The sequence below is a fragment of the Aquarana catesbeiana genome, linkage group LG01 (genome assembly GCF_042186555.1).
Source record: "Aquarana catesbeiana isolate 2022-GZ linkage group LG01, ASM4218655v1, whole genome shotgun sequence".
Lineage (NCBI taxonomy): Eukaryota > Metazoa > Chordata > Amphibia > Anura > Ranidae > Aquarana > Aquarana catesbeiana.
In genome coordinates, this window is record NC_133324.1 from 240429708 (window position 1) to 240565285 (window position 135578).

Genomic DNA, 135578 nt, shown 5'->3' on the forward strand with positions numbered 1-135578 from the left:
TAGTCTACCTAGAGTATAAAAATGTATACACCAATAAGGAGAGGACCCATGACTCATAAATTATACAGTCAAAGAAAGAGAGATAGTCTACATGAATAAGAAAGAATAAAAATGAAAATATAGTCCTTGCAGGTAAACCAGATAGTACCTGGACCATGAGAGCAAAGCGTTCCGACCCAACCGTCAATGATATCAGCAGTGCACCATATAGGACGTAGTCCTATTTAAATGCACGTCCCGTCCGTAGTCAGCAAATCGGCGCCGCCAACGTGACGTCATCCGGGTATATATCCGAGGTTTGATGTATGTAGAGGTGGCTTTGTTTAGCAACGATCATATGAAATATCTGTTGTACTTTGAGGGGGGCAGGAGGCGGAGCCTAGCGGAGCAGACATGCATTGTTAGAGCTCCACACCGCTGAGGAGAGAAGAGAAGGACAAAGCGGAGCCTGCAGGCTCAAAAGGTATCCATTTGAACCTTTTTGCCCCAGGGAACAAACTGTGAAAGTTTGGGCAGGAAATATGGTACTGGGAGGAAACCGTGGCAGAAATAAAAATCACCTCACAAAGAGCTCACAGGCACTCACTGCAGCTGAAGCAGCTCCAATCACCTCACAAGATACAGCATCAGGGCGCTCTCACAGACAGAAAATGTCACAGCAAGACTCTCCATTTGAGCCAGATACAGAACAAATCCTCTCACAAACTTCTCCACAAGCCTCCTCAGTATCCCCAGTAATATTATTACAATTTGAAAAGATGCATAAGGCTTTAAAACAAACCTCAGACCAAATAACAAAAAGCCTAACCAAAGAAATAAGAGAGCTGGGAAACCGCACCGCAGCCTTAGAAATAAAAATGGATGAAATTAAAATTACAACCCAAGAAAATATAACAGAACTGGAACAATTAAAAAAAGAGAATTTAATACTTCAAACTAAGCTCGAAGTTTACGAAAATAGAGCCAGACGTTCAAACTTGCGCATAAGGGGAATACCTGAAACTGTGACAGACCTGCAATCTACTATTACTGCTCTATTACAAGAACTAAAGCCAGATATCCCTATTGAACGTTTAGAACTGGACAGAGTACACAGAGCCCTCACAGCCAAAAAGAAAGATGGACCCCCACGTGATATAATCACAAAATTTCATTATTACAGAAGGAAAGAACAAATACTAATTGCTGCAAGAGAAAAAAAGGAACTTAATTTTCAAGGACACAATTATCAAATTTTTGCTGACCTATCCCAACTTACTATTACTAAAAGACGATCCATGAAACCCCAACTAATGGAACTGCAACGCCACAACATTATGTATCAATGGGGCTTCCCCTTTTCAGTCAGATTTAACTACCAAGGTACAATTTACAGAAGCAGATCAGCAGATGAACTACAACAAACCCTTTTAAAATTAAATCTGACAGAACCCACAAGCAGCAACACTCCCACACGCAGAAGAATGGCGTCATCTTCACCTTCAGGCAGCACCCAGAAAATTTCAGAACAAAATGGGAATCATCATTCTCACAAAAGAGGCCGTTATGCCACATCATCCATGGACCAAGAAGATTCAATGGACTGACATCCTAATTCCTGATATCTCTTCATTTATTATACTAAGAGATGGTTCTCTATAAAAAACCTATATTTATAACTGAATGTAACTGCATTCTGATAGTCACACACTGTGTGGGATCATGTTACATTCCAGTTATATTTCTTATTACTTCTGATTCATATAGCCTTAGAATATATAAGTGAAATAAGGAAATTCTTGTTCAGTTATATATTATCAGGTAATAACAATAGATTTATTACTTTTTAGGACAAATATGTTCAATAATCCAGAAGTAATGGAAGCTTTTTCTTTCTTTTCTTAAAACAAATATATTATTACCTAACTAGTTCCTAGAATTATGTTTTTGTTTATTCTAATCTGAAGCAATACAACCTCAATTTTATGAGTTAACATATCTAAACAGTTACATATGAATAAAATATGTAATTGTTTACTCTAAAAGGGTTAAAATCCCAAAATAATTCAAACTATCTTCATCAATACCAAAGTTATTAACAGTACCTTTCTAACTGAATTATTTAGCCTAGGGCAAGACTAACCATATACAACCACCCTGGAATAAATAATTTCAACAAAAACTATATTCTGCACTCCAATTAATGAAACATCATTTTGATGTCTTTTGACATAGCACTTCTCTCCTGTAAGCGGAAGATCCGTGTACCCCCATTAGCCCTCCTCATTCTCCCAACCATATTATGTGGGAGTGTGACGAAGGCACTTATTCCCCTGAGAGAGATATTTATTCTCTTTCACGGGTAAATTGTGATTACTTGCAAAAAATAATTTATACAATGTATCATCTAATCTCATATGTTTTTTGTTTACTCTTTACTCCAGAATTCACTGGTTTCTTTTCTATCTATTCATCTCTTCAGTCCACACAGGTTGATCTGCGCAGTCAGCTCTGCATAACAAAAAGTAAGTCAAAACTATTTGATCTGTTGCCATGGCACCACTGAATATACTTTCCCTGAATGTTCAGGGAATAAATGTCCCTCAAAAAAGGACCAAAGCCTTCCGTACTTTCCATAACAAGAAGGCTCACATAGTATGCCTCCAAGAAACACACTTCACCAAAGATTCTACTCCAAAATATATTTCTCCTTTTTATCAACAAATTTACACGGCTTCTGCCTGTACCAAGCAAAGGGGAACTCTAATTGCATTTCACCGATCCACACCATTCACCTTATCATCAGAAATTAAAGACCCAGAAGGTAGATACCTGATACTCATGGGTTATATAATGGATACAGCAATCACGGTGATTTCCTACTACGCTCCTAACAAACAACCTACACCATTCCTCTCACATATATTACAAGTGATTAATACACACAAAATAGGAACAGTAATAATGTGTGGGGATTCGAACCAGGTCCTCCTCCCATTTCTAGATAAATCACCTTTTACACCATACAAAATAACCTCTAGATTACCTTTTTCTCAACTTCTTTCCAAATACAATCTGGTAGATTCATGGAGAGAAAGTAACCCAATGAAAAAGAAATTCACTTATTTCTCGCACCCTCATCAAACCTTCACCAGAATAGATCATATTTTTCTAACAATAGGAATGATACCAGAAATTATTGCATCAGATATAATTCCGATTCCGTGGTCTGACCATAATGCAGTATACACTACTATAGCCTCAGCCATACCAAAAGCGCATGACCCAACGTGGTACTTACCGGACATAATGCTCAAACACCCACTACATCAGATGGCCATTGAACAAGCTTTAAAGGAATACATATCAATTAATAATACAACAGACATCTCCCCAATAACACTGTGGGAAGCTCATAAGCCTGTCTTGCGTGGTACAATACAAAGACAAATGGCACTATTTAAACGGGAACGCAAAAATCTAGCAAAAAAACTAGAACTCAATTTTAATGCAGCCTACATATCATTTCAAGATAATCCATCTCAGAGTACAAAATCTCATCTGGAAAAATCTAGATTGGAATACGATCTATTTCTCACTGAGTCAGTTGATAAATCCCTCAAACGCTCCAAACACAATTTCTACATGAATACAAACAAACCAGGTACATATTTGGCTTGGGCATTAAATTCAACTAACAAATCTTTCAAACCAATACATTTGAAATTATCAAAAAATGTTTACGCTTGTAATCCAGTTAAAATAGTCCATAAATTTCACTCACATCTTGCAACTTTATACAAGACAAACAATGAATTTAATCCTACAGAGGCTGAATCCTTCTTCTCAAAAATAACCTTACCTGAGTTATCTCAGAATCAAAAAAGCAGTTTGGATGAGCCTATAACTATAGATGAAGTTGCTAACGCCATAAAAGACCTAAAACTTAACAAAAGACCAGGCCCAGACGGCTACTCGGCTTTATACTATAAAACATTCTCAGAAATACTCTCTCCCATTCTCACTGAAACTTTTAACAAACTTCTAGATGGACATTCTTTTCGGCAAGAAACACTAATGGCAATTGTTTGTATGATCCCAAAACCCTTTTCTGATGATACTTCCTGTGTGAATTATCGGCCTATCTCTCTGTTAAACCTCGATATTAAATTATTAGCAAAAATAATAGCAAAACGCCTCAATAGCATTATAGGAAAATTAATACATAGAGATCAAGTAGGCTTCATGCCAAATAGACAGGCAGGCGATAATATACGCAGGGCAGTGTTATTGGCACATATTGCTAAAAAACGGAAAATCCCTTTATGTTTTCTATCTCTCGATATTAAGAGGGCATTTGACACAGTATCCTGGCAATATATGCAATATTCATTACAAAAATGGGGTTTTGGACCCCACTTTTTAACATGGATCAAAGCATTATATAATAAACCCAAAGCCTATATAAAATATGCTGGATACAAATCTGAAGCCTTTAATATCGAAAGAGGTACCCGACAGGGTTGCCCATTATCTCCCTTATTATTTGCCCTTATACTCGAACCCATGGCCCAATACATCAGAACAAACCAAACTATAACTGGCATTGAAGTAGGAGGTATTACACACAAATTATGTATATTTGCAGACGATATATTACTTTTTCTATCATCACCACAGGTCTCTGGTCCTAACTTAATACCAGCTCTTGATGGATTTGCAGCCCTATCCGGCCTTATGATTAATCCTAAGAAATGCCTAGTGCTTAATATTTCACTCACAAACATGGAATTGATCCCGGCTAGGGCTGCACTCCCATTCACATGGGCAGAAAAATCAATCCCATATCTTGGAATTCATTTAACAGCATCTCATTCTGACTTATTCTCAACCAATTATCCTCCTGTATTAAGACAGATCACAAATCTAATAAAACAATGGTCGCAACTTCCTTTATCCTGGATAGGGAAGATTAATGCAATCAAAATGACTACTACCCAAATTGCTTTATCTATTCAGAGTCCTCCCTATTCCAATTCCTTCCTATTTTTTGAGAATAGTACAAAAAAGAGCAACTTCGTTTATATGGGGCTCTTCTAAACCACGTATACCTATACACACACTACATCTTCCCAAAAATAAAGGAGGCCTGGGATACCCTAATTTTACTAACTACTACAGAGCAGCACATTTGGCCAGTCTGTCCAAATACAATGCAAAACAAGAAATCCCATAATGGGCATTTATAGAGGCTTCAGAAAATGACCCTCTATTAATATCAAATTTATTATGGCTTGATCCTAAAGACCGCTTTAAAATTCATAATCCCATAACTAAACACTTCTTATCTCTCTGGGATAAACTAAAAACCAAATATCAGTTACAATCTCCACACAATTCTCTCCTTTCTTTTATCAGAAATCCGGCCTTTTATCCGGCATGGATCTACCCAAATTCTTTTAAAGCTTGGACAACATCAGGCATTCAGACACTAAATGACTTCATAGCATCTAAATCATTCCTTTCATTCCCATCGCTTAGAGAAAAATATGATCTACCAAACTCTGAGATATTTAGATATCTCCAAATCAAAAATTTCTATACACCATTCCTAAAGGGGGATACACCATTATCCCAATTATCCATTTTTGAATCAATCTGTACAAAAGATCCATTTGCTAAAGGTACAATTTCATCACTTTATAATCAATTATATGGAGTAGCAAATCTTAATAGACCCTCTTACGTTCAGAGGTGGGAGGAGGACCTGGGACGAACTTTAGAAGACACTGACTGGTCTAACATATGGCTCACATCTAAGTCATCTTCACCCAACATCTTAGCACTGGAGACAAATTATAAAGTCCTAACTCGCTGGTACCTTGTACCCGCTAGAGTGGCAAAATATTCACCTAATACCTCAGCTCTTTGTTTTCGAGGATGCCCAGAAATAGGCACATATTTACACATATGGTGGACGTGCCCAGTAATCCAAACCTTCTGGAAGGAAGTCTTCGTGATTGCATCTAAAATATTTAAAAAAATAATACAACCAGATCCATATTTAACTTTACTTAATCTAAAACCGGAATGGTTAACACTCTTTCAATTCAAACTTATGATCCAACTAAGAACGGCTGCAAAACAAACAGTGGCCAAGGCATGGAAATCTCCTACATTGGTACTAGCAGAAACAATTCACAGAATGAATAATACAATGTCCCATGCTAAAATGGTAGCCATCGATCAAAATCAAATTCCAAAATTTGAAAAACTTTGGCATCCTTGGATAAAACAACAGTTCCTGTCAAACTTCAATGACTCTGTCCTGTTGCCATGGTAACAGATTAAATGACTTACAGAGACACCCATTCTAAGGCTTCAAAGAGAACTAAAAAGAATAATAAACTGACGAGCGGGACAACCTTGTGGACCATACCTCTACCTTTCAACCCTTTTTCTTCTTTCTCTTTCCTTTTCTCCACCTTACTATTAAAGCTCATTATCAGAATTTATTTGACCTATATACACTCTACTTGTAAACAATATGTATAGTAGGTATAAATCATTTAAATACCTACAAAAGTAACTAAGGAAATTATATATATCTTTAATTTAGGTTTACGTGAACCCAATGTTTAATATTTGAAATTTCATGATATTTACCTATATAAACCCTACTGTAAAACAATGAGCTTACTTTATAGATCCTTGTAAACTTACTTTATGTATCTTTATAACATTGTATACTCAATAAACTTCTTTTGACAAGGAAATATCTGTTGTACTTCAACGTTTGTGGTTTTTTAACAATTAATGTATAATTATGTTTTTTCAATAAACTATTTTTATAAGAGAATTGGTGTTACTGTGCCTACAAAGTCCAAAAAGTCCCTCCATTTTTTTCTTTGAAGTATTATTCTTAGGACGTGGCACATTTATATTTTTCATGTATCTACAGTACCACTGTGTGCTATGATACTTTTCCTTGAGACATACAGTACACTGTAATCTGTAAGATTACGTTACTGTATCAAATCATTTCACATCCCTTTTGCCCCCGGAGCTTTGTCCAGTACCTTGCATGCAGTTTTATATTTTATATACTGTTCTTTCTGCCTGGAAACTTGAGATTGTCCATAGCAACCAAAAAGTGTCCCTTTACGTCAAAAGTGGTTTTAGACCAGCTAGAAAACAGCGATAATAAATTAGAACACTTGCAAAATTGAGCGATAGTGAATCGTGGGGAAATTCGTTTTATTATTATTATTATATTATTTATAGTTATTTATTATATTATAATTTATGAATTCGTGTTTCAAACTTTATCATACCCTGGATGTCTACTAGACTCTTGTGTGGACAGATTTAAGTGAGTAATTACTAAGAATTACAGGCCTACAATATAAAACACCAAATTTCTATGCAAAACATTGTACCGCTTTGAGATTCAAAAATCTCACATAATCATACCGCGAGGGAGGTTAAAGGGTGTGCACACTTACGCAACCATATTATTTAATTTTTTTATTTTTAGTTCCCTCCACCCAAAAGATTTCAGTTTGTAGTTCAACTGAGTTGTACAGTTTATAGGTCACATTAAAGGTGGAAAAAGTTCTGAAATGATTTATCTTTGTCTCATTTTTTTACATCACAGAAACCTGACATTTTAACAGGAGTGTGTAGACTTTTTATATCCAATATATATATATATATATATATATATATATATATATATATATAAATAAGAAGGCCAGTATGGTGGCCTGAATTTAGGGGAGGAGTCCAGGGAGTATTTAAGCAGCCTGTAATCTTTATCGGTTCCGGTGCGCGATTCGTTACGTCACTAGGCCGACTCTTCCAACTCATTCGGGGTTCCTGAGTTGCGTGTCCGAACTTCCAGAGGCGTTCGTTTCTCTGTTTGCGGTTTTTCGTAGATCGTGTCTTGCCCAAACTGCCGCAGGTAGGATTCATATATCATTTCTTCATTTTGCGCATCGTTGTTTGCCAGATACCCTGTGTCACCGAAACCCCGCTATGGAACTTGCGAGTCATTCGTTAAGTCTCCGTATGCAGCCTTATTTTAGCCTCGTGCAAACCACAAACTCGTGGCTCAGTTCGTGACCACAAACACCGAGCCGTTTTCATCGGTTTCATTCGTACATTCTCGTACATTGTTGTTTCCCACCACGTAGTAGGCCCATTTCACTTAAGAAACACACTGTCTATCATTTCAGTTATTTTAGTTCGCATTACCCTCTGGTCCGAATCTAGTCGCATCAGCGACTCACCAGTTCGTCCCGACTAGTTTTGTCATCTCATTTCATGTCATGCTTCACAGTCCGGTTCGTTGTCAGTCACAAATTGTGACACACTGATTCGTGCCTCTGTCATGGCAAGTCATTTCATTTGTTACATTTTGCATACCCTTTACTCTATTTCGAATCCAGTCGCATCTGACACGCACCGATTCATGTCGACTCATGCTAGTCATTCCGTCTCATGCATTTCATGTTCCTTATCAGTCGCAACTTGTGGCACACCGATTCGTGCCTCTGTCATGGCAAATCATTTCATTTGTTACATTTCACATACTCTTCACTCTGATTCGAATCCAGTCGCATCTGCGACGCACCGATTCGTACCAACTCGTTCTAGTCATTTCATCTCATTTCATTCCATGCTCCACAGTCTGGTTCAATGTCAGTCACAATCGCGGCACACCGATTTGTGCCTCTGTCATGGCAAATCATTTAATTTGTTACATTTCACATACCCTTCACTCCGATCCGAATCCAGTGGCATCTGCGACACACCGATTCGTACCGGCTCGTTCTAGTCATTTCATTTCATTCCGCGCTCCACAAGTCCGGTTCGTTGTCAGTCGCAATAGCGGCACACCAATTCATGCCTCTGTCATAGCAAATCATTTCATTTGTTACATTTCACATACCCTTCACTCCGATTCGAATCCAGTCGCATCTGCGACGCACTAGTTCACGTCGACTTGTGTTAGCCATTATTTCCTGTTCCATAGACAGATTCGCTGTCAGTCGCTATCGCGACACACCGATTCGTGCCTTTGTCATGGCAAAACATATAATTTATTACATTTCGCATACCCTTCACCCCGATTCACATCTGCGACTCACCGATTCGTGTCGGCTCGTTCTAGTTATTCCGTCTCATACAGTTCCATGCTCCACAGTCTGGTTCATTGTCAATCGCAACTGCGGCACACCAATTTGTGTTTCTGTCATGGCAATCATTACATTTGTCTCATATACCCGTCACTCCGATTCGAACCCAGTCGAATATGCGACACACCAATTTGTGTTGACTCATTCTAGTCATTCCGTCTCATGCATTCCACGCTCCGCAGTCCGGTTCATTATCAGTCGCAAATTGCGGCACACCGATTTGTGCCTCTGTCATGGCAAATCATTTCCTTTGTTACATTTCACATACCCTTCACTCCGATTCGAATCCAGTCGCACCTGCGACGCACCGATTCGTACTGGCTCATTCTAGTCATTTCATCTCATTTCATTCCGTGCTCCAAAGTCCTGTTCGTTGTCAGTCACAATCACGGCACACCGATTCGTGCCACTGTCACGGCAAAGGTTGCAAAGGTTGCAATTTCATGCATTCATTTCGTATACCCTTCACTACAATTCAAATTTAGTCGCATCTGTGACGCACTAATTCACTTCGACTCGTGTTAGCCATTGTTATTTCCTGTTCCACAGACAGGTTTGCTGACAGTCGCTATCGTGACACACTGATTCGTGCCTCTGTCATGGCAATCATTTCGGTCATTTCATTTCTAAAAAAAAAAAAAAAGAAAGAAAATTTGCTTATTTCATTTCGCCCTCATTTCATTTCATATTCCACAGTTCGGTTCACTGTCAAGTCACAGTTTCACAGTTACGTCACACTGATTTGTGTCCCTGTCATGGCAAACATTTCTTTCATTTCATTTCATATACCCTACACGCCGATCCGAGTCCAGTCTCTTTAGCAGAACTCCCATTTGCGTTGGCTTCATTTCGCTCTCATTTCATCCCATATTCCACAGTTCGGTTACTGTCAAGTCACAGTTACGGCACCCCAATTTGTGTCACCATCACTTCAACCATTCAGTGGCCTTATTTCGTATATTGTCTGTCATGTTCTCCTTAGGTCTGGCATTCGTGCATTTTTGTTTCTTTTATCCCGTCATACGCTCTACTGTTGTTCGATGTCGGTCGCCTCAGCGATGCAACGGTTCACTTTTAAATTCAGATCACTTTATGATTCATCACGTCATTTACAGACACCCCTCAGTACGGCTCACCCTACAGTCCAGTTCGAATCCAGTCATAACAAGTCATATTGGCCCACATAGCTTCAGACCAACTGTTCTCAAAGCCATTCACCTTCTAATGGCATAAAGTCACTCTCCGTTGTCCGTCTGTCATTTCTCCTCTAGGTCAGTCGAGTTCAGGTAGTTCCATCCTGCACCAGATTGAACGTTATTCCCCCAGGTTCCGGCCGACTGAGCTTTCAACCTCGAAAACCAGGACTTCTTAACTAGGGCACAAGTCAGCAAGAGCCATGTCACAGGCCGGCAGCGAAGACTTCACATCTGCCCCTCTGTCACCTCTCCGGTTTCAGCGTGCAGTTCCTCAGGGGATGGACCATCCCCAAGTTAACAGCAGAACTAAGTCGCAGGGGCGTGCCCTTCCCCGCTACAGCCAGGAAAGCCGAGCTCTTCAGGCTCCTCTTCCCACCACCAGCGACAGACGGGCCCAGCTCCCAGCTGGCGTCTCATCAGTCCATGTCCTCGGACATTTCTCAGCTTCACATAAAATTTTGTTTGGCGTACGACCTGCCTGCGCCTCATTCTTCCCAAATCCCGAGTTTGAATTCCTTAAATCCTTCAGAGGAATTCTCCCTGAAATATGGGAGGAGTCCGGGGGGTATTTAAGCAGCCCACTCACCTGTGGTCTTTGTCGGTTCCGGTGCGTGATACCCTCCCTCCCATTCGCATTCAGTGCATTTCTCAAATTCATTTCTCTCTTCAAACATCTATTACTTATCTTGGGTATGCCTGCTTTTTTGGTATACCAACCAGCAGACCAGAGTACACTTCAGGTCCATTTCATGATGGTTCACATCCATCCCGGTTGAAGGGCTTCGACCATAAATATATATATCAAGGCCCATCTACAAATATATGCCAACATTTTGTTTTTAACAAATAAACAATCACCATTTTACAATGTGAGGACTATTCTATGTTTGGTTAGGCTTCTGCTTTGAATATCACTCATATCCTTGCCCCCAATAATAACGATTCATAAATTATTTTTGAACAACCAAAGATCCCTCTACACTTACAAAGTGTAACAATGTCCAATAGAGTACATTTAGCATTCTTTTTTGGGGGCTATGTCCACAGGATAATTTTGTCCATACTTGTTTTGTGTGTATAGTGCGCCTTATATATTATTTCAGAAAAACTGCACGGGGGAACTTTAAAAGTGTCACAAATTACCTTAGTCAAGTATAAAACATTTTTTACAATTTATTTTAATACAATTATAGAAAAAAACACAGCAATGTTCCTATTGTATTGTGTAACATTTAATTAAAATATACTGTACATCCATTATGTACTATCCACCTTTCACATTATATACTAAGAAGAGCAATACTTCTTCCTTCCAGAATATACTGATGATCAAAGAATGGTAAGGGGATGGTACTTTGACATTTTCCTGAGAACAAGTCTGCTTCCTTGGAATTAGGGGAAATATATATGAATAAGCATAATGTATCATGTTAATATATAATGTTACACCTATTGTGGAATTATTCCATAACTTCATATCAAAAAATTGCATTACACTGTTTACCATATAAATACCACTTACACAGATATATAATATTTACACATGTATGATATATTTATATATTACACATACTTATATAGCTCCATCAATTTACACTGACCTTTACATAAATATTGTATATACACATCAGTCCCTCATACACATAACTAGGGCCAATTAGGTAGGAGTCAATTAGCCTATCAGCATGTCTTTATTGTGTGGGAGAAAACCCACGCAGGCACAGGGAGAACATGCAGGCAGGTAGTGCTTTGGTTGGGATTCAAACCAACATTCCTAGTGCTGCTAGGTGGAAGTACTAACCACTTAGCCATTGCACTGCCCATATTACCATGTTATTATATTAACATGATGTATTATGCCTATTCATAGATATTTTCCATACTTCTGAGTTCTGAGGAAGCAGACTTGTTCTTGGAAACGGGTCAAGAAAAGTACCATCCTCCCACCATCCATTAAACATCAGCATATTCTGGAAGGAAGAAATATTGCTCTCCTCAGAATATAATAGCTGGATAAAGGGGAATAAACGGTAGTACTCTATAGGTTTATATTTTACTTGAATAATGTACAATGCAGTGGGAGCATTACTGATTTTTATTGATTATGATTGTATTCAAATATGTTGTAAAGAATTTTTTCATACTTTACTAAAATATTTTGTAACACCTATAGTCCCACTTGGTGCAATGGTTCTTAAAGCGGGGGTCCACCTATCTATCGTTTTTTTTTTTTTGAGTTCATTCACAAACTTTTCTTCTCAGCATTACATACTCACATATTTACTTTTTTTATTTATTTATTTCAGGTACTTATATAGCGCCATCAATTTACGTAGCGCTTTACATATACATTGTACATTCACATCATTCCCTACCCTCAAGGAGCTTACAATCTAAGGTCCCTAACTCACATTCATACATACTAGGGACAATTTAGACAGGATCCAATTAACCTATCAGCATGTCTTTGGAGTGTGGGAGGAAACCGGAGTACCCGGAGTAAACCCACGCAGGCACAGGGAGAAAATGAAACTCCAGGCAGGTAGTGTCGTGATTGGGATTCGAACCAGCGACCCTTCTTACTGCTAGGCAAGAGTGCTATCACTACTCCACTGTGCTGCCCATATTGTGTGTAATATGTCCACCTGTGTCAGATTTCATCGGAAAGAATAACTTATATTATTCACTGCAGGCAGTTTCCATCTTCATTGTGGGCATTTGAAGCCCACAAGCATTTATTTCCTGGATGTGGTGAATGCTGTGCTCCCAGCATTCACCGTTCATTCCCGCACATGCTCAGTGGCATCCTGGGAAGCCTGAGACTAGCTCCCAGGAGTCTGGGAGAGGCTAGAAACACGCCTACTCCCATGGGAGGAGAACCAGGAAGTGCAAAGAAGAATAGAAAAATAAAAGGTAATTACGGCGATTTAAATTTTTTTAAACGGCATGTCAGCATCTAGGCAAGGAAGAGAATACATACAGATATTGTTCAAAATTTGGGTGGAACCCCGCTTTAAATGTTCTGCTATAGGTATGGGTATAGGCAGGGGTTAAATCAGGAATCCCCTTTAATGCTGGTCACTCCCCTTTGGAGGGGTGTCTTGAGGATTGGCCAAGCCCTCTGCCTATATTTAGGGATGAGAGGGACTGATCCATGTTTTACAATGTCAGCAGTGAGAAGAGAAAGTTGTTTCTCTTAGCAGGAGAGCTCCCCCTGGAGTTTGAGGGGAAGCTGTGGGGACCAGTGGAGAATTATGGCCTGTATAGCAATAAGCAGCATGCCTAAACTGTAAGTAGGACCACTCCCCTAAGTGTAACTATTCATCAATAACCAAGGATATGCAAGCATTGTTATTGCATTTTATTACCATGTGTATGCAATTTGCACTGAAGGATTGCCAATGGATTGTTGTAACTTGTTACCTTTTTCAAGTATTAAAGTAAAACTCAGCAAAGAGAATACGTGCCTCTTCTCTGCCTCAGCCAGGGAAAAAGTTGTGTTTGATGATATTTGGTAAAAAGTTAAATCAATGGATGAAAAAAGAGCCAAGTGTTAAGTAACCGTGTAAATTATGGCCAAGGAGCGAGTGGTGGTTGGGGGACGGAAATGACCCTCTTGACAATGAGAGAAGACCCCCTTCATGTAGTTGACCTGGGTTCCCCTGTGTTCCTACGGTGTTTAGTTGGATTCCCCGAGCCCTAATATAAACCACAAGTAATTAAAGGGTCCTGTGTGAGAAGAGTGCTCCAGGCAATATGGGGTAAAAAGAACTTTGGACAAGGGGGATGAGTCAGAAAGGCCTTTGGTCTGGATCTGTGCAAATGAAGAGAGAATCAGCTTGGCGCCAAACCAATGGTAGGCACAAAAGCTCTGTCTGTAGGTGGGGCCCAGCTGCACGTGCTGGTCATGTGTAATGGAAATGGGCACCGCCTGCTTATATGTGATGTGATACTAATCATTACGAGCCCTCTCATTTAATTATGTGCATATTCAAATAATCTCTTGTATACTTTTATGTAATAAAGGTAGTATCCACCCATTTTATTTTTAATAAAATATAAAAATACCACTTTTTCTCCTACCATAGTTTTTGTGATAGCATTTTTTTCTTTGTTCAATAATAATAAACACTTTTCCATGTTGCAAAAAAGAAAAGGGGTTGGGACTTTGAATGAGCCACAAGAAACGAGCTGGATATGAAGTCAAAAACATTTATTAGACAAATATACACAACTTGTTAAAAAAGTATACACCACATGGCATGTACAATGATAAATGATACCATGTGGATGATTTGCTGGTATAATAGCCATAGACCAATGCTAAACATCTATAACACAAGATAAAAACATGACACTAAACAGTGTATGATGTTGTGAACCAATATTGCTCCATATAGAAAACCATTGAACAGGCACAATTACATGCGTATAATAAATTGTATGTTGAAAGAATGTGTGTATGCATCCAAGAAAGCTCAACGCTTTTCAGTGATAATTCCACCTCATCAGGAGCTGGTGCATACGACATATCTGTGAAGAAAAAAAAATAAAAAAAAAATATATATATATACATACTGTATCTCACAAAAGTGAGTATGCCTCTCACATTTTAGTAAATATTTTATTATATCTTTTCATCTGACAACACAAAAGAAATTACACTTTGCTACAATGTAAAGTAGTGAGTAAAAAAAAAGGAAGAAAAGTACTGTGCCACCAAACTCAATAGATGAAAGAAACAGGGGGGGGGGGGGGGGGGCGCCACTCTAAGTGTAGTATTAAAATAGAAACATTTATTGTACAAGATTAAAAGCACTTACAAGATATAAGTGTAAGTCATGCTCATCATAAGTATGCAGTCATGGCAGTTCTACTGCGTCCCACAGGCTCCTCGCACAATCCGGATAGCTGGGAAGGGGTCTGGTATGGTGTTATGCTGAACGGCTGTGCTTTCAGGAAAACCAGGAAGTGGTCAGATCCACGCTGACCAGCTTGAACTGCGGAAGCGGAAATGACGTCACCAGCCCAGGGCGGGAGGAAGGGGTCAGGACTGTCTGTGTGAAATGAGAGGCTACGCGCTCGGAGCTCACAGCTCCTTCTACTGGCCTGTTATTCTCTGGAGGAGAGCGTCATTAAATACTCTCCTAAGCATGACATACGCGGCCGTAGGACTACAGCGGTCAGCAGACCCAAAGCAATGGGATCAAGGAATGTAAGAAAAATAAAAAATAATAAAAAGTGGGGCTTACATAGGTTGACAGCTGATGCAAAACAGAGCACATTTTGAGCTATTAGAAAAGGCCAAAAATCCAACTAAGAATGCACAATCTGGATAGCAGCATTAAAAATTGTATATATATAAAAAAGAAGGATTATATTAAAAGATATATATATATATATAAATTATTAAAAATATGCCTGAAAAATAATGTAAAAATTACATTTTGTACAGAATTCATACATGTATAACAGAGGTATCATAATATGTATTTTTGTATACTGCATGACCACACATATGCAGATATACACCAATATATGTATGTGAGAGATGGTTACTCACAATCCCACCACCCCCAACCGCAGACTAAGGACCCAATGACATCCAAATTTGAAGGTGATGACCATGCAGGTCCACTGTAAAAAATTAAACAATATTAAAGAAGCTGGTATCTACGTACATGTATTATAGCAATGTATCTCAATCTCTTCATTAAGTCCCCCTGGTGAGAGAGTATTTAAAGAGTATATCCAGGGGGGGGCGTGGCCTGTGCGGCATGTGAACAGACGTCTAGTCACAGAGCTCCCGCAGTGATCCTGTATTGATCCGGTTCCCGGCACTGTATACCACCCGTTTTTCGCTAGATCACCCGGGGAGAATCTCCTCCACACTCCGCTCCCATCCCGGTGCGCACAGAGGGCATGATGACCCGAGGACAGAGAGGAGAAGGCTCTAGGATGGATCCTCAAAATGGCGACGCTCCGCCGTCCACACAGAAGCGTGGCACGGACAAGACAAAGGAGGGACTGAATAAGCAGCAGAAATGCTCCAAGGATGGCTCAGCTGATCACCCTAAGGATATGAGGTACTATGCTCAACAATTGGCTGAGAAATCAGGCTTGACAGCAGCCCAGCCTCTGGGTGATAGTCCTGTATTTAATGACACTGAGGAGGAAGAGGGTGAAAGGGAACAGGGAGCAGGCGCCATGATGGCTCAGGAAGAGGTCAGTGTCGCTGTAGCTGAGGAGCCTGAGGAACCTGATGAGGAGGAGGGGGGTGAACAGCCCACAATGGCTGCCATCTTAAAAGCAGTTAATAAATGCACAGCTTCTGTGAATAATCTACAAGCACGCTTTGGTGGCTTGAAGGAAGAGGTCAGTCTCCTCAGGCAAGATATTCATAAACTCCCTACAATGATTAGAGAATCCCAATCCACCACATGTTTAGCGAGAGCCACTGATACACGCACAGAGGATTTCGAAAATCGTCTTAGGCGTAACAATGTGCGCATAGTGGGGCTACCTGAGAAGGTGGAGTGTCGGGACCCCACGCAGTTCATAGAACAATGGATGGCTGATGTTTTTGGCAAGGTGGCTATCACCCATTTATACATAGTTACATAGTTACTATAGAACAGGCCCACAGAATACCCACAAGACCTCTCCCACCTGGAAACCCCCCTCGTCCGATACTGGCCCGTCTCCTGAATTATCGTGACAGGGAGATTATTCTGAGATTAGCCAGAGAAAAAAGGAACATCCAGTACAATGGCACGCAGATCTCATTCTACCCAGATTTCTCGGCTGCAGTCCAGAAGAATCGTTCGCCGTTCTCTGATATCAAAAAACGCCTACAAAGGTTACAAGCCTCCTATGCGATGCTATATCCTGCGAAACTCAGAGTTACTCTAAGGGGTTGAGCACACGTCTTTGAGCACCCTGCTGGACTCCAACGAAAACGAGTTCCGTCAAGATCGGAGACCTGAAGCGGAGATAGACTGACACCTTTAATACCGGTCCCAGGTTTTTCTTCATTTTTCCCTCGGCTGAGGGCAGTGCCGGAAACTTACATTGATTTCTCTCCTATAAAATGCGAGTTCGAAAATGTGATGGACCCTGGCAATGTACTTGCTAGTATGTACCAGGAACTATGCTATTGCTGCTCGGAACCCCTTCGGGGGTCGGAGGGACCGGTTGTCCCACAAAGTTTTGTTGTCCCTGTTGACACATCGGTGTCCTGGATTACAAGGAATGTTTGCCCTTCTGTGTGTTGAGTACATGAAGACGGATAACCCATATCAGAAGAGGCATTTATGTTTGGCTCACGCACCGTTGTGTGTCCTAAGTTACTCCTTCATACAAGTTTGTTCCGGAGCGTGCATGGTACATTATAATTCGGGTAGAACCGCAACTTCATTTCTCTCTTGCTGGTTGATTTGCCAATTGACAGTACTCTCAAGGTATGACATGAAAGTTCCTTCCTCCCCCCTTGGTGGGAGTAAGAGGAGCAACAAGTGGTTTTCCCCTATAAGTCATTTACTAGTCACTCAAAAATGACGACAGTGACTGTACTTTCATGGAATATTAGGGGTCTGCAAGATCCCCTAAAGCGGACTATGGTATCATCTCTGTTAAGGAAACACCTCCCAGCTATATGTGCCCTGCAAGAGACTTACCTCACGATGAACTCTCTGTCATGCCCTAATTTTAGATGGGTGAGCAAGGCATATCATTCCACTCATACCTCGTATTCTCGAGGCGTGAGTGTGTTGATACACAGCTCCATAGATTACGAGGAACTAGGTTCCGAAATTGATGAGGATGGGAGATATGTCTTTCATTTTTGTAAATTGTTTACTTTTAAATGTATACTAGCTTTTGTCTATGTGCCCCCCCCCGTATAACAATCAGGTGTTGAGAGCCCTGGTGGGATGTCAAATGAAACATCCGGAGATACCATTGTATGCCTTCGGAGACTTTAACAACTATACGGATCAGCTGTTAGATAAACATCCACCTGCAGTGGGTGGGAGGGGGGTACACCGTACAGCTCTTCGGAAATGTATTGAGGAAGTGGGATGGAAAGACCCATGGAGAGCTAAAAATCCGGGAGTGAAACAGTTTTTTTGTTTCTTTAAAAGTTACTCATCACTGTCAAGGTTAGACTTATGTCTATGTTCATGTGTGGCTGAACGATACATCTCTGAGGTGACCTATGCTCTCAGGAGTGTGTCCGATCATTCCCCACTGATTGTAACTCTAGAGGTGCATCCTCCTTCTACAGTAGCAAAGGCGCCATGGAAAATGAACGCATTTTGGTTGAATCTCTTCCCTTCCCATGAGCAAATAGAATCTCATATTGCAGACTTTTGGCGCATACATACCGCCGACAAATTGTTGGCCATGAATTGGGAAGTCTTTAAGGCAGTCCTGAGGGGCCTCTTCATAACCGAAATTCAAGCTATTAAAAGAAGGACACATGCTCAGAGGGTGGGAATAGAACGTATGTCAGAGGATCTTGAGAATAAATTTATTACAGATCCAACTCAAACTAACAAGGAGGCGTGGCTCTCAGCGCAAGATGCGTTGAATAGGATCACAGCATCCACAGCGGAGAGAAAGAGATTTCTTCATAAAGCAGCATTCTATGAAGAGGGTGAGCACACTGGATGCCTGTTAGCAACTATTGCCCACTCTCATCAAACTTCCCCCTCTATTGGGGCACTACGTATGCACCTCGGCGGGATAACCAACTCCCCAGACCAAATTTTGGCAGAGCTGGTGAGATTTAACTCTTCCCTGTACGAATCTAAACAAACATACTCATTAGACTCACTATCTGAGTATCTGGATGGTATCCAGTTGCCCAGCTTAACGGCGGAGTCCAAGGCAGAACTTGATGCCCCGTTAACCATTGAAGAATTGCAGATGGCGACCAGTTTGTTCCCCAATTCTAAAGCTCCGGGAGACAACGGACTCCCCATTGAGGTATATAAACAATATGGCGAGCATATACTTCCACACCTGCTGAAGGTATTTAATGCAGTGAGTCAGAATGGTAACCTCCCTCAATCAATGACCAGAGCAAACATAGTTCTGATATTAAAACTCAATAAAGACCCACTTGACCCGGGGTCGTACCGACCTATCTCTCTTCTACAAAATGATGTAAAGATCCTAGCCAAGGTCTTGGCAATTCGAATGAATAAAGTCATCTCTACCATAATCCACTCGGATCAATCTGGGTTTATGCCCCAAAAGTCGACTGCAATAAACCTTCGCAGACTTTTTCTCAAAATTCAATCCCAGGCAGACAATAGGGGTGATAGAGCATTTCTGTCACTGGATGCCCACAAGGCGTTTGATAGCGTCGAGTGGGACTATCTATGGGCAGTAATGAGGAAATTTGGAATTGGTGATGGATTCATTAAATGGGTGCAACTACTTTACTCGTCCCCAGTAGCAGCCATTAGGGAAGGAGGGAGGATTTCATCACCCTTTAAATTACATAGAGGTACGCGGCAGGGCTGCCCCCTGTCTCCCCTCCTATTCCCTATGGCTATTGAGCCCCTAGCGGCTATGATACGTACTAATCCCTTGATACAGGGCTTTAGATATGGGGACATTCAAGAGAAGGTTATCATGTATGCTGATGACACCATGTTGCTGCTTGGTGATACATCCACTTCACTGTCAGAAGCAATGAGGGTCATTAGCCAGTTCGGGAAGTACTCAGGTCTAGTTATTAATTGGACCAAGTCCTCCCTGCTACTGCTAGACCGTGAACCGTCCCCATCCCAAAGGAATATGCAGGATATCCCGGTCTCAACTTCCCTTAAATATCTGGGCATACAGGTTACAACCCGTACGTTGGACTACGTCAACCTAAACCTAACCCCTTTGATCAATCGCTGACGCGATCGGGTCAAAGTATGGAGTAAACTGAAGCTATCCCAAGTAGGGAGGATAAACTTAATAAAGATGATCCTTATTCCACAGTTACTTTATGAGCTTCATAACTCCCCAATAGTCATCACTTTGAAAAAGTTTAGAATCATTAACTCCCTCTTCCGTTCATTCATATGGCTATCAAAACCTCCTAGAATTAAACTTGAGCAGTTACAGCGCCCCAAAGACAATGGTGGCTTAGCGCTACCTAATCCCTGGGTGTACTATTTAGCCTCCCAATTGCAACACATTGCAAGGGTCATAAGACCTAGACAAGACTTGGTAATGAACCTGAGGGACTCCTCGGCTCAAATACTCCGGTTCACGTCCAAGAGAGAGGTAGCAGATGGTTTAGAGGCCCTACAATACACTAAATCCAATAAACTCTTCCCAACTTACGCTCTTATGCAGAAGATTTGGAATAAGGTCAGGATGCTCCAGGGGGTGGATGGCTTTACTAAATATAGCCCCATTTGGGAAAATAATTATTATTTGGAGATAGCATATGGTCTGAAATGGAAACAATACGGGGTGTCACACATGATACATATATTCAGAGATGGCAAATTGAGATCCTTCTCAGAGCTCAGAGAGGCCTTTCAATTGCCGGTGTCTATGTTTTTTTATTATAGGCAACTCAAACATGCGATAGATGCCCAGAAAGGTACAGACATTTGGATCTTGGAGCCCACATCCATTTTCAATTACCTATTTGAAATAATTAATTATAAAGGGTTTATATTTCTGATTGCTATTCCATGCTCTTAAATCTCTTCCTTAGGGACACACCCCTGAAGGTTGTGTCTCAATGGGAACAGGATGTTGGCGCATTTGAAGAAGAACAATGGGAGGAAGCCTTGCACACCGTTCCCATGTGCTCGTTGAACGCTGCTCAAAAACTCTCCCAGCTTTATATACTTTTTAGAGTACACTACACCCCAGCTAGATTGGCCCGTATGGGAATAGGCACTGACCCCACATGCACCAGATGTTCCAGGGATCACGGAGATCTCATCCATCTCTTATGGAGATGCCCTAAATTGCACCTCTATTGGAACAATATCATTGATACTATTAACAGAGTTTTCCAGATACTGATACATTTAGACCCTAAACCATGTTTGCTGGGGATAATAGATGACCTCCTGACTGAGGATATCCTTAAGCAAGCTATTAGAAGAGCTCTGTTTCAGGCCCGTATGCTTATCCTCAGGCACTGGAAATCCAAAGACCCACCCACGGTGCAGGAATGGATCACACAAATGGGAATCACTCTCCGTATGGAAAAAATCATATATCAGCATAGGGGGTCCTCTAAAAAATATGAGAAATTATGGGCCCATTGGCTGGATGTACCCGGTCTAGCACCAGTGGATTTGGTGTTCGACCGCTTATTCTAAAGCTTATGGTCATCAGATTGATTTAAAAAGGATGTACAGAGAGAATTACATGAATGTTTGCTAATGTATAGGGGAATAGGAGGAAGATCATGGTGGTTATATGAGTCCTACAAAGTACTTTGAACCTGATAAGAGAGTGCGATGCAATGTACTAATTGCTTCTTTTGTGTATGATATCATCCATATTTTGTAAAATACTGTTTATACTCTGGAACTGTATGCAATAACTTACTTTCAATAAAACCTTTTTGTTTGAGAAAAAAAAAAAAAAGAGTATATCCAGAAGGTATCCTGCTGGCACAGCGTTTAAAATGCTCCGTAGCAGAAAGATCTCTGCAGATGGCCTCAATCACCCAGACCTGTAGACCCACAGTGGATTTTTTTGTTCCATCAGAAAGTGTCTGGGGACACACTGTGTTTGTCGCATCCCTGCTCAATGAATCGTCTATGTTTACCAACTCATTGGCGTAAGGGACGGATGGTCCTCCCTACATAAAGGAGACCAGAAGGACATGTCAGGCAGTATATGACATACTTACTGGAGCAATTATGGAACTCCTTGATGGTATATGTCTTTCCTTTTGTAGTGAAAGTTTTTTGCCCATGATGAACAAATTTACACATAAGGCATAATTTTGAACCCCAACCAATACGGTTTATGACACAATTTCATGATTGCCACAGAAAAATGGAAAACATTCTTATCAAACATTGGCCAATTCTGTTGAAAGATCCCCTCTTGGGCTCGTCCCTCACGCAGAAAGCCAAAGTGTCCTATCGTAGGGCTAGAAACATCAAAAGCCAATTAGCACCCAACAGAATTCCTAAGTTCTAGTCTATCGTTACCACTCACATTCCACTCATTCCACTGACAGGCATGTTCCAATGAAAAAATTATGCCTTATGTGTAAATCTGTTCATCATGGGCAAAAAACTTTCACTACAAAAGGAAAGACATATACCATCAAAGAGTTCCATAATTGCTCCAGCGAGTATGTCATATACTGCCAGATGATGTCTTGGTAGAAGAAACGTTGGGACATACAGCACTGGCTCCACAACACTGTGTTCTTCTCCTTGTGATCACATTATACAAAGGCCTGGTTTTATCTACATTGATGTACGTGCAATACTTTATTTAATACATTTTTAGCCAAAGATTTTATGCTATGTGGCGATCTTTTTTTTTCTGTATGACACCTTCCTGTTGACTGGTGGAGCCGATGAGTCTCTATATGCTGAGCCTGGATCGTTATGCTTTCTTGATGTCGGTCCCTGAAAGCTTGATTGTCGAATCTGCACTGCTGTACAATCCACATGCTGGTTCCTGTGATGTTAAAGACCCCATCAGTTTTGCTTGTTTGGCTCTCTGCTGCTGGCAGGTAGCCCACAACATTTGGTAAGAGTACCCTATTACCTTCACTGGTGGTGGTAGCACATTTGATGGTGAATATTGTTTCCTTGTTGTATTGAGCACACACCTCTGACGGTTGTCCTTGGCTGAAAGTCCGAATAGCCACCTATTTTGCACAGTTTGAAAAATTACTTTTTCCACTAAAGTAGTGAGTGTACAGCTTGTATAACAGTGTAAATTTGCTATCCCCTCAAAATAACTTAACACACAGCCATTAATGTCTAAACCGCTGGCAACAAAAGTGAGTACTCCCCTAAGTGAAAATTTCCAAATTCAGCCCAAAGTGTCAATATTTTGTGTGGTCACCATTATTTTCCAGCACTGCCTTAACCCTCTTAGGCATGGAGTTCACCAGAGCTTCACAGGTTGCCACTGGAGTCCTCTGCCACTCCTCCATGACGACATCACGGAGCTGGTGGATGTTAGAGACCTTGCGCTCCTCCACCTTCCATTTGAGGATGCCCCACAGATGCTCAATAGGGTTTAGGTCTGGAGACATGCTTGGCCAGTCCATCATCTTTACCCTCAGCTTCTTTAGCAAGGCAGATCTTGCTCTGCTTTAGTATGTCACAGTACATGTTGCCATTCATGCCAGCAGCACTCATGCAGCCCCAGACCATGACACTCCCACCACCATGCTTGACTGTAGGCAAGGCACACTTGTCTTTGTACTCCTCACCTGGTTACTACTACACACGCTTGACACCATCTGAACCAAATACGTTTATCTTGGTCTCATCAGACTACAGGACACGGTTCCAGTAATCCATGTCCTTAGTCTGCTTGTCTTCAGCAAACTGTTTGCAGGCTTTCTTGTGTATCATCTTTAGAAGAGGCTTCCTTCTGGGACAACAGCCATGCAGACAAATTTGATGCAGTGTGCGGCCACTTGGCCACTGTGGTGCGTGTCAGTTTCAGGGTCTTGGCAATCTTACAGCCTAGGCCATCTTTATTTAGCGCAACAATTTTTTTTTCAGATCCTCAGAAAGTTCTTTGCCATGAGTGAGAGTGATAACACCAAATTTAACACACCTGCTCCCCATCACACCTGAGACCTTGTAACACTAACGAGTCACGTGACACCAGGGAGGGAAAATGGCTAATTGGGCCCAATTTGGACATTTTCACTTAGAGGTGTACTCACGTTTGTTACCAGCGGTTTAGACATTAATTGCTGTGTGTTGAGTTATTTTGAGGGGACAGCAAATTTACACTGTTATACAAGCTGTACACTCACTACTTTACATTGTAGCAAAGTGTCATTTCTTCAGTGTTGTCACATGAAAATATATAATAAAATATATACAAAAATGTGAGGGGTGTACTCACTTTTGTGAGATACTGTGTATATATATATGACTGTTCTTGAATGGCCCGGCCAGAGCCCTGACTTAAACCCAATTGAGCATCTCTGGAGAGACCTAAAAATTGCTGTCCACCAACGTTTACCATCCAACCTGACAGAACTGGAGAGGATCTGCAAGGAGGAATGGCAGAGGATCCCCAAATCGAGGAGTGAAAAACTTGTTGCATCTTTCCCAAAAAGACTCATGGCTGTATTAGATCAAAAGGGTGCTTCTACTAAATACTGAGCAAAGGGTCTGAATACTTAGGACCATGTGATATTTCAGTTTTTCTTTTTTAATAAATCTGCAAAAATGTCAACAATTTTGTGTTTTTCTGTCAATATGGGGTGCTGTGTGTACATTAATGAGGAAAAAAATGAACTTGAATGATTTTAGCAAATGGCTTCAATATAACAAAGAGTGAAAAATTTAAGGGGGTCTGAATACTTTCCGTCCCCACTGTATATATATATATATATATATATATATATATATATATATATATATGTATATATATATATATATATATATATATATATATATATATATATATATATATATATATATATATATTTATATATATATATAAAAGCAAAATTGCTTGTGTAGCATGAATACATGAATTATCATTCGAAGCCCAATCAAACCTTCAGTTTAAATGAGCTAACACATTGAAGGTGCATCAAACCAAAAGGCGTTCAATGTCTTGCAGTTTATTTTCCTTAGAAAGCAGCCACAGCCTAAGTAGAAAAGCCTATCCCCTGTCAACATGCTGTAGAGTGGGATCCTGTCCCTCTTTGTGCATGCATTGGTGTCTCTGCAGAGGTCTGAAGCACCCACTGCCTATTGCCTATACACCTATTGCTGTACAATTAGCAAAGCTCATGCTTCCAGCTGATTGGACAGCTCCGGCTTTGACTCAGCAGGGGCATGTTGGACCTCTGCATAGAGATCACATTCTGGTAGGGGAAAGGCTTTTCTATTAGTGTTTTTTAAAGAAAAAAACTATACCTATTGTTTTGATGCACCCAGGGCCAACGCAAGCATAAGACAGGTTAGGCGGCTGCCTGAGGGCGCTGGAGAGTAGGTGGAGCTAAAACCAGGAACCATTAAAGATGCGCTTATGCCAGCGCCAGCCTAGCTCACACGGACATCTACCTAGCTGAGAGCAGGTCAGGCATTCCACACAGTGACGCCCAGCACAACCCAGTACTGTGCCAATCTCCCAGCCCCTCCCTCCCAGATGAAGGGCAGACAACTTTTGTTTTGTTTCCAGCACCTGCTTCTCTCCCTGCAGCCCCCTCTATAAAGATCAATCCCTCCCACCTGGGTGGTAGCTGAGACACATCCAGTGTAGCAGGGAGACAACTGCTGCTGAGCTGAAAACTTGTGAGAGGAAGAGCTGAGTGAGAGCAGGGAGAGGGGCCAGCAGACACAGGATGGGGAATGGAGCTGAGAGATCCTGTGTTCCGTCAGATTAGGTGACCCGTCAGAATTAGTAACGGAAGTGACGTTACGTTGCTGCCATCTTGCTACACCCCGCACTCGTCCACAGTAAGGATACAGTGAGAAGGGGGCAAGCGGACATCTTGTTACACCCACTAGAGTTTTGCATTGCACAGTTATTTTTAACAGTAAACGCAGCTTATAAGGTCAAATACAGTATTTAGAAATCCGACAGACTGTTTAGATGTTGAATTTTAAAATTAGCGGCAAACCTGCTTATCTCACAGGTTTGCTAATTATTATTATTATTATACAGGTTTTATAGCGCCAACAGTTTGCGCAGAGCTTAACAAACTAAAGGCGGACATTACAGTTACATTACAATTTGGTACAAGAGGAATCAGAGGGCCCTGCTTATTAGAGCTTACAATTTAAAAAGGAAGGGTCAATTGATACAAAAGGTAATAGCTGTGGGGATGAGCTGATGGAGGAAGTAAAACAGTGTTGGTGCTAACAGTGCTAATCTGACAGAACACCGCTGCTTTTATAATTCAACATGTAAACAGTCCGATGGATTTCCAAATACTGTATTTCACCGTATATGCTCCATTTACTGTTAAAAATAATTGTGAAGTGCAAAACTCTGGTGGGTGTAACAAGATGTCTGCTTGCCCCTTCTTGGTGTTTCCTTACTGTGGAGGAGTGCGGGCTGTAGCAAGATGGCGGCGACGGAACGTCACTTCCGTTACCAATTTTGACTGGTCGCCATATCTGACGGAACACCTGCAGCCTCAGTGGAGTGGAAGGTAAGGCAAAGTGTTTTATAAACCACCTGTGTGACTGTCTTATTATACAGCCCTCGGTGCTGATATGTACAGCACCATTTCCTAACACTGTACCCTCTCTCCTACTGGGCGCAGCGTGGAAGTTTTAGCTTGTCTCACTTGTCAGCTGCCTGTAGCCTGGGGGGACGGCAAAATACACCTTCGCCTGAGTGGACAAAAATCCTTGCACCGGCCCTGGATGCACCTAGAAAGTATTTAGATAATTTATACCAAAAGTAGGGTTATTGTCTAAAAAGATATACTTAAAAAGTACATGTGAACGCAACTAAAAAAATAACTCATATCAATGAGATTGTAGGATAATAATGTGCAATTAGCTTATTTACATTATTTCAGCAGAAAACTGAGACTAGACACATCAGTAATTGGGCACGCTTGTAGCTGTGATAAGGCACAGGGTTGGTGCCCTTACATCTCTGTGTTCCTGCAGGCACAAGGAAGTAGCATACATGAAACAGATATACAGAGCTATAAACAAATATGCCAGACTACACATTCTCATTCCAAGAGCTGCAATACTATTCCAGTAAACCATTCCTGCAGACAGGTTTTTAACTACTTAGGTGCCCAAATCCATTAAAAGAGTAATCTCACCACAAATAGCCATAGCTATGACCATGTCCATTCAGATATATCTGTACATTACATTAGGTATTTACAGTTTTGTATGCTCCTATTTGTTTTCAACAAGACACTGATTATAACAATATTATTCACAGCAAATATTCGCTTAAGATGGGATATGCATTTTTAATACATTTAAAATCGATTATTCATATACACTTGCTTTTTTGTACTGTTCCTGTGAATAATTGCCATAATAGTTCCATGTTTCTCTTTATACATCTCTTTGAGAAAATGTAGATAAATTGTGTTATACATTTTTTTCTGTATAATTATAATGGCACTTCCATGAGCACTAGCCCTGTCACATGAGAGAAAGGGGGTAATGGTTAGAAAAAGAAGTAGGTATTTTCTTTACTTGGGGCAGCTGAACAGAGCAGTAGAGAAGTGAGAGAAGGATAGAATGCACTGCTGTGTGATTCTCTTACTTATTAACACCATAGCCATTATTGAAAGCCCCACTCTAGGATGTCCAGAAGTGGGGTCCTCTCAGACACCAGAAAAAGATAATGCCATCACAGGGGAGCGGCAATCTCGGGGTGGGCATCACAACCCTAGATCAATGTACCCACCACTGAGAACTGGCAGTGGCAAGGGACCTGGAGGGGTTAATTAGGTGAGTATATGTGGCTTCACAAGGTAAGAGGGTAGGAAGGAAAAAATGTACAGTAAGAAGTAAGAAGAAAAAAATGTTGCAAACTGTTTGCGGGCTTTCTTGTGCATCATCTTTAGAAGAGGCTTCCTTCCGGGACGACAGCCATGTAGACCAATTTGATGCAGTCTAAAGGTCTGAGCACTGACAGGATGACCCCCCACCCCTTCAAACTCTGCAGCAATGCTGGCAGCACTCATACGTCTATTTCCCAAAGACAACCTCTGGATATGATGCTGAGCACGTCCACTCAACTACTTTGGTCGACCATGGCGAGGCCTGTTCTGAGTGGAACCTGTCCTGTTAAACCGCTGTATGGTCTTGGCCACCTTGCTACAGCTCAGTTTCAGGGTCTTGGCAATCTTCTTATAGCCTAGGCCATCTTTATGCAGAGCAACAATTCTTTTTTTCAGATCCCCAGAGAGTTCTTTGTTTTGTGCTATGTGCATCTTCCAGTGACCAGTATGAGAGAGTGAGAGTGATAAAACCAAATTTAACACACCTGCTCCCCATTCACACCTGAGACTTGATGGCTAATTGGGCCCAATTTGGACATTTTCACCTAGGGGTGTACTCACTTTTGTTGCCAGCGGTTTAGACATTAATTGCTGTGTGTTGAGTTATTTTAAGGGGACAGCAAATTTACTTTTTTATACAAGCTGTACACTCACTACTTTACATTGTAGCAAAGTGTAATTTCTTCAGTGTTGTCACATGAAAAGATAGCATAAAATATTTACTAAAATGTGAGGGCTGTACTCTCTTTTGTGAGATACTGTATATAACAAAGGGTTAAGAGTTGCAGCGTTTTCTGTAGAAGTACTTTCACTACTGTTAAAGAACAGAAGCCAGGAAGATGGAGTGTATTGCTGCTTTGTAATCTACTGGCTCCATATTGTATAGTTTACATTTTTTATTGTCATTGATACTCTGCAGCTACATTAAATAACATGCAAACAGGTTTTCCTACTATGTGTGTAAATTTACATCTCTGATTCCAAAGAACTGTGTGTATGTTAGTAATAGAGAAACGTGAAGTCATCTTTTGTAATCACTATTGCATTATCTACATATTCCAGAGTAGTGTTGCGCCCTACTTTTTCTTCTAGTGCTAGGACTCATTCTGAAAGGTGTATTAAAGCAATAATAAAACTAAAGCAAAATGTTACTTTGGGTCAAAGAGCTACTAGTACCCTCAACAACTAAACCTTGTATGAATAAGTACACACACCAGTATAAAAAAGTGAGATATTTGATACATAATGGCTGACTTAAAAAGCAGCTTTGTTGTATAGAGGTCATATCACTGCTTTAAAGAAAAAAAAGTGCACAACTTATAAAGCACAACAAAGTGTCTTGCAAATGTACATTGGGCTCTGGCGGTTTTGGGAGTCCAAAGCTGGTAGAATACGGGGCGTGTCCGGATGTAAGCCGAGGGGGACGTGTCCCTGTAGAGCTCCGTCCATTCTGAAAAGAATCCTTCACCATCCTCTGCACAGAAAGGCCCGGTGAGCACACACAGCTGCCCTGCCTGTCCCAGTTTGACTCCTGCAGCGATATCGCCCTTCATTTAGGAGTCCGGCGGCCCGGTTGTGTGGATACACGGCCTCCGGCCTTCCACCCCTCAGCAAAGACCCGCCGCCATCTTGAGGCCTACAAAGCCTCCTGAAGCCTCCGCGCTCGGGTGCCGCGATCCGCGGAACGAGCGATCGCCCCACGCCAGCGCATCCACGGCAGCTTACCGATCGGCGGCCAGCTCCAGAAGTGCCCGAGGGACCCCACACGTCCAGCCGCACACACCCGCGGACCGCCGCCATCTTGCGGCCTACGAGGCCTGCACTGTTCTCCTCAGCCAGGTACTGTGACTAGTGGAGGGGCAGCCGGTGTACACCACCCCCCTTTGTGACAACTTCTCTGGGGGGACAGGTGGTGACTGCTTCATCTGGGGACTTTGGGCCAGCATCATTAGGCCTCAGTGGGAGAGCTCAGTATTGCACCAGCCACAGATGTTTATTGCCCCTGCATGACAGTCTCTCTCACTGCTACTGCAGGCTCTTAAAGGGAACAAACCATCCATCCTGAATTTCTACTCTGTGTAACTCCAGATTGCTTGCTCATGCCATCAAAGAGCAAAACAGCGACTAAAAAGGCGCCAGCACAGCCTGCCCAGCTCGCCCAGTGTCCCAGTGCCATTTTGGATCAATTTAAAGCGCTTTTAGTGGACATGGAACAGGCAGCGATTCCAACGGCCTCTACATCTCCTCAAGCACCTGCACCAGTAAGTGATACCACTGTCATCCTTGCAGCCATAGAACAGAGCAGAACCTCCTTACTGGTCCGCATTGACCATTTGGCTGGGGAATGTAACCTCATCAGGGCAGACCTGGACAAATTCAGGGGCAGACTTTCTGAGACTGAGTCGCGAATTTCCGCCACAGAGGACCTCACTACCCACCATGATGATGCCATCCACACATTGCAGCGCACTGTCCAATCCCTGGTGGCTAAATCGGACGACGCCGAAAATCGTCTTCGGAGAAATAATGTGAGGGTCCTGGGTCTCCCGGAGGGGGCGGAGGGGGACCATCCAGCTGAATTCGCGGAAGCATTCTTTAAGAAACTTCTTAACTTGACTGAGGTCACCCCGACTTATGTGGTAGAAAGGGCCCATAGAGTCCCGACGGGCCGGAGCATCCCTGGAGCCCCCCCAAGGCCTTTCTTGGTGAGATTCCTCAATTTCAGAGACCGTGACCGCATCCTCCATGAGGCCCGTAAACATCCCACCCTTCCTTTTGAGCACACAGTGGTGCATCTCTATCCTGACTTCTCTGCAGACCTACAAAGACGTCGCAAAACTTTCACCGATATTAGAAGACGACTTCGGGAACGTGATATTAAATATTCAATGCTCTACCCAAGCCACCTACGAGTTCAGCATGGCGGTTCGGTGAAGTTTTTTGACTCCTCTGACGAGGCCAACACCTGGTTACTATCATTACAGTAATTTTTGAGCCTTCTCTCCAGTCTGCAATCCTGGCTGCTGTTCCTGTCCCAAGGCTCATCTGTTCTAGTTCCGTGGCAGTTTGATTAACCTAGCATATTACTCACTATCATTGGTTAATACTGTTCTGGGGTTTTTTGTACAGTGCAGGACTTCTCCAACCTGGCCTCTGTTTGCGCCATGTATCCCCTCTCCTTTTTTTCTGGGAACATTTACCATTCATGGGGGTAGGGAAGGGGCGCTAACCAACAACGTATCCATGTGAACAACTGACGGATATCCTTGCGGAGCCATGGAGCCCTACAGATACAGACACCGTCTTTAGAAAGATGGACCTTAGAACAGTTTTTTTGTGTTTTTTTTTGCATCTTTTTATTTAAATTTTTTCTATGGTCATGCCTTCCAGGACTTTTTTTGGACAAGTTTTGGGAAAAAGCTGCGTGTACTTTTTGTTTCGGTTTGCTACACAGCAGCAGGGAGTTAATGGAGTTTTGGGATGTTTCTACCTAGCAGGTGCAGCCTTTCACTGTGGTCCCTTCGTTATGCAGATGGTGTGGTACACACATGATTTGCATAATCTACTTTGTTTTTTCTCTTTGATACAGGTACACTATATAATATATGTTGAGTTAAAATGTGAATATGGCAGGATCAAAGGTTAATGTGATATCTTGGAACTTCCGAGGCCTAAACAACAAATTTCGCAGAGCCTTAATGTTTCAATATTTAAAGACGATAACACCGCACGTGGTGTTTTTACAGGAGACACATCTGGATGGGAGCAGGGTACTGGCATTGCGTAGAGCCTGGATACAGAGGGCGATGCACGCAACATACTCCACCTATGCCAGGGGAGTGTCAATCCTGATTAGCAAGGCGGTACCCTGCACCATACACCATGTCATCTCAGACCCGGGCGGCAGGTTCCTGATAGTTATAGCTGACATTAGTACATGCAAGATGGTCTTAGTTAATGTCTATATACCTCCTCCTTTTCAGGTACAGATTCTTTATGATCTCCTTGGTAAATTAGCCCCTTACATGCATCTTCCTCTTATTATAGCAGGAGATTTCAATGCCATACTCTCTGCCGCTTTAGACTCATCGAATGTAGCTAGGGTGGCATCTGCTGACCTTTCTGCCTGGGTGGCTGTGACCTCCCTGACAGAATTATGGCGATGGAAAAATCCCACCACCAAAAGCTATTCACACTTATGAAAAACACACAGGTCCTCCTCGAGAATAGATTTGGCATTCGCTAACGCGCCAATGTTACAATTAGTGGGAGGAGCTAGTTACCTAGCTGGGGGCATTTCAGATCACACACCACTATCGGTGCATATCAGTATTCCCTCAGCTCTTAGGGGGGGGGCATGGAGGTTAAACCCTGGCTGGTTGGAGGTGGAAGAGGTGTCCTCCCATGTGGCGCCACATTTCATTGACTACTGGAAAGATAATATAGGCTCGGCAGACCCCACCACAGTATGGGATGCGTTCAAGGCTTGTATGCGTGGACATTATATCTCGGCCATTAAGCAGGCCCGCAGGTCTCACAATAAAAAAGAACAGGAATTGCAGGAAAAAGAAAGGGTCTGTGAACTTGCTCACGCAAATGATCAGTCCGATATAACATATGAAGAGCTGCTAGAGGCAAGACGCGTGCTGGCACTTCACTTTACCAAATTAACACATACATCCAGGGCAAAAAGAGCTGAATCCATTTTTGAGCAGGGAGATAAGAATGGAAAGTTGTTGGCAATGTTAGTGGCAGAACAGAGGATACAAACAAACATACCATGTATTAAAAACGACCGGGGAGACATTCTCACAAACCCAACTGATATTATGGATACGTTTGTGGAGTACTACAAGGCCTTGTATGCTCCTATACCAGTCTATGATAATCAAGAATTGGATGCATTATTGACGTCACTGAATGTGCCGGTACTGACTGAGACGGATAGGGACGTTTTGGAAGCTGACATAACTGACAAAGAAATTGAAATGGCTATCAGGGCCTTCCCTCCTCATAAATCACCCGGACCAGATGGTTTTTGTATTGAGTGGTATAGACTACATATAGAGGACATGGTTCCCAGACTGAGAGCTCTGTTTCATCATTGTCTTAAACATAAATGCCTCCCAGACTCATTCTTAGAAGCACAGGTGATTCTATTGCCAAAACCAGGCAAGGACCTTTTGACTTGCTCCGCCTACAGACCCATAGCACTATTAAATCAGGATCTAAAAATTCTAACAAAGATCTTAGCTACAAGACTGTCCCAAGTTATTACTACCTTAGTAGACATAGCCTCAAAAATCGACAGACACTAACCTACGCAGACTGTTTACTCATCTGCAGATTGAACATGACAAGTCAGGAACTAGGGTGGTAGTGTCCCTCGACATGGCCAAAGCTTTTGACTCTGTGGACTGGAAATATATGCTGGCGGTACTGCGCCACATGGGGTTTGGGGACGTGTTCATGACCTGGATCTCATTATTGTATAGCAATCCCAAAGCGGTCATAAAGCTGGGCACCTCGGTCTCCTCCCAATTTACAGTGGGTAGAGGCACACGCCAGGGGTGCCCGTTGTCACCATCTCTATTCGCCCTAGCAATAGAACCTTTGGCCATAGCACTGAGGAGATCTCCTGACGTGGGAGCATTGGAGGTGGGAGGTATACGGGAATGGATTGCACTCTATGCAGATGACATGCTACTTTTCCTAAAAGATGCAGGGCCGTCGCTAAAGGCAGTGTTTGAAATACTGGATAAATTTGCCATCTTTTCGGGACTGCAGGTTAACTGGGAGAAATCCAGTGCAATGGCTATTGACGCAGACACCCAGGCCTCGGCAACCAAACGGGTTCCCATTTCATGGGTAACGGAGTTTAAGTACCTGGGCATACGTATATCGCCCAGGGTTGGTGATTTTATGTCCATAAATTTACTCCCTGCATTGGTCAAGGTCAAATCGCAGCTTGATGCCTGGAAACATCTCCCATTGTCCCTAATTGGTAGGGTCAAACTACTTAAAATGAAGATTCTCCCAGTTTTCTTGTACTTCCTGCGGAACACACCAATTTGGATCCCCTGTTCTTTTTTTAGGAGGGTAAACAGCTTATTTAGCTCCTTTATATGGGCCACTGCACACCCCAGAATTGGTCTCCGTACTTTACAGGAGCCATGGGGTCAAGGTGGACTGGCGATGCCAGATCTTTTCAAATACTTTATAGCGGGACAGATGGTGATTGCCAGACACTGGTTGATGAGGGACGATGGGGACTCAGCAACAGTATTAGAGACAGCTCTCATGGGATCGTATGAGAGCCTATTCTATTTAGTTTACAGGGGACCCCAAGCCTCCCCATCCCTGACTGCCTCAATGCGTGTCAGTGTCCGCGCATGGGACAGGGCACGAGTTTTGATGAAAGTCGAAGATGGGAGCTGGTCACAGGACACCCCCCTATGGTTCAACCCTAGACTAACACACTTTGGTGCGATCCCTGACCCGGTGATTTGGGCCAGGGTTGGCATTAAACAACTGAAGCACATAGTAGGGGGGGGAAATTACTCACATTTGACCAACTTAAAGATAAATATAATCTTCCTAACTGGTATCTATTTAGATACCTCCAGTTGAGACATGCTTTTCTTACTCAGTTCAGTTCTGACACACTAGAGCTGGGCACATCCCCATTGGAGAACATGCTCGGGGCTGAGGACCTACAAAAACCGCTATCAACAGTCTACAAAGAACTATTTGTGGAAAGACCCAAAATGCTTAACAAATGTAAAGATACATGGAGTGCATTGGTAACAGATTTTGGGGGGGAAGATTGGGACGACATGTGGGATCACCCGTTCCGGACTCTGGTGTCGGCCAGGGATAGGCTCATTCAATTTAAAATACTCCACAGGGTGTATTATACTCCTGCAAGGATAGCCGGGCTATATGGTACAGGTGCAACAGAATGCTGGCGATGCACGGTTAGCCATGCTGATTTTGACCACATATTTTGGCAGTGTCAGCCGATAAGGGAGTTCTGGAAGGGGGTATCACGCACTATACAGAAGCTACTTTCTAGCAAACGAAATATTTTATGAGTATGGAATGTGATTTAGCCATAGTGAAAGCAATATTCAAAGGCTGTGCAAGAGATTCAGCAACAGTGAAGGGCTGCACAAGGGTAAGGGTTAGGGGGGAGGGAAGGGAGGGAGAGGGGGGGAATTTTGGTACACGTTGTACTGTACTGTATGAGCTGTTAAAATGTTAATAAACAAAAATTTTCAAAAAAAAAAAAAGCTGGTAGAATACAAAAACTGAAATGCAGTTGTAAATTTTTTTTTTTTTTAAATCAAGGAGAGTCCAGTTATATAAGCTTTTTGTTTTACTAAATTAAGCATAGAGAATTCAGTGTGGTATTGCAGGGTATTCACCCTTGGCCCAAATTAAATAAATGGGGAATAAAATGTGGGCCATCACGTGCAGACCCCAGAGAACAGATAGCGAAATCCACTCAAATTTATAAATGAGCCCATAAAGACACAGCAGCAAAAACTCCACACTATGCCTGCTTTTTTCATTTCATTCATAAAATTCTGGATGCAGTGAGCCCCGGTTCACACAGGGGCGACTTGTCAGGTGACTTAGCCGCCTGACAAGTCGCGTTCTGTTCTGTACTACGGAACCATTCTAAAGTCGCAAGTCGCTCCGACTTAGAAAAAGGTTCCTGTACTATTTTTGGGGTGACTTCAGGCGACTTGCATTGAGTTCTATACAGAAGTCGTTTTGCAACTCACCGCTGAAGTCGTGTGCAGGTCGCCTCGGTGAGTCGGCCTGCAAGTCGTGTTGCCCCTGTGTGAACTGGCAGTGAGGAGCCTGCTGTGTTTGTGGGACTGTTGTCTGTATAGCACTGCAGAGAACACTATGGTAGAGTGTCACATGACCTGTCACATGATCTGTCACTTTTATGCTCACTATTTCTTGGAATATATGGGGCTTTGTTTGCAGTCGAGTCACATTTTTTAAAAATTGTCCCCTAACTGTAAATTTGTAGTAGAGTCTGTTGTTTTGTAATAGTTGCTAGTATAGTGTGAAAGACTGTGTACAAGTGATGGTTGTTGGTGTCCCTTTATATATTTATTGGAGAGGAAAAATAAATGTACAAAACAAAACTTTGCACTATACAGTTTACGCAATATAATACAAAGTAAAATTCAATCTCCGAAATAAAAAATGTCCACTCTGTATAAGGCAATATATTTAGCAATATATTTAGCATCTTTTTTCAGTTACCTACCTGCTGGAAATATTGCCAACACACAACATCCAAAGAATTGCAGATAGATTTCAGTGCATTGATAATTTTTTTCTTTTTTTTTTTTATCTGGTATTTAGTTGGCAGGAAAATAAACCTGGAAAAGCACAAAAACACATTGGGAAAGGTAAACAGACATATTGAGTTATTCATATGAACAATGTTTATTTAAAAGTGTGTTTTTGTCCAAAGGGTAGACATTTTCAAACATTCAATTATTTATGTATTATAAAGTGTACTGTGGTGGCATTTAAATAAGATGTTTATTATGTTGCTTATGTTTTTTACCCACCAATAAGATTACAACTTTTAGATTCCATCTGTCAGTATTTTAAGTTTTAAGATGATTTGTGGCAGTAGGCAATTAAAGTTACTGTGAAATGCCTTCAGAAATGAAAATTCTGATCTTTTATTTTGGTAACTAAATGTCATACATTTTGCTGATATATTCCTAGAAATGGAATAAGGAAAACAGTATATTTAAGGGTTCAACTGAAAATTCTCTCAAAAATATCTAAACATAGGTTGTCCCATATCCTTAGTACATCACACAGGTTGCACTACAGCAGAGGCAACTATTAACTTAATCTATTCTGACCCAATAGGCTTCATTAAAATATGTTGGATTAATGGAGAACCTTGTGGTTTTGTGTAACAATTTGTGAGTCTTGGGAGATAAAAGAACTTCTGATTGTGATTTCATTCCTTCCAGAAGTACTTAATGTTTACCACTTGCTAACATACCTTTCCCGATTTCCTTCTTTACCTTCTACAAGCCCCTTTCCACATTCATTGATAACTATTACTACCAATAAAATGAAAAGATGTCTTTCTTTCATCCAGTCTCATGATCCAAACAGCTCCCTTAAGCCTCGTACACGCGATCAGATTTGTCAGTGGGAATTGTGTGATGACAGGCTGTTGGCGGAAAATCCAACCGTTCCTATGCTCCATCGGACAATTGTTGTCGGATTTTCCGCAGACAAATGTTGGATAGCAGGCTTTAAAATTTTCCGCGGACAAATGTCTGTTGTCGGATTTTCCCAGCGCGTTTACACAAGTCCGTCAGACAAAAGTCCAAAGAACAAAAACCCATACTCGGAAGCAAGGACGAGCCAGAAGCGGTCGGTCTTGTAAACTGTTACTTGATACTGTTGACCACCCGCTCCTTCTCAGTAAACTACATTCCCTTGGCCTCCGAGATTCTGCTCTATCTTGCCTATCTATCACAGCGCTCCTTCAGTGTCACCTACAACTCTGTCTCCTCCTCTCCATTGCCCCTTTCTGTGGGGGTCCCCCAAGGCTCTGTTCTTGGACCCCTTCTCTTCTCTATCTACACCTCCTCCCTTGGTCACTTGATAACCGCCCACAGCTTCCAATACCACTTATACGCCGATGACACCCAAATCTATATGTCTACTCCACACCTCACTCCTTCAGTCTCCTCTGGCATTACTAACTGACATATCAGCATGGATGTCGCAGCACTTCCTTAAACTAAATCTCTCTAAAACTGAACTATTAATATTCCCCCCCGCCCATGCCCCTCCATGACTTTTCCATCAAAATCAACAATGCAACTATCAGTCCCTCTTCTCACGCCAGGGTACTAGGCGTAATTATAGACTCTGACTTGTTATTTCAGCCTCAAGTCCAATTATTGTCAAAAGTTTGTAGAATTCACCTTCGTAACATCTCTAAAATGTGCCCCTTTTTAACAAATGAAACCACCAAGCTCCTCATTCACTCCCTCGTTATCTCTCGCCTTGACTATTGCAACTCCCTTCTCATTGGCCTGCCTCTCCATAGGCTTTCCCCTCTTCAGTCTATCATGAATGCTGCTGCCAGACTTATATACCTTACCAACCGCTCAGTGTCTGCCAACCCTCTCCTCCAATCCCTACACTGGCTCCCAATCACCCAGCGAATTAAATTCAAAATACTAACCACAACATACAAAGCCATTCACAACTCTGCCTGAGCTACATCACCAATCTTGTCTCCAAATATCACCCAAATTGTCCTCTCCGCTCTTCTCAAGACCTCCTACTCTCAAGCTCTCTCATCCCCTCCTCCCAGGCTCGTCTCCAGGATTTCTCCAGAGCCTCTGCCATCCTCTGGAATTCGCTACCTCAACCTGTCCGGCTATCCCCTACTCTTGCTACCTTCAGGCGATCCCTGAAAACTCATCTCTTCAAGGAAGCCTATCACATCTCCAACTAATTTTTTACCACTTCCATCAGCTCATTCCCCACAGTTACAACCTTTTGTACGACCTGCCCCACCCTATTAGATTGTAAGCTCTTCGGAGCAGGGCCCTCTTAATCCTCTTGTATTTTATTGTATTGTAACTGTATTGTCTCTCTTTTATATTGTAAAGCGCTGCATAAACTGTTGGCGCTATATAAATCCTGTATTATAATAATAATAATAATAACTAGCATTCGTAATGGAGAATTAACATTCGTGACGTGGCAAATTGTGAAATCTTGAAATGCAGCGCACATTCTCTTCTTCTTTAATGGGATAATAATGAAGCTGCTCTACTGGTGATACTGATGGAGTAATTGCAAACGAATTTTCAAAGGCTTTTTTTTCTAATGATATCAAGAATAATATTATTATGCTTTTTTTTGGGGGCGGGGGGGGGGGGGGGGAGTTACCACAGCACCATTATTCCGTAGTTTTTAAGATCAAAGATGCAACTATGTTGGTGTTCCTTGTCAATTTTACTTTGTATTTTTTTAAATGTAACTGCCTACTCCCAAACTGTCATTTGAAGTAAAACACATAGCCAAGTATTATTCTCCACAATTTTTTTTATTGCGCATTAAAAAAAGAAAACAAATAAAATTAGACATGCTATCTGCCAATAGAACTTAACCAAAAAGTGCATTCTATGCATCCAAAAATATAGAAAATATAACAAATCAAATCATTATTATTCAACCAAAAAATAAAATAAAAGCCTCATGCATGTGTCATGCTTCTTAATATAGGGGGTCAACAATGCCAAGAGTTGGTGAAAGCAGGGGTCCGTCATCCTGAGATAATTCTGAAAATCATCCGGATTATTCTCCTGGAGCTCCCGCAGCAAAGACATATTACATAATTGGTCACGAATACAAACCCCACGATTGTGGGTTTGTATCTGGTCTTCAGTGCGTGACTCTTGTCATTGTGTTCTTGTTTGTTCATTACTGTTTTTCAGGTCGCTCTTCACAGGCCTTGCTGTTCTTCAGTGCGTTCTGTTACTTCGTTCTGAGCAGCCGACCGTTTTCTAGCCATGTTGCATATACGTACTCCTCGTAGAGTTCGTGCTGTGTGGGGGCTTGGTGTTGGGGTCCTTACCTTGACACAAATCCAGTCCATGAACAGGGTGGGGAGGAGTTCATGGACCAAGAATTGGTTGCTTCAGCGTGACCAGTTCTTTCACATGCATTTGCTCCGTGAGATCCGTGAGAATAATCCTGATGATTTCAGGAACTTTCTCCGGATGACGGACCCCGTATTTCACCGTTTGTTGGCTTTGCTGACCCCTTATATTAGCAGGCAGGATACCTGCATGAGGCAAGCCATCACTCCGGAGCAGAGGCTAGTCACCACCCTGCGATACTTGGTGACGGGGAGAAGCCTGCAGGACTTGAAGTTCTCGACAGGCATCTCGCCCCAGGCTCTGGGAATCATTATCCCAGAGACTGTTCTGCCATCATCCAGGTCCTGCAGAAGGAGTATATTAAGGTAAGATTTTTATCCTTTTATATCACATTTTATTGTATTTAATGTTTGATAATATATTGTATTTCTTTCCTCATTCCCTAATTACCATGTTTGTAATATGCTGTGAATGTCCCCTTTGTCCTCATTCATGCTGGATTTTTCTGTAATTTTTTTTTGTCCTTCATACATATTTGCCTTCACTTACCTCCCCAGCATGGTCTCGTGGCCCTTTATTCACCTCATGTAGTCACTTAACAATGTATTTTATAGGCTCCATGGTAGTGCTTTACCCCAAACACCCCCTAAAATGTTTTTAAATGTGATTTGTGCTTTAAATTCAGGCAGAGTGCCAGAGGCTTTTTTTGGGGGGTCCCCAAATCATTTGGAACCCTCCCTTCCCCCAACTGCTAAGTCAGCTGATACCAATTCTCTATCTATCCTCAATCATCTATCTGCTGACTTTGCCAAACCCATACACACTATACCCATCTCTTTAGTGGTCAGATGTATGGATGAATTACCCAAAGCATGTAGTGCAACGGCCTGCCTGAATACTTTCAAATGGTACTGTTTAAAGTTTTTGTATCCTATTATTATCTTGATAGGTAATAGCAGAATTTCCAAATGTGCTAAAATGTGTACAGTGTGTATTTATATCTTTGTATTATGACACTTCATACCTGTCCAGTGGGCTGTCAATAGTGTAAGTAAGGAGGGGCTGGCCAAAGTAACACACATTATTTAGGCATTCATCTCTCAATGAAGTGGAGAGGGTTACCTGTCCAAGAGCCCCCCCCCCCTAAAATGTTAGAAATGACCCATGAGAGGGGGGGGGGGATCTGATAGGTGGACCTTATACTTTAGTCTTTAAAAACTCCCTCAAATAAATGTTATCTTGATGTTGGACAAGAATGTTTGTGTCTAATCTGCTTTCCCTGTTTATGTGCAAAATGACTAATTTTTTTTTTTGTTTGACTCCACAGTTTACTTCCACACCACAGGAATGGCAGACTGTGGACTCCCACTTTGCCCAGCAGTGTGACTTTCCTAACTGCGGAGGGGCAATTGATGGGAAACACGTCCACATCGTCCCACCACCCAACTCGGGGTCATACTATTTCAACTATAAGGGGTTCAATAGTATTGTGATGTTGGCGGTGGTGTCGGCTACTTACGAGTTCCTGTATGTGGACGTGGGGAAGAATGGCCGGATGTCCGATGGTGGAGTCATCGCCCAGACGGAGTTCTACAGGCATCTCCAGAATGGCAGCTTGGACTTGCCACCTCCAGAAGACAATGTGGAAGGACTCCCATTCGTCTTTGTAGCGAATGAAGCATTTGGACCATCTTATGTGGCCATTCCCGATGAGGACCCTCACCCCGGACCAGAGGGTTTTTAATTACCGGCTGGCCAGAGCCAGAAGAGTGGTGGAGAACACGTTTGGAATCATGGCCGCCTATTTCTTACATCCATACACATGGCGGAGTACAAACTGAATCACATCATCCTGGCGTGCTGTGTTCTACACAACTTTTAAGGTGACATTCTGCCAACTATGCTGGCTCAGTTGGGCCTGAGGCTGGAATTCAAAATGAACCAACCCTGGCGGCGCTTGAAAGTGGCCGTCCTGTTTTGCCCCCCCTGAGTGCCCGTGATACCTTGAATACTTTGCGGCTAGGGGGGCTATCTATATGCCAGACAATGTCTGAAACCTTTTTCAAATTAAAAAAAAATGTAACTACTAAAATCTTTGGTGACATTTACTGCTTGTGTTTCTTTTAGCTGACCCTGACAGAAATGTGGTGAGTCCTGAAAATGGCGTGATTGTGTAACATTGCAATGCATTGTTGGGTGTTATTTAGTAAAGGCAAAGACACTTTGCACTACAAGTGCACTTGAAACTGCACTTGTAGTGCAAAGTGGATTTTCCCTTAGGAAATAACCCCCATTGTCACTGAAAACACCAAATAGAGCACAACAAAAGTTTTGGAGCGTTGAAACAATAATCCACACATTCTTGATTATCAATCTTTTTAATACCAGCACAATCACATGTGCATTTAGAAAAGGTTTTTAAAACAAACCAACATGTTTGTTTTATAACAATTTTTGGGGTCACATTAGAAAAAGTAGAAATGTCCATTTAAGATAAAACAGGCATGTTTAAAACCAACAAAAAAGACACAAATCTTAAACTTACAAAGTTCACATTTGGTAGAACTCGAATATCAGATATCAGATATGAGTATTTACAAACTGTGTTTGATATAGCGTTCAGATGGGGTGAAGTCACCCCTAGAAAAGCCACATTTTGAAGATGCACACACATTGTAGAATGTCAACATGTGCTAGCTGCCATAACGGGGAATCAAGGAACGTGTTTTGTGGGTGCAACCCCTTCCTCACAGCTACTTTATTATTGAGGAAGGGGTTGCACCCCCAAAACGCATACATTGATCTCCCGTGATGGCAGATAGAACATGTTGACCCACTGTGTGCATCTTCAAAATTTGGCTTTTCGCAAATATGTCAAAAAATGGTAAAAATTTTTAGCTCACAAAAAGCACAAAAAAAAAGGGATTTTGATTGGTTTTAAACTCTCCCTAAAACATCAATGGTGTTCTTCATTTTTTTTTTGAACATCATTGATGCTTTTCTGGATGTTTTCCAAGTCCCTATTACACCCCATGATCTCCCCGATCAGGATCTGTGCACTTTCTGAGGCAAAATGCCCTGGATCCACAACATCACGATCACCTAAAAAGATAGAAACAAAAACACACCATGTATTATAAATATGCCGGCATCCATCTCTTACCTGAGCCTGTGGTCGCAGATACTCACCTGTTGTGGTGACAATTTTCACCACATCTCCTTCCTCCTCCTGCTCTGCTTGGCTTGGGTTGGTTCTCCACTTCTTCATGAGGTGGGGGGTCTCTGGTCTCCTCGGATGAGGGGTGTCCTCCGAGTCTTTTATCCCCTATGTAAAAAAAAATAGGTGTACTTAGCACACAGATATTTGATGACAGAAATAGGAATATGAAACATTGCTTGGAAGTGGGGTACAATTGTCTGTTTTGGCAGATGTAGAATTTTTATTGTCCTTTGTCAAGCTTCAATACTTTACCTGTTTAGTACAAGCTTCACAAATGGAGTCACCCCTATAGTATACACTGGAGCACCTGTGTGGGGCCCCCTAATAAAAAGGGTGTTCTGGTGTCCCACAATAGTGCTCCAGCGTCCAGATGTGTAAACTGCTGCTGAGTGTCCTCTCCTTACACAGAATCTAGTTTGCATTTCATTCTAGTTACAAACCCATCTACACAACCAAATTATTTTAAGACAAGTAGGCCATAAAAAATGTTGGCAAATGCATATGGCCAAAACAATGGTGTTTTCTAGGCCGAACAAACAATGATTTATCCGAACGAATAATGTGCTCATGAACATGAAAGTTGCCATTTTAAACTGTACTACAGTTAAGAAAAGCACATGGAGCAGCACGAACGTAAGAAAAATAAAGAATAGGAACACAGGACAACTACTTACTTTTTTGCAGCACTCTCCGGATCCTTCTGTACTGCTCATGCTCTCTTAATTTCAAGTCCGACCACCGCTTCCTGAGCTGATCTTTCGATCGTCGTACCCCGAAATTCCGGTGCAGACTCTTGACCACTTTCGCTATTATCTTGGCCTTTCGGACATTGGGGTTGGGGTAAGGTCCATACTTCCCGTCATAAACAAGATATTTGGGGGGCACACCCTAAAAGATGCATTAAAGCTGGTGCAGCCATAAGACCATACAGCAGAGCAAAATATTACAGCACACACATGCAAAAAAGACATTCACCTCCAGCAGGGCTAGTTTAAAACACCTAGACAATTTAAAAAATCCCCATATTTTTTGATAATAATATTTTTTTAAATTGTCTAGGTGTTTTAAACTAGCCCTGCTGGAGGTAAATGTCTTTTTTGCATGTGTGCGCTGTAATATTTTGCTCTGCTGTATGGTCTTATGGCTGCACCAGCTTTAATGCATCTTTTAGGGTGTGCCCCCCAAATATCTTGTTTGTCTATTGTATGGATTCTGACCAAATCCCTTTGGGTGAGGAGCACCCCAATCTCTCATTAAGTATCTCTCATTAGTGTCCACTTGTGTCATGGGTGGAGACCTCAAAGTTCTCCCATATAGAAGAGTGTATTGCTCTCATGGTTCAGAGAAGCAGGATCTCCCAATCCATGGATAGTGTAGGACCCACTAATCATGGGGTACTTTGACGCAGTAAGTGCGCTTAGCACCATATAGCAATATGGTGTGACCAAATCCCCATATTTTTTGATAATAATATTTTTTTTAATTGTCTAGGTGTTTTAAACTAGCCTTGCTGGAGGTAAATGTCTTTTTTGCATGTGTGCGCTGTAATATTTTGCTCTACTTCCCGTCATAGTCGGCCTTCTTCAGGATGTCCACCATCTCCAACATCTCCCCAAAGGACATATTTGATGCCTTAAATCATCTCCTTCTGGATCGGGACGTTTCAGGCTCCGGGCTTTCCTCCTCCTCGTTGGTGTAATTATCTGACACCTGCTGTGTCTCCGCCATGTGCTCTTCCCCCACTGCGCCGAATGAGAAGGGGCGGGGAATAGACTAGAAAGAACGTCAGGGTGGGCGGAGTTTCACGCATGCGCAGTGTCTATAAAGCGTAACACGCGTGCGTAGTACGTACGATCTGTGAGCGAAGGAAGGAGTAACGGAGGGGCCGATCCTGATAGCGAAGGTAAGATTTAACATTGGGCCTATACTGCTTCTAGATTGAGGCCTGTATTTGCACAAGTTTAGAAGACTTTAGGCTGACATTAGTGTTTGTCTTGTGTTGTGTCTTGCAGTGAAAATGGATATTTTGAATGATCAGGACTTTATACCAATCTTCATTGATATGTTCAGGGAGCTGCCTTGTCAATGGCAGATAAACCACCTTGAATATAAGAACCAAACAAAGAGGAAGGCAGCGCTGGATAATTTGTTGGAATTTGTGAAGACGGTGATCCCCACGGCAGACACCATCTATTTGAAGATCCTAATTGGTGGCCTGAGGAGCACTTATCTAAGGGAGCACAAGAAGGTCCAGGATTCCCTGAGATCAGGAGCTGCAATTGACATTTATGTCCCCAGGCTGTGGTAATATGACAGACTGCATTTTCTGTCAGGTCAGACTGAACCCAGGCCAGCACTCTCCACTCTTCTTTCCACGCTTCCTCCCCCCCAGCTGAGGCTTCTGACGCCCAACCTGGCCCTTCCAGGCAGCAACATGTGGAGGAGCCCAGCTTGAGCCAGGTATAGCATTCTTCTAAATATTGCTGGTTGTCCAATCAATGATGTTAACTAGATGTTAGTTTGGAGTACTAATTTAGGATTGTGATTAATGAAGCAAAAACTAAAACGATGTCCCTTTTTCATACACAGGGAAGTCTCAGCCAGGAGGTGGCCAGGCCAAGCAGGCTGCCTGATACCCAGGTCCCTCCCCTCCACCTTCAAGGACAAAGTGGCAGGAAGAGGAGTAACCTGGAGGAGGCTGCCATAGGCCTATTTTGGAAGGCTACTGAGGCCCTCAGAACACCCCACAGTGTGGAGGAGGACTTTGCTGGCCTAACTGCATGCAAAATGATGCAGATGGAGGAGGGCCAACGACTCCTATGTGAGTTTTTAATTTTGGAAGCGCTAAATAAGGGCTTGAGGGGCCAAATCACGTGTGCAACCCACATTTGTGACCTCACACATAGTCCTCTTCCTCCTCCAGGTCCTACTCCTCCTCCTCCTCCAGTTCCTACTCCTCCTCCTGCCACATCTCCAACACCAGAGCCACAGTGTGGAAGGAAGCGTGGAAGGAAGACCAGAGAGTGATGACCTGGGTTCAGTCTGGTCTGGCAAAATATGCAGCCTCTTGTATTACCACAGCCTGGGGACATACATGTCATCTGCTGCTTTCATGATCTCTGGAACTTCTGGACCAGACTGCACTCTCTTACATATGGACTCCTCAGGCCACCAATTTTGCTGTAAAAGAATTGGTGTCTGCCCTGGGGGTCAAAGGCTTCGCCAATTTCTGATGTTTCTCCAGTGTTGCCTCCCTCTTTGTTTGGTTCTGAGCCCTTAATAAAGGAATTTTTTTACAATTATACTCGCCTATGTGTGTTTACTTCAAAAAGGACAGTTTGTTTGTGAGGAGGCAGGTACATTTCAAATATACAATGTGAAATTAACAAGAGACACCAATACCAAACAATCTCCTTGAGATTAAATTATACAAGATAATAATGGTGTTGTGGTAACTTGACACACAAAACACACACAAAAATATTCTGGAGTAAAATAAAAACAAAAAACATCAGCCTTGAAAAAAATACAAAACAAAAATAAAAAAAACAAAAACATTTTTTTGTCAGATGTGACAAATCAAAATATATTGAGGGAATCACGATAAATAATAAAGAAATAAGTTTGTGAGAAGTCTGTGTGAATATGAACAGCAAAACTACTTAATTCTTCTAGCATTATAAAGAAGAAGAGAGTGCGCTGTATTAAACAATTTTAAACATTGCAGCCTGACGAAAGTGCTCAATCCATTCCGAACGGTAATTTTACCAGACCGAGCTGTTCCGTCTCGGAATTTCTTCTGAGCATGCGTGGCACTTTGTGCGTCGGAATTGTCCACACACAGTCGGAATTGACGCGATCGGATTTTGTTGTCGGAAAATTTTATAGCCTGCTCTCAAACTTTGTGTGTCGGAAAATCCGATGGAAAAAGTCCGATGGAGCCCACACACGGTCGGATTTTCCGACAACACGCTCCGATCGCACATTTTCCATCGGAAAATCCGACCGTGTGTACGGGGCATAACAGACATGGCAGCTCCATCCCTTGTAGGAAATCTTGCAATTCTAACAATGTGTAATCCTGCCTAGACCGATACAAATCCGAGTAGAACCCCACCAACTCCTGCATAATAGCATTAGGGTCATTCTCCACCTTCCCCTCACCATTGTGTAGGGCCCTAATAGAAGGAGAGGTCTGGTTCGACTGTACAATTTTGGCCAGCAACCTGTGCGTCTGCTCCCCTCCTCATAGAAGGCCTGCCTATTGAAAAAGCTTTTCTTATCCGCTGAGGATGTTGCCAGGCGGTCCACCGCCGCCTACGCAGCCATACAGGCTTCTCTAGAATCATCAGAAGAGTTAGCAGTGAACTCTGCCTCCAGTCGACGGACCAGCTGTACAACCTGTTCCTTCTGTACCCTAGAATTGTGTTTAGTTGCGTTTACCTCATTGATGAATAAGCCTCTCAGGTATGCCTTGAAGGCATCCCATGCGACCAGGGGGTCAGGGTGTTCCCTATTGTCCTGCCAGTATGCAGAGATTGCGTCAGTAATCCTGCTATGTGAGGTGAAGAGGTTTAGCCAAAAAGTGTTAAGCTTACAGGAAGCCCTTGGTAGGGTTGATGTAGGCCCAACATTGAAGCATACCACCAGGGGGGAGTGATCAGAAATTCATCTTACTAAATATTGTATGTCTTAGACTAAAAGTGTGGCAACCTGGGTACAGAGGCACATGTCGATTCTAGACAGGGATAGGTGGGACAGGAAAACTGTTTTTGTAGTGGGTTGCCGTACCGCCATGGATCCATCCATCCTACTTCCTCTATAAATTTTAGTAGTGTAGTGCGGGGGCGTTTAATCCCCACTATAGGAGGGGGGTGTTTGTCCGCCTCTGGATCTAAATATCCATTAAGGTCTCCAACTAGTATTGGGGGAATGTCAGGGTTACCCAGCTGGTACGTCAAAAGGAGTCCTAACACTACAGAGTTAAAAGGAGGCGGTATATACACTGCTGCAAGAATACATTTAACCTGAAATGGTCTACATAACAGAAACACATATCTCCCCTCAGGGTCTATCATTTTGTCAAACAGCTGGAAATCCAAAGACCTGTGTATCAAGACACTCACCCCCCTGGAGTAGGAGGTAAAAGTAGAGTGATACGCCGAGCCCAACCAGGAGAACTGCATACATGATCAGATACCATATGGGTCTCCTGCAGGGCACATATTGCAGGCAGCTGTTTTTGAAGAGCAGTGGAAATCATTGTGCATTTAAGAGTGTCTCGGAGGCCCCTAATATTCCAAGATACTACTGGGATAGCCATCTGTCCAGATTAGTAGAGAGGTAACAGTACACTGGATATAGATCATGTACCTCAATGTCTCCCCCTGCCCAGCCAAGCAAGGAAGCAATGAAGGCCCATGTAGGCCTCGGAGGAAGGGCCACACTGGGCTGGTCAGAGTGTCCCCATATGGCGAGGGCGCTGTGGTGCCATGTCTGAAAAAGATTGCTGGAATGATAATTGTAGATAGCCTGAACGAAAATCAAGAATAACATAGAAATAACTTTGGCGCTGTCATCACCTCGATGGAATAGAGCAGTCCCCCAGGGTAGGAAGTTCTTTAGGGGGATGCTAGCAAGTGGTGTGCCATTCCAGGAGGAAGCAACAGGCTTCACTAGAGTTAACAGCCTATGGTCAGAAGAAGTTCCCTGTCTGACCAATTGTAAGAACAACTGTCTAAGAGCTATCGAACTGGCTCTCAATTTGTAATCAACAAATAAGCCGATTTCGTAACGCGTGCTCGCTTACGGTTAAAACAGCGTAACAAGGTCTCCCAGCCGGATCCTCAGAATTCCTAATGGTTAGGTATCAGAAAGGTCTTTGCTCTTCCAGGCTATGTCATTTGTATAGCAGAGTACATCTAAGTGCGTCAGTCCTCTGCTGACGCATCTCTTCTGGCTTGGCGAAGCACTTGCTCATTGGCATCCAGCCAGTCAGAGGCCTCCGTAGCTGAGTCAAAGAAGTGGGCTTGTCCCCTAGCCAATATTCGGAGCCTGGTGGGAAACAAGATGACATAAGTGGCCTACAGGTGTTGAAGTCTTTTCTTGACCTCCGCACTGTATTTCTGCCAAGAAGTCAGGGTAGAAGGAGATTCGGGTGCTATTAAATTGGAAGTTACGGCGTTCCCTGGCCAAACGGAGTACAATCTCCTTATCCTTGAAGTTGAGAAGTCTGGCGAGTAGAGTGTAGGGCGGGTAGCCTGGTGGGAGAGGCCTAGGAGGAACCCTGTGAGCCCTGTGAAACACTCCTGTTCACATGCCGCTCTTGGTCACGCCCCCTTGGCATTCAATTTTAAAGAGACATTGTCACGCTTCTCATTAAGAGCAAAGTGGGAGCTTGTTCACATAGCCCATCCCCCTAGGCATGTATACTTACCCTTGTTACCCCCCTGCCCCTGATGTAACATTCCTACCTGTGTAGGCACCAGTGTCAACTGGTGTTGGAGCTTTGATGGGAATAAAGTCTTGGCTCCTCTCCCATAGTTTGGGCCTGGTGATCGGCTGCTCAGGCACAAATACTACCACACGGGGATGTCATGTGCTCTCCCATACCTGTTAACCCTACTGCATTTCTAAGGGCGCTGATAGTGAGGGGAAGAAGTGAGGGAGTGTGGATTTATCCGAGCTTTGATGAGCATCTGGTATAGATTTTCAGGGGGACCTTATGCAAAAAAAAAAAACCTGACCAATCAGCCTATCTGACCAGGAAAGGGAGGGATAGCGAGTGTGTTCTTCCCCATACCCCCCAAACCATACCAGGCCATATGCCCTTAACATGGAGAGGAACCTTTGGGAAGTCATTGCTCTAGTACATTGTCAGGCATATTTAAATAACTTTTATAAAAAAAATAGTTGTTGCTTTAGGTTTTTCTCCGTTTGGGCAAGGATAAGTACATACAAAATTACCTGCCGCATCTTCTGTGAATCAGCTTTTCAAAAAGATTTTTAATTATTACTAAAAACAATAGAAAGCAGGGAAAAATGATTGATTTGAGCCTCTGCTTTCTATGTATCTAAGGTATCTATCTACACCTGTAACCGAATAATGTCTACTAATGTCAGAAACAATTGAGTACTGACCGTGATACTTTTTTAATTTGCACTAACATACAGTTTTTCAGGACAAGCTTTTGGGGTAGAAGATTCAAGATGCAATCAACTTTAGAGGAATTTTTTGTTGTGATACTGCCATCTGAGCTCCCAATATCATCAATTTTTGCTTTATTTTCCTCAAACACTGTCTATATCAAGCAGTTTTCATGTAAAATGGCTGGTTGATGCCCAGTTCATTGAATAAATGGTCAGGACATCATTATGGGAAAAGTCCATGCACTATAGGCTTCCTGCCCCAAGATCTGCTGAAGACAACAAAAGGGAACCTTTTAAGGCATTAATGACTGAACACAATAGAATAGCTCACACCTGCATCGCCCAAGGCACAACACAAACAGATGCAACTGCTGCTGCTGTGATTGTTTGTAGTTCATTGTTTTAAATAGCAACCCAAACACTATCTTTTTCCAGCCTTGGTTCAGAAAAGCAAGAATGGAGGAGCATTTAAAGCTGAAGTTTAGCTAAAATATCCCTACAGTTTTAATCACATTACTTCACTAACTTACTTGTAATAAAGTATTTCCCACATTGTGCAGGCAAATGGATCCTGTAGAAATCTTCACTGAATTTCGGGCGCTGCAATAGTTACCTGCTTCACATCTTCAGGCAGACCAGCAGTAACACATAAGCCTGGTACGCACGGATCTACTATCAGGAGACATCGGCCGATTAAAAAAAAAAAAAAAAACAGCCGTTCGGCCAACCTCTGTTGGACGTGCATGCTGGAAAAAAAGCTGATCGGAGTGTCAGTGGGTTGCACAAAAAAAACAATGTTATGCCCTGTACACACGGTCGGATTTTCTGACGGAAAATGTGTGATAGGACCTTGTTGTCGGAAATTCCGACCGTGTGTAGGCTCCATCACACATTTTCCATCGGAATTTTCGACACACAAAGTTTGAGAGCTTGCTATAAAATTTTCCGACAACAAAATCCGTTGTCAGAAATTCCGATCGTGTGTACACAAATCCGACGCACAAAGTGCCACGCATGCTCAGAATAAATTAAGAGGTGAAAGCTATTGGCTACTGCCCTGTTTATAGTCCCGACGTACATGTTTTACGTCACCGCGTTTAGAAAGATCGGATTTTCCGACAACTTTGTGTGTATGCAAGACAAGTTTGGGCCAACATCCGTCGGAAAAAATCCATGGATTTTGTTGTCGGAATGTCCGATCAATGTCCGATCGTGTGTACGGGGCATTAGTGTGTACCAGGCTATAGTCTGATAAGGATAAACCCCCTTCTTTCTCCTCCTCCATTGAGAAAAGTTCTTTCATGGATTGCACTGCCTGTAACAGGATCCATAAATAGAGGAGAGAATCCTGTGACTGATCAAACGCTCCCCCCATTCACAGATCATGTTATAAGCAGTGTAGTCAATGAAAGAACTTTTCTTAATGGAGGAGGAAGGAAAGAGCGTGTTCCCATTGAACCATCAGCTCTTCTGCTCTACCTGAAGACCTGAGGCTGTTTACCATTGCAGCATTGGAAGTTCAGAGCCTGGAGGAAGACAGGCATCCCTGCAATAAAGATTTCTACAGGATTCAGTTTCCTATTTTATCACAACTGACCCTTCTAGTTCTTATCTTGGGATACAGAAATAGCTCAGTGAATGTGGTGAAATTTAACTTAGCAAAGAATACCCAATCATGTGCAAGACAAAAGAGCATTTTTTGCTTGCACATGATTGCATGATGGAAATCTGCAAAGCTTCACTTAGCTCTGAGGAAAATTCAACTTTTTTGCAAAGTGAACAGGCTATATGCCTTTAGTAAATCAACCTCATTGAGTAGTTTAGCAAAAGACACTAAGCAGAACGGACACCAATCAGTCCACAAAAATGCTGTGTGTTGTCATGTCATAACGTTAAATAAAGTGTTACTAAACCCAGGACCCTGAAGTCACTATATGTGGTCTCCCACACTATACAGAACACGGAAATTACATTATTTAGTAAATATAAACTGCTAAATACCTTTTCTCATCAACAGTATATAGCAGTATTGTGACTTCTATCAGTGTCTGGTTAAAGCTTGCAGGAGGAGCTTTCATTCTGCTCTGACTGTCCTATAAGGCTGCAGAAAAAAATAGATTATAGTGCACACATACAAAAATGACATTTAAATATTGAAAAGCTATTTTAAAACACCTGAACATATTCAAAAATATGGGGATTTGGTCACACTAAATGGTCATATAGTGCTAAGCCAACATACTGCGTCAAAGTACTCCTTTATCAGTGGGTCCTACACTAGTAATAGAATGAAAGATCCTGCGTCTCAACCATTGGAGACAAACTCCACTATTACTAGTGTAGGACCCACTGATAATAGGGTACTTTGATGCAGTAAGTGGGCTTAGCACTATATGACCATACAGTGTGACCAAATCCCCATATTTTTGAATATGTTCAGGTGTTTTTAAATAGCCTTTCAGGATTTAAATATCATTTTTGTATGTGTGGGCAATAATCTATTTTGTTCTGTTTGCGGTCTTATAGCTGCATCATCTTAAATGTAAATGCATTTTTAGTCTGTTGTTTCTATAAGGCTGAAGGACCCCTGACCCTCTGTCTGGACAGTGCCAATTGGCCCTGTGCTGATCACATGCACCCTCCCAAGAAAAAAACTCTCTAGCAATATACACCAAACTGAGCATGTGCAGCTTGTCCCCTAGCCTCTGTTCTATCGGCAGAGAGTTTGGGGACTGTGGAAGAAGGGGAGGAACAGGGAAGACAGGATCAAACAGCCTTTTAACACAATGCAGAAGATTACCCTTTTAGGTTCCACAGTGAGAATAACAAGCACGCTTTACTGCATATACAGACTGATTTTACTGTTGTGGGTTTAATAACACTTTAAGAGCTGAGTATATTTATATTAGATCAGCAGATATCCTGTATACTTGCAGTCTTTATAGGGATACAACATAGAAAAATGTGTGTGTGTGGCAAAGATGCACAGCATATATTTTTTTTTTACTTTGCTTTTGGATATGCTTTAAAGAAGTTTAAAGCACATTCATCTTACAATTATTCTTGCTTCATTGGGCTTGTACTAGTGAAGGTATGCATTGGAAGTTTCTCCATAATTCCTTTATGTGATGTTTGCACAGATTTGAGGTGTAGCTCTTTCCTTTTCCGTTCAATAGTTTTTATAAGGTTACAGTACTGCAACTTTTTCCATTACAGTCTCAAAAACAATAGTACATTATATTAGACTTTTCGTGGAGGCAATGACTGAGTATGGTATTGGTATATAATTAACACTTGTAACTTATCCAGGGTGGGGATGAGCACAGAAGGTGTATTCTGCTTATTTGACTCCACAATACCTTTAGATCATAGATAGGTTACTGATTATGTGCATTATACTGTAATAAGAGGCAAGCAGAAACATGTAAATTAAGAGGAAAAGAGGAGGAAATAAGGAAGAAAATGAAAAAGCACAAAAAGCAAAGGTAAGGGGCGCGGGAGGCAGAAAGTTAAGGGAATGTTAGCTGCCTTTTTTAACATCGCTGCCTTCTTTTCATATTCATGGGCCATGGCTTTTCAATATTGTGACCATAATATTACACATTGCAAGTCATACGGTTATTAAATTGCAGAGTTTTGGGGGTTGAAATTATCATTATTTGACCAGGAAACACAAGAGTTTTACAAAAAGCACCAAAGCACAAAGTCTGCAGACAGAAGTGAAGTTGTAAAATAATAGTGAGGCAGCATTCCGGCAGAGTAAGGCCAGAAAAGGTTCAGCAAGCAGATAATCAGAAGCAAATAATCAGACAATGATTATGATAGACAGCAGGGAGACACACACAGCAGGGTATGTTAGAACCAAAATTACATCAGGAACAAAATATCAAACACACACAAAAAGCATGACACGTACAACAAAAATCATTTTGTTCTGGCATAGACCCAGTGCACTGAGCATAATTTACATTTAATATATAATTAAATCAGAGACCTGTTTGGAAAAAGCTGGTGGTTCATTCTAGCAAGCTTACTTAAGGTATGAATATATGGACAAGAAAGAATGATATAGCCAGCCTGTGTGTGTATGTTTATGGAGATAGAAGCAAGTGTCTGGAAAGGATCCGTTATTAGCAAATTGCTATTTTCAGAACTAACAAGAAAAATTGCCAATCATTTACTCCAGTTTATAAGTATTTCACTTGCATAGCTTCCAACTGTCCCTCATTTGTGTCTCTTTTGAGAGTAAATCCCTCTGTCCTCGAGCAGCCTCGGTTGTCCTTTTTAGGTCTGATGTGTACACCTCTGTACGAAACGTACAGTGTAAGGCCCCTGTAAATAATCTGTCTGCTTATCCCCGCTGAGCAGGCAGATGGCTGGTCCGTGTCCGATCTCTTCTATGGGCGGTCGAATGTAAATGGAACGCCTGTCCGTTTACACCCGACTGCCATTCAATCCACCAGACAGATGGGGAACTGATCACCATGTGTTTTTAGCGGACAAGATCGGATCAGATGTCGACATCCACCGCTCCATAGAGTGCAATAGATGGTCCGATCAGGGCCACATGTCAATTTTTCTTGGATTGTTCTGCCCATGTGAAAGGGGCCTTATACTGCACTAAACTTTTTATTTAACCTATGTTACTGCATGTGTTAAAACAATATTTTTTTGCATATTAGATCTTTGTGGTACCTATAACTGAGACTTTCGCAGAAAAATATCCTTTGCCTACATACTTTGTGCGAAAAGGCGCCCCCCTTTATTATTTCAGAAAGTTGGGCGGTATGAGGTTGCACTATTATGTAACTGGTATTCAAATTGACTGCTTCCCCATGTATGGGTATGTTACACTAATCACATAAACTAGGCATAACCCAGGAAAAGGAACAGTTTTCACATTGTGTTTTTAACATTTGTGCAAAATGAATAAAGCGAACAATATTTAGGTTTAAAGTTTTAATTCCTCAATGTGTGCGTAATACACCCTTTCTTTTTTTTTTTATTGAAAACCAAAAAACCATATGATACTTACAATTATAAGGGGGGGCAAGGTCAATAAAAAGAGACCATCCAGCTGAACATGTCACAGTTGTGCTGGGGTAGGGAAGATCTTGTAAACAGACTCCAAGATAACGGGATATTCAAAAGAAAGCCCAACCCTGGCGCACTCAATCCACAACAAATAAATTAATTTTGTGTGATGTATTGCTTTAAAAGGAATCTGTCACAAAGCAAAATATTCGTGCAAGAAGCATTTGATGGAAGCCACAGTTGTTTGGCTTCAAGAGTGCTTGCTAGGTCCAAGGTAGTACAGCTGCGCCAATTTTTTTAATAACTGTAAGTGATTTTGCTGCCTTAGAGTAAAGCAGTAATAAACAAGCATGTTTTTTTTTTTAACCTGCAAGGTAAAGTTACAATGTGCATACTAGCACATTATGTGAAACTGCTCTTAAAATGACACCTTCCAGCGACACACTGTCGCCGCTGACAGGGCTTCCATCTTCACCCAGTTTTCCTTCCAGGTTCGCGTTCTCCGGACATCTGATTGACCATGCCGTGATGACATTATTCCCACTATTCATAGCACAGGACTATGAAGGAATGGCATGGGCATGCAATTCGGTGCATGTTTAGGAGGTATTTTTTGTACATATAGGTAAGCCTCATTATATGCTTACCTATAGGTAAATATCAACCGTGGGAGTTTACTCCCACTTTAAGCAGCTCATCTCAGCTTTCACCTGAGCTTTTTCATGCAGCTATTTTGCTTCATGGCACGTTCCCTTTAATTACTGCATTATGAAAATAAATGGTAAAATCTCTATATACTGTATATAAAACAGATTTTGACCCAAAACCAGTTGCGTCCAAAAATGATTATATATACCTGGCAGAATTTGTTAGATGTAGAACATTTTAGACTTTTGCAATAGTAGGGAATAAGGCCCCTTATTTTTTTATGTGGTAAAAATGCCTATTTTCCTTGACAAAAGCCTCCTGATCCTGTAAAGTATTTGCTTTTCTAACATTACTGTATGTTTGAAATTTGCCCAAAAGTAACTCATTGCTGTTGAGGTAAAGAAATTGTGATGGCCACACCGGAACTGCTTTTTTCTGTTGCAGAGGGTTCACTTGGCCTTTTGTTTCCGATCATTGTAATTTTGGAAATTGCAAGTGCACCCAAAGCTGACGAATGCAAATTTTCCTCCAATATTTTCAAATGAGCTGCTGTGACTCACACACTCCCAAAACAGCAAAAAATCCACCTCCATGATTCACAATATTGGTGGTGTACTTCTCATCGTAGGGCTTGTTGACTACTCTTAAAATATAAATAAAAGTGGTAGTAAAGTCCAATATAAAACTTGTACCTACAGGTAAGCCTACAATAAGGCTTATCAGCAGGTACAATGAATATCTCCTAAACTTGCACTGTTTAGGAGATATTCATACGGGATGCAGCCAATGACGTCACTGGCGCATGCGCTCTGAAGGGAAGGCATACCCGTGCTGTTCCTTCAAAGCTCTGTGTCTAGGCTGTGAGCGAAGGAGTGACATCATCACGGCTTGGCTATTCATACAGCTGGAGCCTGCAAACCCAGAAGGAAGACCGGGTGAAGATGGAAGCCCTGTCGGTGGTGACAGCACGCCGGTGGAAGGCCTTGCTTTAAGGTACGTATGCCATAATGTGCTAGTATGTGGTGCATACTAGCACATTATAACATTAACTTGCAAGTCGACTTTTTTTTTTCGTTAAGGACTTAACTACCGCTTAAAAAAAAGAAAAGGCTTCTCTTGGCGTTTTTGGCTTATTGTAAGTGGGCTTTTCCATGGCGCTGTTGCATTTTACAAATTCAGCCAGTGCTGGATAAACTTATGAGTACAACTTATGATAAAAAATTTTGTCCCACAAAAGGGGTTATTTAACAACAAGGCAGTAAAGGTTATGTTGGTACATCAGTACCTTAAGCCCCAAAACAGGCTGGCAAGTAATGGAATTTAAATTGTTTAAATGCTTAAATCAAATCTTAATCTTCTGCTCTTCTGCTTATATTCTTTTGAAGGAGAAAGTCATCTCATGCAATAGTAAAATACATTTTGTGAAAAGTTTAAAAGCTTTAATTTTTTGGTAATAACATTTTCAGGTTTACATTATCTTAAGTGTTTCCTTTCTAATTTACATAAATGTCACATACCCTGACCCTGACATGTATCAGTTTTCCTCATTATTGAGTATAACATATTTTCTGTTGACAAGCGTTTAGTTACTATTTAATTATTATGGCGGGGCTCAAGGTGATCTTTGCCCCAAGTAGTAGTGAGTTGGTAGAAGTGATGCTTAAAATAAAAATTCAGCAGAAGGTGAAGATGCTACAACCAGCATCTAGTTACATGATAGCCAAAATTTTGGCAAATGTTCAGATCAACTCAACCACAGGCTTTCAAGAAATCCTTTTCAGATTTTAGTCTAAAGAATTAATTACTTTGTTCAGTGATGATTCCTCTCAAAGAAATATTCATAGTGGAACTGTAATCTGTTGTTACAATAAATCAATACATCTTAGAGAAAACACTTAACCTCGTTTGTTACTTGGAGAATACACCACCTAAATGACTCCACACAAATAAAACCAATTTACTGGAAGATGGACCAACCGCAAATGTGTATAATGTAGTGCATAGTGGTAATCTGGTAATGCTGTTATTTACGTTATATGCAACTCCTGTTATTTTAGTTATATGCAACTCCTGTTATTTTAGTTAACCCTAAGATTAGGGCTTAACCAGCATTGGCTAGAGCCAAGTTAGGCATCCAACGACCACTTTTGGCAGTTAAAGGTCTGGTCACATGTTGGATTAGAAATTACTAGGGAGGAACTAAGGAGTTAAGTAGATGGGCTGACACTGAGTTCAAGTGCCACACCATGGTTTCTAAGTGTGAGAAGCTACATTCCAGGCTTATTGGACAACAGCTGGAGGATCTCCCCATTGCTGCTGATTTGTCTTTAGATCTCTGACATAAAGACAGAGGCCACACTGTGATCATCCTCAGGGGTCCTTACAACTGAATTTTGCTGCAACATTCTTCTAGAGGTGTCTCCAATATATGTGCATAATTTCACCAGAACGCCTATTGAGCCCTTTACTGATAATACCTGTTTGTACATTGGATGTATGTACTATTAATAATCTTTTATTATATAAAGCTTGTCTTATTTCCATGCTGGTGTGCATCTATACACACAGGGCAGCTGATAGGAAGGACCACCAGTCCTCCTGTAGGGGGCCCAGGCACACAGGGGGGCCCAGCAGGGAAGCGGATCGGTATGGTATGGCAAGTACAGGAACGATGCCCTGTGTGTCCAGTGGCAGTTGCATCCATTAAGGGCACATGGGCGCCGCCTCCTCTCTCCAGCGACCCCCTCTATGTAAAATGGATCCATGGCCACTGTAGCCACCCCCTATTCAGGCGCCCGGCCCCTTTTCGGACGCTGGGCACCTGAATTACAGAATTACAGTGGGGGTGTTTTTTTGAAGCACCTGTTTAGAGCCATAGGCTCTAATAGGCTTCAAAAAAGGTTACCTGCGAACGCTGAGCATTGCACTTGCAGTCCACCCAGGTGTGTTAGCAAAGCAAATTAATATTTGCTTTTCTAACACTGAACCGCCTCTCTGCCAATCAGGAGGTGCGGATCTAATACCGGTCACCTGGCTGAAGGCAGAGGCCATCCCATTGGCTGCCTAGCAGAACAGGAAGAGGAGACTCAGGGAGGACACAGGAGCCATTGCCTAACCCATGCTACCCGTCCCACTGTCACCCGCTGCCTGACCCGCCACCATGATGGGGTAAGTGCCGGGTGGACAGCAGGCGGTCAGTGGCTGCATATTATGGCCACAGAGACTGTATATGATAGGCACAGTTGGCTGCATTTGCTGGGCACAGAGGCTGCATATGATGGGCACAGTTGGCTGCATATGATGGGCAGAGTGGCTGCATTTTCTGGGAACAGTTGGTTGCATATAATGAGCACAGTGGCAGCATATGATGGACACAGTTGGCTGCATTTTCTGGGCACAGTTGGTTGCATATAATGAGCACAGTGGCTGCCTATGATGGGCACAGTGGCTGCATTTGATTGCACAGCGGCTGCAATTGATGTTTTTGTTTTAGTATTTCTCTGAATTTTGAGCACCAGCCACTACTGTGTGTGTCTCTCCCTCCAGCAGCTGAATGCCAGAGGGAGAGACACACAGGGCATCGTTTCTGTACTTGCCACACCACACTGATCCACTTCCCTGTCTGGGTCACATATTCTCCCTCCCCCCCGTGTGTGCCTGGGTGCCCCAGCACTTTCCTGTCCCCCCGGGCACTGTGGCAAAACAGGTGGATGTGTCTGGAGTGAGAGTTGGGCTCTTAATATCTTAATATACAGGCACCTCTAGGAACTGCCCAGGGGTCCTAGGTGCATGGAGGGTGCCTTGAAGTTTCCTCCCAGCAGTCACTGTCCTGCCAACAGTTCCCCTCGCTTTGGTCGGCTCTTTTGCATCTCCTACAAGTCAGTCACGTTATCCGTTTCTCATATCTCCAGCAGTCTTCTGTGCTCTCTACCACCCCGGCATCTTCTTCCATGCCTCAGCCAATATCCTGTTTTGCTCCCTTTTATCCTCACAAAGATCCATCCGTTTCTGCCTATCACAATGCTTCCCTGTCAGGTCCTTGTTAACCCTTGCTACCTTCTCCCAGCCAGCCGGTTTGCCAACATTTAGCTGCCAAGCTAATTTACAGCCTCTTCCCGGGCTGACTGGAATTCTCTTCCTGACACTTTCCCAACAATAGTCCCTCACTAGTTCCCTCACTCCCCTTCCCCTCTCCCAGTCTTCTCTGGAGGTACTTCACCTTCAGACAGGTGTTGTCTACCCCCCCCCCCCCCCCCATACACAAACATTGCAAATGGCCAGAATCCAGCCCCTTGATCTCCATATATTTGCCTCTCCTCCCCCTTTCCTCATGCTAGCACAAATCCTCCTCCTTCTGTATCCCTATACAAACCAGGATCACCCAGTTTCACTCCTGTTCTCCTCTACCCATCCCCCATCTCTTATCCATTTCCCCCTTTTATCCCCTCTCTATTCTCCCCTACCCCATGGTTCCCAGCCCCCCCCCCCCCCATTTTTGTCAGGGGTTAAGGAAGAACCCAGAGGCAGAGCATCTTATTACTGCTGCTGCTTGTGTAGGCGGGATGTGTACTGCGCCAATCCATGCTGACCCTTCTCTCCTATTCATCCCATGTGATTGGCGCAGTAAACATCCCACCACACAAACAGCAGCAGTACCAGTAACTCACCTATAGGAAATACAATACATAAAACAACCCATGAAAACCACATAGCGAAGTAAGGGGAGGGAGGGTGGGCAAGTGTCTTCCACGCTGACCCTCGATCAACCTCTCCCTTCTGCTGGATCCTGCTGCCACACCCAACCATTCCCTGCCCCTCCCCCCTTTTGGCCGTCCAATAAGATAAGCCTTGTACTCTTATTTTACAAACCCACATTCATTTCTTCATCTCTTCATTTCTATTCTAGCCTGAACGGTGATCTTGAATGACATTTGTAAAAGCAATCTTTCCAGTGTGATAACTTCACTTCATTTATCACTGAAGGACAGTCATTAATCACGACTATGAGACACTCCACATCTTTCTGAAGAAGAAACAGATAAAGTGTCTTAGTTTGTGGATCATCCCAGAAAAGTAGCAGGAATGTGACACAAGACATGGGAAATAAATATTTAGCATATTTTATATTTATAGCACTCTGACTGCTATGCTGACTTGTGGAATCATAAGCCGATTTTCTATAAAAGGAAGTCATTTTAACACTAGACAAGCACAGTCACTCTTCCTAGTATAATGTTCTGAGGGTTCATTTTATAAGACGGGGTTCATCCATAGCATTGATATATCTCCCGATGTTTGCCACAAAGATTTTGTGGTACTTTGGAGGTCTTGAGTGTATAAACAAATGTATAGTCAAAAAATGTTTTTTTTGAAATTTTGGTTAGCAAACCATTAGAACTCCTGTTCCTTTTTTATTGCTATAGTCCACAGAAAGATGGAAAAGAGGCCCTGGGTACAAATTCCTAGCAGGCAATTATCTTTTTTTTTTCTGGGCATAATAGCTCTAGTTTAGCAGTTCTCTACAGATCAAGGGACCCCCTTAGGAATGGGGGTCACCCAAATTTGAGATTCCACAGGTAAACAGTCTAATAACAGCACCAAAACAAATATCCAATTGTCCAAAATCATTTCATGGTAAGGCCTCATGCACACTGGACATTTTTTGACGTTTTTACAGCAGCTGTTTTTGGCAGTAGACATTTTTTTCTACAGTCACTAAACTCTCCATCATTTTATCCTATGTGTCCATGTACACATAGGCTGTTATCAGCAATTTTGGGCAGTGACGTTTTTGAGCAGTAAAAAAAAAAAAAAAAACTAGTGGGTTCTGAGAGATGTTTTTCAGCTGTAAAAACACTCTAATGCTGATAAATGCTAATAAACATCAATAATTTTTTGATCCATTGAAAAAAAATTTTAAAAAATTTTATTAAAAAAAAAACGCTAAAATGCTAACACAAAAAACTCTAAAAAACGCTAATAGAAGCTAAAAAACGCTATTGCAAAAACGTTGAAAATAAGTTGAAAAACTCACTGCAAAGCTACTGACATTTTTTAACGTCATTTTAACGTCCAGTGTGCATGAGGCCTAAGGCCTCTTTCACACGGATGATCCGTATGTCCGTTTTTCATCCATCCGTTTTCGGATGAAAAACGGACATACAGTCATCCCTATGGAGCGTCGGATGTCAGCGGTGACATGTCCGCTGACATCCGACCCGCTCCGATCCGAAAAGTGTAACGGAGGAAAAACCTACTTTTTCCTCCGTTTTCGGATCGGATCGGATGACGACGGACACTACGGACCGTCATCATCCGATCCCCCCATAGGGGAGAGCGGCGCTCTGACAGGTCCGTCGCTGCACAGTGTGCAGCGATGCACCTGTCATCTTCCTGCTCAGCGGGGATCGGCGGAGCTATCCCCGCTGAGCAAGCGGATGTTCACGGGGCGGATCATGACTGATCTGCCCCGTGTGAAAGAGGCCTAAAAGTGATTCACGGCACAAATAAGGCAAACAACACATTTCAGGGGTCAGACAAACTCCCCCTTCTTCAGGGCCCTGGTTTTAATGATGGGAGTCCAAGCCCAGTTTAGTAACCAGGAGCAGTTATTATTGGTATGCAAGTCACAGGGCACCTCAAATCTGTATAGCACTGAATGAAACACAAAAATTGATTACATTGTAGCTTACCAGTGATTAGATGTGGTGGCTGTTGCAGTTTTCTTTTCTTTGACTTTTTTCCCTCAGTTTTTACCTGGTGATCTGGCTAGGAACACACCTCCTGTATTAGTGAGACACAACTCTGGAGGAATGAGAACAGGAGGCACAGCAGACAGCAGAATTGTCAGTCTGTGGGGGAGGGTAGTGTTAAACATATTTGCAGATTTAGATACACTAACAAATTAAAGCAAAACTTCAGGCCACACATTATAAGCATTTACACAACAGTTTTTTTTCCTTTTGGGATAAAGGTTTTGCATGCAAACATAAGAGCTGCTTTTGTAAAACAACAGACTTGCTGGCTGGATGGTCAGATGAAAATAGAAGAAAACAAAGCTTAAACAGGGAAACAAATGCAGCCATCACATCTAAGCATTGATAAGCTGCAATATAATAAAAGTTTGCTTTTGGGTTTAATACTGGTTTAAGACAATTGTCTGTGTCCCCACTAAGTATATTCAGACTATTTGTCTTGGTGACTATTTTCAGAAAATGATGGGAAATCCAAAGTTAGAGTTCTGACCAGAACAAGAGATGGGGGGACAATTTTTCCTTGGGGATGCCTGTTACGGAGACAACTGTTAAAGAGGGGAATTAAAGTGATTGTAAACTATCACCTTGTAAAACAACCCATTCAATTTAAAAATGAAATGAAAGAGAAAACATTTGTGTATAAAAACATTATAAATACCTTTTTTCCTTTTTTTTATAAGTGATCACATACCCTTTGTTCCCTCTGTTGTCAGCTGCATAAGAGCTGGGTGGAGGAGAAGCAACAGTACACTGAGCTTCTCAGTGAATGGCTGTGCAGAGGGGGGTTGTCAGGACAAGTCTGATCATTGGAGGAGAGCAGGCTGAGTTCCCAGCAGAGCTAGGGAACTGACCACAGTGTGGTGCCTGCTTAGTGTGGTCAGTTTTTAATAGTAAAGCAGAGGGACTGGCAAGAACACTGGGGATTTCACATAAAGGAAGCAATACAAAGAAAACAGGATAGGTTTTTATACAAGTACATGGTACAGCAGATACATATCAGGAATATGAAATGCTGGGGTAATCAAAATTTTAACCTCAATTTTAAGGGGATTTCCTCTCACTTCTTGCTGTGTCTCTAGGGCAAGACAAACAGCTAATAATACATGGCTTTTAAACCATGCTTACTTTATATGCATCAAGAACATTTGTTAATAGCACACTTTTCATGCATTGGTCCTTTTATGTGCTAAAGAATAATAATTTATTATTTTATTTATTATGTTTTGTTCATTGTTTATTATTTGCAACAATATTAAGCTGTCATAGACAGAAGAACACAATGAACTTGTCACAACACTACTTGTCTCTCTGCCAGAGTGTCATTTTCAGAGCTGTGAAACAGCTACAATAAGATTACCTTCTGTTTACTAATCTAGATTAGGTATCAATTAGGTCAAAAGGGTAGGGAATTTATAAAAACGTCTACAGGTTGAGAAATAGAAAACTTCTGTACTTTACTAAAAAGCCTGAGCAAGCGGACAGGAATTCAACTTCTTACAGCAAACATCTAGAAATGATAATTGTGCCTAAGCTTTAGATTTGCAACTGCATAGCGAACATTTAGGCTCAGTTCATACCTAAACCGGCCGGGGATCACAAAGGAGGGCTGTGCGTCCCTGTTCTCCATTTCAGGGACAAATCAGGGCCAAATCTTTGCCTGAATTCGGCCCTGAAACGGAGCCAAAGATGCACAGCGTTTCTGTGCAGTGCGCTCCGCAGCCGCCCCGGAGATACTCCACAGAGAGCAGATCACATTCTCCTGCTATGCGAATTGGATGCGGCGGAAATCCACATCCAATTAGCATAGGTGTGAACCCAGCCTTAGAAATGTTAATTGCACTAAAAGCAGTACCCTGAAAACAATCTACCTTTAACTTGAATTACTACTGAAAAATAGCAAAGCACATCCTTTGTCTGAAACCTCATAGCTGTGTATCGGCGGTGTGAGATCATCTAAAGCCAGACATACAGTAGATGGATCAGTTAATCATCCATGATACATCGACCGACTTCAGAACAAACAGCCTGAGTTTTAGCATGTGATTACTGCTAGCAGCTATAGTGGCCAGCAGTGATCACTGTGGCAGAATACAACAGTGCTGCGGGGGGGGGGGGGGGTTCCCCATCAACACCAACACCCAGAGTGGAAGGAAAGAAAATTGTATAGTCTATGGCTCCCTTAAGGCACTGCTGCCTCTGCTTCTTTCATGGGATTTGGAGTGAGATTAGGTCTGCAGTCACACCTTGTCTTTCCAGAAACGTGCAAAAACATACCAAACTGTGCATTGCATATTTCTTAATGGCACCCCAAACACGGGTAGCAGTTGTCGCACATTTGTGGCAAAAAACACACCAAAAGACACATTGCAAAAACATGCAGGTTTCACTGCCAAAAAAAGGCATCTGTCACACATAGGGCAGCCGATTCAATTAAATGAGCTGCCTTATACTGTGGCACGACAAACATGAATGAAAGGCGCAAAAAAGCAATGCATTGTGTAGGTGTGAATGGGACCTTAGTTATTTCACTATTGTGCTGCTTGCTGTCTCCTTGGTAAAGAGAAAGTGCGAGGATCTCCATGCTTTAGCTATTTTCATTCTGGAGTTCTGTCATTTCTACATCTCCTCTGCTGCTTCTTGATCCATAGAATGAAAGCGGTAGGAGCAAAGAGGTTCATGCAGTGCAGGTCCTTAGGTACAGATTCTTCTCCAGCAAGCAGATCAGTAGTAATGTCACCAAACCTCATTTCAGGTCTCATTGATTAGCAGCGCCTTTAAAGTGGTTGTAAACCCATATAAAAAAAAAACCCCTGCAAGACAAAGGCATAATGAGCTAGTATGCATTGCATACTAACTCATTTTGCAATACCTTAGATCGAAGCTGTTGCAGCGGTCCCCGTACACCGCTGTGACTGGTGACGTGTCTCCCGGAGTTATTTCCGGGTTCGCATGCTTCGGCGCTGTGATTGTCCAGAGCCACAATGACGTCACTCGCGGGAGCATGCAGGAGCCGCCGGTCACAGCGCAGGCCCTTTAGAAACGGCACCATCGAGCCGTTTCTTCAGTGCGCTTGCGCCGATGACGTTGGCGCAAGCGCAAATGGTAAATATCTCCTAAACCGTGCAGGATTAGGAGATATTTACATTACCTACAGGTAAGCCTTATTATAGGCTTACCTGTAGGTACAAGTGGTGTAACAGGGTTTACAACCATTTTAACACTGCAGATCTACATCTATGAGGCTGCAGGGACATTACTACCCAAGCACCCTCACAGGCAAGGAAGTCCATTGATCATTTTTGAGGGAATTTCAGGACAAAGGATAGATTTTCTGAGTACTGCTTAGGCATGATTAACAATTCTACATATTCCCTAAAGAATAGAGAATAATCATTTTCTGAGTTCACATCCACTTTAAATTTCTAGCGACCCCCTTTTCTTGCATGCATATTTAGCATTCTCAAAAGGTGACTGCTATACGTGAACCACAGTATAGCACTGGTCTTCTGCTCCTAACGGACAGTCGGACACGAAATCATAAAAAAAATAAAATGATTTGGCTGAAGTTTAGCTTTAAACATAGCAAACCTTCCCCTTTTTTCATTTAAGTCCACTTTCCCCATTGGTATCCAAAATGAAGAAAAAAAACCCATTTTGTCTTTACTTATACTTTAACTATTAATTATCATTGACTTAAAGGAATTATCACCTAGGCACACAACCAAATGATTATATATTTAACCCATAAAATCACCATCTGCTTCATGCTTCAGTAATCTTGCTAACTGGAAGACAAATAAATGAATGAATGAAAAGCCTGAATTCTGAACATTCCCAGATAGCATCAGCCTTTTCTAATTAAAGTCCACTTTAAGAAAAACAAAAAAAAAATGTAGCCCTTGAAACTGCGGATATGAAAAGCAGAAAGCAGAATTCAACATATCTGCCTGTATCTCGACACAGTAGCTGGCACTGAAAGGCTGATGCTCTTAGTATTCAGATCAAATGCTGCCTACGTTTATATTCTACTCTCACTCTACAACACGACAAAAGGTATTCTTTGAAGGTTATAGCGTTCATAATCACAGGTCCAATGTTCTTTGTGTTAACTGCAAAATCATTATGCTCCTCTTTCACTCTCCACTTTTCTCAGGGCACATTTAATCTGTGTTTTATCATCAGTCACAGCCACAGGCATGAAAACCCGATATCTACAAATAACCTGGATTTTGCTTAGGAAGATAGGTGAGGCTTTGGGTCATTGATATTTGTATATTTGTTTGAAAATGGGCATTATACAAATTTGTCAGACATAACTGCATTTACAAGGTTAAACATGCTATAACAAAAAGCTGAATCAGGATTTTTTTTCTTTCTGAGGACCACCTAAAGTACTGGAGAATTAAAAGCACTAGGATGCTGCCTATTGTTTTTAATATGTGAAACTGAGATGAGGTGGTAACTTGTCATCTCTTCTTTCCGCTAAGTGGAAGCGCTTGTCTGATGTTTGCACATGCACTCATCAAATAAGAGGTGTCCAGGGATTACACATATCCAGCAGGACTCATGCACAGCCTGGGGGGAGCGTGACAGGCCGAGTAAGGCTCTCATCTCATGGGCTGCCTATAAAAGGAGGTTTAAAATAGGATGTGTGCTACAGACTGGCTGAAGCCCTTCGCATTGTGCACTGCAAGGTCAGCAGATGAGCAGCCTATGTTCACAGTCATTCAAAGTGAGCTGGAGGATGGGGCTTCCCAATAACATATGTGCAGAACAACCAACAAAGGGGACAATATAACATATAAAGGCTGCACACAATGGACCATATCTCAGCCTATATACACTATAACCTCAAACAACTGTGCACGTGTTCCGTCTAAGGGCTGACCAGACATGATGTACAGTCAGAAAACACCAGTGAGCTGCAGGATGTCAGGTCACTGAGTTGTTAGGCAAAAAAGCATCAGTTATTCAAAAGATTTACATGGTATCGCTTTTGTATTCCATATGTGTGTAGCACTACCCCCATAGGAGCCGCTAGCTAAGATGGGTCCTCTGTTGCTGGCCTTGACCTTCTCAAAGACCTCAGCCCCTCTGACACACCAGGCTGTGTACACAAACACAATTTCACTGAGAGATAACAGACAGTGACATTAGTACGTAGCTAATATACTATTTTAAAGAGCGCAAGCACCAGGCCGGTTAGTATGACAAACTTAATATATTGTCATAAAATAAAGTGGGTAAAGGTAGGCAAGAATAAAAGGTAAAACAAAAAGCAATTGTAGTGATACACTTAAAATGCAGGATAATTACGATCATCGTAATCAACTTAAACTGTAACAGTGTCATCTAGAATATCATAAGGGCAGCCGGAGACAGATAGAATAAACCTCCAAAGGCTATGCTGCCCTCGGCTCTAGAGTGACTTTGCTAGGTCCAAGTCTGCAAATACTATGAAACAGGGAGGAAAAAAATCTCCAAAATGAGGAAAAAAATTGTTATTTCTGCTGGCATGGTTGGAGTTCTTTTGATGAAGCACTAATGGTGATGCTGAGTGGCTTCCAGATTCTCCCAGTTGAAGAAGGTGATGATTTGAGGAGGAGCTCTGGCAGGAAGAACTTGAACAAGGGTTAACAGTAATGAAGATGATAAGCAGGAAGTGCAGAGAGGGGTTAAGTGGATCTGAGCTAATAGGGTAAGCCAGAACAGGTGATGTGGCACTGCTCAGTGGTATGCTGCATAAGCACAGTAGTGTCTAAGGAACAGGATGGCAAACTGTCTTAGCTAGAGTCTGGCTGGGTTCTGCAGTGCAAATTGATTGGAGGATTAGCACCCTTCTCACCAATCCTGCACTTCAGCTGTGGATACTGACGGCAGAGGAGCCCTTCCTGAAACAGTGGCTTGAGCTGCAGTGAACCTGCTCTGTATGGCTGTAGGCATAGATGATGAGCAGCTAACCCACTTTGTAAGGCTGTGGGTGCAACGAGTAGGCCACACTGTTGGGTGTGTGCCCTAGGGCTCAGAACTCCCTGGACATTCACTTCCTTCCCCGGTCTGGTGCCAAGTCCGGAACTTTTCCGGGGCAGACAGTAAAGGGATTCCCCTTGTCTCCTCCTTGAGTCCCAAGTCTATTTGGATCTGTAGTTCTGCAGCCATCCTATACAATGTAACAGTATCTTCAAGGGACTACATGTCCCAGCATGCTTTGCAACAGTCATGTGCCCTCCTCCTGCTCCAAGTCTGTTTGGATTTTTAGTTCAGAAAGTCAATTCCTACTTTATTGAGATGTCGTTTTGCATACTTCCCAGCTTTTGAACTTCAGAATGAGGGACACTTGAGGGAGAAATTGACCTGTAGTGCACGTAGTGTGCTGTGGCAAAATGTGGGTGTGGCCGAACTCTTAGCTCTGGGAGGGGCGTAAGGGGCTTGGTTAAACAACCCAGGCTTCCTTGTACCTATAAAATATGCTTTGATTGCTTTGTCTGAGCCTACCTTAAAGAAGAACTTCATTAAAATAGTCAGGGACTAGCAGCCAGCAACCTTTCAGACAATGAACACTTTGATGAGAAGTATATAATGTACAGTATTGTGTATACAGTGTAGTGGTGTGTAAGGCAGAGCACAGGGGTTGGGGAGTGCTGCAGTCAGTGTCAGGTTTAGGATACATAAAGTGTAGAGTTCAGAAGTGCGCTACATTCAGGGTGCAGGGATGAAAAGAACGCTACGTACACAGTACAGGGTTGAAGAGTGTGCTACATACAGAGTGCAGGGTTGAGAAGCACGCTACATACAGAGTGCAGGGTTGAGAAGCACATTGCACACAGTGTGCATGGTTGAAGAGCACGCTACAGTGTTCAGGGTTGAGGAACACACTACATACAGAGTGGAAGGTTGAGAAGCGCACTATACACAGTGTGCAGGGTTGAGGAGCACACTACATACAGAGTCTAGGGTTGAGGAGCACACTACACACAGTGTGCAGTGTTCAGGAGCATAATAGATACAAAGTGCAGGGTTGAAGAGTGTGCTACATACAGAGTGCAGGGTTGAGAAGCACGCTACATACAGGGTGCAGGGTTGAGGAGCGCACTGCACACAGTGTGCAGTGTTCAGGAGCATAATAGATACAAAGTGCAGGGTTGAAGAGTGTGCTACATATAGAGTGCAGGGTTGAGAAGCATGCTACATACAGGGTGCAGGGTTGAGGAGCGCACTGCACACAGTGTGCAGGGTTGAGGAGCATGCTACAGAGCGCATGGCTGAGGGGTGTGCTACGTATTGAGTGCAGGGTTGAGGGGTGTGCTATGCACTGAGTGCAGGGTTGAGGGGTGCGCTATGTACAGAGTGCAGGGTTGAGAGGTGTGCTATGTACAGGGTTGAGAGGTGTACTAGATTTGAGGGTTGTGCTGTGCACTCCCAAGCTCTCCCCCTTCCCCCATTCCATTATAGAGCTCTCTTCCCCACAAATCCTCTCCCAAGAATGCATGAAAGAGTGGGCTGCTGCAAAAGAGCAGCTACAACTTACTCACCCCGGTAGCCTGCATAGATATGCTGTATCAGAAGGAGCTTCCGCTGAGGAGCTGATAGCGGCCGTAGTGTGTAGCTTCCCTGCCCCCTCCCTCCTCTGCTTTCCTATAGAGATGTACAGGGGGGGTTCTGTTTGGCCACTGGGAGAGTAGCGCTTCCATTTTTACAAGTGACAGTAGTAGGAGAATAGTGAGCAGCATCAGAGGAGGCAGAACTTTCCGGCACTTGTTCAGGCGCTGGGCTCCACGCCGGGACTCAGCCTTAATTCGCCGGGACTTGCATTAAATCCAGGGATGGTCCCGGCGAATCTGGGACAGTTGGGAGGTATGCGTTTTGAACAACATCTCCCATGATCCCAAGTGCTCTGCATTACAGTCTATGAGATTGCTTGGCTAGGTATCCTGCTCTTTGATTGGTCCTTTGCTCTGGTGCCAGGAGGGGAGGGGTGAGCTGGGGGAAGAAGACTAACACAGAGCAGCAGCACAGCGAGCATGAGAAAAGGATTTTTTCACAGGCTGCTCTGGTTCCCAGCCTAACAATGTAGGGGGAGGGAAAAGCAGAATAATTTGCAGCTACATGGAATGCTGGGTTGCTTTGTTAGTCAGGCATAGTCAGGGTTAGATCTGGTGTTCTGGGACTGGTAGTTTCCCAGCAGGTAGGGGTGTGAATTGTCCATGCCTGACCAAAAGTTGGAGGTCTAAAAATTTTGAATATTAAGATGTAATTTGTAATGCAAGTTGTATTATTTTTCTGAACATTTGTTTAGATTCATGTGTAAACCTGGCTGTAGACACTATGATCTTTGGACATCTGAGAATGAGAATGGTTTGACCAAAAAAAGGGTGTATGTACCTGTGTGTGTGTGTAATATAATAATCAAAGAAACAATGGCAATCAGCAAACAGTGGCAATCAGTCAATTTTTTAGAACTTCAGAGAACAGCTAGGGGTTTCTGTTTATATTTGGAACCGTATTTATATTATGAAATAATGCCTGCAAAATAAGACCCATCTCATGTAAAAGGGTTTTAATGTAATTGCCTGTATGAACTCCCAACGTACCTATACAGTTGATATGGTGTGGTCATTGCCACATCACCTTGATTATGGTCATATTGAGAAATGGTCTGTGGGCAGTATATAACCTCTGCTGACACTGGCTGCTAACTAATCTGTGGGAGAGAAAAATTGGTTTGGGATGGATTATCCCTAGCAAATCACTTCTAAAGTAATGCAGACCCTGTAACCTTCCTCTCATAGATAAGCAGAATTCAAAAGACATAGGACAAACAGCTTTTTTTTCAGAGCAGAAACAGATAGGAATATGCAACAACATTTGTTAAAATGGAGTTCTGCTCAGCCCTCCAAACACATACTGTAGCTGCTGACTTTCAATATTAGGACACTTACCTGTTCTGGAGTGCAGCGATGTCGGAACCCCAGCCGATGTTTCCATCAGCTGTCGGGTGTTGCTGCCAGGGCCGGACTGGCCTACCGGGATACCGGGAGATTTCCCGGTAGGCCGCCTGAGTTGCGGCTGCAGTGCTCCCCTCCTGCTCCTGTGTGTCACGGAGCTGGCTGGGTCTGTGTTCGGCGGCCGCGCTGTAACACTGTCCCGCCCCCCTAGACCGGCTTGTGTGATAGTGGATGGAATCAGTGTTCCGCCTATCACACGAGCCGGTCTAGGGGGGCGGGACCATGTTACAGCGCGGCCGCCGAACACAGACCCAGCCAGCTCCGTGACACGCAGGAGAGAGGGATCCAGTAGATGCCCGCCCGTACAGTCCGCCCTGTGTGCCTGTATAGGAGGGTCGGCGGGGGGGCGCATATAGAGGAAATTAGCTTTCTATATTCTTCCATGCAGCCGCTGAATACTTCCAGGAGGGAGAGGAGGAGAATCAAGTATTCAGCGGCTGCATGGAGGAATATAGAAAGCTAATTTCCTCTATATGCGCCCCCCCGCCGATCCTCCTATCCAACTTCTTTTACTGGCCCCCCCCAGTTCTCCCTGTGCTCCCTGGCTCCCCCCCATGCTCTCCTCCCCTCACCACACTCTCCAGCCCCCCCCCTCACAGTTCTCTCCACTCGTGTTTTTTCTGCCCCCCCCTGCTCTCCAGCTCTCCCCATCCTACTCTAGCCACCATCCCAGTGCTCTTCACTCCCCCAGTGCTCTCCACCCATGTTCTTTCTCCCCCCCCAGTGCTCTTCAGCTCTCCCCATCACTCTCCAGCCCCCACCCCAGTGCTCTCCGCCCCCCACAGTGCTCTCCAGCCCCCCATTCTCCGCACCCCTGTTTTCGGTCCCCCCCTGGTGCTCTCAAGCTCCACCCATCGCTCTCCAGCCCCCCCCCATGCTCTTTGCCCCCGTGCTCTCCACCCCTGTTTTTTTTGGCTCACCCTCCAGTGCTCTCAAGCTTCCCCCCCAGCACTCTCCTCTCCCCACCCCTGTACTCTCCACTCCCCCCTGCATTTTGCCCCCACCCATGTGCTCTCCAACCCCCGCCAGTGCTCTCCAGTCCCCCGTGCTTTCCACCCCTGTTCTTTCTGGCCCCCACTGGTGCTTTCAAGCTCCCCCCATTTCTCTCCACTCCCCCCTGCTCTTTGTACCCCCCCAGTGCTCTCCACCCCTGTTTTTCTGCCCCTCCCCCACTGGTGCTTTCAAGCTCCCCCCATTGCTCTCCACTCCCCAGTGCTCTCCACCCCTGTTTTTCTGCCCCTCCCCCAGTGCTCTTCGCCACCCCACACTCTTAGCCCCCACAGTGCTCTCCACCTCTGTTCTTTTTGGACCCCCAGTGCTCTCAAGTCCCCCCCCCCAGCGCTCTCCGCTCCCCATCCCTGTGATCTCCACTCCCCCCTGCTCTTTGCCCCCACCCATGTGCTCTCCAACCCCGCCAGTACTCTCTGCTCCCCCTTCTTTCCAGCTCCCACCCAGTGCTCTCCACTTCCCCAGGACCAGAGGACAGGCTGACTGGGGCCGGAAAATGAGGATGGCTGAAGGTGCAGGTGGCCAGGGACCACTCCATCTCACAGCAAACAGATCCTCTGGAAGGAGCACTGTCCCCATCCAAAACGAGAACAGACCCTGCCTGCTGTTGGCCATCATGGATATCCTGCTGGCATGCAAGGTACTGTACCGAGCATCAACAACACACCTTCCCACAGACAGGGACTGCTGACTGGGCCATGGGGCACAGGAGGGGCTGCAATGATGGGCACAGTGAAGCTGCATTCCTGGGCACAGTGAGACTGCATTTGATGGGCACAGTGAGACTGCATTTGATGGGCACAGTGAGACTGCATTTGATGGGCACAGTGAGGCTGCATTGATGGGCACAGTGAGGCTGCATTGATGGGCACAGTGAGGCTGCATTGATGGGCACAGTAAGGCTGCATTAATGGGCACAGTGAGGCTGCATTTGATTGGTACTGATGAGGCTGCATTTGATTGGTACTGATGAGGCTGCATTTGATGGGCTCTGGTGAGGCTGCATTTGATGGGCACTGGTGAGGCTGCATTGAGCTCCTGTATCATGTCTGCAGTCTCTGACCATCTCCTGTATCATGTCTGCAGTCTCTGACCATCTCCTGTATCATGTCTGCAGTCTCTGAGGGAGTCTGCAGAGGAGTCAAGAGTGGGAGCACCGCCGGGACGGTGCACCTGAGAGGAGGTCAGTGACAGCACCGCTAGGCCAGTCTGAAGGGGGGGTCACTGATGTAAGGGGGGAGTGAATACGATAATGTAAGGGGGCACCGATATAAAGCACAGCCTTATATCAGTAACCCACCCCCCCTTACCTTAGTGTATTCTTTCTGCGGAAGGTGGTCCCCCCCCCCCTCCCACGTTCTGAGTTCCTGGGGTCCCCCTTGATGATTGATCACTTACCACTTTTAACTGGAATTTGCTTATATATATATATATATATATATATATATATATATATATATATATATATATATATATAAAGCCCTATGTGATTTCATATCTGTCTTATCTATATATAATACACTCTTCAAATGTGCATTTTATGGTTTTCCCTTTCATGAACAAGAAATCAATGACGTTATGCTGTTGCGGTGGTATAATAATGCTGTGGGGCTGGTATGAAATTTTTTCCAGGGCTGGATGTTATTCCCAGTCCGGCCCTGGTTGCTGCTGCCATTGCTGGTAAAGGAACCCGGCAGTAAAGCCTTGCTGCTTCAGAGCCGGGTCCCTACTGCGCATGAGCAAAAGTGCGCTGCGCTCCCTTACTGGTCCGGAAGCAGGGGATGGAGGAGGGGACCGGACTTCAGACGTACCCCGCCGCATCGAGGTCCGACGGAAGTGGGAAGAAGGTACCTGTGAAACACAGGTACCCGCTCCCCCCGAAAGGTGCCAAATGTGGCACAGGAGAGGGGAGGAAGCAGAATAGTGGAAGTTCCACTTTTTGGTGGAACTCCGCTTTATATTTCCCTGCAATGTGCATTGATCACCCAGAGAGAATTGGTCTTTCCTAAAAAAAAAGTAGAGTTACTCTTTAAGAGTAATGACAGTTGATATAATTTTGTGATTATTGTGTATGGTTTTATTTTTTTTTAGCCCACAAATATTAAAATCTATAAAGCTTTCTGGACAGTTCACATGCCTTTCTCAACCTTTTTACCCCAAATGAACCCTTGAAATGATTTCCAGGTCTCAACAGTTTACCCACAGCTCATTGTGAATTAGTATGCCTAGGAATTTGTAAAAAGTTTCAAATAAAAGAAGGACTGCAGCTACCTTCAACACTCTCCTGCTGTTTATGACAAAACTATTTTCAATAATAATCCTGAGATGAAATAAATACATATAAAAAATGTTGCACAGGTAGTAAAAATTGTGCTTTTCCCTAACATTAGTGCTCAGCCTAGACATAAACTATTACGCAGGTGGCCAGATGAAAACTGCCCTCTTGCATTGCTGGTCAGTGTAGGTCGGGATAAGTTCTCCATTGCTCAAGAAACCCCTTGCAACCTCAAGAGGAACCCTAGTTAAGAAAGGATGCTCTGCAGTGTTCTTGAAATGTATCTGTATAACTAGCAAGCTGCTGGCTGGAATGTGAAGCTCAATTAGGGCAGTAGGGCAGTAAGGCAGCACAGTAGCTAAGTGGTTAGCCTAGCAGCACTAGGGTCAGTTCTAATTCCAACAATGACACTACCTCGAGTTTGCATGTTCTCCCTTGTGCCTACATTGGTTTCGGGTGCTCCGGTTTCCTCCCGCACTTCAAAGACATTCTGGTAGGTAAGTTGGCTCCTGTCTAAACTGGCCCCAGTATTTGTATGTGTCAGAGAACCATCGTAACAAGTACTCGTTCCTGTGCGCCAGCCGTCAGTCTTCGTTCCTCCGATACAAACGTGCGTATGTCAAGTCGTAGACAAGAACGAACGGGCCCCGGACCAAGCATGCACATTGGCGCACCCACAAGAACAAGTGTACGTGTGCACACGCCAACGAATCATGGCGCACGGCGCCCTATTTAAATGAAGAGCTTACCTAGTGTCAGTGCTGGATTGTCTTCAGCTCGTCCCTGTGTACCTGTGCTGTCTTGCCTGATTGATTGATCCTTATCCTGAACACCCAGTTTCCTCTGACCACTCTCTCGGATTATCCCTGCATCCTTATCTGCCTCTGCTCCCTGCATCAACCCCAGCTTGGACTTCTGACTACGGTTCTGTCTCCTGATCTTATACCCCGCTGCCAGTCTGCTGCCAACCTCTGCCTGTCCCTGACCACAAGCCTGCTTTCCGATTGTGTACCTTACTGCCAGCCTGTTGCCAACTCCTGCCTGTTCCTGACCCTGCAAGTGATCCTGTTAGACTTTTCCTGGACAAGTCCAGTGATCAGTGTCCCACCTCCTCCACGAAGGCTCCGGTGTTCCTTATCTTCAGCCACCTGTCTGCAGGCACCTGCACCCTTCCGCTGCCCTAGCAGTTCCTGTCTCAACCTCCAGGGGTGCTAGGACCGGGACCATGCAAGAGGCCGCCCTTGTCATTTCAGACTCTGCTGTAAGGTACGTGACAGTATGTATGAATGTGAATTAGAAACCTTAGATTGTAAGCTCTCGAGGACAGGTACTGATGTATAATAAATATGCCAATTGATGGAGCTATAAAAGTACCCATAATAATAATTAGGACAAAATAGTGGCTTTTTGTAAAAATGGTAGAACAGAAAGTGTAGGTAAAAATCACAGCACATGGCAACCAGGTTTAAATCATGTTTATGGTGGACATTTAATAAAAGAGATGCGAAAAGATTCTTACTTTTCTCATTCCATCTTCCAGCTGCTGCAAAATGACAGATGTTTGGGAGGGTAAAAATAGGAGGGCTGGGTATTTACATCACTAATGTGCATCCTTTCCAGCTTACAAAGTGCACTTTAAATAATTAAATCAATAATCTGATTGCAATTGGTAACTTCCTTATTTTTCCTGCATTTGTAGAATACCACAAGAGGCGTTTTATTAAAGTTCCTTTTTTCAATGCCAAGTAAGCGTTGATGAAGCAGCATGCTCATGTCATGTCCTGCTGCCCTACTTCCTCCAACTGCAGACCGGGTGCAGTGTGTACAATTGAGCTCTGCCGTTTAAGCTCAACAGTGGGAAATGCCTTTAACTGAAATGTAATTTTGTGCTGTCCTCTGATCAATGAAAGACTATACCACTTTATGCCGGCACCCTTCTTCTCATGGGTCGGTGATCTTGAACTAGTGTAGGGGTAAGATCTAAAATAGTTACTATTGCACATGGATTGCATAGTGCCCTTTGTCCTGGTTACTTCACTATCTAAACCATGTAGGATTTTAACCACAATATTAATAATTAACTGCGATACACACTTCACAATGAGATAGTGGCAGTGGATATTGTAAGTATTGCTGAATAGTGAACAGTATGAATACTGAGAAGTGAACTTCAGTCTCTTGTCGTTGTGAAGCCTGAGCTCCTGACACATACACAGTTAAGATCCTCTAGCAGGTGCAGAGGTGAGTGAATATAATTCTGGTACTTATATTCCAAACCTATTTCATAACAAAGTCTAAACATTTCATATTTTTTCTCCAATATATACTTCTACTGTATGTTGCAAGAAAAAGATTATAAATCATTTGGATATGCATTGATTTCTGCAAGAAATCTTCCTAAAATGAGGTTGTCCTACTCTTGTATAATGGCAGCTTTGTCTAACACTATTTAACAATGTCATGTGTTTAATATTTTTTTAAAACAATTAAGGTCCTTGCATTTTCCCTTCACAATCCATTAAGCCCCATACACAAGATCAGAATATCGTACAAAAAATACCGCTTTCAAAGCAATCGTACGATAATCTGATCGTTAGTACACAGCTATTGTCCGAAAATTTCCGAAGGGACAAACACAAAAATTTTTCTCATACAATACCAGATGGTATGATTTTCGTTTAATTAGTACAGTTTTCATCTAAAAATATAATACAAATATACTACAATACATTACATCACTTCCGAATTTTTATTCTGTCGTATGAGAATAAAATGATCAGAATATCGTACAAACGATTATGATTTTCATTTAATCAGTACAGTTTTTGTCTGAAAATACAATACAAATGTAGCACCCTCTAGTTAGTGAGTGTTAGAGGTGAGGATTTTTGACAGGGTAGGAAAATTTAGGCAGGCCTAGCTGGTGGCTTGGCCTGTTTATTTTCATTCTGGGCTGGGAGTGGCTCAGGGTGAGTTGAGTGACTGACAGGTGGCATCACCATCAACTCCCCTTCCTTCTAGAAGGTCCTGGAAGGAGAGGAGGGGAGGAGAGGTGGAGCTGCCTGAGGTGTCTGGGAAGCCTTGACCAATCCCCAACTTGGATTGGCAGGGGGCAGGCCTACTTAAATACCTGTGGTCAGCGCAGCTGAGGAGGAGTTGTTGGGTGGAAGAGCTGGAGTGAGAGGCTGTGGAGGCTATTGGGCCCACAGGGAGCTGTTGGGCCCACTGGGCTGGGGTTTGGGTGCATCTGGGAGGAGTGAAGAGATCCTGGAATCAGAGGCACATGAGAGAGCAGGAGAGAGGACAGCGGGAGAAAACACTCTAAGAGTCTCCAGGAGGACTACTGGTCACAGCCAGGAGGGCTGGTGAGTGAGCACAGTCGGGAGGACTGGGGTGGCACGCCTGAGAGAACTGGGAGATTGCAGTTTGAGAGATGGGTGCAGAACCAGTGGAGAGAGGACTGTGGAAAAGGGCAGTGGAAAGGGGTCTTTGCAGCCATGCTGGCTGGCAGGGCCTGAAAAGAGTTATCTTGGAGTGGTAGATGAGGAGAGGACAACTAGCACCCAAACTATTCTATGGCACAGAGGCCCGAGGCCCTTACCCGCAAAGGCAGTTCATTGAGGCCTGGCAACTTTCAGCAACCCCCAAGGGGGCATGGTTACAAAAATACATTACATTGCTTCTGAACTTTTATTCTGTAGTACAAGAATTTCCATACTTTAGTAACCCGATTCATTTTCGATATGGAGACTAGCGTGCAAACAAAACGAATGATCATTCGTCCAATAATCTCATTGTGTGTACTAGGCTTAAGAATGATGTTAGGTAGATAATTAGAAAATCTAGTGTTTTTATTAACTAACTACTTGGCTTCTATGTTTTACTGTATTTACAATGCATATTTATTTGTTTCTAAACAATTAATACTCAGTTTTTAACAATATAAAAAAATTTAAACCATGTATTATGTGCATATTTTGCTTGGAACATCATATATTTTATCAACTTAATTTTATTATTAATTATATAATAAATAATTAATAATATTATTAATAATTGTTAATTATTAATTAATTATTATTATTAATTATTTTTAATAATTAATAATTATTAATTATTTTTAAAGCAGTTTTATACCTTTGATTTTTATTTTGAGTCATGTACTCATATTTACAAAATTTAAAATCTTATCCACAGAGATTTATTTTTTATTTTTTCTATCAATATCAATAGTGAACATCAACCCCCTAAGAAATTTTAGTCTATGTGCTGGGGTGCCCCAGGTATTTTAGGACTCTAGAAGCACCTCTGAAGTGCAAGCTCTGTCAGTAACTAAATTGTATGTGTTTTTTTACCAGTACCTTCAAACCACGTCTTTAGTCTTCTCTGAATTAGTCCAATTACTCTTATTTGTAATGCCATTATCCTAAAGGTTCACAGAATTTCAAGTGCCTTAATTGTTTTTAAAAAATACAAGAACAATGTTAAATAGTGTTAAACAAAACTGCCATTATGTAATAGTATGACAATCTAATTTTAGGAGGATTTCTTGCAGAAATTCATACAAAGCCAAATGATCCAAATGATTCATGGGATGATGGCAATAATTAGTGCAAAAGGGCACTCAGTTAGGGCTAGTTTACTTGCTTCAAAACAAGGCTTCGGACAGGCTTAAAGCTCTCTGAATGCCAGTCAAAGCTCCTGTCACTAAATAAAATGGTTAGCTTACAGTCCTGTTTAGACCTTACTTTTGCTTTGTGCTTTGATGAGGCTTCAATGAGGCTTTGGTGGGGCTTCGATGAGGCTTTAGTGGAGCTTCGATGGGGCTTCGATGAGGCTTCGATGAGGCTTCAAGTGAGCTTTGCCATAGACTTCTATGGAGGCTTTGAAGACGCTTTGAAGCACTACTGAAGCTACATGGGGTATAATTTTTGAAGCGGAGCCAAAGCAAAGCAAAAGGAGGTGTAAACAGGACTGTAAGCTAACCATTTTATTCAGTGACAGGGGCTTGGGCTTGGACTAGCGTTCAGAGAGCTTTAACAAAGCCTGTCGGAAAGCCGAAGCAAGTGTAAATGAGCCCTTAAAGATCTGGGGCATATGCCCTGATGGCCAGGGTCTAGCAACACAACTGCTTCTCAGAAAAGGTTTGTCCTTGGACACCATAAAAAGACATTTTGGAGTACATTAAAACAAGAGCTGTAATAGCATTTATTACTTATACATTATATACTCCATTAAAAAAGAGGAATTCATACATATCACTGTACCATTTTGATATAGGACCATTTTGCATTTATTACTATGCTTTTATTTGCACTTTCTGTCTGATGATTAATAATAAATTAATAAAATATAGTTTAAAAAAAGTCTAAGCTCTGAGCGCTTAAAAGTAAGACAAATTATCAAGGTATAGAGGGCATATAGCTCTTCTAACAGTCTCCTAACATTCTGGGGAAAAAAAGCATCTATTTACCTTGACAATGTCTTTGTTTAATTGTCTCCATAAGATAATAAACCAGAATGATGTCTGTAGAAGAATACCATAGAGGAAACCATTGTTCTCTAGAAAAAAAGGTCATGTGAATTAGATATATAAAGGACAACCTGGATGTTCCACAATGGTTTTAGCAAAATGGAAGGATGAGACAGCAGTTGAACTTTTTGACAGTTATGTTTGGAGGGAAAGGAGCGCCATACAAGACAAAAGCCTCTCTCCAACTGCCCAACTGCCAGGCCATCGTGGTTTGGGACTGTTTTGCAGCCTCAGGCCATGGCCTGCTTTTACAGAGGGAATGTCACCTGAAGCTGTACAAGTGTATGTAAACTCTAGGAGGTCTATTAATAAATGTTTTCAAAGCTATAGAGAAGGACTGTAGGATATTTTGGGTATGTAAATGCTCAACACTAAAGCCGTGTACACACGAGCGGAATGTCCGACAGAAAAAGTCTGACGGAAGCTTTTCATCGTCTATTCCGATCGTGTGTAGGCCTCAACGGATTTTTTTTTCGAAAATTCTGACGGACCTAGAAATGGAACATGTTCTAAATATTTCCAACAGAATCAATTTCTACCAGGAAAACCGATCGTCTGTATGCTGTTCCGACGGACCAAAAACAACGCATACTCTGAAGCAAGTACGAGATGGAAGCTATTGGCTACTGGCTATTGAACTTCCTTTTTCTAGTCCCGTCGTAAGTGCTGTACGTCACCGCATTCTGGACGGTCGGACTTTGGTCGGACTTTGGGTTGACCGTGTGTAGGCAAGACCGCTTGAATAGAATTCCATCGGAGTTCCGTCGGAGAGACCTTCGGAGTTTATTCAGACAGCAAAACCGGTCGTGTGTACGCGGCATAAGGCTAACCATAGGTTATACATTTTTATTAATTCAGCTAGCGGGCTGAGTGAAAAAAGCCAAGGAAAATTAAGTTCAAAAGCCAATGCGGCTCTTCTGCTTGATTCCAAGCATGCGTGGAATTTTGTGCGTCGGAATTGTGTACACACAATCGGAATTTCCGACAATGGATTTTGTTGTCGGAAAATTTGAGAACCAGCTCTCAAATTTTTGTTGTCGGAATTTCCGACAACAAATGTCCGATGGAGCCTACACACGGTCGGAATTTCTAAAAAAAAAGGTCACATCGAACATTTGTTGTCAGAAATTCCGGCCGTGTGTACGCAGCAAAAGTCCACTTTTCAATGATGCACATGCAGTTCAATTGATAAGAATGTCATGTAATGGGTTATGATGAATTGTTTTAAGACATAAGTCCTTAATCATTTACGTGGAATGTGAAAAGATCAACATCCAAGAGGCACTTGGTGTGACACACCAATCTGGTGAGAGTTCAAAGGGATTCCCAGTCTGTGCATGCAGCATTTCTAAAGTATCCTGAAGAAGCCACATATTGACGCAACATGTTGAGCTGAAGCTACTGCATCTGTATTGTAGCCGCATGGATTCTCTATGATTGTTTTATATGAATTTGCTATTTTTATTGTTTATAATAAAATTCTGGATATTTTATAATAATTGTGTTGGCACCTTTAAAATACCATCACTTTCTCTATACATATGCTTTAAATTTCTCCAAAGGGATGTGGTGCCTTTGAGCCTCAGACACCAGAAAATCCTATTCCTAAAAAACCTATTCAAATGGCTACAGGCCCAAAACTGAAAATAACATAAATGTCCAAACCCCCATTTCCCTCATTGCTCTGGTGGGCTTGTAAATGGCTGAGATGAAATAAGCCCTAGTTGCACAGCCCCTAATACAGCATGCAGTTGTTTCTTTATTATGGATTTGAACAGTGGCAATGGGAAGCATGACCCTGAAAGCAGATCAGACTTATTGGAAATGACATTCTCACCTAAATAGGAACTTTGCCAAGAAAAAAAAGTAGAAGAGACACTATGGGGTTGTTTTACTAAAACTAGAGAGTGCTAAATCTTGTGCAGCTCTGCATACAAACCAATCAGCTTTCATGTTTTTTGGCAAAGCTTAATTGAACAAGCTGAAGTTAGAAGCTGATTGGCCACCATGCACAGCTGCACCAGATTTTGCACTCTTCAGGTATAGTTACATAACCCCCATGTCTAAAGGCTTCTTACCTTCCTGCTCACAACTTCTTTAAAATGCACGCTGAACTGTGCATACGTTGCATCACTGAAAAAGCGGTGAGTATTTGTGGACTGCAGTCCCTATTTAAAATATACCTAGGGGCCACAATTTAATATATTATAGCTTACCACCCCTTAGGCCCCTTTCACACGTGCGGACAGTATGTCTGTATTTCATCCATCCGTTTTCGGATGAAATACGGACATACATGCATCCCTATGGGATAGCGGGTGTCAGCGGATGAACATCCGCTGACACCCGATATCATCCGTCCCTGCTATGGTCCGATTCTGCATACGGAGGGAAATCCTATTTTTCTATCCATCTGCAGAGCGGATCGGATAAACATGGACAGATGGTCCGTGTTCATCTGATCCGCCCATAGGGGAGAGTGGAGATCTGACAGGGCGGTCCCTGCACAGCATGCAGGGACCACCCTGTCATCCGCCGGCTCAGCAGGGATCAACGGAGTGATGTTCACTGGGTGGATCATCACGGATCCGTCCCGTGTGAAAGGACCCTTAGATAGTAGAGGTATTCTCAGAAATTCCTGTGTACTTGACTAAAATCTCAAAATATGTTCTCAGCTTTCCAAGTTATCTTTTAAGAACTACACAATCCCTCCTCCCTATGTACTGGAGATATGGAGAAGGGGAGGAGTTTGTAGTCCAAATGAGAATAACAGCCCAGGGTGGCAACGCTTCTCCTCCACAGGAAAAGTATGACAAGTGAGCATTGTAACCCTAGGACAGGAAATGTGTTGCTCATCTATGGACTGGTAAGCTGCAATATATTAAAGATTTGTTGTTGGGTTCAGATATGCTTTAATTCATGCATTTAACCGAGCAAACAAGTACTTATATAAACTTATATATAACTTATATAGCTGCAACTTTTAAAATATCTCCTCTGGACAGGTGGCAATAGCGGGATGCCTACTAGAATGACTGTCCTTATTTCGACTTTATATGGCACAGTGTCTCTTGGCTCACAATCAAACTTGTCACGTCAGTACCAAATGAACAAATGTTCAACACGTTTTTTTTTCTTCTTCCTTGTTCATATTATAAGATAATATATACACTATAGCCATATTAGCTAAACAAATATTACCTAATAAAAAAGAGGAACACAACATTACCCTGAAAACACCAAGATATTTTGCACAATTTAAACAATCTATAAACTAGAACACTAGGTTTAATGCAATACAAAGTTTTAATGAAGCTGGCTGTCCTTGCTCAGATAGGCATACACCTTCATACATACTTGCACATATATGTATTTCAATAGACCCATGAAACTCCTAAATTGGAAAAGCAGCTGAGACCAAGGTCGCTTCTGTTGTTGGTGAGGCTTCGGTGAGGCTTCAAGTGAGCTTTGCCATAGACTTCTATGGAGGCTTTGAAGACGCTTTAAAGCATTACTGAAGCTACATGGGGTATCATTTTTGAAGCGGAGCCAAAGCAAAGCAAAGCAAAAGCAGGTGTAAACAGGACTGTAAGCTAACCATTTTATTCAGTGACAGGGGCTTGGGCTTGGACTAGCGTTCAGAGAGCTTTAACAAAGCCTGACGGAAGCCGAAGCAAGTGTAAATGAGCCCTTAAAGATCTGGGGCATATGCCCTGATGGCCAGGGTCTAGCAACACAACTGCTTCTCAGAAAAGGTTTGTCCTTGGACACCATAAAAATACATTTTGGAGTACATTAAAACAAGAGCTGTAATAGCATTTATTCCTTATACATTATATACTCCATTAAAAAAAGAGGAATTCATACATATCACTGTACCATTTTGATATAGGACCATTTTGCATTTATTACTATGCATTTATTTGTACTTTATGTCTGATGATTAATATTAAATTAATAAAATATAGTTTTAAAAAAGTCTAAGCTCTGAGCGCTTAAAAGTAAGACAAATTATCAAGGTATAGAGGGCATATAGCTCTTCTAACAGTCTCCTAACATTCTGGGGAAAAAAAGCATCTATTTACCTTGACAGTGTCTTTGTTTAATTGTCTCCATAAGATAATAAACCAGAATGATGTCTGTAGAAGAATACCATAGAGGAAACCATTGCTCTCCAGAAAAAAAGGTCATGTGAATTAGATATATAAAGGACAACCTGGATGTTCCACAATGGTTTTGGCAAAATGGAAGGATGAGACAACAGTTGAACTTTTTGACAGTTATGTTTGGAGGGAAAGGAGCGCCATACAAGACAAAAGCCTCTCTCCAACTGCCCAACTGCCAGGCCATCGTGGTTTGGGACTGTTTTGCAGCCTCAGGCCATGACCTGCTTTTACAGAGGGAATGTCACCTGAAGCTGTACAAGTGTATGTAAACTCTAGGAGGTCTATTAATAAATGTTTTCAAAGCTATAGAGAAGGACTGTAGGATATTTTGGGTATGTAAATGCTCAACACTAAAGCTGTGTACACACATGTCCGACAGAAAAAGTCTGACGGAAGCTTTTCATCGTCTATTCCAAACGTGTGTAGGCCTCATCGGACTTTTTTTTTCGAAAATTCTGATGGACCTAGAAATGGAACATGTTCTAAATATTTTCCTACCGGGAAAACCGATCGTCTGTAAGCTGTTCCGACGGACCAAAAACAACGCATGCTCTGAAGAAAGTACGAGGTGGAAGCTATTGGCTACTGGCTATTGAACTTCCTTTTTCTAGTCCCGTCGTAAGTGTTGTACGTCACCGCGTTCTGGACGGTCAGACTTTGGGTTGACTGTGTGTAGGCAAGACCGCTTGAATGGAATTCCATCGGAGTTCCGTCGGAGAGACCTTCGGAGTTTATGCCGACGGCAAAACCGGTCGTGTATGTACGCGGCATAAGGCTAACCATAGGTTATGCATTTTTATTAATTCAGCTAGCAGGCTGAGTGAAAAAAACACGCCGAGAAAAATTAAGTTCAATAGCCAGTGCAGCTCTACTGCTTGATTCCAAGCATGCGTGGAATTTTGTGCGTCGGAATTGTGTACACACGATCGGAATTTCCGATAATGGATTTTGTTGTTGGAAAATTTGAGAACCAGCTCTCAAATTTTTGTTGTCGGAATTTCCGACAACAAATGTCCTATGCAGCCTACACATGGTCGGAATTTCCAACAACAAGGTCACATCGAACATTTGTTGTCGGAAATTCCGGCCGTGTGTAGGCTGCATAAGTCCACTTTTTCAATGATGCACATGCAGTTCAATTGATAAGAATAATGTCATGTAATGGGTTATGATGAATTGTTTTAAGACATAAGTCCTTAATCATTTACGTGGAATGTGAAAAGATCAATATCCAAGAGGCACTTGGTATGACACATCAATCTGGTGAGAGTTCAAAGGGATTCCCAGTCTGAGGTTCTCCCACAGAGGAACTGTTACACCTGGTGCCAAACTGCAATGGGATATATGTGTACAAAAAAGTTAATCATTCACTCGGACGCTCCATCATCTTTTATCAAACGTTTAACAATTAATAATTTAGCACACGATTCATGCATTTTTCTAAATTTTATTAATTATTTTCAGCATGTTTAGCATCATGTCTCACTGTATACACTCTTCCTGAAGCCAAATTCCAGGAAGCCTGAAAAATTTGTTCGTTTTCGTAAATTCGAAAATTAGTAAATTAGAAAATTTGAAAATCCGAAAATAAGAAAGAAAATTTGAAAGAATAACTAACTGACAATAACTATTAAATTATAGGTTTTGAAATTTCCTTTCAAAATATTATTATTAATTTGTTACATTCCATTCATTTAGATACAACATTTTTTATTTCGGATAATTCGTAGCTTCGGATAAATTCATATTCGTTACGTTCACTAACAGTCAAATTTGAAAGGAAATTCCAATACCGATAATTTGAAAGTCAGTAATAGTTAGTTATTATTATTAGTTAGTTATTATTTCAGATTTTCTAATTTTCGGGTCTTTGGATTTTAGAATTTCGAAATTCTGAATTTTTCCAATTTTCTAATTTACGAATCTTTGAATTTACGAATTTGAGAATTTTTCGAATTTACGAATTTTCTAATATTGGTAAAAATTAGTTAAACGGGTTTAATTCATCCAAATGTATTAAAAACTAATTTGAAACAAAACGAATTGCACATGTCTAATAATTTGAAAGCTTACTGGAGCTAGGCAAATAATTTTTTAGGGGGCATCTGTTCAAAGCTTCTTATCTGGAAATCCTGCAAGTAACAGCACTTCCTGTTGCAGGCTAACAATGCAAAGCCACTGCCTTGTAATTAACAGCAGCGTTGGCACCCCACCATTCAAGCTGCTTCAGTTAGCCATTAGAATATCTATCTGCCATTTATTAGCTGTCCTGTTCTGGTTTATGACAAGTGTGGTAAACACTATAAGAAAATTGTGGCGAACGATTGTCCGATTTTCCACTTTGTTTCACAGCAAGGAAGGAAATAATGTATGAAAATTCTCATACGACAAAGGCGCTTTTTGTTGTTTTTTGCTTCTGATCATGCACAGTCTTTCATTTCTGAGTTTTCTCGTACTAAAAACGTAAAAAACGGTAAACATTAAACAAAAATCGTTCGTTTGGTTCCTGTATGAGAAAAATTTGGGAGTTTGTCCCTTTGGAAATTTTCATTCGGAAGGTCGGAATCGGCTGTCGAAAGTTGTGTACACATTATGCGATAATCATACGATCGTTCCTCAGACGAAAATGTTTCCCTCATTTTCTTATAGTGTGTATGAGCCTTTAGAAGAAAAAAAGAAAAAACAGACACCGACATACAACTAGTATTTTCAGAATGACAATCTACAGATTTCTCAGGCACAGTTTACCTGCACAGTATGTTAGACTTACTCTATTAATATCATGCACAGAAAACTGCAGCAAAACGGAAGCAGTAGCCTGGACCTACCAATAAGGATTCATGTGTTTTATTGGTACATGTTAGAGGATGACATTGACTCCCTACAAAAATCAAAACATATGTATAGAAAAAGAGATGGGATTTTAAAGGTGCCAATACAATTATTATAAAATATCCAAAATTGTATTATAAACATTAAAAATTGCAAGTTCATATAAAATCATCATAGAGAATCCATGCGGCTACAATACAGATCCAGGACTTCAGCTCTACATGTTTTGCCAATCATTAGCTTCTCCAGGAGACTTTTGAAATATTGCATGCACTATCACTGAGGTACTCATTAATTATTCTAATAGGACAAAGAATTAGACAATGCACCAACAGGACAATCCGTAGGGATATCAGTAGACCATAGGGGAGAATATGGCCCAGTAAAATGCCTGCCAATTTTATTAAGGATGAAGAAACATCCAAACAGGTAGATTTTACAGAACCCCTACTTGTCTCTATCTTAAGTTGCACACTGCAGTTTAGGCATTTACTATTTTATCATATAGAGCTGCAAAAAGATCATCCGCTCATAATTGCATCTAGACAAGGTCACTAACATAGTGTGGATCCAATGTCCATCCTGGGACAATCGGCATAGTTTAGCCTTAACAAATTTGGCAGGCATTTTACTGGGACATATTCTCCCCTATGGTCTACTGATATCCCCACGTAGTGTCTTGTTGGTGGATCATTCAATTCTTTGGTCCATTAGAATAATTGATTGCCTTGGTGATTGTGCATGCAGCATTCCTAAAGTATCCTGAAGAAGCCACATATTGGCGAAACATGTTGAGCTGAAGCTACTGCATCTGTATTGTAGCCGCATGGATTCTCTATGATTGTTTTATATGAATTTGCTATTTTTATTGTTTATAATAAAATTCTGGATATTTTATAATAATTGTGTTGGCACCTTTAAAATACCATCACTTTCTCTATACATATGTTTTGAATTTCTCCAAAGGGATGTGGTGCCTTTGAGTCTCAGACACCAGAAAATCCTATTCCTACAAAACCTATTCAAATGGCTACAGGCCCAAAACTGAAAATAACATAAATGTCCAAACCCCATTTCCCTCATGGCTCTGGTGGGCTTGTAAATGGCTGAGATGCAATAAGCCCTAGTTGCACAGCCCCTAATACAGCATGCAGTTGTTTCTTTATTATGGATTTGAACAGTGGCAATGGGAAGCATGACCCTGAAAGCAGATCAGACCTATTGGAAAGGACATTCTCACCTAAATAGGAACTTTGCCAAGAAAAAAAAAGTAGAAGAGACACTATGGGGTTGTTTTACTAAAACTAGAGAGTGCTAAATCTTGTGCAGCTCTGCATACAAACCAATCAGCTTCCATGTTTTTTGGCAAAGCTTAATTGAACAAGCTGAAGTTAGAAGCTGATTGGCCACCATGCACAGCTGCACCAGATTTTGCACTCTTCAGGTATAGTTAAATAACCCACCATGTCTAAAGGCTTCTTACCTTCCTGCTCACAACTTCTTTATAATGCACACTGAACTGTGCATACGTTGCATCACTGAAAAAGCGGTGAGTATTTGTAGACTGCAGTCCCTATTTAAAATATACCTAGGGGCCACAATTTAATATATTACCGCTTACCACTCCTTAGGTAGTAGAGGTATTCTCAGAAATTCCTGTGTACTTAACTAAAATCTCAAAATATGTTCTCAGCTTTCCAAGTTATCTTTTAAGAACTACACAATCCCTCCTCCCTATGTACTGGAGATATGGAGAAGGGGAGGCAACGCTTCTCCTTCACAGGAAAAGTATGACAAGTGAGCACTGTAACCCTAGGACAGGAAATGTGTTGCTCATCTATGGACTGGTAAGCTGCAATATATTAAAGATTTATTGTTGGGTTCAGATATGCTTTAATTCATGCATTTAACTGAGCAAACAAGTACTTATATAAACTTATATATAACTTATATAGCTGCAACTTTTAAAATATCTCCTCTGGACAGGTGGCAATAGCGGGATGCCTACTAGAATGACTGTCCTCATTTCGACTTTATATGGCACAGTGTCTCTTGGCTCACAATCAAACTTCTCACGTCAGTACCAAATGAACAAATGTTCAACACGTTTTTTTTTTCTTCTTCCTTGTTCATATTATAAGACAATATATACACTATAGCCATATTAGCTAAACAAATATTACCTAATAAAAAAGAGGAACACAACCCTAAAAACACCAAGATATTTTGCACAATTTAAACAATCTATAAACTAGAACACTAGGATTAATGCAATACAAAGTTTTAATGAAGCTGGCTGTCCTTGCTCAGATAGGCATACACCTTCATACATACTTGCACATATATGTATTTCAATAGACCCATGAAACTCCTAAATTGGAAAAGCAGCTGAGACCAAGGTCGCTTCTGTTGTTTCCAAAAATAATCTTGAAACAAAAGGCAGGAGCACTGCTTTGAATGTTATCTAGACATATATAGTTTCAATCAAATTCTTGAAGAAGTGTCAGTCTAAAATTTGCTTGACATTGCCAAACCACCAGCAAGCGGATCCCTTTAAAAGGCCAAGGAGAGCAGATTGACACATATAATAAGAGGGATGTTTTCTTGATGAACACAAGATGTGCTTTCTAGATGCTATTTGTTGAATGTAGGTTCGGTTTCACAAGCGCAGGCAGAATAATGATTTTCTTTGTGTATTTTTTAAAAAGTAGAACATGGGAGGGGGGGATGATTAAAACCTACAGCCATGATACGTGGTTTACAAAGAGTAAATTCTGCCTGTACATCATCTGTTGTTCTCCCAACACAGCAGATACAATTACCTACGTCAATAATAGCATTCTTAATAACAACCTGGTTTGGTTCCAGTTCTGCACAGCAGCTGGTGGCTATTCTAACCCATTATAGATTCTGCACTATAAAAAAAACACACAAAAGCCCATGTGTTGTGATATTGGCACAGACAACACAGATATATTTTTGGAACTATTCACAATTAATAAATAAATACAGGCAACAATGCTTATTGGCACGGGTTATATGAAGGTAACGCTAAATACAGATTTCCATAAGTATTTAGTGGCATGATTATGCAGTGTACAAAAATGTAATTGCTTTAATTGCAGTCTTGGCTTACAGAGCAAACCTTAAGTATGTACCTATTTATCTTCTCCCAGTCTGTGTGAAGGTTCGTCTGTATCCATTTGTTATATTACCTGCATTGTACTAAGGTTAATGGTTGCCCTATAATGCTTTTACTTAGAACTCTGGAAAACTGCCTAAGATTTAGGGTCAGAGAGTTGGCAAGGGTAAAAGTAGGCCTCAAGTTTGAGCTATGACTTCTTCAAATTGCATTGATGGAAGGCTCTTTGAGGACAAATGCTTCTATAAGTTCATTGCCATAAGGCTGTGAACTTCATATCCTTACATAAAGAGGAACAGTGCCTCCACAAATCTCTGCATGTTAGTAAGTTCCCAGAAATCACAAACCAAAAAGATGACGTATTATATTTGCTGCTTTTCCTTGCTAACTCTGAGAACAAGCCTTCTTCTAGACATGTGCGATTCGTTTCCTACGAATCGAAAAATCATACAAATTTCCGTAAATTCGTACTTTCGGGAGGTTCCGAAATACGAATTGCTATGCTTCCGAATTTTGTACGAAATACGAAATTTCGTTTACGAATTTCAGATCCAAATTCCTAACGAACATTCGTAATTGTTACGAAAAGTTATCAAACCTAAAAGTTAAAAACCCAGGAAGTCAGCACAGCACAGGGATGGTGGGAGCCCCTCATAATGATAAATTTATCATGATGAACATTCATAATTGTTACGAAAAGTTAACGAACCTAAAAGTTAAAAACCCAGGAAGTCAGCACAGCAGAGAGACGGCGGGAGCCCCTCATACTGATAAATTCATCATAACGAACATTCCTAATTGGTACAAAAAGTTAACGAACCGTATTTCGTACAAAATTTTGGACATGAATTACGAAATACGAATTAATTCTAATATCTAATAATAATTCTAATACGAAACGGAACGGAACGATACAAAAAAAATTTATTGACAGTGCACATGTCTACCTTCTTCCATGCTAAAAAAGTTCCTTCCAATACCCAAATACTCCTTGTATTAGTATGTTTCTCAGAAGTCCTGCTGTGTCAGGTAGTATAACTCTGATTCTGATCATATTTGCATTATGACAAAGAACTCAAAAGCCTGGTACACACTAGGGATGAGCTTCGTGTTCGAGTCGAACCCATGTTCGACTCGAACATCGGCTGTTCGATCGTTCGCCGAATTGCGAACGTTATGGGCCGTTCGCGCTAAATTCGTGTGGCGCGTCACGGCCCATAATTCACTGCGGCATCGCAGTGCATTGCTGGCTGATGATTGGCCAAGCATGCACTATGACCCGCATGCTTGGCCAATCACAGCGCCATCAGTAGAGAGAGCTGTAATTGGCCAAAGCCAGGGTGGCTTTGGCCAATTATGGCTCAGGGGATTTAGTACACACCCCACACTATATAAGGCCGCCTGCACGGCGGCCCTGTGTAGTGTGTGTTCCGGTGTGCTGAGAGATAGAGAGAGAGAGAGACAGTGTCATTTGATTTGAGTTAGATAGATTAGGCAGAACAGTCAGTCAGTTAGTTGCACTTACAGTGTATTGTGTATATATATGCATCCCAGGTGTTGCATATATATATATACACTGTATTCAGTTTAGCTAGATCCGTTCCTGTTATCTTCTATCTAGACTATTTACATTTAATGCAGTGCGTCCTGCTCACAGTGTTCAGCTAGATCCGTTCCTGCTATTTACATTTAGTGCAGTGCGTCCTGCTCACAGTGTTCAGCTAGATCCGTTCCTGTTATCTTCTAGACTATTTACATTTAGTGCAGTGCGTCCTGCTCACAGTGTTCAGCTAGATCCGTTCCTGCAATTTACATTTAGTGCAGTGCGTCCTGCTCACAGTGTTCAGCTAGATCCGTTCCTGTTATCTTCCTACTGACAGGCAGGCTTGTCTGGTTACAGTATATAAAGCTACCTGAAGAAAATTACAGGTGTTCTATTTGATCCTATTAGTACCACGGTCAGGCAGCTAGACTATTTACATTTAGTACAGTGCGTCCTGCTCACAGTGTACAGCTAGATCCGTTCCTGTTATCTTCCTACTGACAGGCAGGCTTGTCTGGTTACAGTATATAAAGCTACCTGAAGAAAATTACAGGTGTTCTATTTGATCCTATTAGTACCACGGTCAGGCAGCTAGACTATTTACATTTAGTACAGTGCGTCCTGCTCACAGTGTTCAGCTAGATCCGTTCCTGTTATCTTCCTACTGACAGGCAGGCTTGTCTGGTTACAGTATATAAAGCTACTTGAAGAAAATTACAGGTGTTCTATCCCAGCTTAGTGCAGCTACAGGCCATTAGTATGTCTGGAAGGCCAAGAAGGAGAGGGACAAAAAAGTGAGGTGAAATCTTCTGAAGAGGAGGAAAGACAGCAAAACAAATGTCACAGGGGTGATAACCCTTCCCTATGTTTTCCATAAAGCTTAGAAAAGATTTTTTGGCTGGAGCTAAACACGTTAAAAATGTTCAAAATTACAAACAGATTCTACTTAACAACAAACCTACAGTCCCTGTCTTGTTTGCACCGCCTGTATACTGCTGTTCAGAGTATATAGGGCCTGGTGGCCCCACACCTTTCCTTATTTTAATTTGGGTGCGGGGTTCCCCTTAATATCCATACAAGACCCAAAGGGCCTGGTAATGGACTGGGGGGTACCCATGCCGTTTGTCTCACTGATTTTCATCCATATTGCCATGACCCGACATGACATTAAACCCGCAAGCAGTTTTAAATGAGATTTTTTCCTTTAAAAATGACATTTGGTGCAGGGACTGTTCTAAACATGGGAAACACGCGTCACTTTACAGGCATACTATAGACACCCCCCAGGTACGATATTTAAAGGAATATTTCACTTTTTTTTTTTTTACTTTAAGCATCATTAAAATCACTGCTCCCGAAAAAACGGCCGTTTTTAAAAGTTTTTTTTGCATTGATACATGTCCCCTGGGGTAGGACCCGGGTCCCCAAACCCTTTTTAGGACAATACCATGCAAATTAGCCTTTAAAATGAGCACTTTTGATTTTGAACGTTCGAGTCCCATAGACGTCAATGGGGTTCTAACGTTCGTTCGAACTTTCGGTCCGTTCGCGGGTTCTGGTGCGAACCGAACCGGGGGGTGTTCGGCTCATCCCTAGTACACACTATGGGGTTGATTTACTAAACCTGGAGAGTGCAAAATCTGGTGCAGCTCTGCATAAAAACCAATCGACTTCAGGTTTTAATGTCAAAGCTTAATTGAACAAGCTGAAGTTAGAAGCTGATTGGATACCATGCACAGCTGCACCTGCACCTGCAAAGTTAGTATAGCGATCTACCCTGCTGCGCTGTTGTGCCCCCCCCCCGCCAGAACACTCCGATCAGCACTCTTTGTCATTGGCTGCTGGTTTTCCAGTATCCTCGTCTGACAGAAGCCAGCCAAACGGCCAGTGTCTGTCAGACAGGGTGGCATACACACGGGCTGAATGTCGGACGTTTTTTTTTTTTTTTTTTTTTTTTTTTTTTTACACATTCAGCCGGTGTGTCTGGCTTTAGTAATCTCACTGAACTGGAGCCTGATTTGTCTAGTGTCACAAAAACAATTATCATTCCTTACCTCCCAGACCATGTTTGCAAACAAATTATATGGCCATGAAAGCACTCTTTGTATTCCCAATACAAAAAGTTTTTGTGAATATTGTACATGTAAACTACAGTTGTAAGCAATACACAAAGGACAACAATTTCCAATGAAACTAGCTGAAAACTTCAAGATGAGCAACTTAATAATATATGGCTCTTGGCTTGTTGATATTGGGCAGGATCACCTCAAAATAAAGCATTTTAAAGAGGAATTTTTCTTAGAAAATTAAAGTGTCACTAAACTCATATCATAAAAAATGTTGTATTACATGCTGTTCATACTCACTCAGTCACTAAGAGATTTGTTTTCTGTATTCTGCAAAAAACCTGGTTGATCCTGCTTTTCTCTATCTCCATTTTCTGCCCATGTCCCCAATTCAGCTAGGGATTTTGCAGAGCAGTGTTGACAGCTCTGCACATGCTCAGTTTTCAGTGAGTTTCTATGCTGAGCATTTCCTCCCTATCACGTCTGAGCATCCCATGTGGCTTTAAATTACACATTTCGGCGTATATTATTATTATTATTATTATACAGGATTTATATAGCGCCGACAGTTTACGCAGTGCTTTACAACATTAGGGCAGACAATACAAGTACAATACAATTCAATACAGGAGGAATCAGAGGGCCCTGCTCGTTAGAGCTTACAATCTAGGAGGGAGGGTCAAGTTATACAAAAGGGTAATAGCTGTGGGGGATGAGCTAATGGAGAAAATAGTGCAGTTATTAGATGGAGGCAGGATAGGCTTCTCTGAAGAGGAAAGTTTTCAGGGATCGCCTAAAAGTGGATAAATTTGGGGACAGTCTGACAGATTGGGGTAGGGAATTCCAGAGGATGGGCGAGTGGTAAATGGCAGCCCACTACCTCCCTCCTCCTCCATGCCCACTAACCAGCTAAATACAATGGGGATGGGATATTACACGTAGATTGATGGAGGCTTCACCTTCCTCCTATTCTAAGACACAGGCTGGAGGGGCATGGCACAGCCTGTGACTGGTGAAATCCACCCACACCATGTTAATAAATAATAAAGATTTGATTACTTTTTTTTTTTATAATTTATTTATTTTTCTTTTATATAAACAGGAGAGAAATGAACAATCCTTCTGTATATTACATTCCATTTCTACACATACAGCCAGACAAGAAACAAACAAAAAAAACAAAAAAAAAAAACAAACAAAAAAACATGATAATAACTCGATACATTCCATTCCATCTACTCCTGTCTGTTTCTAATATATTATCCAATAAAGATGGATAAAAGAATGAACCCAAATAAACATAAAGAAGTCACAAAAGAGGCAAAGAACACAAAGAAATAGGATGAGTAATCTTCCTCTCTCATTTCCGTCCTCCATGTTGTTACTTCTTGCTGCGTGAGGAGGGGGGCGCTTCCCCCAGACTCGGCCATAATACTCCAACTACCTCTCAGTATTCCGACTGCAGTTCCTATTTATAGTCCATTTCCCCCTCCTTTCCTTACCCCCCTCCCAAAAAAAAAAAAAAAAACCCCATTTAACTTCCCTCCTTCCCCCCTCCCCCCCCCCTTTTTATTTGTATCAATTCGTTTTTTCCCTTCCTCCGAAGAAATAAAACAGTTTCATGGCGACCACGTTTTTTAAATAAATTTCCCTTTTTTTTCTAGTTGTCCAGACTAGATCTTCCATCCTGTTTACTTCCTCTACTTTCCTAAGCCACATACTCACTGTAGGGGGTTGTGCCTGTTTCCACTTAAGCGGGAGGCATGCTTTAGCTGCATTCACCAAATGACACAAAATAGAGTTCCTATATATATTCCCCGGAATCTCTGACAGATGCAAAAGGAAAAAAGCTGGGTCTTTCTGTATTTCCACATCGCTAAATTTTTGAATTATCTCCCGGACCTCCCTCCAAAATGTTCTCACTCTGGGACAAGACCAAAAAACATGTAACAAAGTTCCCTGTTCTATCTGGCATCGCCAGCATCTGTCTCATGCATTCGGGAAACATTTTTGAAGTTTATCTGGGGTTCTGTACCATTGTGAAATGATTTTATAATTAGTTTCCTGTATTTTGGTACATATTGCTGTCTTAAATATTGAATGTATCATATAATCGTTTTTTGTTCCTCCGAAAAGGTCCTCCCCAAATCTGTTTCCCATTTTCGGAGGAAAGGTAACTGATAGTTCTCTGATGGTTTCATCAGCAACGCATACATTCTGGAGACAGCATGCTTTATTGGTTCAGTCTCCATACAATATTTCTGAAGTGGTAACAGATTCCGATCCAAAGGACTTGGCGGTACCCTAGTACATAGATAATGTCGTAGTTGTACGTAGTTGCCGACCAAAAATTTAATTGGAGGGGCCATTTCTGTCTACCAATTCCTGCACTGTTGGCCATCTGCCAGATCTCAGAAAATGCAATGCCTGATACAGTCCCCGTTTGATCAGGACGTCAAAAGGTCCTTTTTGTGTTCCTAATATGAATTGCAGGTTCCCCAATATAGGTACTAAGGGTGATTCCTGTGTTGATAACTTACCCTTAAAAATGAGGTTATAACAGACACGGAGGGTAGGTCCTATTGTTGGGTGCGTCTTAGTTTTAGATGCCAAATCCTTAAAACACCAAGGGGCCCTATACAGTAATTCCCCACTCTGCACTTGCTCCAATCCTGGCCAGATTTTAAGTTCCCCATGTCGGCACCAATCCAACAGGCGGCCCAGATGTACTGCCTGGTAATATTTATATATATCTGGGACAGCCAGCCCCCCTTTTTGTTTTGGTAGGGACAACAGTGTCCTCCTGATCCTAGGATGTTTGTGTGCCCAGATTAATTTTGTAAATAATATTTGTATATTTCTAAAGAACTTCCTAGGGATTGCAATTGGGATTGCCTGAAGGAGGTACAGAATCTTTGGCAGAATATTCATCTTAATTAAATTGCTTCTTCCAAACCAGGAATGTAATCCCTTATGCCATCTCTCCAATAAGCCTCACACCTTTTTTAACGCTGGTGGGAAATTAAGCTCATATGTTTTAGAAGGGTCCACTGCTATACAAGTCCCTAGATACTTCAGGAATTGATTTGCCCATTTAAATTTATAATTTGCTTTTAATGACATCATCATTTCTTTCAGGACAGCTACCGCCAATGCCTCTGATTTAGAGAAATTTATCTTGAAAAAGGACAGTGTACTGTATGTCTCAATTTCTCTAAATAAGTTTGGGAGTGAGATTATGGGATTGGTCATTGGGAAGAGCATATCATCTGCATATACTGCAACTTTATGTTGAGTTCCTCCTACCGTTATTCCCCAAATATCCTTATTAAGCCGAATTCTACATAACAGAGGTTCCAGTATCAGTGCAACAATAAAGGGGACAGTGGGCATCCCTGCCTTGTCCCATTCCTTGTCGCAAAAGGGGGGGAGACTACTCCATTTACCTTCACTTGAGCTTTAGGTTCTTTATACATGCCTGCAATCCATCTAATCATTTTCCCTCCCAGTTTTATGTGACGAAGGACTGCAAACATGAACCCCCATCCCACCCTATCAAATGCCTTCTCCACGTCTGTTCCTAGAAACACACACGGAGTCTTAGTTGAGTTTGCTATATGCATCAAATTCAGGGTTTTGATGGTATTATCCCTTGCTTCTCTTGTTGGAACAAACCCTACCTGATCCTGATGGATCAGGAAGGGTAATTGCTGTTGTAGTCTTAAGGCTATAATTTTACTGAATATTTTTAGATCCGCATTCAATAAGGATATTGGCCTATAACTTCCACATTGCTTTGGATCCTTTCCTTCTTTTGGAATCACTGCTATCATAGCTCTTAATGTCTCTGAATGGAAAGAGGCTCCCTCCCCCAGCTCATTAAACATTTTAACCAGATAGGGTCCCAATATTGATGAGAATAACTTATAGTACTGGGCCGAGAGCCCATCTGGTCCTGGTGCCTTCCCCATTTTTGCTAATCTTATTCCCCTCTGTACCTCTTCTAAAGTAATTGGCAAGTCCAACTCCTCCTGCGCACTAGTTGTCAGGCACGGCATTCCACTTGCTTTTAGATACTCCTCCATCACTGTTCGATCTGGTGCGTCCATATTCAAATTGTAAAGTGAAGAGTAGAACTCGCCAAACACCTCGGCTATCTGTCCAGGCATCCCAACCTCCTCCCCATCTCTTTTCCTCACTGGATTTGATTTCATATATATATATATTTGTATGACAATTTAAAACAGTTTATTGATATTACTGATTTAATTTTACTCTATATTCCAAAGGCTGTTTTTTTTTATTTGATCATGTGACCGGCAGCAGAAGACTAGAAGCTCCTCCTGCTGACAGGCTGAGAAAAAGTTGGGTCATGTGACAGCTGTATATCGATCAGGAAAAAGGTACCTAGAAGGTTTTCTATTAAAATAAATAATGTCATCATCCATATTCAGAACGAGAAGGGGATGCTGTAAATTAAACAGTGTGTGTTTAGTATTACTTTAAGTCCTGTTAGATCACTTACAGAGATACAGAGCCTTGATAAAGTGTTAATACCCCTTGAAATTTTCAACATTTTGTCACGTTACAACCAAAAACGGAAATGTGTTTTATTGGCATTTTATGTGATAGATAGACCAACACAAAAGTTTCACATAATTGTGATGTGGAAGGAAAACGATAAATGGTTTTAAACATTTTTTACAAAAAAGACCAAATATTTGAAAAGTGTGGTGTGCATTTGTATTCAACCCTTTGTATTTGTATTCAGCCCTTATTCAGCCCTTTGTAGAACCAACTTTCTCTGCAATGCTATACGCCCCTTTTTAACTAATGACACTACCAAGCTTATAATTCACTCCCTGGTCATCTCTCGCCTCGATTACTGCAATTCCCTCCTCATTGGATTACCTTTACATAGACTATCCCCCTTCAGTCCATAATGAATGCCGCTGCAACACTCATCCACCTTACCAACCATTCAGTGTACTAACAATAATTTACAAAGCCATCCATAACTCTGCCCCCAGCTACATCAGTAACCTAGTCCCAAAATACCAACCAAGCTGCTCTCTTCGGTCATCCCAAGACCTCCTGCTCTCTAGCTCCCTTGTCACCTCCTCCCATGTTTGCCTCCAGGATTTCTGAAGAGCTTCTCCCATCCTTTGCAACTCCCTACCCCAATCTGTCTGACTGTCCCCTAATCTATCCATCTTTAGGCGATCCCTGAAAATCTTTCTCTTCAAAGAAGCCTATCCTGCTTCTAACTAACACTGTTTTACTTTCTCCATCAGCTCATCCCCCCACAGCTATTACCTTTTGTATCAATTGACCCTTCCTTTTTAGATTGTAAGCTCTAACGAGCAGGGCCCTCTGATTCCTCTTGTAGCAAATTGTAATGTAACTGTAATGTCTGCCCTCATGTTGTAAAGCGCTGTGCAAACTGTTGGCGCTATATAAAACATGTATAATAATGATAATAATAATAATTACAGCTGCAAGTCTTTTTGGGTATGTCTCTACCAGCTTTGCACGTCTACAGAGTTAAATTTGTGCCTATTCTTCACTGCAAAATAGCTCAAGCTCTGTCAGATTGGATGGAGAATAATGTGGAGAACAGCGGCGCTCTTCTGAGTAAAGTATATTGAAATGATTAATGATGAATTTATTAAGATAAAAAAATAAAATAAGAATAAACTCACAGGGTAAGGTTTAAAAAGGATAGTCACAAGGACTATGTAGTCCTGATCCAGATAGCCTGCAGTGTGGGGTGCTGCTGTCTCGCTAGCTGCAGGGGTTTCCAAGGCTCTGATTCAAGCTGGCAGTCGTCTCCCTGTCGGCTGTGATGTCACTGGATATGGGGTACAGGCCTGCGGGACCTTCTAACACATGAATATGCTTTGATCTAAACCATTCCATTGTAGCTCTGGCTATATGTTTAGGGTTGTTGTCCTGTTGGAAGGTGAACCTCTGCCCCAGCCTCAAGTCTTTTGCAAACTCTAACAAGTTTTCTTCTAAGATTGCCCTGTATTTGGCTCCATCCATCTTCCCATCAACTCAGAGCAGCTTCCCTGTCCCTGCTGAAAAGAAAAACATCCCCACAACATTATGCTGCCACCACCATGTTTCACGGTGGGGATGATATATTCAGGGTGATGTGCAGTGTTAGTTTTCCGCCACGCATATCGTTTTGCTTTTAGGCCAAAGAGTTCAATTTTGGTCTCATCTGATCAAAGCACTTTCTTCCACATGTTTGCTGTGTCCCCCACATAGATTCTTGCAAACTGCAAATGGGATTTCTTATGGCTTTCTTCTTGCCACTCTTCCCTAAAGGTCAGATTTGTGGAGTGCACGACTTATTGTTGTCCTGTGGACAGATTCTCCCACCTGATCTGTGGATCTCTGCAACTCCTCCAGGGTTACCATGGGCCTCTTGGCTACTTCTCTAAATAATGCTCTCCTTGCCTGTCAGTTTAGATGGACAGTCATGTCTTGGTAGGTTTGCAGTTGTGCCATACTCTTTCCATTTTCAGATGATGGATTGAACAGTGCTTTGTGAGATGTTCAAAGCTTCGGATATTTTTTTTTTTAACCTAACCCTGCTTTAAACTTCTCTATAACTTTATCCCTGACCTGTCTGGTGTGTTCCTTGGCCTTTGTGATGCTGTTTGTTTACTAAGGTTCTATAACAAACCTCTGAGGGCTTCACAGAACAGCTCTATTTATACTGAGACTAAATTGTACACAGGTAGACTCTGTTTACTAATTAGGTGACTTCTGAAGGCAATTGGTTCCACTAGATTTTAGTTAGGGGTATCAGAGTAAAGGGGGGCTGAATACAAATGCACACCACCATTTTCAGATAATTATTTATAAAAAATTTAAAAACCATTTATCATTTTCCTTCCACTTCACAATTATGTGCCACTTTGTGTTGGTCTATCAAATAAAATCCCATTAAAATACATTTACGTTTTTGGTTGTAACATGATAACATGTGGAAAATTTCAAGGGGTATGAATACTTTTTCAAGGCACTGTAGCTATGTAACACTTTTAAAATAAGTGCCTATACTGTTTAAAATCCAGCAATACACTGTCCCACCCTGCTCTGCACATGCTCAATTGTTCTCCATGTTTAGGCACTGTGCCTAATCTGCTAACAGACTAAAAATTTACTGCTGTTCAATGGCTCTGGGCTTCAGCAAAATGACAGCCTCCAGCAAGAAGAAACAGTAACAATGCTGGAGACAATTTACAACACACACTCATTTTGGTGGAAAAATATTAATGTGGAATTTATGATCCTTGCTAAAGAACATTATTTTTATTAAGGTGTTATGGGTAAAATTCCATTTTAAGTAGACACTAAATCAAATTAGCCACCTCCTCCTTCCCTTGGAGAACAGTTAACATTTCCCTTGTGTGTTTTGAGTTGATTCTTCCCACTTACCATGTCATTGCAAATTAAGAAGTTCTGTTATGATAATACCTGTTAAAAGCAGCCCACATCAGGTGATACAATCCAGTGCCTTGTTACTGATTGGCTGGTTTGAATTGTGAGTTCTACTCGCTGTGTATATCGCTCCTGCCCATTGAAATCAATGGGGCACCGCGGCTATACCGCCGGCAAAGCGCCTCTGCAGAGGCGCTTTGCGGTGGTTTGTAACCCTTTCTCGGCCACTAGAGGGGGGTAAAACCGCCCTGCTAGTGGCCGGATACCGACGCTAAAACGACGGTAAAGCGCCGCTAAAAGTAGCGGCGCTTTACCGACGACGCACCTCCCGCCCCAGTGTGAAAGGGGTGTAGGACTAACTTATAGGTGTACTAAACTAAAATGAAAACTGACTAACCGCAGTTTCAACTAGAGTCTGCTTCTCAACTCGTTTGGTATTTAAATTGGCATGTTAACTTGAGTTCATATTTTATTTTATAGTGGTAGATATATCTGTTAACTTTCAGTAGCTCTATATCTTAAACAGCTTGCATAGCCATATTTGATCTTAAAGCCCACAACTGAACTCAACTTAAAGTGGAACTTTACCCATACAACTTGATAAAAAGTAATGTTCATGAGCAAGGAACATACATTCCACATTAATAATACCAGAATTAGTGTATGCTATAAATTGCCTCCAGTGTTGTTCCTGTTTCTTCTTGCTGGAAGCTGCCATTTGCCTGAAGCCCAGAGCCCCTGAACAGCAGGATATCATAAAGCGGAACTAAACCCATCGATTTAACAGTTTCAAAAAACAGTTACAATCCTGGAATGCCGAGATTGCTAACTGTCACATTTGTTTGTGTCCTCAGCCAAACTGTCAAACCATCAAATGGCTGGTGTTATAACTGATCACATGTGCAGCACCATGGCAGTTGCAGATCAAACAGAAGCAGTTTCCTTGGCTGTAAAAGATAGGAGGGTTTAATTCTGCTTTAAGGCTGTCAGCAGATCGACCTCTACAAACTCGACAGTGCATAAAATAGAGAGCATGTACAGAGCAGGGTGAAACAGTGTAGTACTGGATTTTAACCCCTAAAACAAATCTTAATGCCGAAGCACAATCTTGCAACTTTGACATGCGTTAGTAAAATTGTACATATCACCACTACTTTGTCTATGCAGGTGGATTATACGTTGTTTTTTTTCAGGGCAAATTGGGCTTTCAAAGGAAAACTGGCCCAAAACAGTAAAAAAATCTTTCTTTTTTTAATTCAGCTGTATATTTCTTAAATTCTCCTGCTCCTGATGATCGCAACAATACCACATATGTGTATGTTATTAGTTGTTTGTACCCATAGTACAGCCCAGAAGCAATAGTGCAAATTTTGCTTTTTTTAAAAAAAAAAAAACACACTGACACTGATGCTAATTAAAAAAAGTAAAAAATAAAATAAAAATCCTGCCCAAAATATACTGACTCTGACCTTGACTCAAACACTAACCTTGGCACTAATCTAGATAAAACCTGGATCTAGGTATTTTTTCTTTATTTTGTATTACCGTATTTATCGGTGTATAACACACACCTTAACTTTAAGAGGGAAGTTTAAGAAAAAAAAAATTAAATAAGGGTCAGTGCCCATCAATGCAGCCTGATCTATGCCCATTTGCAGCTTCTAATATGCCCATTATTGCAGCCTGTTTAGTGCCCATCTGCAGCCTCTAACATGCCCATCTGCAGCCTCTAATGTGCCCATTATTGCAGCCTGTTTAGTGCCCATCTGCAGCCTCTAATATGCCCATTATTGCAGCCTGTTTAGTGCCCATCTGCAGCCTCTAACATGCCCATCTGCAGCCTTTAACATGCCCATCATTGCAGCCTGTTTAGTACACATCTGCAGCCTCTAATGTGCCCATTATTGCAGTCTGTTTAGCGCCCATCTGCAGCCTCTAACATGCCCATCATTGCAGCCTGTTTAGTACACATCTGCAGCCTCTAATGTGCCCATTATTGCAGTCTGTTTAGCGCCCATCTGCAGCCTCTAACATGCCCATCATTTCAGCCTGTTTAGTATCCATATGCAGACTCGCCTTTGCCGATGATTGCAGCTGCGCCAGTGCTGGATTACACAGGTCCGCAATCTCCTGTGCGATCTCCTGCTGCCTCAGAGTGGAAGGAGTGGACGAGCGCCACTGGATTACACACAGCCGCGATCTCTTGTGTAACCGGCGCTCAGTCACTCACAGTCCCGTCCGGCTCATATGATGGACAGAACAGTGGTCCAATGCCCAGCCAGGGAGGTGGGACTGTGTGTGACTGAGCGCCGGATACACAGGAGATCGCAGTTGTGTGTAATCCAGCGGCACTGGTCCCCTCCTTCCATTCCGGGGCAGCAGGGATTGGCGTTTAACAAGCACACACAATTTCCCCCTGATTTTCAGGGGGGAAAGTGCGTGTTATACACCGATAAATATGGTATTTATTTATTTTTACACACACTTTTTTTTCCTCTCTGCAAGGAAAGAGAAAGATACATTGTACGTTTCCTTGTCGTCATTCACAGAAAGAGAAATGCAGGGGCGGGTTCCACAGTGATCACAGCAATCAGGTGACCCAGAATTGGGAGTTCTAAGTCCCGCTTGTTAGTACGGGGCCCAGGGCTCTCGGTGAGACCCCAGGCTGGGAGATACGCATATATGCGCCCCCCGGAAAAAAAGCCCAGTGCAGCAGGGCCGCATATATGTGTTACGTTGGTGGGAAGGCGTTAAATAGTATTTTTTTTGTTTTTTTTTTCATAGCTATACATGCAAAAGGGGCCAAGCTGAAGTGATCTAGCAGGACTTCATTTTCTGAGTAAAGCTGGATACACACTATAACATTTTCTGTAGATTTTTTCCTTCATATTTACCAAAACCAAAATATATGAGGTCAAACCTTAAGAGTTTCAATTTTTATGCCCTTGCACTACATGGCTTTGGTAAATCTAAAGGAAATCAGACAACAAAAGTTGTATAGTATGTATGGGGTCTAAAGTTCCACTTTAAAAGTAGGGCTGAAACAATCAACGCTGTTCTAAAAGCTTCAATTGCAAAGCATCAATTCTTCCAGTGCTTTTCTTTCTCCCATGAGAAAGAAGTTGTGTCCATACAGCAGTCCGACATGTCAGAACTACGGTGCATGGATCAGCAATTGAGTTCAACTGGGCTTTCATAATAATTAACAATATCCATAATAGAGACTTATGGGCCCGTTCATAATGAAGAGTGGATACCACTAAATGCTCCTCCTGGACACTCCACAATGCACCTGCATTTTATGTGTAATTATAGACATGCCACAGTCCAGAGCGTGAGGTGTCCTACAGAGTTGTTCTCTTCACAATTCTATACAAATTCATGACTGGAGGGAAAGTCATTTACATGACTTTGACAGGTCATGTAAATAGATTCTCCTCCCAGCACTTTTTTCCTCCATTTTTTAAAATAAATGAGTCCCAGAACAAGCAGAGAGCCAAGCACATTAGTAAAGCACACCACTGTACTTTGTAAATGTGCCCATGTTTTTATCTTTACCTTTTTTAAAGCAGAGGTATGACTGCAGTAAGCCCATGCTGTTGCTTTATGAATGGGCCCTATGTGTTTCTGTTTATAATATATTTATTATGTTAAATATTGCACATGATTGTATTTACTATTTGAGGTCACCAGGTGGATAGCTAGGGTCCTTTTCATACAGTGTGTTTACCATGCTAATCTTACGGTAATTACTTTGCGAAAAAATGCTTCTTTTTTTTTTACAAAGCTGAATAGCTGATGCCCAAATTACTTGGAAAGCTAAATTAATCAGATGAGTGATTTATCCCCATTACTCCTCCCTCTCCCACTCTCTGCTCTGTAAAGCCTCGTACACCCTGCAAGTTTTTTTTTCATTCAAACCAGCAGCCTGAACGAAAAAAAAAAAACCCGACAGCTTAGGTTGAAGGCGCTGTACTAACAATCCAATCTCCCTTGCTGTGCTATTGTGGTCTGATAAAGGGGTGGGCCCTGTAATGGAGTCACTTCCCACACTCCCCTTGAGTGCTTCCGTCATATACCGCTTCCTCCAGTCTGAATATAAATATTATAGCCGCATATTACAACCAAGAACTAGGCAGGACTCGTTTGGCGGCAAAGCTGAAACATGAACTGTTTATTTGTACACAGGTACAGAAATATAACTCAGAGGACAATCCCCCCTCCTTTGCGTAATGACACAGGGCAGGGTAAACCACATTCAGTAACAGACACACAGGTGTATTCAAACTTCTCATCAGTAGACAGTCCTATCAGCACAGAGAGCTGTCGGAGGAATTCCCCCCTCCCTCCTCACAGCTAATCCACATACACATATACATCCAATAATACTTTTCTCCCAAGGCAGACACAATACAACAATGGGATACAGGCACTTAACAAACACATAGCAACCCCACCTCAAATATCTAGCAATGGTCTCTGAAGAATGATGGACTTTATCTTCATATATTCTTGAGGGATATTGTTCAGAAATATTAATGTCCCAAGTGAATGAGCACCTTTATTCCTTCAGCACAAATCACACATATAGAATCCAGGACAACTGTGTTTAAAGGAAATGCTTTATGGTTGTATGTTGAGTCGGGTTAAACAGTCCCGATTAGGGTTCTTGGTCACCCTGTGCCCCAAGGTGACTCCTGTCACAGCCCCGCCTCCCCCAGAACATTCTGGTCAACGCTCTCAGCCATTGAGTAGGAGCTGGTCAGCAGACCTTTTTCGTCTTCTGTTGGACCGGCTTTAGTACACACGGGCCAAATGTCTGTATTGAACCGGCCGATGCCGCCCGACGTTCGGCCTGTGTGTACAGGGCTTTTGCTCTCTGTAGACTTTCAGTTAGTGAGAGCCTGCCTAAAAGGAAAAGGCATCTGCTGTTCTCTCTCTATATAGAAAACCTGCAAAACCTGTGTCATGATGAATGAAAAAACTACTATTGTTTCCCTCTGAAAAACATTCCCTTATATCCCATACTAGAAAAAAACAAATTAATTTGATATGTAGCTTGTCCAAGAATGTCACTGTACTTTGACTAATACTTTATAATTATTTTCTCCCGATTCGTTCATTTTTGGAATGAATGGACTTTCCCGAACATAAAACACATACACTATTAGAAATTCCTTCCTTCAAGAAACATTTTTCATCCTGCTGCTTCAAATTTTCTTGTCACTGTGGTCAAAAATGAATGTCTAACAATTAGAAATCAAATGAGCAAAAAACTAAAAACTTTAAAACTAGTACTGCATGGCCGACTTTACTATTAGACATGTGTATTTTTGTAGGCCTTGGTGTGCGTTTTCTTTGGTCTCTATGATGTAGTTAAACTGTATATATGTATATTAGAGCAGTCTGGTCATCCTGTGTATGTTTTTTGTATCTCTTTGTTCGATTTTCTGACGTTAGAAATTGTTTTTCTCAAAATACATTTGAAGTTCTTTGCTGCATCTATTTTAAGACGTACAGGAAAAGAAATCAAAACTTATGACTGATGTTGAGCCTATTTCAATATGAGAACATACCATAAAAGATGTTTTAGCAGATTCAGCTGACTCTTTCCTACTTTCTCCTTGTAGATATGGTATTTTACAGTAGAGGTCTGCAGTGACGCCCTTGACTCTCTTGAGAGATGCTAAAGAAGTAACTGACATCACTTCAACTGGAGGTCTGAAAGCCCCCCACCACAAGGTCACAATTTCCAATGGAAAATGTGATACAGGGTTTAACTTATGCTCGACTTCAGGGGCATGCAAACATTTTCTGGTCGATATGCTAATAGTTTTACTGGTGTGCACTCCTCTGATTCCTATTTAGGTGTGTGCTAAGCAGTTGTGTGTGTGTGAACTTTATTGAACAGAGGTAAAGAAGAATTTTCACAGCCAATATCTGAAGAGCAATTTATGCTACCACTATCTTTTTCAATTAGAAAATGCATTGCACAGCGGGGATGAATGATGCTATTCTTAGTTCTCCTAAAAAGAATCCCTATCCAGGTTTTACCTGGAGAACTCTGTATTTGTGCTAACCAAAAAATCTAAAGAAACCTGTCTCTATTTTAAAGGACATATGAGATTTAAACTTGTAAAAATCTCAGTTGAGTACTGTCCATGATACTTTTTTATTTGCACTAACGGTTAGATTTTCAGGACAAGCTTTTAGGGTGTATCCCATTCTTTTTTATCTAAGCAGTATTCAAACCAGTTGTTATAATATTGTTATGCTATAATATACATAATATAAAATGTATAGAAGGTGATGACTTTAAAAGTCTTTTTTAGTGGATATCAATTAATTATAATATTAAGATATAGAAAGGACAGAGATACTCAACTGTAAGCACCACATCCTATAATAAAGTACTGAATAAGGGATAAGGGCTAAATTGCCCGGAGGATGGGGAAAAAAGGACTTTTAAGGTGCTGTTTACATCAAAGATATAATCAAAAATTCTGTACAATCCTATTAAAAAATGAAAATTTTTATTGAATTTAGATTAAAATATTCATGTCTCTCATAGAAAGTGGGACATGCTTTTAAGAACAATATGACATTAATGAATATCACCCAAAATTGTTCACATTGGATAATGCAACATAAAGCAACTACTTAAAGGTGCCATGACAATCTGCCGCTCGACATGTTTCGCTCTAATACGAGCTTCTTCAGGAGTTTAAAGGCTATGATTGTAGTGGATTCTATAATGATGGGAGAATAAATAATAATCAATACATGCATACAAACATATTAGAAATACATCAAATGGATGAATAAACTAAATTATCAGAAGACAGGTTGATACAGAGCATATAAATGCATATATATAAATAGAAGTTTGGAAACCAGACAGTTCAACCAAATATATATGAAAAGTTAAAATTTGTATATCTTACCAGGCTGTAATGCATCAATGCGACATAAATGTTTCAATAGAGTGGCAACATGAATGTTTCAATAGAGTGGCAAATTAGTGCTGATTTTGAACCGGGAAGTTATCTCATATATATAGGGACATCGCTGCCATAGTGTGACCACAGGGGAACATAAAGTTGTATACTGGCCCTTTAAAAAAAAAAAAAAAAAAAAATAAATATAAAACAAAATTAAAATTGATGAAGAGGGGGGAGAGAGAAATGTATGGGAACAAAGAAATCAGATTCCCAAACATCCTTGTTTGGTTTTAAGGTGTATTTTAAGGTAGAGCCAATTAGGAGTATTTACCTAAAGCATAAAAGTATCACGGCAAACATGTGTTAAATGGATATGGCTAGATACCATAGTTTAATCAAACCAGTCGATGGTGACTACAAAAACGATAACCAACCGCGATGTTTTCTAAGTAGAAAAGAAATACAGTTGTAAAGGACCATAAAAGTTCCACAAGTGCAGCTCACTGCCAACTGACAGTGATGCTGTAGAGGGAGAACTTACTTTGTAGGCAGTAGTCCGGCAAGCAGATTTGGGAGAGCTTCACGCTGCCTCCATTGAACGGCGCCGGTAGCAGAGCTGTGGGCGGTGTATGACCGCCTTTATGTACCCCCACCACGGCGGCGTCTGATTTCGCCGCCGTGATGCGGACGCTTGTTGAGGCTGGCTGCGTCACACTCTGGGGGAGGAGGAACGCAGCGGCGTCAATCTGACATCCGTAGCGTGCCACAAGCGTAGTGCGCATGTCTATGGATTCATAGAGCCCGTGAGATATCCGGGCGCCGAAAACGCCATGTTGGTAATGGGAAAAGAAAAAGTATAAACAGATAGAACTAAACTAAAGCATTCAGCCTATCTGACAACCAATAAATGAAAATAGAGGCTCATATGTATCATATTATGGGTATTATAGCACCCTATTTAGTACAGCAACCAGGATCAAAAAAGGGGCCACCACTCTGGGGACGATTGGCTCTATATCTCCAATAGTGGGTGCCCCGGGCGTCCGTGTGGTCCAAATTGACAGAGATCGACCCAGCATGAGAATATTCCCGGAATATTGTTGCCAGTCATAAAAAGAAATAAACGGACTTTTTGTTAAAAAAATCCTTAATAGATATTTGCAACAACAGCCTGTAAGAGTATAGCACAAAATAAATCAGTGAAAGTTCAATGATATCAAGTGTAACATACAAAAATGTACATGGTCATAATCTCGTTATTATTGAATATTTTAACATAGCTTATACAAATATGAGACGCCAAATCAGTACAGCATTGAGGATACAGAATATAGTTAATATTTTAACATGAATTATATATGTATTTGACGTCACATTAGTACAGCATTGAAAATATTAAATGTGATTAATGACCTACCAAGATGGAAAAGACAAGGAAAAAGAAAAAACAAAGGAAACACAAAATCAAAAAATCGAGAAAAAAACGAAAAATACCTTTTAGTATTAGATTACACTATTATGTTGTATTTGGAAAACCAAAACCTGAAAAATCAAAGAATGGAGAAAGGGAAGGGGGGGGGAAGGGGAAAAGAGGGGGGAAGAAGGGGGGGGGAAAGAGGGGGGAGGAACCAGGGAGAACAAAGTCATGTCTGAACTGGGGATGCCCCAGTTTTTAAAGAAATGGCTTAAAACTGAACGCATCGTTCATGCCTGGATGCTGGAGAGCTGATAGCTCGTGTATCCAGCGTGCCTCCTTTTGTAGGAGGAGCTTATCATAGTCTCCCCCTCTTACACCCGGAGGAATATGTTCCAAGGCAAAAAAGTGTAAACAGTTAGCGTCAAAGTTGTGCTGCAGGCCAACATGACGACTGATGGGGGTTTCCATTCTTTTTTTCTGTATAAGGGAAACATGATCCCTAATGCGGCAAAAAAAGGGTCTCTTAGTTTTTCCGATGTAAAACATCTTACATTCGCATAACATGATGTATACTATACCGATGGATTGGCATGTTACTGCAAATCTAGGTTTAAACAAATGATCGTTGGGCAACAAGAGACTACGAGAGGCTAAAATATATCTACAGTATGAACATTGGTGGCAGGGTCTACTTCCCCTATCGGTTTCTTTGATTTTTGCACTGTGGCTTTCATAGTGGCTATGTACAAGTGAATCTCTAAGTGATCGACATCGTCTGAAAGTAATCTCCGGATATGGATTTAGATGTTTGGCCACCTTTTCGTCTCCCATTAATAAATACCAGTACTTTTTAAGGATATCACGTGTTTGTTGATGTTGATTAGAGTAAGTAGTGATGAGCCTGACACCCGGGTTTCCACACGTGAAAATGAACTTAAAACGAATTTGGAGACTTATGTAACAGAAGTTCTAAAAACAAAAGAAAAAAAATATATTAGAGACAAACTAGCGTATGACAATAAACAAGCATACAATTGGTCACCAAATAATTACAGAAGGAAAAAACGCAGTAATCAAAAACGTCAAACTAAACAGGCAAATAGTGAACCCAGTGACTCTGACTCATCTGTTTCCTCTGTTTCTTCACTACAGGCACAAGAATTTACTCGGCTTACGAGAACTCAGGATTCATCGAATTCTAAACACTCCAGAGAAAATGCACCTACGGGTACTGTGAGACGCACACCCAACCTTAAGACACCCATGGTCACTCGAGCGGGTGCCAATAAAAGTTTACTCACCAGCGCACCAATACACTCTGAACCCCTCCCTAATATTTGCACCACGACTTGCGCACCACCCACCGGGTCTTGCACTTCGGTAAGTAATTGTAACACTTTTCCCTCGCAACAGGATTTTCGTCCAGCCCCGATTTTCACACAGACGATGTCGGATCCCAAAAGAACCATGAGTTCGGATTTGGGGAATCCCAAACCCCAGAAAGCCAACTCGAGGTGATTAATATCTCCTCCTGCCCTTTGTCGGCAGAAGAAATTTCCGTACTACAACTGGGTCTTACCTTTTGCCCTACGCGAAGGGTGGACCCTTTTGAATTGATAAAAGATCTTAATCTTTTCTCGAGGAAACTTATGTTTAAAATTCTCTACGATAGACCATCTCCATCTGTCCAGAGTTCCTCTCTGGACAATCCTCTCTGGAAAGATATGTCCATTAATGATATTAAGGCTATGGAGGACCTAATGGAGCTGTGGGAGGAGGGGGGGATCAATGAAACAGACCTGCTCGAGGCCCTTGTCCTCGAAACGGCTGGTGATCCCCCACCTCCCTCCCCACCTCCATTGGTCCATCCTCATGTTCCGAGTACTGTCAAACCCCGTAATTATAAACCTAAATCCTCCAAGTTTCCTGCTCTGCAAGGCAATCCCAACGTATGGGCCTTCACTAACCAAGTCACCAAAGAGATTATGAATACCAAATGGAAAAACACCTCCCAAACTAATTTGACTTCCTCTCAAATTAATGCTTTGAAATCTCTACAATCAAATCAAAGCATTATTATTAAGCCTGCTGATAAGGGCGGTAACTTGGTGGTGATGGACAGGGGCCAATACAAGTCCATGGTGTTGGCCATTGTCCAGAACCATGAGTGGTACCGGAAAGTATCACCAACCCATGTTGCTTTAACCAATAATCGTTACCAACATCTAATTGGTTCGGCCTATCACAGTGGTCTTATTAACAAGTCTACCTGGGAGTTTCTAAATGTTACATCTCCGAGAATACCCACAATGTATGCTCTCCCTAAAATTCATAAGAGCCAGACCAAACCCCCCGGTCGTCCGATTGTCTCTGGTAATGGCAGCCTTACCGAAACAGCCAGCCAATTGATTGATGACTTCCTGAGGCCCCACGTCGAGGGTTTGGTGTCCTATCTTCAGGACACCAATGACCTGCTACGCGCCCTCGATGGGGTATCCCTTCCCGGGGGCGCGTGGCTGGTAGCCCTCGACGTGGAGGCCTTATACAATTCGATTCCCCATCAACAGGGGGTGGAAGTTGTCAAAAATTTTCTTTTTCAAAATCCTGAGATAACCTCTCAGTACAATGAATTTATTTTGAAGTTGTTGTTGTTTGTTCTCTCCAACAACATCTTCCTTTTTGACGGATCCCACTACCTCCAGATACAGGGGGTGGCTATGGGGACCAAATGTGCCCCCTCTTACGCCAACCTGTATCTGGGGGGGTGGGAACTGGATCTGTTTTCCAGAGACGACATGCAGCAATATATGGAACAAATCCCTCTATGGAGGAGATTTATTGACGACATTTTCTTTATATGGGTGGGTCCTAAAGATCTTCTTCTGTCTTTTTTGGAAAGCCTAAAAATCAATAGATTTAATCTCAAATTCACTGTTGAATTTAGTCAATCCAGTTTGACTTTTTTGGATACTCAAATTATAGTTAAATCTGATGGTAACATCAGAACAACTTTATACCGGAAACCCTCTGCGGGCAATTCCCTGTTGCACGCCACCAGCTCCCACCCGGTTCCTCTTATCACGAGTGTGCCCTACGGGCAATATTTACGAGCAAAACGCAACTGCAGTGATGAGTCTGACTTCGAAAGGGAAGCTAAATGTTTACGCTCACGCTTCCTCAACCGAGGGTATAGCAAAAAATGCCTTAAAAAAGCATACCTCAGAGCAAAAAACCAAAATAGAGCCTCTCTTTTGCATAACACCAGCTGTAAAAAAGCCAACCCGGGTGTCAGGCTCATCACTACTTACTCTAATCAACATCAACAAACACGTGATATCCTTAAAAAGTACTGGTATTTATTAATGGGAGACGAAAAGGTGGCCAAACATCTAAATCCATATCCGGAGATTACTTTCAGACGATGTCGATCACTTAGAGATTCACTTGTACATAGCCACTATGAAAGCCACAGTGCAAAAATCAAAGAAACCGATAGGGGAAGTAGACCCTGCCACCAATGTTCATACTGTAGATATATTTTAGCCTCTCGTAGTCTCTTGTTGCCCAACGATCATTTGTTTAAACCTAGATTTGCAGTAACATGCCAATCCATCGGTATAGTATACATCATGTTATGCGAATGTAAGATGTTTTACATCGGAAAAACTAAGAGACCCTTTTTTTGCCGCATTAGGGATCATGTTTCCCTTATACAGAAAAAAAGAATGGAAACCCCCATCAGTCGTCATGTTGGCCTGCAGCACAACTTTGACGCTAACTGTTTACACTTTTTTGCCTTGGAACATATTCCTCCGGGTGTAAGAGGGGGAGACTATGATAAGCTCCTCCTACAAAAGGAGGCACGCTGGATACACGAGCTATCAGCTCTCCAGCATCCAGGCATGAACGATGCGTTCAGTTTTAAGCCATTTCTTTAAAAACTGGGGCATCCCCAGTTCAGACATGACTTTGTTCTCCCTGGTTCCTCCCCCCTCTTTCCCCCCCCCTTCTTCCCCCCTCTTTTCCCCTTCCCCCCCCCTTCCCTTTCTCCATTCTTTGATTTTTCAGGTTTTGGTTTTCCAAATACAACATAATAGTGTAATCTAATACTAAAAGGTATTTTTCGTTTTTTTTTTCTCGATTTTTTGATTTTGTGTTTCCTTTGTTTTTTCTTTTTCCTTGTCTTTTCCATCTTGGTAGGTCATTAATCACATTTAATATTTTCAATGCTGTACTAATGTGACGTCAAATACATATATAATTCATGTTAAAATATTAACTATATTCTGTATCCTCAATGCTGTACTGATTTGGCGTCTCATATTTGTATAAGCTATGTTAAAATATTCAATAATAACGAGATTATGACCATGTACATTTTTGTATGTTACACTTGATATCATTGAACTTTCACTGATTTATTTTGTGCTATACTCTTACAGGCTGTTGTTGCAAATATCTATTAAGGATTTTTTTAACAAAAAGTCCGTTTATTTCTTTTTATGACTGGCAACAATATTCCGGGAATATTCTCATGCTGGGTCGATCTCTGTCAATTTGGACCACACGGACGCCCGGGGCACCCACTATTGGAGATATAGAGCCAATCGTCCCCAGAGTGGTGGCCCCTTTTTTGATCCTGGTTGCTGTACTAAATAGGGTGCTATAATACCCATAATATGATACATATGAGCCTCTATTTTCATTTATTGGTTGTCAGATAGGCTGAATGCTTTAGTTTAGTTCTATCTGTTTATACTTTTTCTTTTCCCATTACCAACATGGCGTTTTCGGCGCCCGGATATCTCACGGGCTCTATGAATCCATAGACATGCGCACTACGCTTGTGGCACGCTACGGATGTCAGATTGACGCCGCTGCGTTCCTCCTCCCCCAGAGTGTGACGCAGCCAGCCTCAACAAGCGTCCGCATCACGGCGGCGAAATCAGACGCCGCCGTGGTGGGGGTACATAAAGGCGGTCATACACCGCCCACAGCTCTGCTACCGGCGCCGTTCAATGGAGGCAGCGTGAAGCTCTCCCAAATCTGCTTGCCGGACTACTGCCTACAAAGTAAGTTCTCCCTCTACAGCATCACTGTCAGTTGGCAGTGAGCTGCACTTGTGGAACTTTTATGGTCCTTTACAACTGTATTTCTTTTCTACTTAGAAAACATCGCGGTTGGTTATCGTTTTTGTAGTCACCATCGACTGGTTTGATTAAACTATGGTATCTAGCCATATCCATTTAACACATGTTTGCCGTGATACTTTTATGCTTTAGGTAAATACTCCTAATTGGCTCTACCTTAAAATACACCTTAAAACCAAACAAGGATGTTTGGGAATCTGATTTCTTTGTTCCCATACATTTCTCTCTCCCCCCTCTTCATCAATTTTAATTTTGTTTTATATTTATTTATTTTTTTTTTTTTAAAGGGCCAGTATACAACTTTATGTTCCCCTGTGGTCACACTATGGCAGCGATGTCCCTATATATATGAGATAACTTCCCGGTTCAAAATCAGCACTAATTTGCCACTCTATTGAAACATTCATGTTGCCACTCTATTGAAACATTTATGTCGCATTGATGCATTACAGCCTGGTAAGATATACAAATTTTAACTTTTCATATATATTTGGTTGAACTGTCTGGTTTCCAAACTTCTATTTATATATATGCATTTATATGCTCTGTATCAACCTGTCTTCTGATAATTTAGTTTATTCATCCATTTGATGTATTTCTAATATGTTTGTATGCATGTATTGATTATTATTTATTCTCCCATCATTATAGAATCCACTACAATCATAGCCTTTAAACTCCTGAAGAAGCTCGTATTAGAGCGAAACATGTCGAGCGGCAGATTGTCATGGCACCTTTAAGTAGTTGCTTTATGTTGCATTATCCAATGTGAACAATTTTGGGTGATATTCATTAATGTCATATTGTTCTTAAAAGCATGTCCCACTTTCTATGAGAGACATGAATATTTTAATCTAAATTCAATAAAAATTTTCATCAATTAATTATGTTTATGAGCCTAAAAATTTTGCAAGGGATATGTGTATTTTAAAGTGAATGACTTTCATTGGCCTGTACTTGAGATAACAGCATAAGGCAGGCTATACACGGTGCAAATTTCTTTCCTGTGGCCACGGGTTGCAGGAAAGAATTTTGCATGAATCCCCCATCCACACAGACAGTGCTGACAGGGGAATCCCTCTTCCCGAGCAATTGTGTGCAGCGGGGGGGGGGGCAGGGAAAGCCGCCCCTGCCGGGAGAAGACAGTGATTATCGCCAGCAGCTATAGCAGCCGCTGTCGACAATCGGAAGAGAATCCGGCAGGCTGGTTGTACCAAAGTTGATAGATCAATCAACTTGGTACATTCAGCCTGCTCATTAACACTTTGAATCTTGGCCGAGACCAAGCCGAGATTTGAACCGTGTATGGTGGGGGCCTAAGAGTAGGCAGCCTAAATTGGAAGTCCAGGCTAGATCTAACTAACCTTAAAAACGGTTACCTCCCCCCTCCTGACACCCATTCTAACTACCCTGTAGAAGGATATGTGCTCTGTCTGGCCATGTCAGTGGCGGAACTACCAGGGTCGCAGCAGTCGCACTTGAGACTGGGCCCTGGCATTCTGCCACTGTTGGAGGGCCCAGCGGGGTTGCTAGTCCAATGGCTCTGAGCGGAGAGCGTATCTCTCATACAGCTCACAACCGGCAGTTCTCCCTGCTCCCTCTGTCCTCTCTCGCACGGGATGAGAGAGGAGACATAGCCAATCTGCTCCTTCTCTTCCCTCCCCTCTCCTCCTGTGTGCTCTGCGGGAAGTCAAGTGTGAAGCTAACAAGCTCAAATTCCCTGTGGTACACACATGAGGAGAGGGGAGGGGGGAGAATGAGCAGATCGGCTGTGTCTACTCTCTCATCCTGTGCGAGAGAGGATGGAGGGAGCAGGAAGAACTGCCGGCTGTAAACTGTATGAGAGATACACTCTCCTCTCAGAGCCATCCTAAGGAGACAGGCTGCATTGATGAGCACTGATCGGATGCACTGATAGGTGGCATTGATGAGCAATGATGGGCACTGATAGGCGGAACTGATGAGAACTGATAGGTGGCACTGCTGATGGGCACTGATTGGTGGCACAGATGGACAATGATAGGCGGCATTGTCCAGCAATGATAGGTAGTACTGATGGGCACTGATAGGCAGCACTGATGGTCACTGATGGGCAGCATTAATGAGCACTGATAGGTGGCACTGATAGGCAGCATTGACGAGCACTGATAGGTGACACTGATGGGCATTAATAAGCACTGATAGGCAGCACTCATAGGCTGCACTGATGGGCACTGATAGGCACTGATGGGTACTGATAGGTGGCATTGTTGAGCAATGATAGGCGGCACTGATGGGCAGCATTAATGAGCACTGATAGGTGGCACTGATGGGCACTGATAGGCAGCATTGATGAGCACTGATAGGTGGCACTGATGGGCACTGATAGGCGGCATTGATGAGCACTGATTGGCATTGAGCACTGATAGGTGGCACTGATAGACAGCACTGATGGACACTGACAGGCGGCACTGATGGACCCTGGTAGGTAGCACTGATGGGCGACACTGATAGGTAGTATTTATGATGAGCACTGATAGGCGGCATTGATGAGCACTGATAGCACTGATGGGCAGCATTGATGGGCACTGATAGGTGGCACTGATAGGCAGTATTGATGACCAGTGATGGGCGGCACTGAAATGCAGCACTAATAGGCATCATTGATGGACACTAATAGGCGGCATTGATGAGCACTTATAGGTGGCCTTGATAGGCAGCACTGATTATCAGTGTAAACAATTTACTGACATTCTTGACAGCTAACAGCTCAAATTTTCTTACACAGACACAGTGTGGGAGGAAAGGGCTGCTGATAACCAGCAAGTCTATTTACATGTGATCGGCTGATCACATGGTAAAGGGCCTCCATGATTACGCTGGATGCACATCCCAGGGGACACATGGGAGGCAGGGTTTTGGGAGGATGTCCATGGACACCTTCCGAAAATTGGAAGCCCAGGGCTCAGATTGGAAGGGGGGGTTCGGGGGGCCCATAATGGTTTCTTGCACCGGGGCCCTAAAGGTTCTAGTTACGCCCCTGGGTCATGTGATTGGCTCCCAGCCGCCGGCTTTAGTGTAGAGAAGGGATGCCTCATAGTTAGTTAGTTATGGGTGACATCATCACCCAGGTTTTGCAGCCATTTGTGGGCACTCTCTCCTCTCCTCTGAAGTCAGGCGTTGGGGATTTTATGTGACTGGATCAGAGCACCCTGAGAATAGGTGAGTATCTGCATCTTCCTTCTACAGAGTAGTTAGAATAAGACCAGATTTAAGCTTGGTTAGATCTAGCCTTGATTTCCACTTTAACATTACTCTGTGTTTTGTCCACACAGAGAAAATGTTTGTACCCTTCCACAAAAAAAAGGAACCTACAATAAACTCTGAAATAACTTGAAGCTAATCTAAGTAATTGACATCCATCGCTGTTTATACCAAATTCAGTAAAAATCTGACTTTGTTTAGATTTTTGATTCAACAGAATATTTTAAATAATGAAGCAATTAGGCCTCATACCCACAGACATTTTTAAAAAACGAGCTGTAAAGCTAGTACTGACGCCTGGAAAAAGTGGCATGAAAAACGCGATTTTTACCCCGCTATGCATTAGCGTTTATGCACGTTTTTGATAGATGAGGCAATCCTTCTCATTGTCTTGCGAAGGCTGCGGAGAAGGAGACAGGAGGAGGAGAGAAGCAGCAGACGTCGTCAGTTGTGGGTGCATACAATGGTATCCCACCGGGTGTCTATGGGTACTTTAGAAATATGTATTCCCAACTGCGCTCATATCCAGCAAAATTCCTCAACTTCACAAGGATGTCTGTGCCGCTCTTTGATGAGCTGTTGGAGAGGCTCAGGCCAAGGCTGACGAGGATTGGCAGAGGCTGGTGCTCCACTTCGTGCTCCCTTATCCTCGTCTATCAGGTCCCTCCTGACATGTTCGCATAGTGATTTCCACCGGCGATGTAAAATCCTGCCTAAAGAAACGTGGAAAACAAGGGTTAATAATATGCATTCTTCATTTACTTTACACAAGAAACAGATCATGCATTCAATGAAAATAGACTTACTTGTTTCCTTTCTTACTCCATTTGACATCTCTTCTCAGCCAGGGGTTATAGACGCACTTATATCCTCCCACGATTTTTCACTTTCCTAATATGGTCTCCATGTAGTGGATGTGCCACATCCCACAGTTAAGGATGGGCCTCAACAGCATTAATCAGGTCCACCTGAGACACTTGCCATCTTATCTTGGTGTCTCCTCTGTCCTACCAACAGTCACACAGCTGTGCAAAGGACTGTTGGGTAATATCATGTCCAGACAGGAATTTCCTGTTTTTACAGAGATTACAGTGTCCAATAAAATTTTTACAGCTTAAAAATGCCAGGGCTCAAAAATGCACAAAAACGGCGATGCGGCGCATTTTTGTGCATTTGACGTTTTTACAGCTCTAGCACCGCGCCTCAGAACGCCCTGGTCCTGGGTTTTTTTTTTGGAACTTAAAAACGCCTATGCCATTTACAGTTCAAAAACGCCATGGTGGGCATGAGGCCATAGGCTAACATGGAGAGGCATTTTTAAGCAGCAAAAAACGCTCATAAAAGCGGCTGTAAAAACGTCCGTGGGCATGAGGCCTTAAAATGGTGTAGGCAAAAATGATCCCTTCCTTAAAAGGAGAAGTCCAGCCTGACCTTTTTAGGGGTCACAGGAGTACAATTCGTTTTGCACCCCTGTGACCCATTTACAGTGGAGAGCGGTCTGAAGTCCACTCTCCACTGACATCACTGCAATCAGATGAGGCAGCGCGTCATCCCGACTTAGGAAGTCTGGATCCGCCAGCTGCCTGGACTGATGGCAGTCTAAGCCTCTCAGCGAGCCGCTGAGACGCTGACACGATTGTTCACTGCCTCTCCACAGCTCAGCGCTCCAATGAATGTGGAGGAGCAGAGCAGGAGAGATGCTGGCTGACAGTCAGCGTCTCTCCGCTCGGGGAGGTGAGAGAACCGAGACATGGGCGGTGTTCGATGGCTTGGTTCTCAGTGCAGAGACACAGGGGGACAGATGCAGCATCGGTCTGATGCTGCATCCACCTAGGTAAGTATGAATAGGAAAAAAAAGAAAAACATGCTTCTCTTTTAACCTAATATTTTGTTGCACAACCTTTAGAAGCAATCACTGCAAACAAGTGATTTTGTAGCTCTCAATGAGACCTCTGCACCTGCCAACAAGTTGGTTGGGACACTCTTTCGAGCAAACTGCTTCAGCTGTCTCAGGTGTAGAGAGTGCCTTTTCCAGACTGCATATTCCAGCTCTTCCCGTAGGTATTTCTATAAGATTCAGATTAGAGCTCATTAAAAGCCACTTCAGAATAGTTCAATGTTTTGTTTTTGCCATTCTGTGCTTTTAGCTGAGTTTTGGGTCATTATCCCATTATCTCTGACTTTCGGACACTGGGCAGTAGGTTTTGCCTCAGAATCCCTCAATAGTCGTGATATTTCATTGGGCCATGCACAAATTCCAAGCACCCTGAGCCAGAAGCAGCAAAACAGCCCCAATTTATAACTGAGCTCCCCCCTTGTTTCACAGTACAGTGTTCTTTCGGTTTAAAGTGATTGTATTCGTTTGGGTTCGTTTTTTTAAATTTTAAAATAACAAACATATCATACTTACTTCCACTGTGCAGCTCATTTTGCACAGAGTGGCCCCGAACCTGCTCTTCTGGGGTCCCCCGGCGGTTCTTTCGGCTCCTCCCCACATCTGATAACCCCCTTCCCCGAGGGGGTTACTTTGCGGGCGCGCTCCCGAGTCCAGCATTTGTGTCTATAGACACAGAGTGCCGTACTCGGCCCCTCCACCCTGGCGCCCGCATCATTGGATTTGATTGACAGCAGCGGGAGCCAATGGCTGTGCTGCTATAAATCTATCCAATCAAGAGCCAGGACCCCATGGAGAGAGAGACAGCGTGTCCCCGCCGAAGAGATGAAGGGGTTCAGGTAAGTAAAACGGGGGGGGGGGGGCTAGGACGCCGGTGGCTGCCAGGTGTTTTTTCACTTTAATGCATAGAATGCATTAAGGTGAAAAAACACGAACCTTTAAAACCCCTCTAAAGCTTTGTTTTTTTTCATATTTAACTATACAGCTGATAAGACCTGCCAAAAAGCTCCAGTTTAGTCTCATTCACCCAGAAGCATTATGGTTTGTCAATATGCATTTTAGCAAATTCCAGTCTGGATTTTTTTTAAGTTTATGTTCAACAGTAGCTTTTTCATTTTTCCTTTGAGCGCACCGTTGTTAAAAAAGTGAGTGATCAGTGCGATCAGATGCTGATGTACGTTGACTTGGAGTTCTGTTTTTATCTCTTTGGGTGTTTTCTTTGGCTCATTGTCTACCATTCACACTATTCTTCTGTTCAGTCTCAGGGCTAATTTTATATTGATTTATTTGAGTTTGAGCAGCATTTCAGGCCAGAGACAATCACGTCAGTAACTTTTGCTTTTCATTCACCTGTATGGCATAGCTACAAATCACTGAATGAGAGTAGAGTAAACCAACTCAATGCTGTATCACTAGTTTAGCTTGTAGCAACAGCAAATCTCTCCTTGTGCCTTCTTCCATTCTATACCAAACTCATGCCCATCGCTTCCCTGTGTCTCTACCTAACATTTTCGCCTGTTGGCAATATAATATGTTTGATGTTCCTGTTTAGGAATAGATCTAATGGTTTGAATTTTTATTCAGTTTGGACTATGGAAAGACCATGCCACAGGCTCTCTCCCCAACCTCAATCTTCCTTTACACGCACAATTAAATACAGGTGTCTACCTTTACCAAACACTTGGGATGTTCTGGACTTGGAAAAGACCTTCTTGCAGTCCTAGAGACCAGACCACATGCATACCCCTGCAACACTTGAAATGGACAGCTCAATTCTCCAACATGCTACTCTTATCAATGTCTAACTATTTTCCTTTCTTTCCTGCATTTTTTCCCAATTTCCCCAATTTGTGGCTGCGGTTTGGGGTCCTCCTGCTTCTCCCATGGCTTTGTTCTCTGCATCTCCAATGCCCCCCCCCCCCCCCCAGCCTCCAGTGGTTCAAGCCATCCATTGGACCTCCGCCCCATCCCTCCCAGTCCTGCTGTAAGAGGGAAGAAGACAATGGAGAAGACCGGGCAACCGCTAGCAAAAGAGCGGGCAAAAGAGCAGAAGATAGCGGAGGAGCCCGGCAGAAGACACCGGAGAGCGCATAGAAGTTGGAAGAGAATCCCGAAGTCAGAAGAGGCCCCCAGAGCTGCCTAATAAATTACTTTAAAAACCTGTGTAGTGTGTTTTTTTTATTGACACTTTTTTCCCCAGGTGAATGAGTAGGGGTACGGTGTACCCCTACTCATTCACACGGGGTGGGGGGGCGGGATCTGGGGGCCCCCTTATTAAAGGGGGCTCCCAGATTCCGATAACCCCCCTGCCCGCAGACCCCAACAACCAACGTCCAGGGTTGTCAGGAAGAGGTCCTAGTCCTCATCAACATGGGGACAAGGTGCTTTGGGGTGGGGGGCACCAACCCCCCCATGTTGAGGGCACGTGGCTTGGTATGGTCCAGGAGAGGGGGGGCGCTCGCTCGCCCCCCTTTACTGACCTGCCGGGCTGCGTGTTCGGATAAGGGTCTGGTATGGATCTTGGGGGGGACCCCCACGCCATTTTTTTTTTGGGGGGTCCCTCTTAAGATCCATACCAGACCGAAGGGTCTGGTATCGTCTTGGGGGGGAACCTCACGCAAATTTTTTTTTACATTTTCGCTGGGTTCCCCCCTCAAGATTCTCAGCACGCAAGTCGCACCGCAAGTCGGATCCTCTTCATCCGACCTCTGGTGCAACCTCTATTCAAATCAATGGGCTCCCATAGGGAACCATTGGTTTTGAATAGAGACAGAAACGCCGGACGAGGCTTAACACAGCGTAAAAACGTCCGTGGGCATGAGGCCTCGGGCCTCATGTCCACTGGATGTTAAAATAAAGTTATAAAAACGCCAGTAGCTTTGCAGGGAGTTTCTCAACTTTTTGTTAGCTTTTTTCAAAGTTTTTGCAATAGCGTTTTTGCGTTTATTTGCGTTTTTCCGCGTTAGCGTTTTTTAGCGTTTTTTTTTTTTTTTTTGAAGAGAAATTTTTTATTTATTTTTTCAATGGATCAAAAAGTTAAAAAATGCTGGTGAGCGATGTTTTTGAGTGTTTATCAATGTTTATCAGCGTCAGAGCGTTTTTACAGCTGAAAAACGTCTCTCAGAACCCACTAGTTTTGTTTTTGTTTTTTTTGCTTAAAAACACCACTGCCCAAAACTGCTGATAACAGCCTATGTGTGCATCTACACATAGGATAACATGATGGAGAGTTTAATGACTGTAGAAAAAACCGTCTACTGCCAAAAACAGCCGCTGTAAAAACATCCAAAAACGTCCAGTGTGCACGAGGCCTTACAGTTTAATTATCATTGTTGCATATGTGTGTGTGTTTTATCCCTCAGAGATTGTACTGGAGAATCAGGCTGAAGGGGGGGTGGAAGCAGCTGGCTTTGGCTCCCAGGCTCATGCCGAGATCTACCCATCAATTGTGCCCCTCGCCGTGCTATCAGCTCTTGATCCCATCAGCCACACACAGTCAGGTCTTCCACTGCAAATCGCGTTATCCAGAGCTCTGTTTGTAGCTTTTGTACCATAGAGGGACAGATGGCTGAAGCAGGGCCAGGTGTGGTGTGGCGAATGTTAGTGAGGGTGAGTGATTCTGAACAGTGGACAGCTGTGTAGAGCCGACAGACTGCTCTGTCAGGTAGAAGAGGTGGAGGGGGACTAGATAAGTTAATTGAATCAGGCCAATTGATACTTCATAGTTCATTCAATTGAAAATGGCACGTCTGACACACTACTGCTTATTACATATGCAATGTATGTGCTATATAACAAAAAAGAGGAAGAATAAATATGCAATATAAGCTTATAATAAAATATTCAAATACATGGTAAACAGACAGCAATATACAAAAATATTTAATGAGCAGGACACTCAAAGTCCATAATCCTGGCCTTCTGTGCTGTTGACCTCTTCAGTTACAACTGAAAACTGGTGGATGTCTTAAATGTGGGGTGACAGACGGTGTGTGTGTGTCTTGACTACCTGTTACATACTACTGACCTGTAAACTCTATGTTACCTACTCCTGACCTTTGAACTCCCTATGTTACAATTTACTGACCCCCTGCACTCTGCATTATATCCTACTGAACTCTGGGATACTTACTACTGACCCCTGAACCCACATTACAAGCATTCTAAACTCTAGTGATCTTTGATCTCTTCCATGTTTAGGTAGATTTCCACCTCTCCAAGGTTGCTTACACCTGGTTTAGAGTGAAAATCTGGATCTTCAGTGTTGAATCTGTTTCAGAACTTTGCAAACTGTCTCACTTGGGTGCCTTGAAATACAGACATGCAATACTGTAAATCAATCACAGAGAGTTTGCCAAATGAAGGACAGTCTGATTTGAGACTTGTGTTGCTTTTTTGCTTGATAAATGTCCCCCAGTATATTTTCTTCTTAATAATGTAGTGCAGAAAGTGATAGAGGTTTTGTGGCTAGCACTGTACTATTGCGGTGCCGGTACTGGGTTCCTGAGTTTCATTACCACCTGGAACACTATCTGCATAGAGCTTGTACCCTCCAAGGGTTCCAATTTCCTTTCACAACCCAAAAGTACTAAAAAAGTACTGATAGTTTATGGGCATTAAAATAAATAGGAGGTCCTCTTGCTCATTTACTACATAATAGCAATATTTGATGACAAAATATGAACAAAAACAGCAGATGCTAGCGATTGGGACTCCTCTGGACACGCTCTAGACACCGGCAAAACCATCATAAGATGTTAATCTCCTACAAGCACATCTGTAATTACCTACATGTAAGTGTTGGATACTTCTATTGTATTATATATTAAACATTGCACTCAGAGGCGCTCTTCTGTGCTTTTTTTTCCATTTTGATGACAAAATAGTCCTAGACAAGAGAGATGGAACATAGTTTTAATCTACCCACATCTTTACTTACTACTGTTTTAGGACTCCATTTAAATCATCATTAGACTATACTAGAAAATTAGGATAGGCACTTCTTGGATAAGTTACATGCAATTTTTTACAAAGATAGTGGTTTAATTCAGGATTAGCCCTATTTCCTAAATTTTACATAAATATGAATGTAATGTTAGTGCTTTGTAAGTAATGATCACATAGTGAGTAAGGAAATTGAATGCGGTAAAAACATTGCTATTTGCTGCAAATATTTTATTCAAGAAGCATCTTTAAGAGAAGTAAACTCAGTGAACTGAAAATTCTATCTAGAAATCACAGCACATGCTAGACAGAATGTCAACCTAATTTACCTTACTCCAAGTTTTATGTTATCCACTAGGGATGAGCCGAACACCCCCCGGTTCGGTTCGCACCAGAACCCGCGAACGGACCGAAAGTTTGCACGAACGTTAGAACCCCATTGACGTCTATGGGACTCGAACGTTCGAAATCAAAAGTGCTCATTTTAAAGGCTAATTTGCATGGTATTGTCCTAAAAAGGGTTTGGGGACCCGGGTCCTACCCCAGGGGACATGTATCAATGCAAAAAAATTTTTTAAAAACGGCCGTTTTTTCGGGAGCAGTGATTTTAATGATGCTTAAAGTAAAAAAAAAAAAAGTGAAATATTCCTTTAAATATCGTACCTGGGGGGTGTCTATAGTATGCCTGTAAAGTGACGCGTGTTTCCCATGTTTAGAACAGTCCCTGCACCAAATGTCATTTTTAAAGGAAAAAATCTCATTTAAAACTGCTTGCGGGTTTAATGTCATGTCGGGTCATGGCAATATGGATGAAAATCAGTGAGACAAACGGCATGGGTACCCCCCAGTCCATTACCAGGCCCTTTGGGTCTTGTATGGATATTAAGGGGAACCCCGCACCCAAATTAAAATAAGGAAAGGTGTGGGGCCACCAGGCCCTATATACTCTGAACAGCAGTATACAGGCGGTGCAAACAAGACAGGGACTGTAGGTTTGTTGTTAAGTAGAATCTGTTTGTAATTTTGAACATTTTTAACGTGTTTAGCTCCAGCCAAAAAATCTTTTCTAAGCTTTTTGGAAAACATAGGGAAGGGTTATCACCCCTGTGACATTTGTTTTGCTGTCTTTCCTCCTCTTCAGAAGATTTCACCTCACTTTTTTGTCCCAATGAAAAATGTTTTTTGAAAATTTGGGTTTTTTTGTGGAACAAGGATTGGAAAGCATCAGTGGAAAGGAGAAATTGTTTTCCCATATTAACTCTTACAGGAGAGAATTTCCCTTCCTAGGGGTAGATTTCATCTCACTTCCTGTTGTCTCCTTCCGTTTGCAAGTAGGAGTCGTTTGTAAGTTAGATGTTTGAAAGTAGGGTCCTGCCCTATATACTCAGCAGAAATTTGGGCCTTAGGTGTTGCTGTGGCCACAACACTGTAAGCCCTCACAGGGCCCTGCTGTGAAATATTAGATCAAGAATTGTAATTACATGCCCCTGTTGAACAGGAGCTGAAAAATTAGGCCTTAGGCACTGGTGCTGGTGCCACAACACTGCAACCCCTCACAGACACTCTAGTTGGAACGCAGGAACGAGCCCTGCTGCAAAGTATTGCTTCAAAAATTGTAATTACACGCCCCTGTTAGACAGGGGCAGAAAAATTGGGCCTTAGGCACTGGTGCTGGTGCCACAACACTGCAACCCCTCACAGACACTCTAGTTGGAACGCAGGAACGAGCCCTGCTGCAAAGTATTGCATCAAAAATTGTAATTACACGCCCCTGTTAGACAGGGGCAGAAAAATTGGGCCTTAGGCACTGGTGCTGGTGCCACAACACTGCAACCCCTCACAGACACTCTAGTTGGAATGCAGGAACGAGCCCTGCTGCAAAGTATTACATCAAAAATTGTAATTACACGCCCCTGTTAAACAGGGGCTGAAAAATTGTGCCTTAGGCACTGGTGGTGGCGCCCAGAACCAAAAATGTTCTTACAAGCTATCAGCGTGATGATTGAGGAGGAAGAGGATAATTACTCAGGGATAGTCACTCAGCATCAGCATAGGCAGTCTTTGAAGGGATCTGAGATTTCAAAAAAAATTATTCGGTTACATCAGCATCAGGTGCTTGGTAGCTGGTGGTGATCCAAGACTCATTCATTTTTATGAAGGTCAGCCGATCGACCGAGTCGGTGGACAGACGCACCCTGTGATCGGTTACCACGCCTCCAGCAGCACTGAATGTGCGTTCCGAAAGAACGCTGGATGCAGGACAGGCCAGTAGCTCAATTGCATACTGTGCAAGCTCTGGCCAGTGATCCATCCTCAAGACCCAGTAACCCAGAGGATTTTCGGTGGGAAAGGTGTCCAAGTCTGATCTTGCCCCTAGGTATTCCTGCACCATGTAAAACAGACGCTGGCGATGGTTGCTGGAACCGATCATACCTTGGGGCTGCGGACCAAAAAATTGTCTGAACGCATCGGTCAGACGGCCACCTTCTCCACCGCTCCTTCTTTGACTGACCGAAGCCTCAGCAACATGTTGTCCAGAAACAGGAGTTTGTAACCTCCCAGTCTCTGGGAACGCGTTGCACAGACCTTTCTGCAAGGCCTCCCAAAGATGTTTCATCCTCTGCTCCCTCTGCGATGGCAAGATAAGGTCCGCAACCTTACCCTTGTAACGTGGATCAAGGAGGGTTGCCAGCCAGTATTGGTCCTTCTCCTTGATACCACGAATACGAGGATCCTTACGCAGGCTTTGCAGGATCAGGGAGGCCATGCAGCGTAGGTTTGCTGAGGCATTCGGTCCGGAGTCCTCTGGGTCACTAAGAACGACATGGTCCGCAGCCACCTCCTCCCAGCCACGTACAAGTCCATGTGTTTCTTGGGACTGATCCCTTAAAGACTGCTGCTGATGCTGAGTGCCAGGCTCCACCTCCATACTGACACAATCTTCCTCCTCCTCCTCTTCCTCCTCGTCCTCTTCCTGTGTGATCGGCGGGCACGCAGGAACACTGTCTGGATAAAGGGGGCCTTGAGAGCTAAGGAAGTCCTCCTCTTCCTGCCTCTGTTCTGCCTCAAGTGCCCTGTCCATTATTCCACGCAGCGTGTGCTCCAACAGGTGGACAAGGGGGACAGTGTCACTGATGCATGCACTGTCACTGCTCACCATCCTCGTGGCCTCCTCGAATGGTGACAGGACAGTGCATGCATCCCTGATCATGGCCCACTGGCGTGGGGAAAAAAAACCAAGCTCCCCTGACCCTGTCCTGGTGCCATAGTCGCACAGGTACTCATTGATGGCCCTCTGCTGCGTGTGCAGCCGCTGCAGCATGGCCAACGTTGAGTTCCACCTGGTGGGCATGTCACAGATTAGGCGGTTCTTGGGCAGGTTAAACTCCTTTTGGAGGTCCGTCAGCCGAGCACTGGCATTATATGACCGGCGGAAATGCACACAGACTTTCCTGGCCTGCCTCAGGACATCCTGTAAGCCCGGGTACCTGCCCAAGAACCGCTGCACCACCAAGTTAAGGACGTGAGCCAAACAGGGCACATGGGTCATTTGTCCCTGTCGGAGGGCAGAGAGGAGGTTGGTGCCATTGTCGCAAACCACCATTCCTGCCTTAAGTTGGCGTGGCGTCAACCACCTCTGAACCTGCCCCTGCAGAGCTGACAGAACCTCTGTCCCAGTGTGGCTCCTGTCCCCCAAGCACACCAGCTCAAGCACCGCATGGCATCTTTTGGCCTGCGTACTTGCGTAGCCCCTTGAACGCCTACGGAGCACCGCTGGTTCCGAGGAAGAGGCCATGGAGGAAGAAGAAGAGGAGGGGGTGGAGGAGAGAGGTGTGTCACAATCAGCATTTTGGAGGCGTGGTGGCGGAACAACCTCCAACACTACTGCACCTTGTCCTGCATCCTTCCCAGCTGCCAGCAGAGTTACCCAATGCGCCGTGAAACTTAGGTAACATCCCTGTCCATGCCTGCTGGACCATGAGTCAGCGGTAATATGCACCTTACCGCTGACCGCCCTGTCCAGCGAGGCATGGACATTGCCTTCCACATGCCGGTAGAGAGCCGGAATCGCCTTCCGTGAGAAAAAGTGGCGTTTGGGTACCTGCCACTGAGGAACCGCACATTCCACAAACTCACGGAAGGGGGCAGAGTCTACCAACTGAAAAGGCAGCAGTTGAAGTGCTAGCAATTTTGCCAAGCTAGCATTCAACCGCTGGGCATGTGGATGGCTGGGAGCAAACTTCTTTCGGCGGTGCAGCAGCTGGGGCAGGGAAATTTGCCTGGTACAATCTGACGTCGGTGTACCAAAAGCAGATTGCCCACAAGTACTTGGCTGTGACACACCTAATTCTACACCTTCATTCCTCTCACTGCAGGTCTCAGAGAGGACTGAAGGTCTAGTGGGGTTGGAAATCTCAGCTGATGAGGAGCAAGGAGAGATCCTCTTTGTTCTTTGGTGTGGGTCTTTTAGATACGCTTGCCAACGAACTGCATGGCAGGTCAACATATGTCTGGTCAAGCATGTGGTACCCAAGCGGGAGATGTTTTGGCCACGCGAGATACGCTTGAGACATATGTTGCAAATAGCAGCGGTGCGATCTGATGCACTCGTCTCAAAAAAGGCCCACACCAAAGAACTTTTTGAATAACGCGCAGAGACTGCAGCGCCCTGCACATGTGGAGCTTTGGGGTGTGATGCAGTCAATGTGCTGCCCTTAGGCTGGCCCCTGGAGGGCATCCTGCCTCGTTGGTGATGTGCCGCCGCCTCCTCCTCCTCCTCCTCCTCTCTCCTATCAGGCACCCACGTTGAGTCAGTGACCTCATCATCCCCTCCCTCCTCATCACTGGAGCAAACCTGGCAGTATGCTGCAGCAGGGGGAGCATGACTGCCAGATTGCTGTCCTTCTTGGGCACCCCCTCTGTCCGTGCTCATGTTACTGCCTTCATCGAGCTCAGTATCGTCATCAGAGCCTTCCAAACGCTGGGCATCCTCCTGGAGCATGTACCCAACACTGTGGTCAAACAGTTCGAGGGAATCCTCATGAGGACATGGTGGAGCTAGGGAAGGAGTCACTGATGACATTGAGCTGAGGGAAGAGGCCGCTGCTTTGCCAGACAAAGCACCCTGGGCATGGGTGAGAGAGGATGAGGAGGATGAGGACGGCTTGGTCATCCACTCGACCAAGTCTTCCGCATGTTGCGGCTCAACACGGCCAGCTGCCGAAAAAAAGGCCAAGCGTGTCCCATGGCCACGTGCTGATGAGGATGCACCGTCTCCACGACCAGCACTAGACACAGAGCCTGCTTGCCCTCTCTTATTGGCTTGTGACTGTCTGCCTCTCCTTCTTGGCCTTCCAGACATACTAATGGCCTGTAGCTGCACTAAGCTGGGATAGAACACCTGTAATTTTCTTCAGGTAGCTTTATATACTGTAACCAGACAAGCCTGCCTGTCAGTAGGAAGATAACAGGAACGGATCTAGCTGAACACTGTGAGCAGGACGCACTGTACTAAATGTAAATAGTCTAGCTGCCAGACCGTGGTACTAATAGGATCAAATAGAACACCTGTAATTTTCTTCAGGTAGCTTTATATACTGTAACCAGACAAGCCTGCCTGTCAGTAGGAAGATAACAGGAACGGATCTAGCTGTACACTGTGAGCAGGACGCACTGTACTAAATGTAAATAGTCTAGCTGCCTGACCGTGGTACTAATAGGATCAAATAGAACACCTGTAATTTTCTTCAGGTAGCTTTATATACTGTAACCAGACAAGCCTGCCTGTCAGTAGGAAGATAACAGGAACGGATCTAGCTGAACACTGTGAGCAGGACGCACTGTACTAAATGTAAATAGTCTAGCTGCCTGACCGTGGTACTAATAGGATCAAATAGAACACCTGTAATTTTCTTCAGGTAGCTTTATATACTGTAACCAGACAAGCCTGCCTGTCAGTAGGAAGATAACAGGAACGGATCTAGCTGTACACTGTGAGCAGGACGCACTGTACTAAATGTAAATAGTCTAGCTGCCTGACCGTGGTACTAATAGGATCAAATAGAACACCTGTAATTTTCTTCAGGTAGCTTTATATACTGTAACCAGACAAGCCTGCCTGTCAGTAGGAATTTAACAGGAACGGATCTAGCTGAACACTGTGAGCAGGACGCACTGCACTAAATGTAAATAGTCTAGAAGATAACAGGAACGGATCTAGCTGAACACTGTGAGCAGGACGCACTGCACTAAATGTAAATAGTCTAGAAGATAACAGGAACGGATCTAGCTGAACACTGTGAGCAGGACGCACTGCACTAAATGTAAATAGTCTAGAAGATAACAGGAACGGATCTAGCTGAACACTGTGAGCAGGACGCACTGCACTAAATGTAAATAGCAGGAACGGATCTAGCTGAACACTGTGAGCAGGACGCACTGTACTAAATGTAAATAGTCTAGCTGCCAGACCGTGGTACTAATAGGATCAAATAGAACACCTGTAATTTTCTTCAGGTAGCTTTATATACTGTAACCAGACAAGCCTGCCTGTCAGTAGGAAGATAACAGGAACGGATCTAGCTGTACACTGTGAGCAGGACGCACTGTACTAAATGTAAATAGTCTAGCTGCCTGACCGTGGTACTAATAGGATCAAATAGAACACCTGTAATTTTCTTCAGGTAGCTTTATATACTGTAACCAGACAAGCCTGCCTGTCAGTAGGAAGATAACAGGAACGGATCTAGCTGAACACTGTGAGCAGGACGCACTGTACTAAATGTAAATAGTCTAGCTGCCTGACCGTGGTACTAATAGGATCAAATAGAACACCTGTAATTTTCTTCAGGTAGCTTTATATACTGTAACCAGACAAGCCTGCCTGTCAGTAGGAAGATAACAGGAACGGATCTAGCTGTACACTGTGAGCAGGACGCACTGTACTAAATGTAAATAGTCTAGCTGCCTGACCGTGGTACTAATAGGATCAAATAGAACACCTGTAATTTTCTTCAGGTAGCTTTATATACTGTAACCAGACAAGCCTGCCTGTCAGTAGGAATTTAACAGGAACGGATCTAGCTGAACACTGTGAGCAGGACGCACTGCACTAAATGTAAATAGTCTAGAAGATAACAGGAACGGATCTAGCTGAACACTGTGAGCAGGACGCACTGCACTAAATGTAAATAGTCTAGAAGATAACAGGAACGGATCTAGCTGAACACTGTGAGCAGGACGCACTGCACTAAATGTAAATAGTCTAGAAGATAACAGGAACGGATCTAGCTGAACACTGTGAGCAGGACGCACTGCACTAAATGTAAATAGCAGGAACGGATCTAGCTGAACACTGTGAGCAGGACGCACTGCACTAAATGTAAATAGTCTAGAAGATAACAGGAACGGATCTAGCTGAACACTGTGAGCAGGACGCACTGCACTAAATGTAAATAGCAGGAACGGCTCTAGCTGAACACTGTGAGCAGGACGCACTGCACTAAATGTAAATAGCAGGAACGGATCTAGCTGAACACTGTGAGCAGGACGCACTGCACTAAATGTAAATAGTCTAGAAGATAACAGGAACGGATCTAGCTGAACACTGTGAGCAGGACGCACTGCACTAAATGTAAATAGCAGGAACGGATCTAGCTGAACACTGTGAGCAGGACGCACTGCACTAAATGTAAATAGCAGGAACGGATCTAGCTGAACACTGTGAGCAGGACGCACTGCACTAAATGTAAATAGTCTAGAAGATAACAGGAACGGATCTAGCTGAACACTGTGAGCAGGACGCACTGCACTAAATGTAAATAGCAGGAACGGATCTAGCTGAACACTGTGAGCAGGACGCACTGCATTAAATGTAAATAGTCTAGATAGAAGATAACAGGAACGGATCTAGCTAAACTGAATACAGTGTATATATATATATGCAACACCTGGGATGCATATATATACACAATACACTGTAAGTGCAGCTAACTGACTGACTGTTCTGCCTAATCTATCTAACTCAAATCAAATGACACTGTCTCTCTCTCTCTCTATCTCTCAGCACACCGGAACACACACTACACAGGGCCGCCGTGCAGGCGGCCTTATATAGTGTGGGGTGTGTACTAAATCCCCTGAGCCATAATTGGCCAAAGCCACCCTGGCTTTGGCCAATTACAGCTCTCTCTACTGACGGCGCTGTGATTGGCCAAGCATGCGGGTCATAGTGCATGCTTGGCCAATCATCAGCCAGCAATGCACTGCGATGCCGCAGTGAATTATGGGCCGTGACGCGCCACACGAATTTAGCGCGAACGGCCCATAACGTTCGCAATTCGGCGAACGATCGAACAGACGATGTTCGAGTCGAACATGGGTTCGACTCGAACACGAAGCTCATCCCTATTATCCACTGCAGACAAATTTTGTAGTCCCTTACATGTATTTTGTATGTACTCCTAAGCAGTTCTGCAGTCTCATGTCACATTATTTTGTGGTGTGCAACTGTACTTTCTGAGAGACTGAAGTATCTACAGTGGGCAGAGTTGATAGTACTTGGTTTGCACATTTGCATACTTAGGAAAGTGTTTTCATAACACCAGAATATTGGTACAAGACAGTTTTAACCACTTGCCGACCGCCGCATGTACATATACGTCCTAAGTTTGGCGGCGGATATCGTTGTTATGGCAGCAGCTAGCTGCCAAAACCCAGGTATCCCCGTTTTCGGCCAGCGGTCGGCTACAAGATAAAAGTGGTCTCTGCGGCGGATTCGCCACGAGATCACTTTTATCGATGGCGGGAGAGGGGCCCCCCTCCCGCCGCGATCCGGTGCCCTCCGCCACTGCCGACGGCTCCGATCGCGTCTGTCCTATAGCTGTGCATGGAGACGAGTGAGGGGAAGATGGCGCCCACTCGTCTCCATGCCACTGAAGGGCGAAAGCGACGTCAAAACTTCACTTCTGCCCATACGTCTTAAAGGCACATTTTTTTCAATGTCATTTTTTTAAATGACTTTTTTTTTTTTTTTAATTGCAGTGTAATTATGAGTTCTGAGGTCTTTTTGACCCCAGGACCTGTCATGCTTTTTTCTATTACAAGGGATGTTTACATTCCTTGTAATAGGAATAAAAGTGACACCATTTTTTTTTAAACAGTGTAAAAATAAATAAAATCATGTAAAATAAATAAGAAAAATAGAAAGAATTTTTTAAAAACGCCCTGTTCCGACGAGCTCACGCAAGAAGCGAACGCATACGTGAGTAGCGCCCGCATATGAAAACGGTGGTCAAACCACACATGTGAGGTATCACCGCGATTGTTAGAGCGAGAGCAATATTTCTAGCCCTAGACCTCCTCTATAACGCAAAACATGCAACCTGTAGAATTTTTTAAACGTCGCCTATGAAGATTTTTGAGGGTAAAAGTTTGACGCCATTCCATGAGCAGGTGCAATTTTGAAGTGTGACATGTTGGGTATCAATTCACCTGGCGTAACATTATCTATCACAAGTGAAAATAAAAGTGAATTTTTTCCAAAAAAAGCGCGCTTGTAAGACCACTGCGCAAATACGGTGTGAAAAAAAGTATTGCAATGACCGCCATTTTATATTCTGGGCCGAAGTTAAAGGAGAAGTATAGCCAAAGCTTTGTTGGCTGTGGATCACAGGGGTGCAGTTCGTTCTGCACTCCGGTGACCCATTTTCAGCAGACAGTGGACTAAAAGCCTGCTGTTGGCTGATGTCTCTCAGCCACATAGTTGGGATCCACACACATGCCTAGACTGGCAGCTGGCTCAGTCTCTCAGCGAGCCGCTGAGAGTATGAGCCAGCAGCTCCCGCCCCCTTCACAACCCAGCACTGGAAGGGCAGAGTAGAGAGCCAGTGACTGACAGTCACCAGCAAACTGCAGCCTGAAGAACAAGAGCTGAGCGATCAGCTGTGTTTGATCTCTCTGTTCTCGGTCTTGGAGCCGGCGGGGCACAGGTGCAGTATCGGACCAATGCTGCATCCAGCTAGGTAAGAATAATTTTTTTTTGTACCTAAACCCATACTTCTCTTTTAAGTCTTGTCCCCTCTAAAGCAATGATAAATAGAACTCCTGTGGCCTGTAGAGGTTTTGCTAGGGGATGCGGCTAAGTGCTAAAAAGAGGGCAGTGTTTTTTTTTGTCTCTACTTAGAAGTCTGTATACTGTAGACATGTGCATGACGAAAAAATGTGTTTAGTTTAGATTCGTTAATGTAGTTGTTTAATTTCATTAAATTTGCTTGACTCGTTGAATTCATATTCGGGATTCGTTTTATGTTTTTTTCAAATTTTCTCAGAATTTTTTTTTATTCAAAACGTTAGAATCTATACATTTTGAAACGGTCGAATCAAAAACTTTAGATTTTTTCGATTCAA

The 135578-nt window shown here is 42.6% G+C and overlaps 1 long non-coding RNA gene across 1 annotated transcript; it reads left to right on the forward strand.

Annotated features, from left to right (window-relative positions):
- The first annotated feature begins 76948 nt into the window (after nt 1-76948).
- On the forward strand, nt 76949-115909 carry LOC141139904 (uncharacterized). The gene is made up of 3 exons (XR_012243830.1): nt 76949-77086; nt 111093-111320; nt 115742-115909. It is a non-coding gene; the product is annotated as an uncharacterized lncRNA (long non-coding RNA).
- Nucleotides 115910-135578: the final 19669 nt, after the last annotated feature.